This window comes from Hippoglossus hippoglossus, chromosome 22 (genome assembly GCF_009819705.1).
Source record: "Hippoglossus hippoglossus isolate fHipHip1 chromosome 22, fHipHip1.pri, whole genome shotgun sequence".
NCBI classification, from domain to species: domain Eukaryota; kingdom Metazoa; phylum Chordata; class Actinopteri; order Pleuronectiformes; family Pleuronectidae; genus Hippoglossus; species Hippoglossus hippoglossus.
Genome location: NC_047172.1, coordinates 19,438,037 through 19,582,215, shown reverse-complemented (window position 1 = coordinate 19,582,215; position 144,179 = coordinate 19,438,037). Strand labels below are relative to the sequence as shown.

At 40.2% G+C, this 144,179-nt stretch overlaps 5 protein-coding genes and 1 long non-coding RNA gene across 8 annotated transcripts; 4 read left to right on the top strand and 2 right to left on the bottom strand.

Annotated features, from left to right (window-relative positions):
• Nucleotides 1-47,798: 47,798 nt before the first annotated feature.
• Nucleotides 47,799-72,008, top strand: LOC117756631 (serine palmitoyltransferase 2-like). The gene is made up of 12 exons (XM_034577230.1): nucleotides 47,799-48,195; nucleotides 51,224-51,418; nucleotides 53,481-53,635; nucleotides 55,261-55,409; nucleotides 58,134-58,258; nucleotides 59,000-59,093; nucleotides 60,635-60,740; nucleotides 61,676-61,895; nucleotides 63,156-63,282; nucleotides 67,140-67,275; nucleotides 68,052-68,181; nucleotides 71,441-72,008. Exons 1-12 carry the CDS (start codon nucleotides 48,043-48,045, stop codon nucleotides 71,558-71,560), a joined length of 1,710 nt encoding a protein of 569 aa, XP_034433121.1. The 5' UTR covers nucleotides 47,799-48,042; the 3' UTR covers nucleotides 71,561-72,008.
• Nucleotides 53,222-75,164, bottom strand: LOC117756632. Its single transcript, XR_004612824.1, has 3 exons — nucleotides 74,569-75,164; nucleotides 54,656-54,660; nucleotides 53,222-53,234 (listed from the first exon to the last, which is right to left on the bottom strand). It is a non-coding gene; the product is annotated as an uncharacterized LOC117756632 (long non-coding RNA).
• A 4,292-nt stretch (nucleotides 75,165-79,456) lies between these two features.
• On the top strand, nucleotides 79,457-104,157 carry LOC117756627 (alcohol dehydrogenase 1-like). 2 transcript variants are annotated; one of them, XM_034577225.1, is made up of 10 exons: nucleotides 79,457-79,590; nucleotides 80,568-80,669; nucleotides 80,868-81,009; nucleotides 81,579-81,666; nucleotides 82,431-82,650; nucleotides 83,059-83,319; nucleotides 83,519-83,651; nucleotides 85,103-85,241; nucleotides 85,323-85,352; nucleotides 104,139-104,157. In XM_034577225.1, coding segments are annotated over exons 1-10 (1,134 nt in total). In that variant the 5' UTR covers nucleotides 79,457-79,572; the 3' UTR covers nucleotides 104,140-104,157. The 2 variants fall into 2 exon arrangements, with proteins under 2 accessions (XP_034433116.1, XP_034433115.1); XM_034577224.1 differs by lacking the exon at nucleotides 104,139-104,157 and having other exon boundaries at nucleotides 79,458-79,590; nucleotides 85,323-85,447.
• A 2,043-nt stretch (nucleotides 104,158-106,200) lies between these two features.
• On the top strand, nucleotides 106,201-116,686 carry LOC117756629 (alcohol dehydrogenase class-3 chain L). Its single transcript, XM_034577226.1, has 9 exons — nucleotides 106,201-106,390; nucleotides 106,966-107,067; nucleotides 108,180-108,321; nucleotides 108,570-108,657; nucleotides 108,768-108,987; nucleotides 111,668-111,928; nucleotides 112,866-113,001; nucleotides 114,416-114,554; nucleotides 116,542-116,686. The coding sequence occupies exons 1-9, from the start codon at nucleotides 106,373-106,375 to the stop codon at nucleotides 116,564-116,566; spliced, it is 1,131 nt and encodes a 376-aa protein (XP_034433117.1). The 5' UTR covers nucleotides 106,201-106,372; the 3' UTR covers nucleotides 116,567-116,686.
• A 2,034-nt stretch (nucleotides 116,687-118,720) lies between these two features.
• On the bottom strand, nucleotides 118,721-132,568 carry metap1 (methionyl aminopeptidase 1). The gene is made up of 12 exons (XM_034577223.1): nucleotides 132,348-132,568; nucleotides 130,820-130,871; nucleotides 129,847-129,956; nucleotides 129,314-129,374; nucleotides 124,142-124,233; nucleotides 123,970-124,053; nucleotides 122,993-123,131; nucleotides 121,756-121,887; nucleotides 121,117-121,260; nucleotides 120,956-121,021; nucleotides 119,771-120,491; nucleotides 118,721-119,714 (listed from the first exon to the last, which is right to left on the bottom strand). The coding sequence occupies exons 1-11, from the start codon at nucleotides 132,462-132,464 to the stop codon at nucleotides 120,325-120,327; spliced, it is 1,164 nt and encodes a 387-aa protein (XP_034433114.1). The 5' UTR covers nucleotides 132,465-132,568; the 3' UTR covers nucleotides 118,721-119,714; nucleotides 119,771-120,324.
• Nucleotides 132,485-143,591, top strand: eif4eb (eukaryotic translation initiation factor 4eb). 2 transcript variants are annotated; one of them, XM_034577229.1, is made up of 7 exons: nucleotides 132,485-132,623; nucleotides 133,631-133,734; nucleotides 136,471-136,566; nucleotides 136,730-136,793; nucleotides 139,205-139,318; nucleotides 141,557-141,696; nucleotides 141,788-143,591. In XM_034577229.1, exons 1-7 carry the CDS (start codon nucleotides 132,606-132,608, stop codon nucleotides 141,900-141,902), a joined length of 651 nt encoding a protein of 216 aa, XP_034433120.1. In that variant the 5' UTR covers nucleotides 132,485-132,605; the 3' UTR covers nucleotides 141,903-143,591. The 2 variants fall into 2 exon arrangements, with proteins under 2 accessions (XP_034433120.1, XP_034433118.1); XM_034577227.1 differs by lacking the exon at nucleotides 132,485-132,623 and adding an exon at nucleotides 133,312-133,359.
• Nucleotides 143,592-144,179: the final 588 nt, after the last annotated feature.

Sequence of the window (144,179 nt, the reverse complement as noted above, 5' to 3'; positions counted from 1 at the left end):
CAGGGTCAGTTTGCATATTTGGTGTCATACCATTCTGTGCAGTAACTTCAAATTAATGTTTATAGGTCAGTTTATATCTGCATTATTTTGTCAACATATTAGAATAACATTTCTCTGAGAAGTTGTCAGTTGTGTCAGTTAGTCACATACAGAACAATTAAGTGTTTAAAAATACACTATTGTTTCATGTTTTTATTAAATATGAAGAGGGAGCTTGATTTGTTTGTTATCTTTACAAAACATAATGAGTTGGCATAACTTTTATTGTTTGGAATTCTTTGTATGTAAAACTCAAAGTAAGAAGATTTTATTATTGTGAACATAATTAGTTGGCACAACTACATGAGATTTTGAGTTGGCCTCAAAACTCAAATTTGAATGCACCAAATTGCTTTTGTTTATACAATGCATGGGTGGGAACGTGGACAGTTTAATGCACTGTCCATTCAACTTTAGTTCTCTGCACTAACGTCTATCCACAGATTCTACATGGAGGTACTCAGAATCTGTAGGTGAGGGACAAGATTTGGGGGCCGGAAGCCTTCTGGTTTCCATTTCTAGTTTAACCAATTGCTTTTGAGCAGGCTTTGGTTGCCCGCAGGTAAACAGTCGAAACGCGTCGGCTATCGGCTTTAATCATCTATTGGCTTCCTCTTTGGAGAAGTTCACTTTCAAATGTAATTTTAGTTTGGCGATGTCTTAAATTAATATTTATATAATAAATTCAGTTTGACATTACAGTGAACTCATTGTCACCTCTCAAAGCCTGAACACACCTCTAGGGTACAATGCATATATTACAGAAGGCTCCTAAAATGAACTGAAATATTACACTGTCTATCTGCGTAATCTTCTAAAATGAAGTTCATTGGCTTTGTTTACCAGGAGTAAATGAAGGAAACCTAAGATCTAACCAACTATCTAAAGGGTTTTTGACTCACAAACTATCTTTCTGTTTGTGGAATCCATTCAATATTAATTCTTAAAATCAAAGCTATATTTAATATGTAACACTGTATCTGCGCAGATAGTTTTGTGTATGCAGTGGTTACCTATTGTAAGTGGTTCAAGTTATTACAACATGCTCAAAAACATCAATTCTACCTGTAATGTTCATTTTACATTGTTTCACATTGAAGAAAACAGTGTTGCGCGATTGTTGAATGCAATAGAAATCTCAGTTCCTTGGATAAATTCAGAAAAGCACTTTACGCCACTTTGTATTGATCTGATGTAACTGAGTCATCAATCGATTCTAAGGATCAGTGACAATATCCAGTCCAATTCTGCTGCAAATAAAATAGAAAGGTCTTTCAGAAACAGAAGACAGGAGACGTCTCATCACGACTGGCTTTGTAGCCACTTATTTCCACTTTAAATCTATTCTTATCATTTCTTTGTACAGAGACAGGATGAGTTAAAAGTGCTGTGTCATCATGTCGCCCATGATTTGTTGACTGAACTCACAAAACTCACCTGATGTTTGTCTCGACAGCTTTTTATAGACTGAATTCTGTTGTCTGTGATTTTGTCTGAGCTCTAGAACTGCTTACCCCCTTAACCCTCTCCATAAAACCTGCTGAGGATATTGCAGAAGGGAAGTTCACTTTGGGTGAATGTAAAAAGAAATAGGATGCACTTTTTGCGCATAATAATGAGGATTATCAAAATTCCAGTTTTGTTCCGGGAAGTCACAAGTGAATCCCTGCAGGATTTAGAAATCTCTTAAACTCTGTGGATTCATACTGACTTGGCTTTGAGGTTGTGAATCTTAAGCCTTAAAACTGGCATCACATTCTGGCAAAGAAGAAAGTGACTTACTCTGTAGAGGCTGCAGCAAGAGCTTACCTGAAACGTGTGTACGTGTGTGTGTGTGTGTGTGTGTGTGTGTTTGTACTTGTACCTTTTTGAGGACCAGCTTGAGTTCTATAACGGTTGGTCCTCAAATGGCAACAGTTCAAAGATTTAATAGCTCACCTCAACATTTATTACTGATATCCGCATTGTCAATTTGTCTGGTCAAAGCAATAATTCAATATATCTGTATTCATATTTTGATTAGGTAGAATAAAGTTGAAGATATCTGTAATTAGGTTTTATCTCAGAGGTTCAAACCACTTATGCCATTCATGTATATGGGGTTTCTCATTGATATCTACCATCATTTTGCGGATATCTGCAACTGGATTATCGACATCTTTAATTCAAGTTCAAGATATCTTTAATCCCCTCAATTTTACACTGTCCTTTTTAGATATCTTAAATTAGGTTTTAACTTTAACTGACAACTTGTAGACATCTTGTACAATTATAGATATAATTTATTTGTAGATATTTATCATCAATTTATTGATATCTTTAATTTAGATTTGCGATATCTTTAATTTAATTTTGCCCAATCAAAATATAATTACAGATATCTTGAAGTAGAGTTTTGATGAGGCAAAACGACATTGTAAATTTGAGTATGTCAGAAGCTATACTGCAAGGGGCAGGTGGGAGGGGCTTGCTTTTCAATTTATATTAAAACGCTGTAACTCAGTTTGGACTCACTGTTGTTTTGACTAGTCACATTGATATCACAGATATCTTCAATTGAAGTTCTTACTAGTCACAATACAATGAACATATCCCCACTCTTTTAGAGGATTAGGGCATTGCCTGGGACTCGTTGTGATGAAGTGCTATTCATCAGTCTGAAAGGAGCAGCTTATGACACATTTGAGTTTTGGTGAATCTGACTTGGAAAACTTGTACGAAAAAGACTCTCAGAGAAAAGTTTAAGAATTTTTGTACAATAAGAAAAGATGTTTTCACATGGATTGGTGTCATGGTGTTGCGAGAGCAAAATGTCACATTGATATTGGGCATTCATATGTTTATTAAGTTATATTAATCTTTTCCTGACAGACATACTGTATTTTACACGGCACAGAGACTGAATTGGTCTGAAGCAGGCAACAAACGATGGGCTTTGTTATTTGCTTTTTAGGTGAATTGACTGTATGTTGGTCAATTTATGAGCTTATGAGTTAAAACATAATTATATATACATATGTTAACAATTCATAATAATAAGTCCATGTCATGGGAAACTGGACTGTGTGTAGTCGTGAAACTTTCCATTTGAGTTTTAACTTTTTATTTTTGAATGTAAGAAAAACAGTTTTTGCACAAACACATTCTGCAGCTTCTCCACAACTTATATTGTTATAAAGAAATAAAACTCACATATACACCAGCACATTGTGACAAAGTCACCTTGACTGCTATGGCAGTAAAATGACTGATCTCTTATCTGTGTGGGAGAGCTGCTCTGATTAGCACCACTATGTGAATAGCAATGGAGTTTTGTTGTTCGTTTGGCAGTTCACAGAGTTTTGTATGATATTTGTCTCATACACTGTTCTCTCCATTATTTGCTCCTCTTCTTTTCTCGCCCACGTCTCTTGTCTCCATCCATTTGCAGTGTTTATCCTTCCCGCTGTCTCAACTTGTCCTCTGCTCCGTCACTGCTCTTCATCCCAAAGTACCAGCAGAGCAAACTGTCTTCATTTTCTGTTTATATAGTCAATCTTTCGGCCGCTGTTGGCTCACCTCATCACTCACTTTATATTTTGCTTTGCTGTCTTTCACCCTCCCTCTCTCCCTGGACATTTTAAGCTTTAATTTCCCTCTGGTCCTCCTTCCTCTATTACTTTTTATCCTATTTTCATCCTGTCTTCCTTCCTGTATCTCCTGTGCATTCAGGCACTTTGTTATTGGTCTCATTTTCATTCATTTATTTATCAACCCTTTTTTCCATCTTGGTTTTTTTCTCATACATAGAATCTATATTTCTATATTTTCTGATGTATTCTTTTCATTTAAAAATGATGAAAAAGAAGACAGTGTCTTGTGCAGAGCTTCCCCAAGGACGCATGCCCAACCTTCAAGTTCTGTTGTTTAGTATGAAAAGGTGTCAAAAATAAAACCCTGTCAAAACTTAGAGAGGTTTTCTTCCAACACTGACTCATAACACTCAGTGACTGACAGAACTCAACCAGCTTATATTCCATGTGTGTTCTTTTATTTAAAAGAAACGCAACGTGAGTCATCCTGTCCTTCTCATCTGAACAAAAACAAAACAATGTTGTTGGTCTTCCAGAGTAAACGTGCGAAATGTAGTGTTAATGAACTGCTAAAATAAATCCAATTCTTGAATTGAAAATATATATTACACGTTATCATTTAAGTATTTTGTCTTCTAACTCAGGCTGCAACTGAGCAAGATGGTAGCATTCTTATCCAGAATATTTGGGCTTGAATTCTGGGTAGTGGGAGAAGGTGGAGAGGCGTTGTCCATCTTTATACACAGTCTATGGTCAGGGGGTTTAGGTGCAAAATTATTACTGAGGCTGCTTCAGGATTGGGACAGACACACATTATAGGCCTGGTATCCTTGTACCGCACTGGAGTGTCCTGTTGGAGTGTCCTCCCTCCTCAGTCCCCTGCTGACCTGCGCTTACTTTCCACTTTACAATAAACACTAACACTTAGAATCAGAAGTTATTAGGACCTGAACAGGACTTGAAATTGGCTTTGTGTTTGTTTGATTTGTTCTAGAGTTTATGAGGCACGTGTTAAAACACATTGAAAAAAGTCTGCTTGCACAGTTCACCTGCCACACGATGAGACACTGTGGTTTAAGTGACCAGAACGATGGACATTCATGATCTGACACCATCGATAAATAACTCAAATGTGTTTATACATTTTTGTGTGATGAGCAGTGGTGCTTGACTGTGGGGAGTGGGGGTGGTGGGTTCGGAGGCTGGACTGGTACCGGCTGGGTGGGGCTGAGAGAAGAGTGCAGGAGTAGCTGACGTCATCCTACCTCCGAAGTTTGAAACAAGCCGTTTCAACTACATATTTCTTCGAATGGACTGAGTGAAAAAGTCCACGTTTGACTGTTTTCATACTTTGAGGGGACCTACTGACCCCTTCAAGTAATTACAGATAGTAAAAGCCCAGAAAATGTATTTAACACAATATGGCCCTTTTAAAAGAAGCTAAACATAAGACGACATGTCGCTTGTTTTTATTTGGAATGAATTTTGTTTTGCAACTTGGGAGCGGAAATCCACAACTCTACTCTCACATGAGCAAATTCTGGACTTTCAAAGTTGACTTGAGAGACATGTTAGCAGACAGAAAATAACAGGGTTGAGAAAAGTGGATCAAACTACCTAGAACCAAAACATCGCCTACGTTTACAAGGACAGCAATATTGTGATATTGACTTGATTAAGACTATAAATTCTAAATATGACACTTTCGTGTAAACATCATTTTCTGATGACCTTAACCTGAATACGATCAACTGCATTATAACATGGAGTATTTCTACCTTATGATGTAGACATGTATTCGTCTAAATCCCATTTTAAGGTCTTACACAGCATTTTTCAACATCGGGGTCATCATCAGACTTTGCTCTGTAAAATGTAAACAGGGATATGAATGGAATATTTGATTTAAGAAAGAAAGACAAAGAAAGAACTTGCTGCCTACTCATGCTCTCCTTCCGTTCCACCCCCTCCCTTCTACAAGAGTCTGTTTCCGGTGATTAATGAACTCTCCAGCTCAAGGATACATTTATGTAACACACACAGATTTATCTCAGGGCTTTATGCGGCACAGCTCTAACCCAAGCGGAGCACATTTCCTGTGTTCATTGTCTTGCTCATTATACAGTAAAGTTTTCCCCATCAGTCACTGCAAACTAGATATAATCCATAACATCAATCACTGCCTGCTGTATACAGTAGCGTTTCTTAATCACAGCCAGCTCCAAGTTTGTTAAGATAGGTCGTGTCTTTATTATGGTATCACACATATTCAGCACAACATCAATCATGGTGTTGTCTTCAATTTAAAGGATGATGACTCTTTATCATTAGTTTGAATTTATTAGATAAAACATCAATCATGACTTTGTGACTATACTTTGAGGTAATGTGTGGGTATAAGCAGAGGCGTTCCGAGGTGTTGATAAGGTCTGAGGCTGAGCCCAAACCATCTGGGGCTGTTTATTTATCGGATGAGACTTCAGTGCTCCTGTGTAACAAACAGTGCTCCTGTGTAACAAACTGGACTATTACTATATCCCTGATCACTATCTGTGTTACATTAGTCACCTTTTACTATTCATATTTGAGAAGAATGGAGGATTCAGAACACAAGTTAAAACAGAGAGCAGTCAAAGAACAGATCATAGATGAAGCTTATAATCTTTAAAACTATAAAGGTGTATATAGAATAGACAATCATTTTGGTGAGAAGTAAATTGTGATATGAGTCACTTTTCTTCAAAGTGCATACACAGTTTATGGTTCCACATCATCTATACCTCTATCTGCAGGTAAATCTACACAGCATCTGTGCATCGACTGCATTGTCAGACTGTTTTCGCAGACAGCCTGGATGATACAGTTCCCTTCCATCTGCCTTTTTCAAAGCAGGCAGTTCAACATTTTATGGTCAGAAGGACACCGAGGTTACTGAGAACATTAAGAATGCACCTGCAGCAGATATTACATCTCAGCAAACATTCATCAACAAACCAGTGGAGGTACGCAGACGTCCACACCGACTGCAGAGAAAGAGAAAAAACTGGAAAACTGCCCTTCCTCTAATATTCTGCTTACTTATTGACATAATACAATGAAAGTCTACTCTGAGATTTTGCTGTGACGATACAATACTCAGGTTGCCTCCTCGTTCTTCATGAATAAACACCAACAGTGCCTGGAGCTACTTCAGAATGATTCCTTGTCAGTGAGTCGATATACGGTCACTTTTTATTTTATTTGTGTGTTGGACGTTGTGTGCAGATCTTTTTAAAAACAGTCTATGGTTTAGAAGAGTGAAGTTAGAAAACTTTGTGTTTATCCTACTTGGTTTATCTGCAGTCAATATTTTTCATAGAATTTGTATTATTGAAAGAATTATTATATAATACATTTTTGTATGGTTTATATAAGTTTGAATAATTTACTTAACTATGGTTACTTTTTTTCTATATTCCATTTGGCAATTTCAGAGGACTATTAAGCAATGGACATAATCTTCAAACCCAAGTTTACAACTTTTCAAAATAAAAGCTCTGTAGTTAAGCTTGATATAAAGCAGTGCAGCAACAAAACAAGCATTGTGCTTTTATTTCCTAAAGATGAAGTGATTCAATGAATGTTGCTGCCACGAAAAAGAGATCAGCAACAGTGACTGCCATGAGTATTATCACAGAATTCTTAAAATGTGCTGAACACTCCAGACGAACACCACACTCACACCCACATAACGACTGCGGTCAAACCCTCAGCAGAGATATATCTGAATGGACCTTTGTCAGCTTCTCCACCATGGCTGGTTCACAGTCAATTGAATATCACAGTCAATAAATAGGGATTGAAATTATTATACGTAACATCTAAATTTTGTTTTTAAAGAAACTGTTCAAGAAACAGTGGCACTGGTGTGAAACTGAAGTCATGAATCACGCTGACCATGGCTCCTGTGTTTACTCTAGTTATCTTTAGGAATCAAAGTAAACTTTTGACAGTGATTTATAGTTTGGATACAAGCAACAGCTTTAATTATAACCATACGTTTTGAAGAAGATGGAGCTGTATCTCTTTTCTTTATGGAATCGTATTGAAATTAAATCAGGCATATCAACACAGGCAATATTCCACCACCCCAATCTGATATCCTGGACGGGAGGTGCGACCGCCATTCTGTTGACTTGCTCATCCTTGCAGATGAGGTCACTTTGAATTTCCATGCACTGTTCTCATGCACAAGCCATTATTCATGGCACCACTGGGTTGACTTAGCATGTCTTTTTATCTAACCTAGCAGTGTTGTAGGAGGCAGTGCAGCATCAGTAATCACACCAACCGACTTCACCATGCTGCACTTTGCACTGGCCTTGTCACAGAGAGCCAGAGCACAGATGATTTATCATCCACGTCTTGATACAGAAACAGCCACTTAATGTCCCGGGAGAGAAAACTCGTATGTCTTCATATAGACATGAACTGGCGCATCGCTCTGAGGCATCTACAGGACCCGGGGAAAGAGAGAGTGAATTTAAATGTCTGCCAGTTAACTGGGAACGTGGTCAGCCATTGGAGGGGGTCATTATAAGAGATAGGAGGAGCACTTTAAAAAAAAAAAAATTCATAAGACCAGGCTTCAGGATGCATGAACTACCAGCGTATAAAAGAAAACAGCATTTTCTGGCATTTGTAAGATTTCAGGAAAAGAAAAACCGAAGGTAACTTGTACTCCAGTGGGGGATGTTGCACTAACCACTTTGTTTATGTTGCCAGTGAAAAATGTAGAAAACTATCAAGCTCTGCTGACACAGAACTATCTGAGAAGTATAGTGATGAAGAACTTTGGATAATGATACATTTGTGAATAAAGTAAGAAAGTCTGTTTGCTGACTTTGTAAAAGTGCCTCTGCCTTATTATCTTAGTGTGACAGTTACGAGAGGAAAGTAAAGACACCATCAGTGAATGGGGGAAAAATGGAAAACATCAATTCCACTTTCCAGATATAATGAGTCTTTGTCGAATGGGGCCCAATCAGGAGTACATGTTACTTTTATTAAATGATTGTTGTGTTTTTAATGACAGCACTATTTGCAACTCAAAAAGTTAAAATACTTGTTAATATTTTGTACAGTCTTGTAAATTTACATCTTACCACTGAGGCAGTCATGCCAGAGAACACTAGAGCTCACATATAATTACTTTTAATGTTACAAAATATGGTACTGCAGAAGTATCCACAATGTGTCGTTCCCCACTGACAATACATTGTATTCCAAAACACTACAAGAATACTGCTTCATGTTAAATGGTGTCGAAGGCCAATACTGTGCAGTGAGCTATCAAATGATTGTGGAATGCACCTTTTGAGATACAAACTTACTATATCCGATGAAATTCCATTGAAATTCATTTGGAAATAACTGAAAGAATGGGGAAATGGCACAAACAGGTGCTAACACTCATATCTGCCCACACACACACACACACACACACACACACGTAGGATTATGCCAAATCGTCCGAATGGTTTTCCACAAAAAACTTTATTGATGGATGGACCCTGGGACAAGACAGAATTCATTCTCAACAATTTCCAAAAAGAAAAAAATCAGGCATATATAGGACACTGACTGTTTGGCCTTGGTGGAGGTATGTGCTCTGCTGAGTGCTATTCTTTCCATTAACTGTGCCTGCCTTCATTGTCTTGAGTTCATGTGTGATGTCCGACACTTTGAGGATTATCAAGCCCTTATTGGTCCCAGAAGAATCACATTTCCAGTGCAGATGGGATCTACAGTGTGTCCTATACTGGAAAAGGTTTTGTGGTCACATGTTTTCATTTTTTTCTCTTTTCTTCAACATATGAAGAAGCATGGAGCATCACAAGCAGTGTTTCCGAAGTCATGTGCTTATTTTCCTATTTATTCCGCTTCTCTGGGACACTGGGGATCCCACTTCATTTTCTGTCATGCTGATTTGCGAGGAAAATTAAGTGTGAAATGAACATTTGAGCAGAGAAGTAAGGCGTCTGTGATAAATCATCAACTTGCTGTGTCCTTGTGTCAATGTCACTCCATTACACCAGCGCGCACACATTTGTCATGCTGTCACAGAGCACGTGTGTTTATGATGTGTCCGACAGAGGAACGCTGAGACAAACATGTTGAACAACGTAATTATGGAAATGCCGCATACAATACATGACATGCAATTATAAAGGTGTGCGTCTGTGCATGCGTATGTTTGCAAATGAGAATATGTTACAAGCTCACTGGGGGGAAGGAGTGAAACACGTGAAGCTGTTGTGCTGCATTAAACTTTTAAAAGAAGATGAAAAGGAAACGAGGAAAAACATTTGATACATGGGGAGAGACAGGACGACGGCTGCTGTTATTATTTATATTATATGAATATACTATTTATGTGGAGGCCAATTGTCCATAATGAAACCTGTGTCTCTCTTCCTCTCGCTCTCTGACACAGAGACAATCAGCAAGGCTATGATTAAAATCATGTGGTTGTAGCAGGGAGAGGGCAATTATAAGGAGGATGTAACAAGAGGAACACGCGTGAGAACAGCAACATGCAGGCTCATTAATACAACTGTTTGTAAATCACTCTATACTCTCAATAAGAAAATGAAATAAGACAGGTTGATGAAAAAGACAAGTATTGTAATGAGAAATTGTATTTTTGTGGGAGAAGAAAGTGTCTGGGTGTGTTTCTCGCAAACTGGACAATGAACTCTGAATAACTTTCCGTCTGCAAAGTTTTCAGACGGACTGTGTCTGAACTCATGGTAACATCTCTGAGGAACAGTGGTGCTATATTCGCACAAAAATAATATTAATAGTATGTATTTTTGTTTCAGGAATTCATCCAACCATCTTATCGCTCCTTGTCTGTCACCATCAACATTTTCTCTGACGAGGACGTGGCGATAGATCGTGTCTGACGCTGAACTGCCATCACTTCCTGAACTGCTGGTGAACAGCACAGAAAAACAGAACGTTATGAAACATCTGCTGACATTTTTATTTGGGTAGTTCACTTTATGTTTGAATTTCCTCAGAGGCATTTTGTCATGTTTTTTAATGAGTTCAGTTAATCAGGAGGTCAGGTAGGGAAGGTGATATCTTTTACCTGGAACACTGCCCTACTCTGCCTCTGAGTGGCTGACTCTGATCCTTTTATCCTAACTAACCAATCAGAGGCAGAGTAAGTCGGGTGATGCTTTCCCAGGACATGAATGAATGATGTGCACAGCATGCAGAACATGCAGTGGGTATACGCTATGCTGATTGAAAAATAAGTGGGTATACTGTCGAATACCCAGCACTGCATTACTGATGTCAGGTATGAATGTGGGTCTATGGGCTTTACCAAGGCACAACAGAGCTTAATAAATAATACTGTCAACATGTTAACATACTCAGACTGACAATCCAAGCATCGTGCTGTTTGCTGTAATTATGTTGATGTTAACATTGTATATTAGCCTGTTAGCATGCCAACATTAGCAAATTGGCAAAAAACACAAAGGATTGCTGAGACTGATGGAATTCCTATTGGTGTTGCAGGTATTTGGTAGACACAAAAGTATTGTATGTACACGGGAATCAATCTAATAGTTGTTTAGATATTTCAGTCTTGAGCAACGTGGTCAAATGACCGAGTGACAAACAGACCAGTGTTGCCTTGAGTAAAAATTCATACCAGTACATTAAGGTTTTTCTCACATTAAGTTAGTTATTGATTAACCCACTGAGAGAGAAAATTTTACTAATCTATTGATGATCAATTTATTGTAAATCAGGTTATAGAGGTTTATATAAAATGTTGCAATGCAATGACTCCAAACCAAATGTCTTGTCCGGCTTTTTTGATAAAAACATTAGCTGCTTTCAGCACTAAATTGCAGAGAATGTCAGATAATTATCCACGGTTCAATGCATGTCTGAAAGCAGCTCATGTATGTGAGAACTCGAATGAGTGAAAGGCTCTAGACATTGTCCAGAGTTTTTCCTGCCAGCCCCCTGGTAAAAACTCTGGAAAATAATGTCTGAATGAGGCGATGTGAAAAAAAAGCAGGATATCCTCTGGAGGATTCACTGTGAGCGAGTGTGTTGATTGAAACAAAAGAAAAAGAATACAAATAGGGTGATAAAGCGGTGCAATACACGAAGAAGACACCACCGAAGATGTCAAGACAGCTTTTGGTGATAAGGACTGACGCCAGTGTCAATGTGCTGCCTGCTACACCCCCCCTCTCCCAGAGATTCCTGTTCAGGTGTGAACGTGTGCGTCTTAGCGGAGAATCTCCTGCTGACTTGTTCATGTGTGAAAGCCAAACTCTGAAGCAGGTCAGGACCCAGTTGCACAAACATTCTCTGGAGTTCATGTTTGAAAACAGCTTGAAAGATAAATTGTAGCTTTTAACACTGACATTTCAATGTTCTCATAACTTTTCAGTCAAGAAGGCAAGAAGTTGCAACAACATCAAGAAGGCAAATGACAAACCCAGTAGGACTTACAGCATCTCCCTCATCTCAGTCGTGTCACACCACGTCCCTCCCTCGCTCTGCAGATTCTCCGTCTCTCACTCTCTTTCAACATCTTGTTAATTTCAGCAACATGAAAGATTCTCTGCAGAACAAAGTCACTCTTTTGTTTCCTGACATCAAACAGTAGAAATTTCCTTTTAAGCCATGTGAAGACCGACTTTTAAAAGCGGGAGAAAGGTGGGCTGAGCTGCAGAACAGAGGGGAGAGTTGACACAGGGAATAGATCAGAAACCTTACTCCCTCTCCTCTCCACCCCTTTACTCTTCATTTTCACTTGCCCACATCATAAGGAGCAGTGTAATGTCAACTTTAAATTAACACCGGTAAGTAAGGAAGAGATGGGAAGGGAGACGGAGCGGAAGATAAACAGTTAGGAGCTATTTATCTCTATTCATTATGTTGCAATCATGACCAGCTAGCTATTTAGTCATTGAGTTTTCTGTGTCAAACCTTTTGACTATGCGATGTTCTTAAGGAAAAATACCTTCTTTTCCCAAGTGTTTGCTGTAGTGTTCTCTCATCTGGCAATTTACTCAGCATCTGTGGAGCTGTTATGGTGTCTGTACACCTTAATACTGAGTAGTATAGTTTGATAAAGACCCAAAGACCATTGTACGGGTGAGGTGTTGCTTCCTGCTTTGGCATTTGTCAAAGTCGTGCGGCAACTCCCCCAGCGCCCTTAGATCATCTGCAAGATCGTCAGCTGGACTCTTCTCTTAATGGATTGTTTTAGTGCCTGTTCCACTGCATCTACCAGCAGTATGGGGGGTTAGGGGTTAGGGTTTTTTTCTCACATTGACAACCAAGCAAGACCAGAACCAGTCATCGGGACACCGGGACAATCCTACCAAATCAGTGGCTTGGTAAACCGTTAACAAAAAATCCATAAACTTTTTACTCTCATTAGTTTGTAGAACTCTTTAGTTGTACGTAGTGAACGTTCTGCGACAGTCCTGCAGTTCTCAGCTGATAGAAACAGCTCGGCACAGTCGTCTCTGTGTGTGATCCAGGGAGCTCATGACAGTGTGGCTGAACTACAAGGGCTGACATCAGACCTCCAAAAGTCACACTCTGCATTCACTTAGTTTGTCAGAGAACTGGCTCAAGTCAGTTTGTGTGTGTGTGTGTGTGTGTGTGTGTGTGAGAGAGAGAGAGAGAGAGATTAATTGCGTGTGGACTGTGAATAGAGCCAATTAAAAAGTCAGCTACCTTGTTTAACAGCATCTACAGCATTCCTATTTTGATCCTGTTAATAATTGATCATTAATCATGGGGCTTTCATTAGCAAGCCATAGAGGGAGAGAAACACTGTGCATGTGTGTGTGTACGTGTGTGTGTCAGTAGCAAGGTTGAACCTACTCTCTTTATCCCTAAGAGCACATATGACACACAAGGCTGACTTCACCTAGCTAACTTGGCTCTTATTAGCGTTCATCCATACTGTTGTTTCTCTCTGTGTTTGCTGACAAATCTGGTGTTAACAGTGTACTGGAGGTTTTACAGCTCATTAAAATATAGTGAGGGCCTGGCTGTCTCTGCAGGGCTGTCTGCTGGGACTCTGGTTTTCAGTTTGTGTCTGTATAATGAAGAGCAAAGATCTGAAAGGGAAAACTTGCCAGAAATTCATTTGGAAGCCAATTTTTTTCATAAAAAGTAGCTCATCAGAGCCCAAGTTAAACTAATATACAACTTTGCTACACTGATAGGACCATCTCGATAAACTGCCATTCTTTGCTTGGACCAGATTTAATAATAAAATAAATAATGGAAATTTAATGACATGTTTGCTTGGTCATGAGTCAAACTACTTCACAGTCCAATGCGCTTTGACTTCAGTGGGCGCTCACTGTCAGCTTGACCTACTGCATGCCGTCTTGACCTATCAGAAAAGTAAGCCAGTAATGTGGCATTGTTTCGGCAAAAAAAAAAAAATGGGGGGACGCTGGCAAGCTAAGCCGCCCTCCGCGGACAATCATGCCACAAAAAGCATCTGAGAAATGGTGTGTGGGAATGTTTTGGATTCTACACTGTAGACAGCAAAGTAAGGAACAATGGTTAAGGCTGTTTGTCATCTTTGTACCATGCAACTGCCGAACTCTTCAACAACGACAAATCGACAGCGCAGGAGGCTACACAGAAAAGTGGAGTGTTAAACCTGGACACAATGCATGGGGATGGGGATTCAAACTTGCGAGTCATCCGTTAAAACTAGATTTTTGGATAAAGTCACAGCCCTAGTGGCTACATTACACTTTTCCGTTGGAATATGGACTCTGATTGAAATTAAAATATTAACTCTAGTGCTGATTTGGTCTCACACCATTTTAGGGATGCAGGTAACTGTTGTCATTTAATCTGCTGTTTGTTTTCTTTGTTAATCTGTTCTGAAACATAGCAATTTGCTTGTGGTGATCAATAAAGTTTTTTTTTTTCTGAATCTGATAATCCCCAGGATACAAGATTAAACCAATTTCACTGCTCATTCCTATTCACTCTTCCAACCTGTTTAGCAATTACTGTTAATAAGTCAGTCCAATTAACAATGTTCTCTGTGGTGCCAACAGAGTGGTTGGCTTTCAAATTCACAGCACGCATCGATTACATACACACACACACACACACACACACACACACACACACACACACACACAAACTAAACGTTGCACATCAAATGTTCTTTTCTTCAACACATGTAGTGCGTTTGACAGTGGGAGTAAATCCTTTTGTATTATTTAAGAGTTGGCCGTTTCGGTTGCACCCACACATGCAGATGCACCATCTTGTCCTCATAGTTAAAATGCATGACAGAAAGATCCCAGTGAATAACTGTGTGTCACCAGCTTGCTGCCACTTGCATCAGTGTGGACGAGCATCCAGCGCTTTGATGTTTGAGACACTGTGGATGTAGAACGCCTCATACTGACAAACAACCTTCTCATTCAGTCTTTTAAGCTATTTCAGTGCAATGGTGGAATCCCATAATAAGAATGATAACTACTATAGAAACAGTTCATTATATAATGGAAATACATCAAATGGCTTTTGCAGAAAAATGTTGATCATAAATGTCATCAAACATGGAAAGAGACTTCATGGAAAACTCAACATCACTCAAATCTTATTGAACAAATCTTAAGAAACATGGGAGCATCTGAAGAGGTTTCAACTACCTTTCTATGCGTCTGTGGGCATATATTTTAGAGACCCACAGGGAATATGTCCACGTCAATATTCAAAACACATGCATTTCCCTCCCACTGCACAAATGAAATAATGAGAAGACTATTATTTTGAAAAATATCCACAACTTACTTACAGATGTAACAATTGGTCTAAATGTGGCAGGAGTTTCTTCAGCACTGGATCTCCTTACTCCTACAATTTGAATATGAATTATCAGTCCATTAAAGCTTGTTAGCTAGTAGATATATCAGCAGAAAAGCTCTTAAATAACCAATTTTTTCAACTTTGAAAGCAGTGATATCAATCAGTCTGACCACGAGCAGTCGTGAAACAATAGTCACAATTGAATTTTCTTTCCTTCACAAATAAGTTATTGTTCTTATTCCAAACCCATTAAAAGACCATACACTTGTTGACAACCTGAGGCTATAGGCTAGGATGGTGGGATTTCTACTGGTGCTGCCGATGGCCAGTCTGACTATGAAAATCTTTGCTAGTGAGAGGAAGAGAGAGGGAAAAACAGCTGCACACAGCACAACAGTGAAGCAAAGGTGCAAAAGATAAAAATCTATATCGACACCACGCAGCATATTTTCTCTACTTGCTATAGCTCCCCTTATATGTTTGATTTTTGTTCCATCTTACTCAGACTCATATCCTGGTTTTAAATACTATGGTTGACTTGCCTTGCTGTTTGTAAATCTATTGTTCAGTAAAGCATGAAAAATAACATGAATAATAATTCCTTCCTTCAGGATACAACAGGAGACAGGAAGATTGCACGGGAAGCAATTAACAGAAATCTCTCTCTCATAACTGTCGAGTTCACTTAATAATGTGCGTGAGACAGACTGTGTACTAACGTTGACATGTTTATTTGGATCCTCACTTCCTTCTCTGACCCCGCACCCCACATTCACTGCCTCATCCTATTGGTCCACATCCTACCAACATAGGAGCTTCCTATTGGCTAAACCTACATGTCAATCAACTGTTGTGAGTAACATTGAACAATACCACAATAACCTCGGCCAAGGAGTTTATGTTTTCACCCCAGTCCATTTGTTTGTTAGCAGGATTACCTGAAAACAACTGAAACGATTTCCTTTTGTGATGGGGTGGGGCAAAACCCAAGGAACAATCCGATAACTTTTGGTATGGATCTGGATCAGGGGGTAGATCCAGGATTTTTTTCTTTAACATTGTGAGATAGGACGTTTTTTAACATTCTCTGTAACAGCCCCTGGCTGGCAAAGCAAGACGCAGAGTTCCAAACTGATGCTTCATGGCTCTTTATTCACACATTTCACCATGGCACCGTAAAACTAGGAAGATAACACAAGTACAAGATAATCATTTAATAAAAGACAAATACAACTATTAAAATATCTAAACATCGGTTAAACAAAGAAAATACCACGTGAGAGAAATTTGACGGGTTAATATGAAGTAACGCTGAAGCGCATTCAAATGAACCCCACTCACCCGCTGTGTGCCGTCAACGTAAATAAAGATCGGCTAACGGTGTGACTAAGCGACTCCCATTCCGCGCTACCTGTAGCAAAGGGAATTAAAACTGCTTCGTACCTCATTCCGCTCGCCGAGGGGTGTTAAAACGAGGATTAATGCTGTCCCGCTGTTACCATCATCAAGACGCCGATGCACAGCAGGTGTTTTATCAGGCTCAGACCGGAAGTCTCTAATTATCCAGGAGCGAGGGATTTTGTGTGTTATAATATCGGTCCGCTCCGTGAAAGCTACAGGCATTTACGCGAGGTGAGTCGCTACATTAACAGGACAACAAATTACTAATTTAAATAACAAGATACATACTTGAACATAAATAACTAAATAAACCCAACACAAATAGTAAATCAAACAATCTGCGTAACCTACCAGGTTAGCAGTCAGTTACATTCTCATTGATCTTTCAGAGAATAATTCATGGATCTTGTAAAAAATCTGGTCTGTTTAGGGGACGGATATTAATGTGTGCTCAAGTTGTTGCAGATCCAAATAAAAGTCTGGATCTAGTGAATTTGAATGTGGTTTCATAAAGACTCGGTGGGCCTCGGTGGAGGTGTATACTTTACTGAGTCTTGTTTGACTTGTGCAAATGTCACATAAAACTATAAAATGAATGATGAGATTTCGCTACAGTGTGGATTTAATGCAGGAATTACGGAGAAGTAAAAGTCCATATAATATGCCTCATTTGTCCCATGACTGTTTTATGAAAATATAAATTTATAACAATACTATACTTGTACATTCATTCATTGATGTATATGCTCAGTGCTGTTTGAAATATCTCTCATTTACCAAAAATGTGTGTCCTACAAGGGAGGTTTCATTGGTTTAAGATGGTTCTACTCGTTTTTTTTTCCCAATTGGAAAGCACAATTTAAATAAAATGCATTATTATTATCATCATAATGAACCAAAAAACATTGCTGCACTTCTTATAAGGAAGAGAATAAAGAATAATCACAATAAACAACCCTCACCGAGGGATTTTTGGGGTATTTGTCTTTACTCTTCACCAGTCGATGATTTAAAACATTTGCTTGCATCAACAAACTGATGATAAAGAACTTTGTTAAAAGGTAAATAAAATGTCTGTTATAATACTCAGAAATGCTTTTTCCACATCAATGATTTCACTTGTACAAAGTGGTGATTATGTCACATCGGGACAATAATGATTTCTGTGGTGCAAAACAGTTTCTTCAGGCCAAGGTGACCAGAGTGGAAAATAGAGAATGAAAATGTTTGACCATGACCGGGAGCAAAAGATTTAACAAGCAAAAAGTACAAGCAGTTCCCATCCCGTTCCTTTCATTGTGAACCTGCAGGCTACACGGTGAAGATCTGAGAATCCTCTGAGACAGGGAGGCTCAGAAATGACACCTGCACAAGACTTCTCTCTTTCTCTCTGCTTTATTGAGCTGTGGATTGTCCGGGTCAGACATGTTCACAACAGGAGGAAAATGTCTGGAATATTAAGGTGAGGGGTGGCACCTGAGTAGAGCATTCAGGAGGCAAGCAGTGGGATTTCAATTCCACTGTGGAAATCACATATTTTGTTTAAAACTCATTGACATTTCAGTGTCAGAAAATGTTTGGTATTTGTGAGCATGTACACTTTTAGTATGAATCCTACATACTGTTTTATAAATGAGACCCAAGGTATGTTGTTGCTCCAAGTTGACACCTTCATCTCTAGCGTGTTCTACATGTATTTCATTCACACATCGACTTTCCTGTGGTGAATTTTCCCGCCGTATTCTCACATGGGCGCACTTGGACATTTTCTGAACATTGTACCAGGGGACAGGCAAGAAAAGTTGTAGAAAATAGCCAGATCCAGTGACTTCGACAATTGCGTTCTCACGTACCGCAGTTCCGGAAATGTCAGGGTAGATATTTGGCCGTCTGTCACCTCTTCTCTCTCCAGCTCAGTAATGTCATAATATTCTTGTGTATCTGCAAATCTGCCAATTTTGGTTAAACAAAACTCCCAAGGATTTAACCTCTCAGCTTCCACTCAATTGGATTTTCATTCTCTTTTTACATTTCCTTTCATTAGAGCATATTCAGGGAACATCTGAGCGCTGTGTGCTCATGATGTTCCTGGGAGCAGAGGACACGGCGGCTCAATGCAGAGGCTAATATGAGTTTAAGATTGATATTCGGTGAATTCAATTTGAAGTGTTGCATTTTTAAGTAAAACTAAATCTCATAATGCAGCTGGTCTATTAATCACAGGTAATTTCAGGTAACCTGAATCAATTTTGCTCTCATTTTGTTCTCACTTGGTTCGATCCCAGAACACAAAATACAAAGCTTTGGACTGGCTTCACAGGCTTTCAGCACTAAACACAACCTGACATCCAGGATTATATATTGATCCTCAGAACCTGGTGAGAATTGTTTATTTCACCACACAGTGAATGGGCTTCCAAGGCTCTGGCCTGACGTTACACTGTCTTCTGTTCAACACCGGACATTTATGATAATCTATGGCTGGAAAATCCAATTCATATTTTGCTAAAATATTGGATTTTAATATTTTTCACCAACCAAGCCCTGTGATGCCTAAAGAAGAGGAAACAGCTGGAATTACATGATAGGTACTCACTGGGTTTCTCTCCCTCTCTCACCTACACACACACACACAGTCACACAGGTGCACATTAATGGACAGTTGAGATTTGTTGGAGAGGAATGAGGGCGGCTAGATTGGATTTCCAGGAGAATCTCATTTCAGTCAACTCTAATCTGAGAGGGAGTGTGTGCGAGTGAGAGAGAGAGAGAGACAGAAGGACACAGTGAGAGAGGGAAGAAAGTATGTCCTGTCTATAATCGAGGTTACCGCAGTGATGTGTGGAGGTGTGTGATGGGAAACGGGGTCCAGAGGATGAAACTTTCCACTTTAAAGAACTTTAATTCTGCCACTTGACCGTGTGTGTGTGTGTGTGTGTGTGTGTGTGTGTGTGTGTGTGTGTGTGTGTGTGTGTGTGTGTGAGAGACAAGTCATTTGGTCTTGTGAGAACAGCGTTGAGACTTGGTATAATCCCCTGTCACACACATTGTGCCTGGAGAAAAACGACAAACAGTTCCAAGATCCAGATGAACTGTAGTCAGGATCAATATACAAACTAAAGGTCCTTTGTTTGCATCACTGTTTGCTTTTTCACCAAATCTGAAGAACCAGAATGATGGTCCAAATCAAGCAGAGGAAGGATTGAAAGGTCAGTGCTTGTTCAAAATTCAGGTCAATTTATCAGACAACAAACACAAACCCATTTGTTATATTCTTTATTATTTTGCCTGCTTTTTACACAATTATGTCGAGAGATTCATTTAAAAAAGGAAATCGTGCTTGTTTGTCCATGCAGAACAACATCAGAACACAGAGCAGAGAAATATGCAAAACTAAAAGAGATGCAAATGCTACTTTTATTGCCAAAGGTGGGCCTTGATTTCAGCTGATTGGAGAAGTAAAGGAAGAATAGCTTAGAGGTCAAGAGGGAGAAGGAGAACTTCATCTCTCTCATCTGTGGAGCTGTTGGATGAAAAGCGAATTTAAAAGAGTTCAGGCGAGGGAAGAGACAGAGAGAGAGCAGCGAGAGTGGTTGAGTGATAGAATGCTATAAAAGTCCCATTAAGCTCTCAGCCTTGATTGCTCTACAATTAAATGTCCATTTTCCTTGCCTACATGGACAAGATTCAGTTCAGCAGCTGGTTTACTTTGTGTGTGTGTGTGTGTGTGTGTGTGTGTGTGTGTGTGTGTGTAAAAGCCAGACATCCACTGTTGAGTCTGAGTGGTATTGCTCGACACACACTTACACATCAGGGTGCCGGGTTCCAGTGGCCTGCCCAATTGATTTCAGGTCAAAATCATTTAATTAAATAAAGTCTCAAACAGTTCCAGAGTTCATATCCGAGACACTGCAATCATCGCGTTTCCCCAGGAAGCCGACATGGCCGCGAGCTGTTAGACAATCTTTCTGTGTCACAGGACGGAAAACAAACGACACGTAAAGCTTTCATTTAGCATTTCATCAACCAGAAGCACTGTCCTGGATTCTAAATGGAAGATATCAAGAGGAGGCTGTTTATATAACCGTCCAATCCCTAGTACCAGTGTTTTCACACCTGAAAAATACTCAGCTATAGACGGTGACAGAGAGAGAGAGAGAGAGAGAGAGAGAGAGAGAGAGAGAGAGAGAGAGAGAGATCTTTCCTTCTGTGGTTCTGAATCTATTCCCGAGATTCCCAAAATCAATTATTGCACTCGGTTCATAATGTTATATTGATGATGTATGTGGCAAGAAAATTAACGAAATTTGTTTTATTTCCACAAAAAACAAGTGTGACACTGGCAGACTACCATGGCAACCCTCCTGAACAACTAAAATAGATATTACACACTTAGATGTGTTTTTTGAGCTGTAAACTAAATTACATGACTGTTTTTTGATAAACTATGTAAATGCTGGTTTTAATATCACACTTATTGCATTTTTTGGTTGAACATGGCTCATAACCTCACTCAGTGTTTCTAACCATGTTAGAGCTTTCAGGACAATACTCAGGAGAGTTAACTCTTTGGGTTGTCTCTACGTCGTGACAGATATATATATATATATTTGAAAAGGTTAACACCCTCTAATCAAAGGTGGGCAGGAACTCACCACCAGCGACCGTGTAAGTAGGAATCTAGGAAGTCGCTTTTCGTTTTCAAATCTACATTGACACACACTCCTCAGCCACAGTTGCTTCAGCCCAAGTTGTCCCAGCACCAGTGACCTGTGCCGTCGGCTCAAACAGCTCGGGACGACCTTGGTCTTGGCCAGCTCAGACTGACTCGCAATTAGTCGAGCGCATGTATCGACGGGACCTCGATTCCCCGGCTCCATCCCACAATCACTATTGCATAGACTCTGGCTTCAAACGCGAAAGCTGGGAGTGATCGTATCCTGCATATTCTGGCTGCATTTTGGGATGTTGGGAGGAAGTGGAGATGCATTATCCATCGTTATATACAGTCTATGCAGTAGGAATATTGTGGGAATCTCCAGCTCTCCGTCTCTGAGTCAGCGTGAAACTCACCAGGGAGCAGGGGAGAAACACCTGCAGCAGCAATGACAAAAAAAGAATAATTTAGGTGCGTTGTGTTGGGACCCACTCAGGTGAAGAATGTCTCTCCTCCAATAGGACACTTGTATCCCACGGCTTATCACCAGCAGAGTGACTCTGTGACTCAGACTTCATCTTGTCTGACAGCTAACGTTCCCCCTCTCTAATAATCAGGAGCACGCCACGAGTGCCAGAACAGAGCCGAGGATTTCAGCTACAAATGTTTGCATGGCTGCAGGCGTGTTAAATTAGCTCGTTGGCAAAAGCGTGTAAATGACTTGAGCTTGTAATGAAGTTGTTTTTGTGCCAAAAGATGAATGTTTTTGGTCGGTAGCTGTGTAATGAGCAGGATGATGTACAGGCTGCTGTTCAGGGCCGTGAGGTTCACATTGCATCAATTGATTCACCCAGTTAGGATTAATTTTGTGATAATGACCGCCTTGCTCGCTGCACAGTAAATTAGTCTTTTTTCCACTGAATTTTTACTTTGTGTTGGTATAATAATAATTTTCCTTACACAACCTTGATGTGCACATTTATTGTGTTTTTATACCGGCTCATGTTTTACTTAAATCCACATCTACATCCAATCTGCTCTACACTGATTTATATTACATAGATTTTCTTTGTTGTAGTGTTTTTTGTTATACTGTTGTAATAACTCAGTGACCCCACAGGGAACATTAAAATTGCATTTGTTTCTTTGTTATTTCTTAGGCCATCTGTTCACGTAGTTATACAGCAGCAGTTGTAAACCCAAACACTCGAGGAGCTGTTAATGCTGTTTGTGGTTGCTCTGTCGCCGTCATTACTTTTTCATTAGTTGTTTCCGGAGCCAAATAATGATTACTGAGACAACAAATTTGGTGTTTATTCACTAGCATATGCAGCAATGGTTTCAACAGCAGCCTCCCTTTACTCTTTGCTCTTCATGGCACAAGTTGAACATGTTGGAAACTTTTCTGTAAGATTTTGCTCGATGTTGACATGATTACATCTCACAATTTCCTGCAGATTGGTCAGCTGTACATTCATGCTGCCAATTACTTATTCTACAACATCATAAAGGTTACTACTGGATTCACATCTGGTGACTGGAGAGAACACTGAACTCACCATCTTGTTCATAAAACCAGTGTGGAACTTTTACTTTGTATCAGTGCATGGGTGTCAGAGAAAATGAAGTTCAGCTTTTTTTAAAGTACAATTCTGGAACATACTTCTCTTGAAATTGAACATACAAACATAAATTAAAAAAAAAAAAAATCCCTTTTTCAAACTAAAGGCATTTACGCAAACTTCATTTTGTAATAGAATAATTAAATAAATAAAAGCATAATCATAAGACTTAAGAGGTCTAAGTATTTGTGCGCCTCCAATTGCATAGAAAAACTATGATGAGAGATCCCTACTGTTCTGATGAGAGCACTTAACATAATGACTAATATATCACAGATTTGGTAAACTGTGGCAATAAATAGATGAACATCAGCAACAATACTCGATCTATCCAATAGATGGAGGGTTAAGAAAACATCCCGTACACCATCACACCCCCAGCAGCAGTCTGGACTACTGACACAAGGCAGGTTGGGCTACTTTTTCAGTCAACTGTTGTGAGCAGCAGTGACATAATCTCTGCTGTTGTAGACCATCCACCTCAAGGTTTACCGTTCAACATGTTGTTTTAACCCAGTTAACAGAGATTACAGCGTGGTTATCTGAGTTACTGTAGCTCGCTACTTCAGCTATTACCAATCTGACCCCTCCTCCTCGGCCAATTATCTGCCCAAAAAATCCAGAAATTGAGGGGTTTAAAAATTAATCTTAATGCTACCGATTTGAGTCGGTGCCTCCACGATTTCGATTCGACATCAGCTCCGACAGAAACCTGCAATAGCGAGAGAGAGGAAGGGAGCAAGAGAACGAGCTGACCGGGAAGCGTCACCAACCGAATGTCACGTAATTGTAAAGCTGCGACTAAAAACAACAGTACTGCAAAATGTATACACCTTCTTAGCCATGACTTCTTGCTCTTTTTTTTTTTGCTGTAAAACAGAATGCACGATGTCGGTCCTCCTCCATGTTTGTTTTCCCTCCTGAAGTCTTGTTTAATCACGTGAGTTTCCACACTCCAGTACAGAAGGAGACGGTAATGCACCCAGAAGTCATTTGCCAAACGCAATAGAAGACGGAAGAAGATCTTCTATTAGATTTCATTTTAAGTCTCTGGAATCACTACTTTGTTTCCCGATTCATTTCCTACAAACGGCAAGTGTGTGGTCTGATGTTCTTGCCAAATCGTCCAGTGTGTGCGTTCTGAAGATTATAAGATTTAAAATCGGTTTTCAAGAGCTGAAAATTCTAGTGTGCAGCAGCCATTTTGGCTTCATTGTGAGTCGTGTGTGAAAATCCCAGGAGATTGACAGTTTCAGAAACACTCAAACCAGCCCGGATCTGTATGATTTTGTGCTCTGCTGCACATTATTAATTTGATAATGCATGAATAAGCAGATATGCAGGTGTTCCTAATCAAGTGCAAAACAAAATTATTATTTTCTAGAAAGATAAATTAGAAAAATTCCATAAAGGAGCAGTGAACTGTCTTTATTCCCAGAAAACTGCAGCTGCTCTTCATGCAGTCTGAAGTAGTGGCTCCTGTTCACTTAAAAACTTTGTGAACAGGGTTGGTGAATGTGAGCTTTCTTTTTCCTGCTCACGTAATGACAGCAGACAGCAGCACTAATGGGACAGTTACTGCAGTTACATTATAGCAAACTCTCTAAGAGCTTCTTAAATGTTGGGGAGAGCCAGTTGAACTTCAATAATGCTCCCTCGATCACTGTGTGTGTGTGTGTGTGTGTGTGTGTCTCACATTGAAACCGTCTCAGTGTGTTAATTTCCTGAATAACTCAGACACTCTGTATTGACACTGACTGCTTCTGTTACGACACATTTCCTACCAAACGATGCGTTTAATTTGTCCCAGGCATTAAAAGTTTATTCAGAAAGTAAGAAAACATGAACATCTTTGAGTATTTCTTACCTCGTATTCTCTTTTAGCGGCGTAAGCAGTGTGGCTACAGGGATGGCAGTATTGGTCTAGCGTTGCGAATAGAGACAAAAGGTTGTGAAAATTAGGGCTGCCACAGTTAGCAGTTTTACCCGCGTTAGGAACGTACTGATTACACAACTTGACCACCGGCCACAATGCCACATTAAACTTATTTGATAAATGTTTGTGTATCAGAGGGAGCGCCCAGGTCATTAGTTATCAATGCATGCGAAAAATGAAAGTGTCTGCTCCACACAGTAGAGTTGAGCGCCACTCGGGCCGCAAACTTCTGTCCGACCTGACCGAGAAGTGACTGAGCCCAGGCCAACCTGTTTTGACACGGGTAACGCCGTGCTTGCCCTCTGTGTAGTTTTTACTGAGATACTTTATGTCATAAATAAAGCGGAAATTTTAGGGTTCATCAACTCACCAATGGTCAGTGTTCGAGAGAGAGAGAGAGATTATTATCATATCATGATTATTGTCACCAAAGTTATCAGGGTTATCAGTAATACTTAGCCATGATCTATCCTGAATTCTGAGTCTTGAAATAAACACATTGTTGTGAAAATAATCACTTAACTAGTTTGCTCCACCTTTTTCCAAGACTTTAGAAATGAAGGAGAAGTTTGATATGGGCTCATAGTTGGCAAAAACATTTGAGTCATGAATAGGTCTTTTGAGCAGAAGTTTAATTACTGCAACCGTAAAACCCTGCGGTATACCTCGCCTATTAATAAAGGATGAATATGAATCAGGTGCTGTTTGGTTTGAAGGTTTCTGTTCTGAACAATTTATCTTTGTCCTTCGTAGAAAATATCCGTGTTCTGTGTCTCTCCACCATGTTTTTACTACACATTACAAATTCACATTGCTTGCTGTGCCTGTGTATTGGCAGACTTGCTAACTTTGGTTGATGCCACCAAGGTTAACAACTGCAGTTTTAATGGTAATTAAAAAGTGAAAGACAGTTCAGTCAGGGATTTTACCCTGTTTACCCTGATACCAGTTATCGTTTCATCTCTATTTACAATTGTCTCACAGATTTAGTGCTTGACAGTGGAAACATTTCTCTCCCTTTTGTGACCATTAGATGGGTTTAGTGCAAAATGTTTTTAGGGGTATGTGAATAAAATTAAATATATTTGTACAGCGCCAAATCATAATATACATTATCTGAAGGCCCTTTACATAGTAAGGTTGAGACCTTAAAGCAAGTATTAGTCTACAAAGTTCAGCCTCTACTTTTTTTCCCATCACAATGGTTAATAGGACAACAATTGCATTGACATGGTCACTCTACTGAACCTATATTGTCACATCACCCCCTCATCATCAGACACCAAAGTGTGATCACTCAATGAGCTGGTGAAATAGCTAAATTTTGCTAGCAACTTACACAAGGTATTAAGCTTATGTCATTATTTTACAATACAAGTCCAAAATACCACAAAAACTGAAGTTTCAACTGAAACAGTCAACGCTGAGGCGGAAATGGAGGAGAATGAGATGGAAAGGAAGAGACTAATGTTCACTGAAGACCCCAGCAGTGATACCAGTTCATCCTCAACCACTACTAGAAAATAAGTTGTCTAGTAGTGTGGCAGAGAACTATCGCATGGCTCATTTTTGAAGACAACGAAATGTACTGCAGGTACTGCAAAGGGCAAAAGCAAGCAAGGAAGTCGACCTTTGTATCAGTCAACCCTGACCTTAAACAAGAACACGGTAAATCATGGAGGCATGCACAGCACAGATACTTCGCAGGAGAAAACAAAGGCCAGGGAACCTTCCAGGTGGCTGTGAGGAGGCAGTTGCTGCTCTTCTAAGAAGAGAAGACACAAGAGTAGAAAATTGCAGACGCAAAGGAGGAAGGCCTTTCAGTAAAGCAGCACTTTATCTGGTCTCTTTGATCATTAGTTACACTGATGTCTCAAACGCAGAATGTTGTGGCCTTTTAAGAACAGAATGTCAGTAAAACTTCTGATCCTGGAACATTCACATCCCTTGGTTAGAAGGTTGCTTCCCTTTTCAGCATAACAACTTGCAATTTAGAGAACTCATGTGTCAAGGCCGGCATGGTGATACAGTGGTTACCACTATCGCCCCCCCGTTTGAATCCCAGTTCCCGGTTACATAATGGATGGATGTAGTGTAATTTCCTTATTGATAATTATAGATTTGATGTTTTCTTTCATGCCACCAAAGCTGCATCTGTTGCAGTTTACGCTGAAGATGATGGAAGGTGGATGAGAAAATGTGTGTCTTTCAGCGCCTCTGTCAACATGAGCACCCATGGGAGTGTGACTGCCCAACAGCAGAGTGAGTCAGGGAGCCATGTAATTCCAATCCACTGTACGCCACACAAGTTTGTAATCGAAATGTAAGGCATCACAGTGTGTGTGTGTGTGTGTGTGTGTGTGTGTTCATATAATTTTTGTTTGTGAAAAAAAAAACACATCATTTGATCCATTGTCTTTGTGCCCCTATCGGCTCTTCTGTTCTTTTCTATTTTTTAACTTCGAAGCAGAAGAAGTTTGTTTGAAATCCTGAAGTAACCATTCAACTTTGCAGACAGTCATGGTCCCCAGAGGATGACTCCTCTTCTTTTTGCTGATTTACAGCAAGTGAGAGAAACATAAACAGCTGTTTAATTCTGTCATGTGTTTCTGTGTAATACTTGACGTTCATAATAGCAGTTAAGGTGAAATCCCACTACTATGATCATCCTGTTCTTCAAATGCTCATCTGTTAAAACTAGTGGAAATCTCAGTGAAGAAAAACTTTTCCTGCCTTGGAGTTTCCTGTAACAATGTATCTATGGTCACATTAAAGGAGAACACTGTTATGATCACAGTAATCATATGTTGTTGTTATATGATTTGAATCTCCTCTTTCCCCTCACATCTCTACCTCATCCTCTCTCTATCGTTCAGTCTAAAGGAGACTGTGCAGTGCATCAAATATTCATAGCATACACACATCGCACAATCACCAACACACTGGGAAACACACACATATATACACACAGGAGTTTGCATGCAGGCTTTAACAAAAGAACTGCAAACACTCACCCTCAGATTCACTTGCGCACACACACGCGCATGTGTGCAGACACAACACATCTCTTTCACTAACAGCCATTAAAGTTTAAACTACAGGATGTCAAGTGGATTCATTTTATTGAGCTGTTTGTAGCACCTGTATTTTTACACCCCTTAAATATTTATGTTCATACTCCCGGATACAACCAACATCATCATAAGCCCACTGTAAGGTTTGGGTAGTCATCAGGAGTGTTAAATTGGTTAATATTCATTAAACAGGGGAAAAAGGGGTAATATGGCCCTTTATCATGGTGAATACTCTGAGGCACAGAGCTGTACCAACTGTCTGCAGTCTGCTTTGAATCTGTCTGCTGTACACACAGTTAACCTTTGCTAAGGGAACCTACAGCAGACAGGGATAGGCCAGTATATTCATTGGTCCCTGCTGTCGTAGAACCGTCCACTTCAAAGTTCAACACGTTGTTTTTCTGCTCACCACAGTATGAAGGATGGTTATCTGAGTAACTAGAGCTCATTACATCGGCTGCAACCAGTCTGACCATTTTTCTCTCATTAACAGGGTCTTTCCTTCCACAGAACTGCCACACGATTGGTTGATTGGATAATGGCACGGATAAGCAGGTGACCAACTGTTCCTGATTAAATATGCATGTGGGTGTTTCACATTGTTTTTTGAAAGACATTAAAATGGCAGGCAGTAAATATAGTGGGCTGGGTAGCAGTAATTCTGCAAAAGGTTCATTATTGCAGGCAATCTACACAGCTGGAACAAGTCAGAAAGCTAAGTGACACCATGTGTTTACTGCTATGTTTCTTTTGTGGAGCTTTTCAATCAATATAGAAAAACACAAAAGCCTTAGATTTTGTTTACACATTTCACAACCAGCCAAAATGTGGCCATGTTACAGAGTAGTTTTCTTTTATACCAGTACTAAATCAATACCTTTTTTTTATTGCTAGGGCAAATCAGAAGTTGAAATTTAACAAATTATATATAATGTTTTGAATCAGTTTCAGTCACGGTACAAATGCATGTCAGGGCTCCAGAGTGAGACTAAAAATGTTGCTTGGTCTCACAGGTGCGCCAAACATTTATCTGATGTGTCTCTGAAATTGATTGAGTCGTGTCGCCCCCTCATCTCATCTCCTCTGTGGAATTTACACTCACACACACAGGCCCCGGCCTGGCCCCGCCCCCACTCACTCACACACTGATACACATGAAGATGATGGAGAAGAGGAGGTGAACGAGGCGATGTACAGTGGAAACAAAAACTGTGAATACACGCTGAAAAAAGCTTAGCGCTGCTGTTTCCGGATCAGAGCAGAAGCAGCGGTTGGTTTGTAACGTGTTCACTGACCTGTGTTCACTTTACACTTTAACTACAAACACCAACACTAATCCCACGCCATTACAACCTAAACTGTAGGTGTATCACCAAAAGGTGCAGTGAAAAATGTTGGGTACCTAAATTATGTGCTGGTGCAACAAAATGAATAATTAGGCGCGCCAGTGCAAGCAATGTAAAAAGTTAGTCTGGAGCCCTGCATGTGTTTGTGCACATGATCAGGATGATACCACCTTCACCACTGTTTGAGATGCTATTCTTCAAAAAGTTTAACCACTAAGATTTTGGCACACATCTGGACATGCTGAAGAGTTCCCTTCCGTTTCTTGCACTGCTGTTTGTTGCTGTTGTTGACCTCCGTACGGCCTCCCATTGGAGGGAGGTTAGCACATGGTTTTCTTCTCCAGGCAATTAAGAGTATCACTTAAAAAGAGGCAGGTTTCAGAGAGACTGATTTAATTTTGAAGAAAATAAAAGCTGAGAATGCAGGATCAAAGTGGTGGAGGGTGTCTCTTTGAAAAGGAATGAAAGAAAGTGGGACAGAGGGAGGGCAATGCAGAGGAGGAGGGATGAGGCAAGGAAAGCACAAAAGGAAATGAGGTGGACAGAGAGGGAGATTGTAACAATGGATTCAGTCCAGCTTTAGCTATGATATTAAGTTAAAGAGTTGTCTCATGACACACAAAAACATTTCATCTATACATCAAAAAAAAAAAAACACATGCAGCCATATCCACTGTTTTTGGAAGGCAAAACTTTTACAGCCAGGCTTCAGGGAGTTGATCCAATTCAGCCACAGGAGTACTAATTAGGTCAGTGCTGGTGTTGGCCGATAAGGCCTGGCAAACTGTCAATGATCCATTTCATTCCAGAGGCGTTGGAGCTCTGTGCAGGCCGCTCAAGTTACTTCATAAAAAACTCAAAGCATTTCTCATAATAGCTTTGTTTTGTGCACGGATGCTTTGTCATGTTGAAACAGATAAGAAACTGCTGGTACACAGAAGAGCAGTATAGTCTAATAAACCACTATGTAGCAATAAGATTTCCTTTCAGCTGAAGTAGACAGAGACACAAACTACACAGACGTATGAGTGGAGGGCTGTCTTCATAGGCCGTATTGTGTAGGATGAAATAAATGAGACATGAGCAGCAGCTTCTTGTCTAATGATGTGTTTTGTCAATATATAAAACTGTCCACTGCATTAAATGCAGATTAGCGTCGTAGGTGCAGTGAACTGAGGGAACTCAAATTAATCATGCAGGGGATTTCTCAGCAAATTTCCAGATTTCAGACATTTTTTCGTACTGCATGGTATGAGAGTATATGGCATGACACACGGCATCCACCACCTTCAAAGCCTGTTAGAAGGGTAAATCTTATTATGTATGTTTGAACTCTGTGATGTTGTAAAGATGTTCACATCAGGCCTGTACTAAAAAGCCAGTTCAACACGCCAGGATATCTTTTTCATTAACTGGATTCACTAAGCTTAACAACCACAATCATGCTGAAATAGCATGTCTGCTGTGTGTCTGCTACCGTGTTATCTCAATTAAATGCAGTCAACTAAATGTCAGGACTCTACGGTATGAAGCTGTGCATCTTCTGGTCCTGCTTTAACAATGAAAACCTTGTTAAAATGAATAAATGGATTCAGTCAACAGAAAGACTAAAGTGCTTTTACTCTGAAAAAGGTACAGTTACAGACAAGTTAAACATAATCCAGGCTTAAATGACAGATGCAGGATAAACAGCTGTGTATGACCATGTATGGTAAGTGGGACAATTTTCAGCTCCAAGTGTACATGTGTCAAACAGACTTGGGAGCAAAAATTGTATCAGGTTAACGTGTACAAGGCTTCAATGTTCGTATCGGTCTCTGTTGCAGGATGAGGTCTCTGTACAACATCACAAAGACATGTCTTTGACGTTGCTGCAGCCAACAGGATAAAAAAGGAATGAAGACAGGAGGGAGCCTCTTACACAAGAGAGCACTGCTGCACCTGCTGGCCCTCTCCAATGATGAGGGTGGTTCATATAAAGAAATAGTCATAAAGTCAAAAGGGGGTTGCTGGTGTCTGAAAACTCTTGCCATCCTAAGAGACCTCTCACAATCCACACATCGAGCTCCACAGGACCCTCTACGAATAGTGTTTCTATTTTCCAAGAGATTGGTCAGTAGGTAGTGCTTTTCTTTGTGTTGATCCTTTATCTAAAAAAGAACCTGCTCCGTATATTGTAGTGAAGTTACCTGGATGTAGGCATTCATAGGCACCTGAGCAAAGGAGCAAGTGGAGGAGGTGCATCCTGATTATTTAGTTAGGGGGAACAAAGATTTGAATTTGGTTACATTTGAGCAGCCTATCAATGCTCCTTTTACAATCTTCAGAAACTGACAAAAGAGAGTCCCCTCATGAAAACACATTTATATTCACTAGATTCTTACTTTTATTTTGATCTTGATTCATAAACATCAGTCCCCTAAACATGCCTGATTTTTTTCATCAAGATCCATGAGTTATTCCCTGAGAAATCAATGAAAAATGACCAATCTCACACTGTTAAAGAAAGTGATATCAAATCTGGGATCCACCCCCTGAGGCCCTTCCTCGGGTCATGCCGAGACATTTCCACATAAGTGTACTTTCACATAGAGAAAAACAAATAACTGATGAAGTCACTGTGCAAGGGACAGCGCATGGCCAGACATACAGAGCAGCCCAGCCCAACAGCAGCAGCCAGAGAACGGTCTGAGTGTTTCAGACCGTTCTCTTGACTTACTCTGGTTATGGGCATGCTCTGTTTCTGTCACTGTGGAACTTGCCAATGATTTACAGGAGGAGAAAGAAGCCGTTTCACCACGTTACCAGGTGTTAATGGTTATTAAACAGGCTCAGTCATTGGCTGAGAATCTCTGGCTGCCACCAAATTATTCCAATCGGTGTAAAGTGGATTCAGTAACTCGGACAGCTCCTCCGGTGCTGCAGAGGCTGAGGCTGCTGCAACATCAACTCTTCACAGGTTTTAAGTCACCATAGTCGACTATAAATAAATATCTATTATGCTGAACAAAATACTGGAAGAAGCACTTGCATCTTATTTAGGTAAAAGTAGTATCCTTAATACCAGTGTAGATATTCACTTGTACTTAAAGTCACAAAAATTATACTGAATGGCCCTTTTAAGAATGATAAATATTACACAAGATCATAATTTGATTCTGCACATGTTTTTTGATGTTGTTACCTAAATTACATAACTGTTGATGATGAAATACATTAAAGGGATAGTTCACCCAATAATAAAATTCACTCATCTACTCACCACTGTGCCGATGGAGGGGGGGTGAAGTCTTTGAGTCCAAATAACACTTTTGGAGTTTTAGGGGTAAACAGCGTTGCAGCCAAATCCAATACAATTGAAGTAAATGGCGACCATTTCTTCAAACGTAAAAAAAACCCAACAGAAAATGCCTCCATACCGCTCCTTTGATGTCAAATAAACAAATATCTAATCCTCCTCGTAGTTACTGCTGATCTCACTGATCTCATCTCGCGAGAACTTGTGAGTATCGCGAGACTAGATCAAAGGACGTCGCCATAGCTGCAGTAATATATATTAAAAAGTTAACAAAGCATATGTTTGTATATATACACATATATACACGTACCTTACTGTTTATCAGCTGGCTTGAATGATACAGTTGCCGTGATGAAGTAGAGAAGGTAGACCGGGTTTCATGTTCCCTTCCCTCTTCTCCCCCCCATTACTGTCACTGCCGCTTTCTCCCCCTGCATCACATTTCTTGTCCCTCGCTTAGCAGAGTGAAGAACGACAACTCCTCTACCTTGACATTCCCTCAGGGGCTCTGTGGGAAAACTAAGAAGTGATGTCGGTCTGATGCCAAAAGAGTGTGAGAAGTTTCCTCTCCAAACACAAATCAGTTATTACTAAATCCCAGTGTGGGCATGATATAAAATTCACGTCTTCTCAGAGTGTGCTGCTTAAAATGTAATCATTTCCTCTTCTGTTAATGTAGCTTGAGTTTGAAAAGTTTAAAAGCACTGGTTTCTAATCGATTTGACCTGGAAATGGCTATATAGTATAAAAAGGGAACGTAGAACATTTCAAGATTATCTTAATTATCTACACCAAGTAACGTAATCATTTAACCTGTGGCAGTTTGTGGGTTTATTCGTCAGCAGGATTAAATGTTAGATCAAACTATTTTCCTCATCTTTTTATCTTTAACATTGTGAGACATTTTCATCCTTTCCTCAAAAATGTATGCCTGAATCTTCAAGTAAAGAATCTGATGTATTTATCGTTGAGTCTGTACAATTTGTTGCAGAATTTTTCTATTCTAAGAGCTTGAATACGAACGTAGAATAGTTTGACCTTGGCGGTGGTATATGTTCTCTGCTAAGTGCCATTCTAGTTCCCTTGTGACATTATCAAGTTTCCTGACCTTCCCTGTCTTGGACACAATTTCCATATTATTCCACAATGTCAATGTCATGGTGCCCTGGTATTAATACTTAAAAGGTGCTATAATATAAAGAGGCTACCAGGGGATGTGCTTGTATTTGGCTCATGTGCTATCCTGTGGGGCCTTTGGTGGCCCTGGGGACCTCAGCACAGTGCTGTTTACGGTCCCTCACAGCTGAATAAAACTAGTGTACCCTGAACCATATCTTGACATGGTCATAAAAAGGCTGGCCTTGGACATGCCCGATTATATTTAGTTTAAGAGCCACACTGGTCATCTCAGCAAACAGGAGCTGCCTTTGAGACTTGCCCGACTGTAATTAGTGACCATAACAATAATCGCTGCAGGGGCCATACACAGGCTGTCCTACAACATGCCTGAATAAAGCGGATTTAATATCCAAAAGGGTCATTCTGAGGGGGCAGTGGTTTATACCATCCAGGGACAAGCCTGCATATACTTAGAGTAATACCCACAGGCAGGGTCATTCTGGGGGTCTTACTGTACAAAGGCTGACCTGAGCTGCCTATGAATCTACTAGGTTATATTGAATGTAACATCCCTGATATAGTGTAGAAAAGAGCAAACGAGAAGGATTGGCAGAGTAAAAAAGTCCTTATACTTTCTATACATCACTGCTTTTCTCTAAAACAGCTAAAGTTGCTATAGATACAGGGGTCCGTGCATTAATTTCAGTAAAGTTCTGACTATTAAAACTGATTAAAGTTACCACTGCAATCTATCATTGAAAGGGGGGTGGGGGATTCCGAGCCTGGCATTATCAGCGAGTTGAGGGGATCCGGAGGAAAAGGCAGGGAAGGAGAGAAGTAGAAGAAAAGGGAGAAAGAGGAGGACTGAATTGGAGAGAAAACTTGAATCAGAAATAATGAGACAGCTCTTTGTTTATTTGCTAAAGGGAGATCATTTTTTCTAGAATCATTTGAGTTTGTATATTCGTGCACATGTTTGACAATTTATTCGGAGAACCTTTTTTTGTATAAATAACAAATTCCTTTATGTGTTTTAAAAAATAATCTAATAATCTTGGATTTGTGAGCTGCTTCGATTATATTTACATGTTGTTGTATAGATGTGGCCCTTTTGTGTCCTTGAATTGAATTGAGTCACTAAATATAGGATGTTCACCTGCACACACAAATTCTCTATCTGCACACGCGGCCCACTCTCTCACAGGGAATGGGAGTTGGCTGAGAGGGGATGGCAGAATTGGAAGGTTATTAAGGGGGATGGTTTATGATCATTTTGGTTTAAAGGGGATGGCTCATTTAGAGAGCAAAGTATGACAAATAGCGTCTCCACCTCCTGACAGATTATCTAACAGTGAAATTTCGTCATTTTAATCTGATTACTCTCTGCACACGACACACTAACACTTTAAAACAAAGCTTCAGACTCAACTGTGGAATTGTCCTGTTTCTTTTGTTCCTCTCCTGTCCACTGGTGGCCTCCACTGAGTTTCCCCTCTAACCTGAACACTTTGTCTATTCCAGATGTTTCCCATGAGCAACAGTGGAGTCACGCTGAATCAGAATGTATTGATTACTGACAAAAGGACCAGGATTTATGTTATCATAGAATGTGTGAATGTTCCTCTTAACGATGGTGGAAATCCATGCAGTTGTTTCGGTGTAAGGTGTCGGTGTTGTACATCCTGGCTCAGTGTCAAACTGTAATTACTACATGTTAATCACATGTGTTTTTTATCTGCCATGACACGTCTAAAAATCTGCTGTGATAAAGGCCTACAGCCCATTTTAATCCCTACAGTCGCTTTAGGGATAAAGACAGGAAGCATCCACATGTGATTTAAAGACTAGTATTTCTTTTGGATTTCAAATTCAATCTGATGTATGTAGAAGCTTCTCCATCAATGACAGACCAACATGTTTTTATCAACCACATAATCTATAAAAACTTTTGGTTTGTGATTCCTTTCTTTTAACAATCCTAGGTTATTTAATAATTTTCCAAATGGAAAAAAGGGTTATTTATCATTATAATGTAACCATGATAATGTAGCCTCATTATTTTAACTGTGCTTTCCAGGGCCCTGGTTGTTATGTTGGAGGAGCATAATGATGGTCCAAAATCAGCTGCTGGATTATATCTTCATATTTTGTTCAATATTGGGCCGATTTTAAAACCTGTCCCATTTTATTTGTTTCCAAAGCCTCATAGCTGAATCTGTGACTTATTAGTTATACTGGACTGCCATCTTGTGGCAGCATAAGATAATCCCCTCAAAAAATACTGTCAAACACAGTGGTCCAGATGTGCATATTACAACACTGAATTAAGCAGAGTTTAGCTTATTGATTTTCTGAGTGTCGTTTCATCTCTGTCAGACTTTTTCTTTTGTATAAATACACCACTCCATTAATGTTAGACACTGTCTTTTCTCATAACTGTTGTAAATATTATTTTGTTGATGTGCTCTGCAACAGAAGTGCAGTGAGATCTGCTGCACTTCTGTCCATCTGGGGAGAGGGATCCCTCACTTGTGACTCTCCCTGAGGTTTCTGCATTTTTACAGCGTTAAAAATAATTTGGGGAAGTTTTTCCTCACCGTAGTTGAGGTTTAAGGACAGAGGATGTTGCACCTTCGGTACAGATTGTTAAGCTTTGTTAATATGGGCTGTACAGATCAAATATGATTTGATTTGATGATTTGAAAAACAAATCTGATTCAAAGTCCTTTGAGCTGAAAACTCCTTTGAACATTTGATTTACACTTGATTAATATCTAATCAAGATAACACTGTTTTTTTTTTCATGTCATCTTTCATGATATTTCATATTTTTAAAGTCATCTTTAAAGTCACAGAAAATTGTCTAAAACGGGCAATGAATAATAATAGCAGAAGAAGTACCTTCCTTCCTTCCTTCCTTCCTTCCTTCCTTCCTTCCTTCCAAGTCAATATTGATTTAATCCTGATTCAGCTTCTGGGCCAAAACACCATCTTACTCTGGAGCCCAGACTTAAACTGGGTGGTACGTACATGCCTGAGGTGATACAGGAGTGTCTGCATGTGTGCTGTCACTTAACTGCATCTAGTTTTGATTTTCTTTATCTACATCTCTTTTCCTGTTGACTCTCCTCTTCAGATTTCAACAATTCATTTATTCTAATTCATCGGTTATCACATCCTCTCTTATCTATTCTCTCTTGTGTTGTCAGGTAACAAAACGCTCCCGAAGCAAAGAACTCACACCTCTGCCTCAGAGACGGGAAAAGAAAGACGGCAAGGGGCAGTGGAGAAGAGAGGAAGAGGGTTTGAAGGACGGGGCAGAGATAGAGAGAGGCACATGGGAGGAGAGTAAGGAGGGAGACAGAACCAGCAGACAGTCGGAGAGAAGATTCATCCCCCTGAGAACTAATTATAACATTACCTCAGAGCTCAGTTCAAGGCCACTTTACAAAAACACTAATGTTGTTTCTTGTTCTCTTACATTTTCTCTGCAACTGCTGATAAAACACACAGCATCCATCTCATACGGCCATCTAGTGTGGAGCATGGATTTCGGGGGCTGATAGAGGTGACGAGGTGAGGAAGAGGTGAGATCCATCCATGATTTATAGCATCCAGCTAAAAGATAAAACGGCAAACCGCTCCTTTACTGCACAGCAGAGAGGGGGATAAATACTGAACCTTTTGTTTGAGAAAAGGATGGAAACATTGCAGGGTGGAGTGGCCTGACTTAATCCAGTGGTTGAGCAAAATCTAAATTACAAACCATGAGTCCCACTCCAGCAGCTTATTGCAGCCACTCAAACTTTTTTGTTTCTCAAATGTATTTATTCAAAGGTTTTGTCATGAAAAAATTCCCCTCTTGGCCTAAAAATGGCTTAAATGTAACTCATTTGTAAATGTATTTGTTAGGTTTTGTTTTTGAACTGGACCTGGAAGCAGACACAGAGAGGCATTAGTTAGTGAGTGAACAAAGAGTCTCTTTAATGAAGCGCTGAGGCAGACAGGTAATAGGTTGGTGGCTGGCTGAGACTGAGCAGGTGATCCTGTGAGCTGGAGATAACGCAGGCAGGTTGGCTCTGGGCAATACTGAGGCACAAGAGTGTGTACCACTGAGGTGGTGGAATAATCTGGCAATGAGTGGAGAGAAGACTGTCCGTGACTGGTTTCGGCAGGAAGACATGAAACGTGTGATGGATCTTCATTGAAGAGGGTAGTTTTAATATGACGACAGAGGGGTTAATGATTTTGGTGATTTCAAAAGGACCTACATACCAGGGAGACAGTTTTCTGGAATCAACCTGGAGAGGTAGATCACGGGAGGACAGCCACACCTTCTGACCGAGTTGATAGGCAGGAGCGGGGGTTCGGTGACGGTCAGCGAAGCGTTGGTTCCAGGCAGAGGAGCGGAGCAGGGCGGACGGAGCATCTCTCCAGACCTGTCGGCACCTGCGCAGGTTAGCCTGTAAAGAGGGCACCGCCACTTCCTCTGCCTGGGCTGGGAACAAGGGAGGTTGGAAACCCAGAGAAGCCAGGAATGGGGACATACCTGTGGCCGAACTGGTGAGGGAATTGTGTGCATATTCGACACAGGGCAGCTGAGTGCTCCAGGAGACAGGGTGGCGAGCGCAGACACAATGAAGCGTTGGGCCTCCTGTTCCACCTTCCATGTGGTGGCTGCAACCAAACAGGAGGGAGGATGGTCTCTGGCTCAGTGTTTAAACTTTCAGGAGCTGTTAGGCGGGAGAAAGCGTGAGGCTTGGTGTTGCGGGTTCTGGGACGATAGGTGATTGTGAAGTTAAAATGGCCCAGAAACAGGGCCCAGCGGGCCTTGCGAGAGTTCAGCCGTTTAGCAGAGGGAAGGTAGGAGAGGTTCTTGTGGTCGGTCCTTTCGATGAATGGCTGCTCGGCTCCATCCAGCCAATGTCGCCACTCCTCCAGAGCCAACACCACCGCCAGGAGTTCCCGGTTTCCTACATCATAGTTTCTCTCTGCAGGGGAGAAATGACGGGAGAAAAGGGCACAGGGGTGTAGTTTGTGGTCCTTGGGAGAGTGCTGGGAAAGGACTGCCCCTACCCCAGTATCAGAGGCATCCACCTCCACCACAAACTGCAGCTTGGTGTCAGGGTGCATCAACACAGGTACACAGGTTGTTTTAGAGTGTGGAAAGCTGTTTCTACCTCTGATGTCCAGGCGAAAGGGACAGCAGGAGAGGTGAGTTTGGTGAGAGGGGACGCCACCCGTCTGTAGTTCCTGATGAAAAGCTGTAGCTGCTTGCGGGTGGTGGTTGTGGGCCAGTCTGCCACAGCTTTGACCTTGGCTGGGTCTGTCTTCACCTGCTCCTGCTCTATAATGAAGCCCAAGAAACTCACAGAAGTTACGTGAAACTCACATCTTTCCGCCTATACATAGAGTTTTTTCTCCCAGAGGTACTGGAGGACTAACCGTACATGCTGAACGTGCTCATCTAGGTAGATGAAGAGGAAACAGTTCAGCATGTCGCGTAGGACGTCATTGACAAGGGCCTGGAATAAAGGGGGGCGTTAGTAAGTCTGAAGGGCATGACTTGATATTCGAAGTGACCCAGGGGGGTGTTGAAGGCGGTTTTCCACTGGTCCCCTTTACCCCTCCGAAAGAGGTGGTAGGTGTTCCTAAGGTCCAATTTGAAGAAAACAGTAGCTTGGTTAAGAGGCTCGAAGGCAGGGTCGATTAGAGGGAGAGGGCAGGGCCATCGGGAGCACCAGGACATTTCCCGGTGGCCTGACGCTCGGTCTGGCCTGCCGACTTGCTCCGCGCAACTGCCGAGCAAGGCGCGCTGCTCAGCAGATATTGAGCGGACCACAGCGTGGTGTGATGAACGCTGAACTCAGGCCCAATCACAGTGTTCAGAGCACAGCGGTGCCACATGAACCTCCACCGCACCACATAGTGGAAAGTGTTAGCAGAGATAGACTGCGCCCGTAGTTATTTGTGCACACCCAGGGCTAGACCAGGAAAAACAATGCAGGAGGAATAAACTTGACGTCAGTCTTGCTAGTGACTGGAAGGCTTTATTGAGCACTTTCCAAACACACAGATCACGTGCCATTAACAGCGTCTCTTATTGGCTGTCATCAGTCATCACACATCACCTGCTTGCACTGAGAATTAGCAACACAAAGTAAAGTATTTACATTTGAGAGCATATTTTACATACATAAGTCAACAGGAAGCCCAGAGTGCCCGTGCACTGAACCCAACGGAGATCTCAGTGCAGAGAGAGAGAGGATGAGAAAAAGAAAAACCTTGGTTGCAGAAGCAGCAAAATACAGTAGAATTACGGACATGTTCGCCAGTAAGGGAGCAGCAGGCCAGATAAAAACACAATAAAACAGACACACACGACATACTCAGTATGGCTAGCTAGCTATCATTAAATAAGTTGCACTTTGTGGAAGCTAATGGGGATCCAAAAATGATTTTAAAAATAACATTTGTAGTTTAAAAAAACGTATATATTAATTATGACAATAATACAACAATAATAACAATAAATAACCTTGTCATCAGTTAGTTTTCATATTTATTTTAACTGTTTGCTGATGATAAATGTCAAAATCACGACATTAGGCAACTATCTGTTTTGTAAACCTTGAAGATTTCACAGCATCTTTTGTGTAACAATGTAAATTTTAAGTTGTTCGCTTGTTTACAAATGATACAAAGATTTGTTGGAAGCATTTAGAAACAAATGGATAAGTGGAGCTACAATCACTACGATGGAATGACCAGAGGTAATAGAATCAAACTGCTCATCTTTGAGTGGACTTCAATCTGATGAACATCTGGAAACAGCTGCAGGTGTCAGGAGAGAAATCCGTGGCAGTGGTTTCAGGAAAATCTGTGCGTCCAGGATTTCAGATCACTTCATGATCTGCACCATCTTTTAACAGGTGAAATCAGAAATCAGCCAGAAAAACAGTTTCTGCCCCTCCTCTTCCTCCTCTCTCGGTGAGCACTGCTCCTCCGAGGCACCTGACCCATGAGCCTGTGGAGCACAAAGACAATGTCTTGTGTGTTTTCCAATTGTTAGACTTTAATGTTCTTGATGCATAGTGATATTTTTCTAAATAAATGTTTCATTTTAAGGAAGTCACACAACACTATTTTGATTTCTCATTACCACTGTGTGAATAAACTTTATAATGAAGAAAAACCTAATTCAAGCAACAAAATAAAAGACTGTCATTGAGAAACGACCTGTTTCCACAGACTAATTTCACTTCACAATGACGGTTCACCACCTCAGATTCTCACCCAGAAAATATCAGGACAATCTGAATTTTTAAAGTAAAAGCGCTTGGAAATATCATATTTTCACTGTTTTGGTTGTAGCAACAGAAATGGAGATTCTTATGGCACTTGGCAAAGATGAAATCACTGAAAAGATGGCAGAGGGAAGTGATATAACCCAAATAGGGTTAGCTGACAAAATTAGAGGTCTGGTACTTTGCTTGAAGTGTGGACTGTAAACGAGTCGAATTCCCGGCCTGAATTATTGACCCAGTCAGCCCCTGGGAGAGGGTATTTATTTTTTACTGCGATGTCATTTACTCCTCTAAAATCAACGCATGGACGAAGTGTTTTGTTCTTCTTGGCCACAAAGAAATAGCCTGTGCCTAGAGGTGAGGAGGAAGGGCGTATGAAACCTGCTGCCAGCGAGTCGTTAATATAATTCTCCATGGACTGTCTCTCAGGACGGGAGACGTTGCACAGGTGACTGGATGGGTAGGGGGCGCCAGGGAGCAGGTCAATGTCAATGTCAATTTTATTTATATAGCACATTTAAAACAACTTCGTTGACAAATTGCTTCACGAGTATAAGGTACAACAATAAACTAGACATCAGAGTAAAACTAGTAAAATAACTCCTCGACTCGAGGAGTAGGCCAAGAAGAACATATGTGTTTTTAGGAATGATTTGAAGTGTGCTACAGAGGGGGCAAATCTAATGTGGAGTCAATGGCGCAATCATAAAAAAATTACTAACTGGACCTTTCCTGCGCCCAGTAGCAGGAAAGGTCCCGCCATTGTCAAGTGTCTAATAGCACTAGGATGCAAAATCTACCCACAAAAATCTTGCACTGGGGAAATGTGTTTTTAATCATGCGAAAATTCTTCCTCAAATTGTGTAAAGCAGACTTGTACTCGTAAAAGTGGGCATATTTTAGAACCATGTCTTGTTTTGATCAGCTCTCCTTTGCCTTGTTAAAGTTTCTACAATATGCTGTTAATACAAACCCGCCACTTCCTTTAGCTGTTTCAAATTAAAATCAAAATACAGAAACAATCCTTTTTAAGACACAGGGCTCTTATTTTGGAACATGAGACAGGAAAAACTTGTGTTAAACTCACTGACTAAAGATTTGCATTATAGCACTTGAAATGTTGCTGCTGCCATCTTGTGGAGCTTTTATGTTACTCGAAATTACAGACTGCGACACCATGTGAGACTCACATACATGACGTGTCCTGTGGTTGCTGCAGACAACTCAAAGTTTACGATGACGATCTGCTGTCCCCTTTTCAGACTCTCCTAAATCAGGAACCAAGGAATGCTGTTAAAACGTTCAAACTTCACAATTCAGGACGACATAGTAAGTGAAAAACATGTGAAAAGAATGGGAACTGACATGTTTAGCATGTTAAGAGACAAGTGACTGACTTTGCTATACACGGTCTTTAAGTTTAATCCATTCTGATTCCACGTTATATTAAGGCTTTGTCCACACTAATGCAGACATTTTGCAAAACAAACCTTTTCCTCTGAGTTTGGGCCTCTCTTCCACAAACAGTTTTTTTAAGTCACCTAAACACACATTTTTCATAAAGTGTGAGTGTTTGGGAAACAATGGCATCACAGCTTATTTCCTGCATGCATACATGTTGCTTTTTGTATATGAGCACTTTGGGCCATATGCCAGAGAGGTATTGGATAAAGTGACAAAATAGATATGAAATAATTATTAGCAAAGATGTATGTTGTATGATGTATGAGCTACTATTCTTTTGGTTTTGAAGTTACTACTGCTAAAGGAGAATAAGCTCACTGAGCATGCTCAAAATGTCTTCTCTGGTATTGGACTGATTGCTAATGTAGACTTTATCAGCACCTACTGGCCAGGCATGCTAGAGCTCCAGAGAGAAGCATGAGAGAGGGGGTGTAGAAAGAACACAAAGATGAGCTTGTGGTTCTTAAAACCCAAAATATCCTCTTATGGACATGAAAGATTCCAATAAAACATGGAAAAGTGTAAAAGATGGGACCTGCCAGTTCAGTCTGGATCTCTCTCTCCTTCACACACACACACACACACACACACACACACACACGCACAATTCATTTACATTTGCGACTGCTTTTTGTGACATTTGGAGAATTTGCACTTGCTTTAGCGACTGCTATAACTGAGGACCATGTGAGAGTATGTCATAGAAATAAGTGAGAATAAGTGATGGCACGTTGAACTCCTACAGCCGACTGAGAAGTCAAGATATGGATTTGAACAAATGATGTGAACATTTTTTTAAAGATAAAGAATTTAGGATGTGGTCCTCTCTGTGTTTGGGTGAACATGTGGGCTCAGCAGCTTCTCGTGCTCCACTCACCTGTTGCTAAATCCACAAACAGACCCTCTGGCCTCTCGTTGGCCTCGACAGCTGTTTCCTAATGTCCCAAATTATGTTCTCGACCCGAGTTTAATATGCCTGCAACTGCTCCTCATCCGACAGCGAGACGGGCGCTGAGTGAAATTACCTGGAAGTGGCAGCCATGGTAAAAACTGGTCCAATACTAAGGAAAGCCACTTGAACGCTTCCTTTCTTATCACCTTTAGCAAATATTACATTATACTACCTTTAACAAAAGGCAATGGGATAATGCCAGCTGTGACTGAGGAGGTAGAGAGGGGCATCCACTAACCAGAAGGGGGTGGTTTGTTCCCCAGCACCTACAGACTGAATTCCAAAGTGTCCTTGGGAAAGATACTGAACCCCGCTAACGGCTGTGCTGACAATGTATGGATGGTGGGTGACAGGAAAATGTCAACAACTTCCAGGTTCTTGTAATAGACAGCAGATGAGGTCACTTTTTATATAATTGATTAACTTTTTTTTTAAATGTCATCACACAAATTCTGGTTATGAATCAGCACAGAGCTTTGTGTTTACACTTACATTCCATTTTTTCTTGTAACGTCAACGACAAGAATGGTTGCTCCTTCCATGCTTGTTAGTTTATTGTAACGTTGCCATTTGGTTTTGTTTACCCGCACCACAACGCTATGAACTTTGGGTAACTCCCTTTGGCAAAGTCTGCAGAAAGTCTGACTTATGGAAAGTGTGCATAAAGGGCTCAGGAACTCTGCACGAGAGCCCTGAGGCACTACACAGTTTCACAGTGGGACGGGCCCGAGCATTCACTGACTTGCTGGGAGTCTGCCTCGAAGTCCTTGAGGGTGGACTGGGTCTACGTAAAAAGTCATATTCAAAACAAACAAAGAAAATCCCACAGGCTCATCTACACATCTTACAGAGACAGCAAGTGACTCAGCTATTGATTATTGCAAACCTTGTTGCAAATCCACAAGAAGCCAAAGCCCTCCTGCTCACAAAGAAAAAGGTTCTCACATCTGGGCCCAGTGGTCCAAAGGGTGATAACTTTGGAGAGTACAGGCGAGTAATGCAGTAAATCAGCACTAACAACATTTTGATTTAAAAGTGTATTTTAGGGATTTCAGCTTTACTAATAATCATCACCATCATGACATGGTTGTTCAAATCCAATGGCAAGAGGCTGTCGACACAACAGTAAAACAAATGAAACAACTTGTTTCCTTGATGGAGCTGAACTGCTCCATGTGATTCTATTCATCTCTGGCCTCTTACTTGTTCCAACAACACTAGAACATTACAGCTAAGTGTTGTTTCATTTAATTGACGGTGCTCACTGTCTTGTCTCTGGTTCACTAACCAGACCAGTTTAAACAGACATAGGGAATGACTGCATTTAACTCCTGTGTGACATCTGCATATCATAATGCATATTTTCCCTATTTAGAGAACATAAGTGACTGTCCCAGATTAGCCAGAGCATGCTGCCCCACATTATCAATAATGTTTGATAAAGTGGGACAGCTAAAAAATGTTTTGAAAAAAAACCCTAAAACAATTAGGAACATATGTAATTTCTCTCAAGGAAGAAAAAGTGCAGGGGCTCAAGCCCCATTTGATGTCTATGTGTGCACGTGCCAGATGCAGCACACAGGTCTAAAGTGAATGTATGTCAAATCAGTATGGAGAGCACTGACCAATGTCATATAGACTTACTGTTGTAGTCAGATTTTGAATTGAAAACCTTATTTTGTTAATTACAGCACAATTATAATAACACTAACAGTCTATAATACTTTTTAAAACACTTTCTAAATAAAAAGGGAGTTCATATTTGTCCGACTGATTTTATAAACTGATATTAACTGATGAAAAAGCAGTAAATGTGCAGTAATATAGGAAATTGTGGATGTGATACATTGAAATGCATCGAGATGCATTGTTGTGCATTCGAATTGTTGACTGTTGAATCCTTATTGAATCTTGAGGCTAGTGAATATGCACTAGAGAGCACACAGTCATCACAGTCATGTCAGACAGGAAGCACCTCCCACCTCACAGCTCCTGGCTCAGTTGTGGTGGTTTCTCTTCTCTTGTGTGGAGCTAAGTGGTGATGAACAAACGACTAAGCTACCAGTGCCTCCAGTTTACAGCTAATTAGTCTAAAGACAAAAACAAACATGGTTAACGTGTGTCTTGCCAGCAAACAGACAGAGGGTACAACAAACACCATCTAAATGTGTATTTGTGGAAGTTTTCTTTCTATTAGAGTGAAAGAAGACGACATTGAAGCAAAAAAGACCCAAACCTCAAAATTGACCAGTACATGAAAAAGCCATGTTTTGCCTGTCCTGCCTTAAACTACATAATTATGATTGTAGGCTATTCATTCTCCTACTGTTGAGTATTTAACAATTGGGTGAGGTTATTCAAATACATTTTGTTAAGCTAGTCAGAGATGTGATACTATATTTAACTTTTGGTTTTAAAACATTTTTTTTATATAAATAATTATGAGAAGTGCCCTTTTTTCTCACTTGAGCCCCTGACCCCCAAAATGTCTGTGCAAGTCCCTGTACCTGATGTCCCATTGAGATATAGAGAATATAAAGCTTGCAGTGTGGTTCTGACAGTGGTAATGACACACCACGTGCTTCCTCTCCACGTGTCAGGAAACACTCTGACCGCTGCTTCCTCCTCCAGCTTTCAATGTACAGAACTGCTGTTTCATGTTTCATGAGAGATGGGCCGAGCCCTATTGGGACTGGAATGAAGCTTTCCTGGTTCAACTCTGTGGGAACATGTAGTTCAATTATTCAACAGTGAACAGCTTGTGTTTGATGAGACAAACCTTCAGAATCTGTTCATGATCCTAGACATTTCAGTTGTCATGTTATCTCATGTTCTGGTTTGTTTTCAGGCCCTACCATGATTTCCACGAGCCCTGTTGAAGGAAGGAAGTCGGACAGGGAGGATGGTGATGATGTTTTCTCACCATTTACAGCTGTGGAGGGACGTCATGACTGTGAATGTTCATTTATTTAAGAGTGACCTGTGGGAAAGGAAAAAAAAAATGTACTCTTGAAGGACAGTTTGGAGATCGTCAATTCTGGCTCTTAGATTTCCTTATCTAAAATGAATTTACCTTCTACACCACATTCACGTCCGGCTCGTAAATTTCACGTTTCTACATTTCTTACAGCTTTGCACTGTTAAGCCAATAAAGCTGATTATTGATATAGCATACAATATGGGGAACTATATACATCCTCAGGTATAAGGAGAGCAGCCTCGACTTTCTCCAATCTGTATTTTGAAGTGTCCTTGTGAGAGATACTGACTTGTAATATTCAGCCAATAGTTATACATGACATGGGTGAGTGATAAATCATTCTAGTAGTTTCACTGGTCCCCTCACGGCTGCCCTTTATCGTGTGTTCTGGAGGTGAAAGGTCTGCAGGTCAGTTCAGTTAATGACAACAGCAATACAACCTCAGACGTTATCCCTCTCTACATGTGTTGGTACCACTGCACCGTAAAGCCACTAGAGGGAGCAGCCAAACTGGATCTTCAACAAGAAATGACGAGTTCTGCTGTTACTGCAATGTTATCACAAGAACCGGTTTTTTTTATTCTAATTATTATACAGATGGATGAAGGTTGACTTAAGACTCAATACCACAGTGAAGTGTATTTGCTGTATTATGTGTCTTGTACAGCAGAGCAAAGAGTCGAGTCCAGAGAGAAACTTTCACCACGTGATTCTGAGACTGAGTCCTTACTTACACTCCACACTAATGAGGATGATCTGGTTTGACTCATCAGCACCACCTCCGTGCTTACACAAAACTCAATAATAATTCACTTGTATGTATACAACACAGTGACACACATCTTTCCATAGCAAGTCATATCAACTCTTTAAAAAAGAATGAATTAAATAAAAGCGAACGCAATATGCTCCAAAATGGCACGCCCAAGAATTTGATCAAGAACGTACAACAATAAAAACAGCTCATGTCTTTAGATGTGTTCTGTTTTTCAGAGCGAATGTTTTAACGTTTGAATGTAAACATTGTGAAATCTAAATAAAGTTCGTGTACATTGAGCCGCAGCCCTCTGTCTCATGCGAAGGGTGTGGCCCCGCCCACTCACACAGCCTACGGTGTGATTTGTGGGCGTTGACTTCCGGTGTTCGATGTCTATATTATCAGATTTCAAAGTGCGTGGGTGAGCGTGTGCGTGTGCGAGTTGCGTGTGTGTGTGTGAGAGAGTGTGTGTGTGTGAGTGAGTTGCGTGTGTGAGTGAGTGACGGTGCCTGAGAGTTTGTTGCGCGCCTGGAATCGTCCGCAGCTCGGGCGCTGTCACCGCTTCGCACCGCGGCCACTGCTCCGTGTTCGCTTCATGCAAGTTCCCGTCGCGGCTCCACACCCGTCCGCCAGCGATGACTGAGAGCCCCGCCGCCAAGCCGGCCGCCGGGGAAGGGTGTCAGCGGGCGAAGAACGGACTGAAGCCGGAGAGGAACGGCTTTGTGAGGAGCCTCCGCCGCTGCCACGAGCGCCAGCAGAAGCGCCACTGCCACCCCGAGGAGGAGGAGGTGAGGCCCGGGATGGGACGGGGAGGACAGGCTGCTGGAGCCGGGGAAGCATCCACGGTGCGAAACCCGCTGCCGCCGCTGGCTGACATCTTGTTGTGATCGTAACAACTCAGGCGTTAACCGGATGTAACACGATCAACGATTTAATGCTCTGATAATGCAGATGACATCCGTTAGTTTGTTATCGAGACACGACACCAAACTCCTTTTAAAAACACGTTGGATTTAAGAGTTCCCGCTCACTGCTGGTTTCTATTCTCCCCCACAGCATGACTCAAAGTGTCTCTATGAATCATGTGGAGACGCTCTTCAGTTCGGCGTAGTTGTTGTTTTCAGAGCATTATTGCAATGCAACAAAATCTCAACTTTATGAATGGGTTTATACTGCGCTGCACCGCCAGCCCAGTTGTTTCACAAGAGGAAGGTCGATGTGACAACTGGGAAAGTTGACATTTCACAATATGAGAAACCTGTTTAGTCAATAATACTTTGCTTGGCAGGACTCAGTGGCGGTCACAGAGGGGCTGATTATATGTCCAACATCCATTCACTATTCCTGATTATCTAAGCTGCACATTCTAGTTATGCCTTGTTTACTTTTAGCTCTATAGTTTTGAGTGAGGCCACACGTCCTTTAAATATTAGATTTGATATTTTGAAAACTGTTCCTTGTTGGAGCCCATTGTGTACTTCAAGGAAATTAAGACTCCTGACAAATTCTCCTGTTTATTATTAGTGTCGCTGGTAGAGCCTTGTTCAGTCAACACAATTCTCAGCCCGCTTTGCCAGTCGCCTTTGCAAGTCGCAGACCAAAGCCCCTGATCGGTGTTCGATTGGCTGTCGCCCATTGCTGTATTTTTCTTGGCACAGGAAGCAAATGTTTAATCTGCCTGCTCGCTTGCAAATATTGAAAGTTAACAAGGGGCGAAGGTTTACTACTGACACATCTTTGTACATTTGACCAGTTTTTTAACTACTGACAGGACAACAGGGGCACCTCTGGGGCCAATCAGCTGTCATCTGGGTGCCTCACCCCTGGGTTAACTCCTAACTATTTCAGAACATAATCAGTGTCTAATGATGCACATACCCCGAGGCTCAGTAATAAAACTTGCTTGGCTGTCTTTTGTTTGTTTCTTGAAGTGGTTAACTGCCTTAACATCTGAAGGCTGAAGCTGTGATGAGTTAGTGATTATGGCGACACTGAGCTGGTGCTCATGTTCAGTCAAAGGCACCTCTACTGAGACCGCAAGCAGCAGTTTCCAAAGACTCTAATGAAATTTCCACCCTCGGGTGCACCCCCTGTCCTAATTAACATGTCCCTTCTGAATACATGAGTAGATCCTGTCGCACACATGGGTGTCACACTCTTAGACATGTTGTGGTACAGTATATTGAGTCTGGTAAGCAAAATGAAAAGCAAAGCAAAGTTGAGTGAAGGTTGAACAGTAGAATTTCACATTTTCGAAACTTCTTTGAGTCAGTTTTCTTCTCCATTACAAAGGCAAAAACATTTTCAGTGGCCATCAGTCAGAGAGTGATAATGATAATTCAGTGGGGGAACTATCAGCAGAAGTGAGATAATTATAGTCATCTCCAGTTTGAGATTCCCAAGTAAAATAAAGGGAGAGACTGGGAGTGGACAGGTTTTGTCATCACCTGTGTCTGGCGCTGTACTGGGTTGGCACAGGCTCAGAAAGTGAGCGCCTGGTGACTGAACCTCAGCTGATCATAGTTCATGCAGATGTCAGCGCAACTGCTCTCTAAGGTATTTGAGAGAGAGGCATGACCGGTCACATGTAGCGCCTAATGGCCATGAGCACAGAGGGGAGCATGATGGGAAGGCAAGTTGCACTATCTGTGTGAGTCGCAGGTTTCTGTCCGTCCACTTGTCAAAATGGAGAAAACAGACATGTAAAGCTGATTTTTTTTTTTTCTGTGTAAAAGTTAGATGCATGTAAAGTGTATTATTGCATTATAGATCACTGAGTGCACAGATTTCCACCAATGCAGCCAGCTCCCCCTTATTATGCAGTCAGACCTCAGTGCTTTCTTCCCTCGATAGCTGAAGAACTCAATGCTGTGCCCTTATCTTCATCCCACTTACAATTTGGCTGCACATGCTATAAGTCACCTCTGAGTGAATTACACAAACCTCAGGCAACTACAACAACAGACAAAGTGTTTTCCTTTTCTTTTTTTAACAAAAGATGAGTGAGTCACAGGAGATCAGAGTGCACATTTATATAGCATATAGCATGTAAAGCATTAGTGGGGAGAATGTGTTTTTGCCAGTGTGCATTAGGTAACTGTGTGTAATTTGCCTGCTGTATAATTTGTTGAAAAACTGTTCTGTATTTTGCTCCTTCTTGATAACACCTTGTAATATATTTATATTAATTAAATAATAATCGGAGATTTCAAGAATAAGGTTATTTATTATGAGAGATAAGTAATTGAATAATAGTGGAGAGCGTATACTTCCGCCAAGGCAAATGCCCTCTCTCACCATGTTATAGTAAGTGAAATAAAAACCCTGGCTATGCTCCAGAATTTAATGGATCCTTCGTTGGGTCATGCCTCAGCCCTTAACAAATTTTCATGTAAATCAGCTGGGTAGTGTTTGTGTAATCCTGCCAACTAACAAAGAAACAAACACAACCTCCTTGGTGGAGGAAATAAAGTTGAAATTGAATTTGAAAAAAGTCACAATATTTTGAGAAAAAGGAAATAACCAGCAAGGAGACCCTGTTATGAATTGCATACAATTTTATTTTAAGAATATTATGACTATTTTCAAAAATGATACTATAGAGCAACCTGCAAAAAAGACTAAAATGTCATTTCTCTGAAAGACTATGATAAAGCTATTTCAAATAAAGAGTAATCCAAACTTAGATTAACCGAATATAAACATCCAAAGCAATTAGTTCAATAATCCTCTCGTCTTCATCACCATTGTTCAACATTCGTAGTGTTTTTCTTTTCTTTTGTTTCAGTAGGTTTGACTGTTTTCCATGTTGTTTAGGTCCGCACATCCTCCCATGATGGCAGCCTGTACAATCAGCCCTTTATTGAGACGTTTGAGGAGACGCCCATGCTGGTGGCGGTGTTCACCTACATGGGCTACGGCATCCTGACCATCTTCGGTTACCTCCGCGACTTCCTCCGTCACTGGAAGATCGAGAGGTGCAACGTCGCCAGCGAGAGGGAGGAGCAAAAGGTGAGAGAAGCCCCAGAAGCAATGTGTTCAGTTACAGGAAGACAAATCAGGCAAGTGTGGAAAAGCTTTTACTGATGTAAGCAGCTTTGCACTTATCAATCATCACACATGTAATTACCCTGGGAGTGTTGTTTTTTTCCACACGCAGAAAATGGCTCTTGGAAACTGTTTTCTTTTTATAATGGTTGAAGTTGAGCAGATTTCAAAAAGCAGACACGTGACATGTTGCAGGAGGCAAACTGTGCGTTTAAGTATGACTAGAAAGTCATTGTTTTGGTTGCGAAGTGACGACGCTGTGAGCAAAGTTGCAGAAAAAAGGAGGCAAGGTGCATTTCAGGCTGTTGAATGACCTAATTTGTTAGATGGAGGTTTGTTACATGTTGCCTGGTTCATAGCAGACATGTGAAAAGTCCTAAGTGGTTTGACTGACCCTGGTGGTATGTGCATCTTTACACACTGTGATTATATTCTGAAATTGTTAGGAGTTATACCAGGGGTGAGGCAAGGGGGGTACTGGCCCCAGAAGTGCCGTGGTCCTGTCATTAGTCAGTAGTTTTAAAAAAAAAGCAGTCACTCAGGGCCTGGTCACACAAACAATTAAACCTGATCCATTTGTAATTTTTATTAACCTGACTTAACCAAGATGATATCCCACACCACAAAGCTTCCAAACATTAGAAGCTTATTCGTGAGTCCTCGTCAAACTGACCAATAATAAACTTTCACTTTTTATTGTCTGTGTGCTGGACAGAGTGAAGTTAGAAAACTTTGTGTTCATCCTACCTGGTTTGTCTGCAATGAGGATTTTAAAGTCAACTTTGAATGATTCACTTAGCGTGTTGGCTATTTCAGCAATCAACGCACTCTTCAGACACAAGTTCACAACTTTTCAAAATACAAGCTTTGCAATTCAGCTCAATATAAAGTTTGACAGCAACAAAACAACTGCTGTGCTTTTACTTTGAAGACAAATTGCTTCAAAGTGAAATTGATTCTATGAATGTTGCCATGATGGAGATCAACACCCGTGATATCCATAAATGTCTGTGTAAGTTATGGTATAATAACAAATCTAATCAAATCATCAAAATAATCTGTTGGACAGATCTTTTTTTATTTATCTGCGGATGTAGAGGAAGACATGTTTACTGACTGCTACAGAGCGCTGGTTGCTTGTTAATTCGATTTTTATTAATATTAAAGTATCAAGTGTCCAAATGGCACCAAAGTTGACACTGCACATCCCTGGGCAATTAACATTACATATGCCAAGGGTGAAGTCGATTAGATTAACTGTTTGAACAGTTTGTGTCTGTATGTATGTGTTCCACATACATACAGCCATTTGTGGAATTAGTTGGTAGATCGATTAGCCCAGGTTCCTCGGATGTCAAACATTTTGAATGAAGTTTACCAAAGAAGTGAACATTAAATCTCATCAGCTGTGATAATATCCCAAACAGGAAATATGGTGAGAAAAGTCTGGACAGTTCAGAAAGATCTGTGAGCCTCACATGCAAACTCAGTGAGGTTGATAATAATATTTGAAATATTCTCTCTGAGGTGCTTTTCTTCACAATCATGTGCAGTGTTTTGAAAGTTTAAGATAGCATTTGTGTCAACACACCTCCAATGGTGGAGTTATCAGCTCATTTGGAATGTGTCCCCCACTGCTGAGATTGTTTTTCCTGAGTTACGTAATGTTTGATAGAGAAGCCCATTGTTTTAAGTGTTTGGTTATGTTGAGGAAAGGAAGCTCGTGGAATAGACGCAGGGAAGTCATTAAATCACCCCGAGGTTATCCCACAGATGTTCCCTCCAAGAAGCGAGGAAAACGCCTCTCCAAGTCATGTGTTTAAATGTTAAAGATTATATTTCCAGAGATTAAATTCCTTCCAGCTAAGCTTTCCAAAAGTATGAGAGGCATGTAGTTTTGAAGGAACTTCTAGTTTTTGTACTCCATAAAGAAAAAGGGACACTTTTAGAAATTCCTAAATTCCTGCTCGGGTCACGAGCCTCTAGACTCCCACTGACTCTGTTCTCTTTACTCGCCCATGTCCAGGACTTCGTGCCCCTCTACCAGGATTTTGAGAACTTCTACACCAGGAACCTCTACATGCGGATCAGAGACAACTGTAACAGGCCCATATGCAGTGCCCCTGGGGCCAAAATGGACCTGATGGAAAGAACGTCCAGAGACTACAACTGGACGTTTGAGTGAGAAAGCCTTTTACCTTTTATTCATGACTGTACCATACGTTACTTTACAAACTGAAACTGACATGTTTCATTTTACATTATTTTGTTTTGCATTGTTTTCACATCAGAAAACAATTGTTTAAAGTTCAGCACAGTTTTCCAGAACCAGTAAATATTTTGATGTGAGAGTATGGAACTTGGAATTATTTTGTCTATCAGCTCATCGAGAAAGCAATAATTGTTCCAGCATTAGTAGACATAATCGATTAATCTGTGTCCCTATTTGATAACCCAAGTCATTAACAAACGAGAAAGCAGTGCAACTGATGCTTATCACATCTTCACATCTCTTATTTTGTTAAACCATTTTTCATAGATATAAATATACAAGGTTATAAAACCTCAAAAGCAGCAGGTCTTCACATTGAAACCTTTGGACTGTTTGCTTCATAAATGAGTTTCAGAACATATTAAACATCTGTAAACCCCACACACACTCTTATCCACACCTTACCTGCTATGTGAGGGAGAAAGACGAGATCAGGTAAATCTGTAGGATTCAAATTTATATGACACAGAATCTGAATTCAGACATGGCTATCTACTCCCCTTGGACACACTCGTAACAAAACAAACATCGTATTGTATGTTTAACATATAGCTTTATTGCAGGTCTATTACACTGATAAAAATAACTTTATTCATAGAGCACTTTTCAACATAAAAGTACAAATTCTGCACAACAAGAAAACAAATGGTTTACAAACAGAAGGAGGTCCATAAATAATGATGGTAATAATCAAGATAAAAAAACATTAATAGCCTGGCTATATATTCAGGAATATACATTTCGAAAAAGGGTCTTTTGAGTAGGATTGTATTGAATCGTATAGAGCAGGTTTTTGTCTTTACCTTGTCCACCTTTGCATGTAGTGATTGATACTTTGTTACTTTCACTCGACATTCACAAACACAGAATCCATTGATTTCATGTTATTCTCATGCAACAAGCTGCATCACACGTTAGTTGAATCCAACCAGATCTACTATGAGCCAGGTATATTCTCAAATATCTCAACAATACCCACAGTGCAAATTAGATGAGATCACAGTTGTATGTATTTGAAATGCATATCCACGTCTCTTCTTTGCTACATGGCTGGACTGAAATGAGCTGAATCTACTTCTCTCACACATGACCGCCTGCAATGGTCAACATATCAGATAGAGTTCCACTTGCATCATTTCCTTCTGCTTTGGCTCAATTTCATATGTAATTCACTATACTGATGCAATATGTAACTTGTGACAGTGAGAACCTTCTGTTTTGTCATCATGACTCCTCACTGGTTTGAGGAGCAGCCGGGGTGGAAGGTGTGGTCAGACCTCACACACTATGACAAGAAAGGAGGAAAAGCAAAAATTTGAGATCATGCGGTTCCTGTCAGAGAAAGAGGGGACAGCTGCATCCCACATTATGTCAGATCCTCTACGAGAACTGAAAGATTGGAAAAACAAAGAGCACTTTGATGCAGTCCAGCTTTTCAATCCATTTCAATAATTTCTTTGGTACCAGCACTCTGCTTGAAAAAACATGGGCTTCCTCTCATTGATTGATTCCTCTGTGTGATTCTCTCTCCCAGGTACACAGGTCGGTCATTCCCGGATGTGATTAACTTGGGCTCATATAATTACCTGGGCTTTGCTGAGAACACAGGTCCGTGTGTTGACTCTGCGGCAGAAGTCACCATGAAGTACGGCGTCGGAGTTGCAAGCACCAGGCAGGAGATTGGTACAAACACACACCAAAACACACCCACTATTCCTGCTGCCACTGAAGGATTAGTATATTGACATCTGTTCAATATCGTAGCTTGATTTCTGCTGCACAACAAACTTTTTTTCTGACAAAGCCTTTGGAGGCTTGTAAGAATCTATAAATTATGTGAGTACAGTCAGTGTTACTTATCAGAATCAATTGTTTCTATAACCTTACTAGGATTAAAACTAAGGGCTGTCACACAATCCCAAAAATGTACATAACCAGAATGCCACTCTGTAGAACGCATACCTCCGCAAAGGCCCAACAGTCCACTTTAAATCAAATCATGCCGCACCAAAGTTAACACACACTTGGATATCAGTTTCTTAAATGTGCCTAATTTTTTAAATCAAGATCCATTCGTTATTGTCTGTGAAAATGGTGTCAATGTCAAAGAAAGGGGAAATACATTTCTGGATCTGCACCAAAATGTTGTGTTTTGTCCTGACCCATACCCTCTACCAAGTTTCATGGAAATCCGTTCAGTTATTTGTGTGTAATCTTGCTTACAACAACTTTTCAAAATAAAATATGCTAACAATATGCCTTTACTTTGTCGCCAAACAGGAAGTGATTCTATAAAAGATGACGGGGATTAGCACTAGCGACATGTGTAAATGTCTATGTCAGTTCGATATGTTGAAATAAAACAACAACAACAAGATACTCAAAATTATATTGGGGGGCCAGATATCTTTGCCAGTGGGCCGCCAGTTACCATCCATCTTACCCAGAGGCATCCTGATCAGCTGTAAATAAATTGCATTAACTTGTTTTCTGAAAATCAGCTGTTTGAATCACCAACCAATTGTTTCAGCACAGTTTCTAAAAAACGCTTTTGCAATTTCAAATTGCGCATCTTTCCCTTCTTTTCTGCAATCTACCAGTCTCCCTCTTCACTGTCTCCTGCATGTGCACAATACAAACAAAATGGAGGCCCACTCATAAGAAATGTTGCTCCACAGCTTCTCTGGCAAAAACTCAAGAGTATTGTTAACCCTAAACATTCATTTACATTTTGCAAAGGTCAGATGATCAGTTGTCCTCTATGGGCTCTGATTAAATATTTTTCAAAATGTGATTATCTTAAATAAAGAATCCCATGTAATGGATTTGACTAAAACGACCAGAGACTAACCAGAGTATGTAGCTTTAAGAACTTGTAAATAAGGACTGAGGTCTCTACAGTGGTTTGTATTTACTTAAAAATGTATCTGAGGAAGAGCAGGTCAGATAAGCTCCGGATGAGCTTCGAGGAAGTGAAGTCCGCCATCTGGTTTGCAGATATTTACTGTGTATTTAAGTGTATATAACCAGTGATGCTTCTCTGTTTACCCAGAGAGGAAGCCTGTCCACATTTTGATAGTCCGTGTGTGCGTGTGCGTGTGTGTGTGTGCTCCATAAGAGCTGTCAGCTGGAAATATCAGAAGTTGACTGTACAGGAAATGACATATAGCATAACACTGAGAGACAGATTGAGTTTATGATACATGAAAGATTGCAGCTGTCTGGCATTATGTAGCTGTAATTTACTTTGTGAGTACTTTGTTCAGTTTTCTGTTTTTTTAATTTCCTAAATTTAATTTCTGAAGCCACTGGTCTTCAGAGGTTCTTATTAGCAGTGGAAGAGGAAGTATTCAAACATTGTTTCTTGAGTAAATGCACAATGAATAGACAAAACTGTACTATGATAAAAGTACCACTTAACTTCGTGAGTCAAAGTATTAAAAGTACTGTGTATGTGTCTATTCCATCATCATGACTGTGGTGAACCAATTTCAGATGTTTATCAGTGATGCTGCGGCAGGAGGCGGGGTCTAATGTTATCTGCCAACTCTAATTGGATCATAACCTTAACCCAATTCCCCTCTCGTTATTGATTACTTTAAAGAATATATTCAACTAGAACGGCACTCAGTAGAGTCCGTATGTCAGCTAAGGCCAAACATTGCCGCCATGAAAGGGTGGCTGTGGCTGAGGGGGTAGAGCACTTGTGACCTTCAGGCATTTCGATCCCAGTCTTCCCCATCTGCATGCCAAAGTGTCCTTGGGCAAGATACTTAACCCCCAATTGCCCCTCATAGAAGAAAAAGTGCCAACCATAGATGCACTGTATTAAAGGTTCAGTGTGTAGAATTTAGTGACATCTAGTGGTGAAGTTGCATGTTGCAGCTGAATACCCCTCACCTCACCCTCCCCTTTCAAACATGAGAGAGAACCTGTGTCAGCCTTCAGTTGTCATACAAACTCAAAAGGTGTTTAGTTGGCCCAGTTTAGACTACTGTAAAAAAAACAACCGTAGAGATGTAAATATAAAGTATTTAAAAAAGAGCCCATTCTAGGGTAAAGAAAACAATTTGGATGAAACACACTAGTGAAAACATCACTAGGATTATTTTATATTCAATTTCTGCCAATAGACTCTTCCACCCCCCCCCCCCCCCCCAACTTAATTACTAAGACAGAAGAAAACAACCTCCTTGGTTGAGGTAACAATGTGAACATGTAACACAACACACATGTAACATACATGTTGTGGTGTAAAAGTAACAAGTACCTGAAAAATATATCTACTGAAATAAAGTACAGATACATGAAAAATATACTTAAGTACAGTAATGAAGAAACTGTACTCTGTTCCACCCTGCTTATTGGTTTGTGCTCTTGGTGACCTCCCATGTGTCTGTATCTCAGGCAACCTGGACTGTCACGAGGAGATGGAGAAGTTGATGGCGGAGTTCCTTGGGGTGGAGTCAGCTATGGTGTTTGGGATGGGGTTCGCGACCAACTCCATGAACATACCAGCGCTGGTTGGCAAGGTAAGACCGCAGGTGGTTCCTTGGCAGAGCTCTGATTTATTCTTGCAGCGCACATTTCTTATTTCCACTCCTCGGCTTCCTTTTTATTTCCCAACCAGATGTCCTGTATGTTGTTGCAGCACCTTCTCTCTGTCTCTCTGTCTGTCCTCTCCCTCACTATCACACCTTTCTTTAAATTTTGTGAGTTTAAGTTTGAAATATGTTTACAACCCAGCACTCTGGTTTGTACAATGTTAAATACAATCTGTAAAAACATTCCATAACAGGTCACCAGCAGCACTGAATCCACAGAGACACAAGACCACTGTCCGGCGTCATATCAAGAAGAAACTCTGTGTTTGCAGTCGTGATTAGCTCGACTGTGTATCTGGTCTGAGCGCTTTGTTATTTCTCACCTTGTCCGTTTTGTCACATTGCTGCTGATGTTGTTCGGCAGGTAGATACTTTCAACACATAGTTGGTGTTGTTTGGTACAGCACTACTACTTCTGCTACTTTCTACTGAGAGTGTCAGACTGCTGCTTTGAAAATATGCAAATCTACTGGTGAAAATATCACATAGTCGCTCAGCGGCTCACCGTAAATATCAAACCAAGCAGTCAATAAAATGATTTGTACCAAACAGATTTTTAAGTAGGTCAACATGTGTAAACACTATGTGCTTATATAAACGAATATAAATATATATATATATATATATAAATAAATTTATGTGATTTGATTTTGGTGTGGTGTCCTGCAGGGCTGTCTGATCCTGAGTGATGAACTGAACCATGCGTCACTGGTCCTGGGAGCCAGACTCTCTGGGTCCACCATCAGAGTCTTCAAACACAACAGTGAGTCTGTGCTTACAAACAGGTCCGACCCTGTATGACTATAAATTACATTTATAGCTCCATTTATTTTCTCTGTCCAGCTGCAGACTTGTGTCTATTTCAGTTCCTCAGCTCGAGTGCTTTGATTTTATCTTCCCCAACTGCATCTTTCGCTCATTACTTTTATTGTCCCAGTTCATCGATACACCTCGACTAATGGTGTTTTTATTTTACGTAGCTGTATGTCACTGTTCTCATCACATTCATTTATACAGAGTAAATTAAGTCACATTATAATGTCACTGTCACTGCTGAGAAGCTAGCTCTGAATTCTATGGTTCTCAGATCATTATTTCACAAGTTTGAAAAAGTGGACTAAGCTACATTGAGTTTCATTTTAGAGGTCAGCCAAAATGTTTATTACTTAGTACTGTACTTTAGTACTTTATATTAAGCATTAGGTCTCTATTTCTTGAAGATGTTTTTACATGACAATGTGTGACATGCATAAATGATGATAAATTAGTGAATAGCGTCTTCATTTTCAAGAACCTGGTATTTTTACATGCTGGCTCATAGTCAAACTGTCAGGCTTTACTGAAAAACCTGTACTTTTCCAAATATAACTCATGTTGTCAGTCATGTTGGCACTCAGTACAACATGTCCCCTTTCTGTATAGTATCACAAACTTTGATGGCCACACAAAAACATTATCTGTAAATGCACATAAGATGCAGAAAAATAGTTAGATAGCTGGAAAAGGTGCATAGTTAAAATAATTGGACTGTTTATCCCATAGACTGTATATAAAGATGATAAGGAGTCTGCACAGAAGTGTTTTGGGCACGGAGCTGTGGTATCGAGTTGCTGCCAAAACACGCGCAAGTCAGTCTCAGCTGTCAATCCTAACATTTCATTCTATCACTTCGCTTGCCCTTGGACATCCATCAGTGTGATAAGAACTATGCAAGATAACAGAATCCATCTTTGAGAATTATTGAATGTGTACTTTTACTTTTTAATTTGGTCCAAGTCCCATCAATTAACATGGAGGAGGTTTCAAGATACTTGGCTTCACATTTGGGGAGCAGTCATATCGTCCATCTTCATATACAGTCTGTGGTTTATCCTTACACTTGCTCATAAGGTTAGCTCTGGTTCCTATGGCATGTGAGACTTAGATTATGAGTATATATTTTAGTTTGTATTATTAGTTTTTTTAACAGATAACATGATTGGTGTCATATTTAGTGAAAAATCCAGCTGGATTAGCATCTATGATACAAGAATAATCTTGTATTTATCTTTAATGTTTAGATTGAATTACTTATATTTGTGTTATTAGCAGTTGATGGTTAGCAACTTTTTCAGATCTAATGTTAGCCAGTATCTTCCAGCTAATAAATCACACCCCTCCATTTGGCACTCGGCACCAATTTTGTGTCAATTTCTGCTCCTTAGTCAGTTTGGTAACTTGTAAAATGTAGCTTGTCCTGTCAGTTACCTCCTGCTGATGCCACAACTTTCATTTTGAATGTATCTGTCTCTTGACTCCTGTTAGATATGCAGAAGCTTGAGAAACTGCTGAGAGAAGCCATAGTTCACGGGCAGCCCAGGACTCACAGACCATGGAAGAAGATCCTCATAGTGGTGGAGGGCATTTTCAGGTAATCCATCCATTCTCCTTAAAAGCTAGATGCTTTAATGCTCTCTTTTTTTTTTTAAGTTGTCAAGCACCAACATGTGCCCAGCCTGCATGGGCTTACAAAACATAACAAACAGGTGCAGTAGCAAATTAGTTACAAAAGAACAGATACACCTTCATATCTGCCAACTTTCAAAACCACCATGTCAGAGCACCTTCTTCTAGGACATTACACATGTGAAACAGAACTCTGGCATTGACTTTGCCTTAACAAATGAAAAATAAAGAGCTTTCAGTTCACAACTTTTTAAAGATATATGCTCTGTAATTCAGCTTAATATAAAGCATTCTAGCAATATAACGAATGCTGTGCTTTTACTTTTTAGACAAATTGCTAAACAGGAAATGATTCTATGAATGTTGTTGCCATGACGGAGATCAGCACCCGTGATACCTGTGATTGTCTGTCAGTCAAATATATGAAATATAAATACTACATTATCAAAATGACCTGACAGCGATTTTGAGCCAGTTGCCGACCACTGCTGTAGTTTATCTGAGGAAGTAGAAGAGGACCTGTTCCACTCGTCTACAGACTGAAGACACACTGTCCCTCCCCCACTGACTGCTACAGAGCACTGATAGCCTGTTTATTCACATTTTACTAAGATTGAACTTATGACATGTTCACGTTTCACCAACTGTGACACTGCAAATGTGACCTCATGCAATTTCACAACAGTACATGAGATATGCATTCCACAGACAGACAGGCCTTTGTGTAATTAGTAGGTAGATGGTACTGGAGTTATGTGTTGCTCATACCGATCAAGTTTATTCAGCAGCTGGGGAACACATAGTTAGTCCTTGAGCTCACATTTCAGGAAAACAATGAACATGAACACATCAGGACATTTGTGTGACACTGACTAAGACTTTGCCTTTTCCTCCCTGCAGCATGGAAGGCAGTATAGTCCGCCTGCCAGAGGTGATCGCCCTCAAGAAGCGCTACAATGCTTACCTTTACGTCGACGAAGCCCACAGCATCGGGGCCCTGGGGCTGAGAGGGAGAGGTGTGGTCGACTACTTTGGCCTAGATCCCTGTGACGTGGATGTCATGATGGGCACATTTACCAAGAGCTTTGGTGCTGCAGGGGGATACATTGCAGGGAAACGGGTGAGGATGAAGGATCGTGGGCTATTATTTTTGGGGCATGTGTTTTCAAAGATAAGAAAGGCAGTATTCAGTAGCATCAGCTAAATTCAGGTCAGCAAGTCACAATATTTACTGTAAATAGTCTAATGACCCAGTGTAAATCGAATAGTACGTTTACAGTACTGCTTTTTATCAAAAGTGCTTTAGGTGCAAAAGTTGAACACTGAATTAGCCTTCTTCCATGTCACGTCGCTGTATGACAGCAGCTATTCAAGACAAGGTTCATCCTGACAACTTTTTGTCCCAGTGAAATGCTGAACAGATTGAGACATCTCAGATCTCAAACGTTCCTCAACAAGATGTGAGCAGGTGCAGATGTGTAGCTGACTCTAAAACAAAATGAAAATGTGAAATGGCGTCTTGTCAGCTCCTCTTACCACCTTCACTGCAGTCTCTCAGTTTTTATTTTTCATTTTTAAGAAAGCTGACATAATGAATGAATGTTTAGTGTAGGAAGGTGTCATCAAGCTGCAGGATGTAGCTGACAAAAAGGTGCAAATAACCTGGATTTGGAAACATCTGAGGAATAATTTTTTGGTATATTTTTTTCAGATCTACATTTCCTCAACTTTACTGCATAAAAGTTTGCATTGAATGTCTGAGCCTTTTATATTGTTACAATCTGTTTCACACCATGTAGTTTCCTAGGTAAATTCAAGGGGAATTTTTCAAAAAATGAAGGTGTGTAAATGAATTGTACTTAGAAAACCTTTGAATCCGTTCAGTTGTTGTAGCTTCTGTAAGTACCATTCATTTACACACTCGCATTAAAAAAGAAAATTGAATATGGAAATATATCAGAATCCCCCTTAAATGCACATCCAGGTAGATCCAGATAGATAAAATCATTCAGTTTGGGTAAATCAGAAGGCTTTATTTCAAACTAACTCATTCTGTCTGTGCTGTATGCACTGCAGTAACTGAGTGGAAACTAGAGTCTCTGAGCAGCTGTTTAGGGAACATCTGTAAATTATAGCATATACAAATAACACAATCTGCATGTGAGGTGTCAAGGGGACATCTTAAAAAATGTTGGTTCAGCAAATGAGCTCGGTCACCCAGCATGCCACCCACCACCACAAGCATATTTCAACCAGTAGGAAACACCGATAAAGAAGTACATGTAAAGTACCCTGTGCTCAGGGTACAGAGTATAGAGTAATACAATCAATGTTGTTCATGGATATTTACTCAAACCTCCTGTGTATCTGCTGGCTTTAGGATCTTATTGAGTACCTGCGCTCCCATTCCCACAGTGCAGTCTACGCCGCCTCCATGTCTCCCCCTGTGGCGGAGCAAATCATCACTTCTATGAAGTGCATTATGGGAGAGGATGGCACAACAGTCGGTAAGTCCAATAAAAAAAATGTTCACATAATGTGGAAAAACATTTAATCTCTGAAGCATCATTAACTGGATGTAATGTCTCTTATCTCTTATTACACCAGTCTTAATTTTTCACTGACTCTTTAAAAATTATTTCTAAAGACTCTGAATTACAGCAGGATTCTGTGGTTAAGAGCAGCTCTATTTGAGTTTGTAAGAAAACCACGGAGATGTTTGTGACATAAAGTATTGAACCAATTCTGACAGATACTAAAAGACAAAGTCAAGACAGTCAAATTTTGTGAAGCGGAAACAAGCTTTTGGTGTTTTCCTGCCACAACAGGAGATGAGCCCTTTGATGTGTTCACAATAGAAAGCTGTCATGCCTAATAAAGTTATTGACATCAGTTCTTTCAAATGCTGAACTCAAAAAGCTAATTTAACCATTCAATTTTTAAAGATACATTTATGACACATTTAAAGATTTATGGGAGCATAACAAGGTCAGATGCTCTACTCTGGGAATGGATGATGGAAATCTGATTGAGAGTTTTGACATGAAAATAGATCAAGAGTGACTCTATTGATGGAATCTGCAGAAAGCCCATCATCTCACTAGAAAACAGTAATGGTCAAAGAAAGGTAATTAATTAAATATGATGGTTATTAAAATTAACACTAAATCGTCCTTTTCTCAATAAACTTATATATTCTCAGCACATCAGGCTGCTTATTATGCCTGTCTTACATTAATTAAATCCTAGTTTCTGCAATGCTCATCATATGCCACCAGGTGTCAGTAAAATTCAACATGGACCTTGATTACCTCATCTTATCATCTCAGCTATTCAGCAAACGGGAGTAGAAGTAAAGTTCATATTATCCAACTCCCACCTGCAGGAAAATTTTAAGTTAATTGAGGATTTATTTTAATTATATTCCTGTAACCTCAGATTTTCTTACTAACAGTTTTAGGGATTTGACCTAAAATAAATATCCGGGTATTTTTTCACTTTTTGGAAGGTGATGGTATTATATCAACGTATTATTTAAACCTGGCCTGTCTCGTGATATCTTCTCATCGCCATCGTCCACATGCTGGTTGTGGCGACGGTGCAGGGTGGCCTCCAAGCAATAACTGGGCTTGTGAGGGACAGTGTAAGACAAAATCATTGCAGCTTATGTTAACTGCATCAGGATCGACTCCGGTTCGGGGGAAAAAAACTGAAAAGCCTTTTTTCTCTCTGACTTGGACAGAAAAATGTGAACCTGGCTGCTGTCTATTGAATAATACTGTAGTTTGCTCCATCTGGAAAAATTAAAAACCCCTCCACTCATCTCTTTGAGCTTAGATGCCACTTTTGACATAAGTAGCCTCTTTATTTTGAATGGTGATGAAGGTATTGTAGAATCCATGTCATGGTTTACTGTGACACCAGTGTACTGGCCACCCCGAAACACTCAATGACCAGAGGGTCCTACATTCTATTTTGTATATATTTGCGGGTGTCTAAGGAGGTAGAGGGGGTGGTCCACTTAGCAGATGGTTAGTTCGATCCCCAGCTCCTCCAGTCTGCATTTCAAAGTGGCCTTGGACAACATAATGAACTCGTAATTGCTCCTGATGGCTGTGTCCACAGTGTATGAAGGATGTGGTAGAAAAAGCGCTGTATACAGAAATGCTGTTTGAGTGTGTGTGTGTGTGTGTGTAAATGGGTGAATGCCCTTGTACTGAAAAGCGTTTTTCAGTGGATATTAATGGAAAAGTAATACAGACCATTTTTTATCAATTACTATTTGACCGTCTTATTCTTTCGAGCTGATCCTCCCCGGCTGTGCACAAGTCCATCTCCTTCACTGGCTGAACCGAAAGTCGGCCATGGCAATATGTGGTTATAAGGACAGTCCTGATAACGTCTCAACATCTATAATTTAAACCTAAAGGTAACACACTGATTTGAGTCCATCTCAGGCAATGAGGTCAGTTCAAGAAGGTAATTGCAGATAACTGCATTGAACTGATGTCCCAGGTGTCAGTCTGTACGAACAGGGCTGGTAATTTAGATAAAGAATTAAAGTTACATCACACACACACACACACACACACACACACACACACACACACACACACCTCCAGCTAATACTGTCCCTAACAAAAATGTCACAGTTGGTAGTTAGGTAGTTTATATTTATTGTGAGTGGGTGAAAAGTTATAACCTGGACTTGTTTGAGTTTTTCCACTCAGCTGCACTGTGGCAAAGCTCATCCAGATAAATGTTAGTTAGGTAAGAATCTGCCTTCGTGCTACTTTTTTATTCCCAAAATGGTTTTCATTTTTTAAGCTGATTTTTCTGTCAGCACTTTGTCATCTGTTCTCACCTGGTTGCAACAGTCAGCATGTAATAGTTCTCTGTGTGTAGTCAGGGGCCTAATGTGTGTGCACACTAAACAAGAGATTGGTGCCTTGTGTTTGATGCAACCGTCGCTTTGCAAAGAACGCACTGAAGATATCTGCTGTGGGAGAAGAAAAACATTACAGCGAAGCTCAGAACTGTATCCCCCCCCCATGGTGCCTGGCTGCTGGTGGATCATGTTTTCTCATACTCCTCTCATGAATGTGTTTTCCGCTGCTTGTCAATTTTCTTCTTTTCAAAGCATCAGCATCAGCCGAGCTCTGAACAATTTCCTTTCTTTTTATAACCAGAAATATTAAATCTGATAAAGAAAACATGTTTGTAAGGGACCTTTTTAACTCTTACACATTTTTTTAAGTTTTCAGTTAAACTGAAACATCTGACTGAAACCTTTATGGCTGTGTGCATTACATGCTCACATTTCAAGGACTTAATGAGTTAATAGGGATGCATAATATGGATTTATTTTTTATTTTTAAATACAGATGACTAATAATCTCACATTTTTGTATTTATTTATATTATATATTTCTGGGCGCATCTGAGTTAGATATGAAAGTCCATGAGCGTAGACACAACAATGTACTGTTGGTTGGCCCTTTATCTATAACCTGACCTTGGGTACTGCTAAGAGAGAGAAGGGAGTATCTGTGGAATTAGACAGGCACTGTTCTCCTGTACAGATATAATATGATATACATTATATAGAGGCATATACAGTAATGTGTGAGGATGGTCAAAAATTCCTCAACAGAAATGACCTCATGTCTGTATCCAGCCACTGAGATGCATTTAACTGAGGATACTGACTAATGGCAGAGGTCCATGTGTCAGTGGTAAAACAATACTCGTTGGTATCGATCAGACTTTGAACGTGTGTGGCGACCATGTCATATTGAAGCTTAGAGTTCTTCACAGGTCCAAGAACTCGTACACGAACCCAAAAAGGCCAGCAAATGTTCTACCCAAACCCAACACGGACCGTCCCTCATCTGAAAGCTGGGACCCAGACCTGTGCCTAACTTACCCGACCCGAGTAAAGGATTGGCACCTGGCCCGGATCAAATTGTCTGTATAAAACGTGAATCTGAACCCGTACGTCTCCCGGCCTGGGTTTTGGCTCCGACTGTTCAGTTGGACCTGTAAAGAAAACTAAAGGGTCAAACACACACAAATGTATCAATTGTGAGTCTTCAGGAGGCGAAGACAACTTTTCCGATGACTTATAAGATTTGTTTTGTTAAAAACGTCATTGCAATTGTCGACTTTATTTATCGACTTAAATTTCATTATCAAAATAATAAAAAATGCCATTTTTCCCTTTTACCTGCCGATAATTAATACTCTGATAATTATCGTGCATTCCTGCTATTTAAAATATTGGTCAGCACACTTTAATAATCTCGATAATTAGACACAGTATATCCTATAATTGCAGTATGTGTGTTCTTCTTATCATCTGTAGGCTGTGAACGTGTTCGGCAGCTGGCAGAAAACACGGTCTATTTCCGCGAGAGGCTTCAAAAAATGGGCTTCATCATCTACGGCAACGTCGACTCTCCCGTCATACCCATGATGCTCTACATGCCTGCCAAGATAGGGTGAGCCTGGAGCTTTAACTGGCTGCTGCTTGGAGAGGGGGGGGGGGTCTCCCCACTCCCTCTGGACAGTTTAAATCAATACGCAGTGATAAATAAAATAACTGGATATCACACATTTATTTTTAATGTCTCTGATAACATCATAATCAGAGTGATGAAATAAGTATCACCATCAGTTAATTCATTTCTCTGAAATAGTAGCAATATGACAAGTAGGAAGCTGTGCCTTTGAAAAATCATGTCGACTCTAAAAGATAATTAGTTTGAGTGAAATGTCAGTAGTGATGCTTTCCAATTAATTTAATTTCTTCAGATGCCACTTTGATTTAATTTGATTGCTGCTCATAGCTGTTACTTTCATTCGTGAAATCCATGGGTTTTTGTTATTTAGAGAAATCATCATTTCCAGCAGATTAAACACAGATTACATTATGTACAGATTCAATTCTATCACATTACATAGATTCAAATAAAAGACCATCTCATGAAATCTAGAAAACAGATATTCATTAGAAATGTCTACATTAAGTTTATGTATTTTTATTTATATATTTGTGTATTTTTTATCTTTAAGGGTGAAAGTTGAGTTTGACTTTGTAACAGTATTTTTGAAAAAACACAATCTTGAGTATAAAACCTTTCCCTGCTTGAAAAAATAAAAAATACAAATAACATGAGTTCCCGTCCTTTGCTATTAGTGCTGTTAAAGTCCTCCACTCTGTACAACCCACTGTAACTCACTTATTTTTTCATCTCCACCACGTTTGTTCCACCAGAGCGTTTGGGAGGGAGATGCTGAAGAGGAACATCGGGGTGGTGGTCGTGGGCTTCCCAGCCACGCCCATCATTGAGTCCCGGGCACGCTTCTGCATCTCAGCCGCCCACACAAGAGAGATACTGGACAGGGTAAATATTACTTCTCACTGTTGAGAGACACAGTAATATGTACTACGTTGGGCTGAGTCTTGTTGAAAGATTAAAAAATCTGTAGAATTCTTCGCGTAGCTCCAGACGCACTGATTCGCTCCCACCTCTCTGGCTCTGACATCATTATAAGGGACGCCCTGTCAAAATATGAGACCTGAGATTTAGGAGAAGATGAGTTGAAATGAATAAATTCATTGTGTTGCTCGACAAAAGTACAGAGCTTTGATTGGCTAGGCATCACATCAAATAGCTGCCCACTCTTCTCAACAAGGGCCGCTCTACTTTACTGATACGAGCTCACCGCAGAGCTGACCGCTCTTCCTTTCCTAGTTTCTAGTTTATTATGTTTTAATATCAAGATATTGACTCGTTCCCACGAGGTAAATATCCTGTTTGCACAAGATAACCTTGTGGTAAAAGTTAGTATTTGTATAGTCCAGTCTGCATGTATTGAAAACCACAGGGAAGTTGCTTCATAGCTTTTTACAGCTGCAGTAGTTTCATTGTATGACGTATGTGAAAATAGAACTTGATGAGCTGAGTTCTCTCCATCACGGTGGCCGTGTGTGTCTGAAACCAGGAAAGACACATTTGAAAGCAATGTATTGTGTGCAGACAAGTTATTTATCTTGTGTGCACAAGATAAAAGAATATCACCATTTGGGACTGAAGGGCCTCCGTACTAGGTGCTTATTAGTACTGACCTTGCTGCTTTGTGATATTGTTAAAATGCCTTGCAAAACAAAGTGTTATCTTTCTACTGTGACTCAAACGTCATGGATAACTTTAAATTGTGTGTGTGTGTCTCTTGCTTTTCTTGTACACACCCCTCAGTCTTTTGAACTCTCGGGTTGTCTTTACAATGTGCTATGGAGATTTTAAACTCCTTAATGAAGGCAGCTGTAAAAAAAAATAATATATACACATAAAAAAAAAAAAGGTCCCACATACATACAATTACTCTTGCACGTGTGCAACCTTGCAAATATCATTTGAGCACTCGTTCCATCTATCGATGCATGTACAGCTGCTCTACACCACAGCCAGATCCTGTGATATACACACTTCTGCTATGATATGACTTGTTTTGAATGTTGTGATAAAAATCTGCTTAGTTTCAGAGAAAGTTTGAGTTAACGTGTCTGTCTGGGTCCAGGAAGGTTGATTTTTTTTTTTTTGGGGGGGTTTTTATTTTCAAATTGATTTCGATCTGTCACTGTCACTGTGGTGCTTGTGTCAGAAATGTATTAGTTTGTTATTCTGCTCGAAGCAAATAGTGACAGCCGGCATTCACAACATATTTGTATATCAAAATGTAATTTACATTATTTGTTAGGTCCCCAAACCTCAAGGCCTCATGCCTGATTAATGAAGCAGCTTTAAATATAATTCAGAGAATCCTTCAGAATTGTTAGTTCTTGTACAAACAATAAGAAGATGTTCTGACACTTCTCAACAAGGGCCGCTCTACTTTGTTGATATGAGCTGACCGCTCTTACTTTTCCCCTCACCATCTCAAACTAAGATTCTCCTCAGTTCTTTTCTTACTCAAACATAAATATAGATCATCTCACGCAGCGGCTGGACTTTTCCTACATTTCATATCTAATTGGGGTGTCCTTGAGGCTCAGCTGCCTCTGATGCTGACTCCAGGAGGTGCTGTCTATTCAGGGCTGTTATCAGCTCCTGTTCCTCTTCTTGAACGGAAAAATTAAATGAAATAAGCTGCAGACAAAAGTACATTTACTTTGTTACTGTACTTAAGTATATTTTCACGTATCTACCCATTCATTTAGATCTGTGTTTGGGGAATTCATCTCCAGGTGAAAAAGCTGCTAAACTTGAGATAGCATTGTGAATTTTCTCAGTTCTGAACAAATTTTTCTTATTCTACCACATGAACGCACCATTAGATCAAAGACATGAGGACTTAATTGAGATCACTCTGTGGCCTCTGTGCTGCTGCCATCCAGGTGCATTAATGCACACAAAGCTAATGGAGAGACGAGGATGGAGATGAATAGACACATTTGCTGCAAACTCATTTACAGATGCTTTTACTTCCAGTTGCACTAATCGGTTGTGGCAATGGAATTAATGGCTCTAATGTGTGAGGAGAAAGGAGAAGGAGAATGATCACCCGACTCTGCGATCAGTTTATTCTCTGCGTTTTACAATAAACCAAGTGAATGCTCAAGAGGAAAATGGTCACCCATTTACCTGATTTAGTCACACATTCTCTTGCACATTCTGGCTACCTTGCATCCCCTTCATTCCCTAGGAATGTTGGTTGTGCACGTAAATGAACAGGAATTCTCCATGAGGTTACAAATCAGTACATGACCAGTGGTGGAAGTCTCACAAAGTCAGCCCAGCTGCAGTTAGGGATCTTTGTAGCAAGAAGTGTTTACCTGTCAGACCGTCCGTGTCACCGTCACTGCCATTTTCTCTCCCAACACCAACTGTATTGGTTTCAAATGGTGTCGTGGTTCTTGTTTTCAGATTTTCTGTGTTTGTCCACGGATGATTTGTACGTAGTAGTCGATGCAGACTCTAGATTACAGAGTTCCTAAGCGAGTATGTGAACTATGGTGCTAGTATTGCAGTCAATGCTAATGTCTGTGCACACATGTTGGTTTAAAAATCAAGTAGCTCACAGTATTGATCTGACACATTCACCATATCAGCTTTAAAATATTATTATACATGCCTGTTGTGTTGCACTGCCCCAAGTGGCCAAAACACTATTAATGCAGCTTTAAGTTAAAACAAGTGCTGTTTGCTTGGTCTGTGGTGATGCTGGCAGCAGTTTTCTGTCTGAAACTGTGAAAGTGACCTGCAGTAACTGAGCTGTAGTAAATGTGCACCACCCCTGACAAATAATTTTTAATAATCCCTCCAGAGAACTGTGTGTGTGAGCTTAAGACAGATGTAACGTCACACTTGTCATCCCTGTGTCATTTTATTATTACCAGCTTGAAATGTAGAGAAGTTTTAATTTAACTCTGAATAAACTAAAACTCAGAGTTTCAGCCAGAACAAACACTGCTTCACCTTCACAATAGGACCAAAACATTCAGTCCATTTGCAGCATTAGAGTTAGAAGTCCTTTCTGTTTGTGCTTTAATCTTAGGAGACAGTTCTGTTAAAATCCTGCTTGGTGCATCTTTAAATTTGCTCAGGCCACATATCGCCCTTCACGTTGTCAGCTTTTCTTCTTGTACGAATGTCTCCACAGGCTCTGGGTGTCATCAACGAGGTAGGAGACCTGCTCCAGCTCAAGTACTCCCGGCACAAAATACAGCCTTCGTTGGAGCGGCCTTTTGACGACAACATGTACCAGGACATTGATGACTGACTCCCCTCCTGAAATGGCCTGGGCCTCTGCAGCCCCAGAAAATACAGAACGGGTCGAGACAGATCGCAAGTCTTCCACAAGGAGCGAGATGTGCACAGGTGCCCCTTGTCACTAGCTTGCCATAACGTACCCCTCCCCACCCCAACAAGAGGGAAAACATTTAGAACTAATTCTACTTTGCCTTACCTAAACATGCAAACCCTGTGGAAAACTCACTGAAAAACTGCACCTCTGCTTTTGTTTGTGAACTTTTTATTTCTCTTTTATAAGTGTGCATCTAAGAATTTTTTTCAGGGGGGTGGTATATATGTGTGTGTGTGTGTTTGCAGTGCCTGTATCATTCGTCACGTTAAACCTTAAGGCCATGTATGTGAAGTGGACAGATGTGAGCTTTCCAGATGTGGATATTGTTCCTATTGTTCCTAAATCAAAATTGCATACAAGTCCCTGCTCCTTCAGCGCCACTGACAAAGTTAGTCTGTTTGTTGGAACATAAAATGACACATCACTTTCCATCCATGTCTGGAATTCCTGACAATTTATGTTGTATACAAAAACAATTGCCAAATATTAGGTGCTGAACAGAAGATGACTTCAAATTAATAGTTTTTGGAATACAAACCTTTCAGGAAAAAGACATATCTACTTTCTTCCCAAAAGTTCAAAAATCAATACTCTCAAGCTTTTACAGTTGAAATGAAGCTTGAGCCTTTCAATTGTAATTTTTACCTTTTTTGTTTTTCTAACAAACACACAAAACTTCTAACATGTCAAAATGTGCAGTAGATTGAACCAAAATCAGCTGCACATGGTGTCATCCATTACAAACCCTCGTCAAATAGGTCTGATTCCATTCTAAATGGAAAAAGCTAAACACTGACAAATCCACAGTCACTGTTCCAAACATTAAGTGTCTTTTGTCACCTTCAAGTTAGAAATATTGATCATTGTGTTGTATCGTCACTGACAGTTTAACTAAGAATAATAATAATAATCACATTTTGTGGGTTCATTAAACAGAATTACAATTTATATTTATCCAAATTTATATCATTTAGTTACAGTAAAGTTTTTATTTTGCTCTCAGTGGTTACACTTTAAAAATTCGTTTTTTTTATTGACCAAGAAAAATACCAGTTTTCATAAAGGATCAACTAACAGAGTAAAACTGTTGTTCAGACCCGTAGTCAACTGCTGCCCTTGAAAAATGGTAAGAAATGAAATTTGATCCCAGATGCTCATGAATGTTGTCAGCCTCTTTTCACCACTACTGTTACATGTCGTCATCACTGGCATCGTGTGTATCCAGTGTATTTGTTTTTGTTTGTTTGTTTAGTTTTACATTTCACATAATTCAAGGGCAGAATTGTTACTATAACAATAGCCTTTTCCTTTTCTTTTTTTTGATTGAAAGGCTCATGCAAGTGTAAGCTGTTGTTCTCCACTTAAGTGTAGAGGGTCAGTTAAGTCATTTTGAGGAATGGAGAGAAAAAAATAAATTATATTTATATACTCATATCTCCAGGCCTGACAGGAGAATAATAAGAGGACTAAAGTAGACTGGGTGGAACTCGGCATTGATAGAAATGTCCTGTATTTCCACTTCATTTCTTTGGTACGGAGCCGCTAAAGTCCTGACAGGTGATTTATATATATTTTTGTGTGATTTTTGTGCCCACAAGATAACTTGTATAGATAAATATCTTGGTGCCGAGGTGAGTCAGTGATCTCTCACTAGGTGTCGTGAAGCCTTCCCTGATTTTATTTGGGTTTTAATTTTCCCATTTCAGCTTTGACGTTCCATATTGGTTTTTACACATCAAACTTTTTATATCTTCCGTTTTAAAAACAGATTTTATGACTAGTCTGAGTTTTTAAAACACTTTGTGGATTTTGTAACGTGATCTAGTTTATTATGTTTTAATATCAAGATATTGACTCGTTCCCACGAGGTAAATATCCTGTTTGCACAAGATAACCTTGTGGTAAAAGTTAGTATTTGTATAGTCCAGTCTGCATGTATTGAAAACCACAGGGAAGTTGCTTCATAGCTTTTTACAGCTGCAGTAGTTTCATTGTATGACGTATGTGAAAATAGAACTTGATGAGCTGAGTTCTCTCCATCACGGTGGCCGTGTGTGTCTGAAACCAGGAAAGACACATTTGAAAGCAATGTATTGTGTGCAGACAAGTTATTTATCTTGTGTGCTCAAGATAAAAGAATATCACCATTTGGGACTGAAGGGCCTCCGTACTAGGTGCTTATTAGTACTGACCTTGCTGCTTTGTGATATTGTTAAAATGCCTTGCAAAACAAAGTGTTATCTTTCTACTGTGACTCAAACGTCATGGATAACTTTAAATTGTGTGTGTGTGTCTCTTGCTTTTCTTGTACACACCCCTCAGTCTTTTGAACTCTCGGGGTTATCTTTACAATGTGCTATGGAGATTTTAAACTCCTTAATGAAGGCAGCTGTAAAAAAATAGATAAATACACATAAAAAAAAAAGGTCCCACATACATACAATTACTCTTGCACGTGTGCAACCTTGCAAATATCATTTGAGCACTCGTTCCATCTATCGATGCATGTACAGCTGCTCTACACCACAGCCAGATCCTGTGATATACACACTTCTGCTATGATATGACTTGTTTTGAATGTTGTGATAAAAATCTGCTTAGTTTCAGAGAAAGTTTGAGTTAACGTGTCTGTCTGGGTCCAGGAAGGTTTTTATTTCAAATTAATGTCGATCTGTCACTGTAACTGTGGTGCTTGTGTCAGAAATGTATTAATTTGTTATTCTGCTCGAAGCAAAGAGGGACGATGTTATACTGAGGATAGCCGGCATTCATACATTTTAATATCAAAATGTCATTTACATTATTTGTTAGGTCCCCAAACTTCAAGGCCTCATGCCTGATTAATGAAGCAGCTTTAAATATAATTCAGAGAATCCTTCAGAATTGGTAGTTCTTGTACAAACAAAAAGAAGATGTTGTGACACTATTTTAACAATTAAACCACATTGGTCTGAAGTAAACGGAGTAGATTAACCTTCCTGCCTTTTTTTCAGGTCTGTGAGCTTTGTTGTTGAAAGAGAACAGTGGAAGAGGGCCCCACTATTTTGTACCAAGTTTATTGGGTTTCCACGGGTTAGGGTTAATGACAATATTTTGTTTACTATTAAGTCACCAGAGAAAAATGGTCGCCACTATTACAGGCAGCATTTTTCGAAAGTACCGGAGCCGTGCCAGTAATGGAGGCAATTATTCCATCGGCATATTATCACACGTCAGAGATGATTATTTCTGATACAGTGCCTTTTGATGCCAATGATTTTCTAAGAATTCAGACGAGAGTAAGTGTCATTTACTTGGATTGTTCATCTTTTAGTCTTATTGGTTTCTTTTAATACAACTGTCTTTGTTATTAGCGCTGGGTGTGTTCTGTGTTGACTAATGGCCATGCATTTGATCATAGAAAACGCACTATTTGCAACATATCAGCAAATAATAATTGTGAAAAAATAATAATAAATACTGTTTGTAAAGTGTCACCCATGTTAATGATGGTAAATCATTAAAAGAATAAAAACAAAACTGTTTTTTATTATCTTCAAATTTGTTGGCATCCATCTCAACACAAGAAAATAAGATGATCAACTTTTTAACACTGTCAATGTTGTCTGTGATGGACAGATTCTCATATAAGAAATATAAAAAAAACAGTTTTATTTGCGTTTGGATTTTCAGCGGATTTTATTCTAAAACATGCGCTGACATGCATATAACGTTGAAAAATGTTAAATGTAAATTGGTAAATATGTATTAAAAAAACTTAATGATGATTTATATGATCAGTTCAATTACAACAAACTGACATTCTTTTATCTTTTGAATTGCCATCACATCCTCCGCCATGCCCAAAACCCTATATAATTCAGCAATTACTATTTACATTGACAACTTTCTAAATCAATCAGACTTGATTCGTATCGAACTTTTCATAAAGATAATTAAACAAAGAGTTGAAGTTGAACAGAGCAAAAGAAACTGAGGGAACGCTGTTGTTAATTAAATTTGACGCCAAATGCCGGTCAGCAAAAAAAAGATTTAAAAAAAATGCTAAAGTAGATGGGAGAAGAATAAAGATGAAATACAGAAACAATTAAAGTAAAACCAGTTAAAACGCAGTTGGGTTTATCAGAAATAAAAACCAGGTCTTTAGTCTAAAAACTGTTCATTCGTGACCTGTGTGATGGCTGCACCAGTAGCCACACACTGCACCTCGGCAACATGGTGGCAACCTTTCTTTCATCTGTTTAATTTTTCTTTTTGCTCACAGACACGCAACAGATAAGTAACTGGACACATAGATTTTGGTTTCATACAACATACTTCAAGTTATTTATTTCGTGAGAATGACTGAAGTTCTCTGAGTTCTCAGTTCCTGGGGGTTGCTGCTGCTGGGGTCGTCTGGTTTGGTCCAGGGAGGTCCAGCCGCAGGAGACAGACTTACATGGTCTTGATTAGTCGTTGGACTGCACCATGTTCCTCGTAATCATGGGGAGGGACATTGTTTCATTATTTCGATTTTAAGTTGTTTAATTTCTGACTACTGTTTTGACATTGTTTGATATAAAAAAAATGTCCTGAGTTAATATTAGATTGAATAATACTGGCATGTTTTATGGTTGCTGTAATTTGTTTAAATGTTAGTATGTCTATCCCCCTTTGTGTTTGAGTGGCCTGAACAGTCACTATGTTTCTCCAGTGTGTCAGTTTGTGTTGTTGACTTGTCTTCAGTTGGTGCCTGAGTTTAGTTTTGCCTTTTTGTTTGTAAAAACAAAAACATTTTTCAAAAAAACTACCTGTGTCTCTCTGGTCTACCTGCTCGGTCCCTGACAGCCTTCTGCTCAATGAACGAGGGAGTAACTGATTTCCATCGTCTCACAGTAATGAATGACCAGTATGTACGACTTGAGCGTGGGTGTGACGTCTGCACTGTGATAATCTTTAACACTTAATTGTCTCTCGATTAGACTTTTAGACCCAGAAAACGACGGGTGCAATAGGTCACAGAACACCTGGGCTGTGGCTCAACACTTTCATACTCTGACAATTTATTTTACACAGTTCAAAATTGACCATCAGCGCGACATCATGTCATCGTATGTTCTAATCCACTTCTGGTCAGTTGCAGTCTCCACCAGAAAACGAAGAGGGTCTGGTAATGTGGGAAGCTCAGATTATTTTCTAAGATCATGACAGAATATCTAAAAAACCTCCAGGATTCTGTTTTCGACTGTTGTTCAATTTTAACAACTTTCTAAGCCAACCGATCACAACCGGAGCACGTTCATCCCCACACACCACATCCCATGAAACAAATAACAAGCAGTACACATCATTAAACAGCACATTAACAAAGAGAAGCGCTACTTTGGCTGCAGGTTACAGCAGCAACTTATCAACCAGTTCCTGTGTCTTGATGGCATTGTGGAAAAGTGACAAGTCTAGTGGGTGAGTGATGTTGTCTGCTTCCAAGGTCGCGATGCAAGCGATGGCCTCACCATTGAGCTCGGACAGGTTGGGTGTGGGAAAGCCTGTTCTATTGGGAGTGGTTTGGGGTTACATGTGTTAGTGTTGTCGGACTAACAAAGCAAGTTGAAGAAAGAAGTGGAACAGTGAGGCGGAATGTGCTGGATGATACTTTTGTACAACAGTAGAAGATGATGTGTGAGCCTTTTACGTTTGTGGATGACAGATCGTCTTTGGTGGCTCCTTTTTTGTATTTCCTTTGTGTACCGTTCAAAGCTGTTTCCTGTCTCGTCTGAGTCCAAGGCAGTTGAAGCTATCAAATGTTTAAACAGTTCCCTTGTTGATGCGGATAGGGTTCTGACTGGCTCCCTATAGCCATTATGTGGAGGTGATTATTGTCTCTCCACTTGGTGAGGCGGGTGACAGTCCTGTGATAGTCCAATATGGAGTTGTTGTGCGTGATGAGAGCCAGAATTTCAGTATTTCAGCTTGGAAAGAAATGGACCACAACCCGGCAGTGCTCAAGAAGGTATGTTGCCTCCGCGAACTGCTTTTTGTCTGTTAATAAGGAAGTTGGGCAGGATATGAATCAGCTGGGTGGAGCTTCCTGATCAGCATGTTGCTTTGTATAGTGTTAAAAGCAGAGGATCCTGGCTGAAGTAGGAGGAGGAGAGGTGCAGCAGGGAGGCCACAGCATCCTCTGTGCTTCTTTTGGACTTGTAGACAACTTGGAGGGGGTCTAGGAGGTTTGAGATATGGCAGGATGGTTTGTTGCAGCAGTTTCTCCAGGAACTTCATTATTGTGGATGTGAGGGGGATGGAGCGGTAATAATGAAGTTCAGTTGGTCTGAATGTTTTGGGCACTGGGATTATTGTTGCAGTTTTCCAGAGGGTGGGTATTGTGGCAGCTCTTTGGAGTTGCAGTGAAGTCCCGAGTTGGAAACAGGTGTTCAGCTTGGTGGAGATGGGGAGTTCTGTGTCCGGTGATGTTGATTCTGAGTCTTGGTCCACGTCCATTCTGGGTTTTCACCATCTCAGAGGCTGGTTTGATGTCGATATTGCTAAATTCATGCTCCAGTCTGTCTTGGAATTTTTGTTTTGCTTAAGGACCTCATTTTTGATATGGCTGGTGGCCGTCCTGAGACCAGCCCAGTCCCTGAGGGTGGAGATATTGTGCTTCTCTCTCAGGTTCAGATTACCATTGGAAACGGTCAGAAAACCCCTGATTCCAACCTTTTGAGAGCCAGGAAACCATCAGAAAATGCAACTTTCTTTAACCCCAGAACTTTTTACTCCAAACAAACCATCGCCCTGCTGTCTTGACCTGATCCCTTCTCTACTCTTTCTCCCCAAACTTCTGTCCAGAAAATATTTTTTTCCCTGAGGCCTTCAACTCTGCTCTTGTGAAACCTATATTGAAGAAGTTCAATCCAATTTTAGTCTGTTTGATCCTCAGCAACAATAGGCCTATATTAAATCTTCCATTTTACACCCTGTATACCATATCAAGCAGAGAGGCTGCTCTCTCAAAGATGATTAGTGGTCTGAGACACCTAGGACCCATTGAGATCTGGGTTGGCCTCTCTGAATAGTTTGAAACTGGTTCTGCACAAACATTACTGCAATATGTTTTTGTTTTCATCTTGGGGCCTGAGTGTCAGAGAAACATGACATAACGTCTGGAGCTGCCTTGTCCCTCTGCATGGTTCATCTAGGGCAGTGGTCGCCAACCCGTCGATCGCGATCTACCGGTCAATCTCCCAGTCTTCACGGTCGATCCCCCAACTCTCTGGACTCACTGGCTGTCGTCGCGCCGCAGATCAGCTGTTTGTCGGTTGTCTGTTTTTCACACGCGCTGTGTGTCCGCTAAGTCTCAGTCTGCAGCCTGATTGGCTACCTCAGCCCTTCATGTGTGCAGGGGGTGGGGCCTTAGGACTCCCAGCATTTCCTTCAAGAACAAGTTGGTTCATGTACTACTGCCACCCCCAGCACTGCTCTTCACTGCTTAAGCATTACTCAGCATGGCAAACTTTGAATTTTCCACTTGTTGAAGTGGTGGCATTGGGTTGTAGCACCCACACAAAAATAGAATATAAAGAATCTTGATAATATGTGACAAGGTGTAATAAGTTTAAAAAGTGTGTTTATCTCCTCTAATGTAAATTAAAAGTCACTAGCCTGGCCCGAACCATACGAGCATATGAGGGAATCTACCGTACAGCTGAAATCTGACCTAGATTTATTTTTATAATCATCATAAACCTTTTTGAAACATTATGTCCTTAATTTCAGAAAAACATAGAACCAATAGAATCAACTACATTCTAAGTCCCAGCCCATCTGAATGATTACGTAACTGCTTCTCATTGAAGCCTTATATAGCTTAAGTCCAGTGCAGTGTGTCTCTCTTGCTGGGCTGCAGTTGTCTTAACTGTCCATCAACTTCTCTCTCACTCTTTGCTGCAGAAATGGCCACAGCTGGCAAGGTAGGTGCATTATTCTATATGGAACTATCATGTACAAGTTTGTTGTTTGAATGAATTCTTCACAGTGTGGTAAAGTCAGATAGGTAAGATCACAAACATTTGAAAATAATGCAACAGAACTCACATAAATATATTTTACTTTAATATAATGTGATTCTTCGGGGATCATTAAGATAATGTGCTGTCGTGTCGATGGGTGTAAACAGTTGCAGTGCTTTCATGTGCAGAGTTTTAATGTGATTCTCTTTGAAGATATGTGAATTATCAGCTTAGAATGTTTATTTTTATTCATTTATAATAGTCTTAGTAAAAATTTAAATTAAATCAGAATTAGTTATTTCTGTGCCCTCTGCGTCAGTGAAATATCTCGTTCATATTTGACTTGGCACACAGTCTGAAACTTTCCAGACAGTTTTACACAACTGTGGATATTGGCACATCTGAGCGGGGGTGTAAGAGTTCAAGGACTCATTGCTACCACTTTGAACCAAAAAAATTAATAATTTACTCTGCAATACTAAATGTACCCAGCCTACATTTATTTGATTATAACATTATGAAACATTGTCTATAATACATTATTATTATCAATGATACTAATAAATGTAGTATTCAAATAAAATCTATGTAACTATAACTCTGCAACAGCTGCTGTGTCAGAGGCATTGACACCACTCCACTCTACTGTGATAACCTAATCCAAAAAGTGCATAGTGATATAAAACAGTGACACCTTCAGGTGTTTGACTGGAAATCACACAGAATAAGATTGTATCCACTGTTCAACTATACATTGACAGAATAAAATGAAAAGAGACTTGAAATTGATCAAATGCTGGGTTCGAAGCTTGAGGGGTTTTAGGAAATTGCCCTTTGGCACTTTTCCAGGAACCCATCCAAGTGAAGTTTACCTGGGACAGCATGCAGGAGTGTGACATTTCATGCCAGGTATTTCATGCGGGGTCACTGTCCTCTAGGTCATCAGGTGCAAGGCAGCAGTGGCCTGGGAGCCCAACAAGCCTATGGTGATTGAGGAGATAGAGGTAGCCCCGCCCCAGGCAGACGAGGTCCGCATCAAGGTGAGAAACGTTCTTTTTTCAAATAATGTTCAGATATATGCTCCTTGACCCTGGAGGCAATGCAGATAAACACACAGTTTAATCCATTCCTTTGTATTTGTGTCCTTTAAGAGACACCACCTTCAAAATTCCTTAGTGTTCAGAATAACTGTTTCATTATATTTCAATTGCCTTTTGTGAATATTTTCTTTTGTGCAGATTTTGGCAACCGGGGTTTGCCACACGGACCTTTACCACTTGTTTGAGGGCATGAATAAAGATGGCTTCCCAATCGTCCTTGGACATGAGGGAGCGGGTACTGTTGAGAGCGTAGGGCCTGGAGTGACTGAATTCCAGCCAGGTGAGTTGAAGCATGCGTAATCGAGTTTCTTTCCCCGACTTATTGGTAGCAATAATTAGATCAAAGCATATAGAGTGCTAGAGCAATGAGTTATAAACCCCAGAAATAAGTTGCATTTAAAGCCGTTTTCAAACATGAACTCCAGCCAGACCAGATTTTCTGGACATTTTGCCTTTCACATATGAAGAACGCAGCAGGAGATTGTCCGCAGCGTTCAGGGGAGGGGTGGCAGCTGGGAAGAGCATGCAGGAGGCAAAAGATGTCGTATAAATACCATCGTGGTAATTACATGTTTTTGCATCGACACAGGCACCCAATCCCATATTGGACTGTTAGTGGTGATGCTGAAGTTATGTGACAGTGGTGTATTTAGTTTATAGCATCACATTAGCTTTTTACCACTGGCGGTTATATATATATATAAGATTAAATTGTTGATCAAAACTTGTGAGTTAATTAAGTGTGAGTTGTGTTTGTTACAGATGTCTGCTTTAATCCAAAAGTCAACAATAAACTCCAAAAAGCCATTTGGAACCAATTCACAAATTCATTTGTTTTGTGAATTTCAGGAGACAAGGTGATTCCTCTATTCATATCCCAGTGTAGGGAATGTCGCTTTTGTAAGAGTCCCAAGACCAACCAGTGTGAAAAGGGATGGTGAGCTTATCCTTTTCTCCTCATGTTTTACTCATCCGGTTTATATCAAGGTACAGACCCGTGTCATACTCTTCAATATTATAAGTGTTATTGGTGAGAGAGAACAAAAAGGTTCAGTGTGTAGAATTTAGTGACATCTAGTGGTGAAGTTGCATTTTGCAACTGAATACCTCTCACCTCACCCTCCCCTTCCAAACATGAAATAACCTGTGGTAGCCTTCAGTTGTCATAAAAACTCTAAAAATAAATAAATAAAAATTTGTCCAGTCTGGGCTACTGTAAAAAAAATGGCTTCCTCCGTAGAGAGGAACCGCTCCCAATGTAAATATAATGTATTTAAATATAAAGGGCCCATTCTTGGGTAAAGAAAACAACAATTTGTACAATTTAGATGAAACACAGTAGTGAAAACATCACTATGATTATTTTATGTTCAATTTATGCCAACAGATTCCTTTCACCTAAATCGTACACACTGAACCTTTAAATAAACACAGATCAAGTCATTACACTTTCATTTATTCCCCACAAACTCCCTGCTCCGCCTGCTCACTCCCCTTTTTAACTGCCATGAGCTGCCTGAGCAATGCCCCCTTGCTCAGCTGATACAAAAATATAAGTTACAGGTTATTGTTAAATGACAGAAATGAAATATACATTAATGATACAGAACATTTCATTTGTTTGCATTTAGCTTGTTTTACAGATATTTGTGCAAATTTGGTCTGTGATTGTATTTACATCTTCACAATTTCTCTGTTCAGGGCTAATGGTCGTCATGCCGTGATGGCAGGTCAAGACTCCAGGTTTACCTGTAAGGGGAAGAAGATTCTGCAGTTCATGGGAACCAGCACCTTCTCAGAGTACACTGTGGTGAACCAGGTGGCTGTGGCTAAGATCGACCCTGCTGCCCCTCTGGACAAAGTCTGTCTCCTTGGATGTGGAGTCTGCACAGGATTTGGAGCAGCAGTTAATACTGCTAAGGTGTGTCTATAGCTGCTTTCAGACATGCACTGAACTCCGCAGATCCTGCATGTGTGAATGTGAATGTCTGATTCAGAGGCTATACGTCACTTCCGGCCTCTGCTGCACCTGGCTGTTCCCTCTCTCGCCTAACTAATGTGGAGAATTTGAAGCTGTTGTGAACGCGTCTGTCCAGAAAACCTCCTGCTGCATTGTGCATGTAGCCAATCCTGCGTACTTTACCCACAGGTCATGTCTGAAAACAGCTTGTTTTTAGTCCACAATGGACATTAAATCCTTAGTAGCTCAAGACATACAAAATGAAATGTGGCTCCACTGTATTCAGCGCTAACGGGTGTTAATTATTATATGGAATATCAAGAAGTGCTGTTTAAAGTACCATGTTTACCAGAGTTTTTGCCATATTAGGTGGAACCAGGCTCCACGTGTGCTGTGTTTGGCCTAGGAGCTGTGGGGTTGGCTGCAGTCATGGGCTGCAAAGCTGCTGGAGCCAAGAGGATTTTTGCTGTTGACATCAATCCAGAGAAGTTCGAGAAGGCCAAAGTGTTTGGAGCGACTGACTGCGTGAACCCCGACGATCAAGATAAACCTATCAGCCAAGTTCTTGCTGAGATGACTGATGGAGGAGTGGACTTCTCTCTGGAATGTGTTGGGAATGTGGCAGTCATGGTGAGGCAGAGAGATACAGATTTGATGTTTACTGGATCAGGAAGGATCATTATATTCAAGAGTATTTCTTTAGAACTTTAACTCAAGCATTGCAAAGTTGAAGTTTTATGAAAGCCCATATTTTGTCAGCATCTCTACTCGGGGGATTTCAACCCCCATGGATACTTGCCCTCTGACTTTGTTCTATTATTCCATCTAGCGAAGTGCTTTGGAGTCTTGTGTGAAAGGCTGGGGTGTCAGTGTGCTGGTTGGCTGGACAGACATGTATGACGTTGCTGTCCGACCCATTCAGCTTATCGCTGGACGCACTTGGAAGGGTTCTCTGTTTGGAGGTGAGACACATCTCAGTCAGACATGACCATCCACACTAATTAAAACACTACCTTAACTGTCATTTTGGACAAGTAGTCAGTCTCAAGAAGGTGGTCCTTACCTAACATGAGGAGCGAGTACATGAAAGGAGATAGATTCATAAGAGTCATCAATGCAAAGAGAAAATATTAGTTAAGATCATAGGAAAATACATTTTGAGTCTTATCCCATAAGTGTTTTACAAGTTTCCATCTGTTGTTAACGCTGAAGGGAACAAATGGAGCAACAATGGAAAGTAAGGGAGTTCATTCAGGTTTCAGGTAAGGCCAGCAGTCTTTTGTTTCCAACTGGCAACCAAAGGCAGTTCTTGTATTTATTGATGACAGCTCTCGTAGCTGCTAATGCCTTTTAAAGAAGTAAGTTACTGCTTGGAGGATGGCCTTCTAATAAAACTTGTGAATCTATGCAGTAGAAAAATAGGTGCAAGATGGCTGGTGAAAGGTGAGCCGGGGTCTATCAGTGTTGCCAGATGTACGATAAGTTTGCCCTCTGTACAATGTATGATCAACAACGATAATTCGGTGACACTTCGTATCATCAATTGCAATCTGGATAGTAAAATATGGATTACATCTGTATTTACGTGATGTCTTTTCAGCCAATCATGCTTGGCAGCAGTTTCTAGTACAGTACCTGGATACGCAGCTGATAGCTAGCTAATAACCCCACATATATTTCTACATGTCATTTGGCAGACGCTTTTATCCAAAGCGACTTACAATTAGTGCATTCAACATCTATGAGGGGCCATTTAGGGGTTCAGTATCTTGCCCAAGGAGACTTCAGATGGGGAAGACTGAGGATTGAACCGCCACCCTTCTGGGTGGAGGACGGCCACTCTACCATTCAGCCACAGCCACCTATATATAGATATATAGACAATACTAGTTTGTTGTCTCCATTTTAAACCAGAGTACAGCATGGATTAAAAACCACTGGTCTGCTCTGAAGACAAACACACTTGAGCTATTTAAAAGCTATTTATTAGAAGCAAACAGTTGTTTCGTAATGTGGTTGTTGTTGCTAGCAGCCAGTTGTGAGAAATTGCAGATTGCAAAACAAACCTCATCTCGCTACCCACTCCCCTTTCAAGTGTGTAGGTCGGTGAGACTTTGGTCGCCCTCAGTAACGTAAAAACCCAAAAGGCCCTCCCTAGAGCCTTTGGCTAGCGTGAGCTACTGTGCAGCACAGCGGAAATAGGACCCACTTCTAATATAGGTATAAGAATGTCATCCTAAAGTGACAAAAACAGTAAGATTCTTAGTTCCAGGTGATTATACACTTATGGAAACATTTATTTACATTATTTTCAGTTCTTGCCGATAGATTCTCCTACATCCTCCACACTGGACTTTTCAGACATGACTCTATTGGTTCTTAATGTATTAAGTGTGTGTTCTCTGTGGCTCAGGATTTAAGAGTAAGGATGGTGTGCCTGAGATGGTTAAAGCCTACATGGACAAGAAGGTGAAGCTGGATGAGTTTATCACTCACAAGATGACCTTGGACCAGATCAATGACGCCATTGAACTGATGAAGCATGGCAAATGGTATGTTTATACTTTCCTCTATATTCTCCTGGTCACAGAAATGAAAATTTAACAAGTGTCTGTTTTGATTTTGCTCCACAGCATCCGGACAGTTGTGAGTTTTTCTCCTTAATGAGACCACCCTGGGGCACCAAAATAATTTAACCCTGATCAAAAGTGAACCAAATGAGTTTTCTTTTCTTTTTCTTTGCAATTAATCAATTTCACGTTCCGGTATTCCATGGATTTCTATATAACTTGTTTCTCATCATCACAACTTCTTATTTTCCATTTTTCTTTGATTATATTTTGAATAAAAATAATTTGTGTATCAAAAATGACCCATGTGTATGGCTTTTTTATGGTTATGTAAATGTTTGCCGTGAGGAACAGACAACTATTCACCAGCCACACATTTCAAAACTCAACACATTTGCATTTACACATCTGATGCATGTAAGGATCATTACCTACAAGAAAAGTAATAACCGTACATATTTGAACATTGGTTCAGGTTACCTTGGTGAGAAAGAGCATTATGTCTGAACTTCATTTTAGATTTCCACCTCTCCACAAAAGTTCATGTAAGTTTGAGTTCATTTGAATAGTTTCTGTGTAATCCTGTGTAAAACAGACAAATACATAACCTCCTTGGTGTTGGAAAAAACAGACATAATATATGATATATTAATATGCATTTTTGAAAATGATTTATGTGCCTTCTGATTTCTTTATGTGGAGTGTTAGCCTGGCAAAAGCACCTGTGATTGTGTTTTACACAATACACATGTTACCAATCAATCAAAATGTGTATGTAAAACCCATATTTGTCAGGAAGTGGTGAGCAGGTGGACCCAAATGCAGGAGCGAGGCAGATCCAATCCGACAGAAACAGAATTTATTGAAAATAAAATAAACAAGGGGCAGGCACAGAAGGCAATAAAGCAGAATCAGGGAAAAAAGTAGGCAGTGACACAGACAACGCAGACGACTCAACAAAAACTGAACTGACCAGTTGACTTAAATACAAACTGAACTAATGACAAAGTAGCAGCAGGTGGCACAGGACCAGCAGGTGAACAAGGCTGGGCAAACAATCAACACTGGAGGGAAACACACTTCAGGAAGTAAAGTTAACTGAGAAACACTGGCTGCTTTCGGAAAGTCCATATAATCTCCTTTCCTAACCCCTATTACTTGACCCTAATGGAATACGTCATGAGGTCAAGGAAAGATGTGAAGGAGAAGACGTAAGGACTTAGGAAAGGAGAACCACTGTGCAGAGAAAATCCGACTCCACCTACACTCAGCGTTTAAAAACAAAAACTTCATTTCAGTCAGACAACTCACGTTCAAACGTATATTGCAGCAGTAGAACAGGTTTAGTGTTTGACGCCTAGGCTCCAACTTAATCACTCCCCCATATGATTACACAGGAATGATGGGAGTGATTTGCAAATACTTGTAACCCCCCGTTGGAGCCTACAGGTGGATGTTGGGGTGGTGGAGGGGCTGAAGCAACTGGTAGCAATACTGCAGCAGCAGTGTGAGCAAAGGGGATGATGGGAAATTTCTCTCTGCTTAAATAAACCACCTGATAAGGTGGGTGTGAATTATAGATGGTTGTGGAGAGTATGTCACATGATGTATGTCACATGATTGGAGCAGCGCAGCTCGAGTTGGCTGCCTGAACTAGCTCGCAGGCGTCGCTCCATTCATACCAGATTTGCACAAAATGTACAGTGCTGTGCGTGCGCTGACAGTTATGATAAAGTTTCCTTTATGTTTTAATTTTATAAAGACACAACATTTAACCATCAGTTACTCACAGAAATAAACAACAACATAGATTTAAATGTTAAAAAAATTAAACAAACAGTATTTTAATATTGAAATAATATTAGAATGTGAGGAATATACGAGGAGAAAACCTGATGTAAGTGGAGATAAAAGAATTATGTCCATTCTACAATCAGTATTTAGTTCTGACGATGATATTGTGAACTATAAGTTCAATCAGCTTGTTGCTGACTGGACAGATGTGACAGAAAAGTAATCAGGAGCTCAGATGATCATTTGATGATTCACATCACTTCTGGATGGTGTCAGGAGAATAAAACAGCTGTTCTGTTTTTTATATTTAAGTTGGTGTGTCCAGGTGGAAATATGAGGTTGCACCGCTTTAAATGCTGCTGCCGCAAAGGATTGTGGGGCAGAATTTTCTCCTTTCCTTCCTTAAAGGACGGTCTGGTGTCTCCTATGCTGGAGATAAGTTAGGAAGCATAGAAGCTCCTTTCCTTACCCTTTACAGAATTCAGCAGCTCTTATTATGGCGGCCTGTGAGGAAGCTGCACTCACTCCCTCACCAGTCAGGTCAGCTCTTTGTTTACTAAAACAATTATTTGTGTTTCAGCTAAATTAGGACCCACTTTAGTTGATAAATGCATTTGTTTAAATTAAGATATTAAATATATGTTTCATTGTTGTTGTTTCCCTTGATTTCTAATCCTTGTTTTCTTTGAGGTTCACTTCCTGGTTGAGGCTGGTTCTCATGAACGCACTCACCTGAATGCCACATCTTCACCAGGTAGTGCCAATCTGGACTAAACCATGTAGGAAGGAGGAATGGGGGAAGGGAGCAATTGGTTTTGTTTTGTATTTTCTTTTTCTCCTATGCCTTAGGAATATTAACTCTAGCCTTAATCCTTTGTTGTAGAGTTATTGTACTCTTTAATGTGTTAATATGAAGACACTTTATTAATATTCTTGTTTGCTTTAGTTGTTTTCATGTTACCTTTTCTATGTAAGGGATGGTTTCACCCAAACATATTTAAAGCTCTTGTTTGAAGCATCGGCCATTTTGTCTGTGAGCTGGGGACCCTTCCATCTGTGAGTTTGGTGTATCGATGCCATGTATCTTTGTCATTTGAGAAAGTAAAATCAGAGCTCTTGGACTTCAAGAAAGGTGGTGATACAGGTAGAGAAAACAAAGGAAGAGATACAGACGACTGATCCGGAGAAAGTTGAGAAACAGAGGAGTTAGACGAAGAAAGGGAGAGAAACAGAGGAGTGAGACGGAGAAAGTTGAGAAACAGAGGAGTGAGACGGAGAAAGGGAGAGAAACAGACGAAAAAAATGGGGGAGTGGGATATAAGAGGGGAAGAAAGTGATTCTAAAACTGTTCAATTGTTAAGATGTGTTGATTTATTATCTGTAAAATTGCTTGAGACTTTTGAGTCAAGACGTGAAACAGAAAAAGAGAAACAGAAATTCAAGCTTTTGCTCCCTTTATTTTATTTTTCTCAAGTTAAGCCCTTTATTTGAACATGCACAATTTTCACATTTTATTTATTTTCTCTTATTTTGAAATGCAGCCCCACTTTTATTTAGTTCATGAGAGAACATTATACATATCTGCAATCATACATATATGTTAAGTTCTATGTTACGTGACAATAAATATTGCCAAAAAGATTTTGAATCGTACTGAATTCATTTGATTTGACAGTCAGGTATTGAGTACATGCAGATGTTGATACAACTACTAGGCTACATAAATATATATCACACTAAATAGTTAGACATTATGATCTTCTGGACTTTTGCTTCAAGACATTTTCTCTAACTGGACCTCTTTAAATTTTTGTTGAATACCCCTGCCCTAGTTGGTCGATAGAATAATAAGCTCCTGACAGTTTCAATGGAGGCAAGGGTCAGATAAAAACATATGCTCCCTTCAATCTATACTATAATCCCCTACACACTGTTTTAATGTATTTTTGCATGATCTATATCAAAGGGAAATGTTTTGGTTTGCAGTATTCTTATAAAACATTTTAGTAAAAATTCTCATTCATCAGCCTATTTCATTTTATTTACAACTAAGAGTTAAACTCTCTCCATAATGAGTGTTTCATATTTAGCTAAGCTGATTATTATATATTATATATATGTTTTTTTTATCTAATGAATTAGAAACCCATCTTTTTTTGTCCTCACCTCTTCACATGTGGTGTCCAGATTTTGGTGTAAGGAACTGTTATTATGCTGGATCTTATTTGTCTTGATAGTTATTGACAACGAATGATGTAGAATCAGCAACATTCAAAGTCCAAGCTAACAAGTAAAAGCTAAAGTTCCAGTACAGTGTGTCTCTCTTGCTGGGCTGCAGTTGTCTTTACTCTTCACCAACTTCTCTCTCACTCTTTGCTGCAGAAATGGACACAGCTGGCAAGGTAGGTGCATTATTCTATATGGGACTTTGATGTTCAACTGTGATGTTTTCATGAATTTTTCACAGTATTGTCAAGTCAGGCAAGAAAACAAACATAAGAAAACAATGCAACAAACCTTACATTCATACATCTTTATGGAATATTGTGTTTTCAAATTTTAGTGCATTTTATCTCTGTGTATGTGATAATTCAGAAGCTGTTTAATTGGATGGGTGTAAACTGTAGTGCTCTCATGTGCAGTGTTTTAATGTCGTTCTCTTTGCTGATGCATGAATTATTTAATTGAAATCATCTTAGAACTAGGGCTACGTTGTAGCACTAACGGGCCCGAGCACATGCATTTTGAAGCCTGTTGCGGTTAGTGGAGAGAGCGATCAATGACCAAGCGCACGTCTCTGCGTTGCATGCGTTTTGCGCACTGCGGCAAGGATAAATGCTTCACTTCCTGCGTCCGTCACGCGATGCCGATCCTTGCCTGCTAATTGCTCATTACGGTCCACGCGATCAATTGCAGATCACATGGTGGAAATTGTATGTAAATTTAATGATAGTTGTAAAACAAAGCTTAGTTCCTGTTGCCAGTAGGTGGCGCCATCAATATTATTACATACAGACTAATAGATCTGTTCAAGTAGGGGCTCTGATGTAGTATTAGCAATTTTGTTTCAATTGGACAATGTTACAACAATTTAATTTTCACACTGATTAGTAGGTGGCGCTATGACCCTGAATTAATATTAATATATGGAGCTGTTTAGGTCAGGATTGTGAGGATAGGTCTGAATTTGGGAGGCGGTTGGATAATGCAGAGTGGATTTACAAAGTACTTACTGTTTCATGGCGAATCAGTAGGTGGCGCTATGATGTTGAGGAAATATTGACACATGGAGCTGTTCAGGCTTGGACTCTGATCAGGAGACAGAAGTTTGGTGGTGATAGGACTATGCACAGTGGAGTTATGACAACATCGTGTCCTTTGGCGAAGGATGATCCTTCGCCGCACCTCAATGTTTACACGGTTTGAGGAAATGTCACAATTCTGACCATGGTCCAATGACTTGACTGAGCTCTTTTGAGCTGTTTATTGTAAAGCAGCCAGGAGCAGTTCATCAAAGTATAAAACATGTCACTTCCTGTAGCCAGCAGGTGGCGCTGTAATGATGAGTCAATATTGACACATGGATCTGATCAGGGCGGGACTGAATGTGTGAATGAGGTTTGAGGCTGAAAGAACAATGCACAGAGGAGTTATAATAAATCCCTCTTTTTTGGCGAATCATCAAAATTCTACGCCACGGTCACACTGTGTGATGAAATTGTGCATACCGAGGTAGTTTATATCTCCATCTTGTTGCAGATGACACTCACCTCAATATGAAGTTGATCTAATGAAAGCCATACGACAAGTACATCAAAGTAAAATTGTAGAAAAAGGCCACCAAAGCCAAAATGGCGGTCTTCCTGTTTGGTCTAGCATATCTATCCAAGAGACTTTTTGTTTGCCATGAAAAGACACATTTTTGTAGATGTCGGCCAATCGTAGTGCCGGGGCTGCCCTTTAGGGGGCGCTAGTCAGTTATTTTGCCACGCCCATTCCTTAAAACCATATGAATGTCTGCGGGGGGGCTGTTGCTACACAAATGTAGTTTGAGGGAGGTTGAACCTCAAACACCGAAGTTATAGCAATTTCGTGTGTCACAGCGAGTTGATGAACTTTGACGCCACGCCACTATTATGGAGTTTGACGAAAAGTCACAGTAATCTTATGCCTTCATTATCAATGTCTTGAGACCCATTTGACACAGTTTGACATGGCTTTGGGCAGTGGATGAGGAGGAATACCTCCAAGTGTAAGACGTTCCAAAAACAAGACATTTCCTCTTGCCACCAGGGGGCGCTGTGATTTTAATTAATAATTTCTGTGTAGATGTCATCAGGCCGGGAATCTTGTCTTACATGTCTAGTTTGGACTCGATTGGACCATGTATGTCTGAGATACACAACCTCGTGTTTTGATGGCGTGTAATCAAACTTTGACGCCACGCCACGGTCACACCGTGTGAGGAAAAATTTAAATTCGAGGTAGTTTATATCTCCATCTTGTTGAGATGACACTCATCTCAATATGAAGATGATCTGATGAAAGCCCTACGACAAGTTGGTCAAAGTAAAAATGTGGAATATGGCCAAAATGGCGGGCTTCCTGTTGCGTTCTTCCAATTGCACCTCTAGACTTTTTTGTTTGTCTGGTCATGATACACCTGGGCTACGATTTTTGTGAAGATCGGTGAAAGCTAACTGAGGGGCTTTTCCTTAGATGGCGCTGTTGAGCCATTTTGTCACGCCCATTTCAAATTACTCTAGAATACAATTACTTTTTGGGGTTTTGAATTTCCTGTAAACTTTGGTATGAATTTGAGCATGTCTAGGCCCTGAAAAAGCCCCAAATCGGAAATACAAATCCTTCAAAATACAATAGGGCCTCCCACCGTAGGTGCTCGGGCCCTAATTACTACTTTCACTGGTATAGAAAGGTAAAATATACTGGTGATGTGTATATATAATATTATACTAAATAATATTCTCATGATATATATATATTTATATATAGACAGGCTAAGACAGGCTGTGCGTATTTGCTGGGTAGTTTATGCGGGGTCACTGTCCTCTAGGTCATCAAATGCAAGGCAGCAGTGGCCTGAAAGCCTTTGGTGATTGAGGAGATAGAGGTAGCCCCACCCCAGGCCGACGAGGTCCGCATCAAGGTGAGAAACATCCAGTATTAAGACACGTGTACAGATAAATACTCATTGGACATTCCTTACACTTGAGTACTCATGTATGTGCTTTTGGAAAGACTGACACCATACTGTATTCAGACCTAGTGTCCGATTACAAGTGTACAGCTCTAAGCTTGTCTGCTAACACTACTTTGTATATCCTGAACGTGTCTGAACCTGTCAGCACAAACATCTGTATGAATGTGGAATACATTCCTTTCCAACTATTCATCTCTAAGGGGTTAACAGTTACTGTGTGGACTGACTTGAACATGTCTTATTCTACGTCCTCTGATAACCTACAGCAGTGAGTGAGTCTGAAGTGCCCCATCAGGAATAACATCATTCAAATATAATCATTCAAACATATACATGTATATGTATAAACCACACACGTAAACAGTAATAAAGACAATTTAGGTACATTTTATGAAAAACATCATTGCAGATGAACACGGTAGAATGGACACAAAGTTTTCTAACTTCATTCTGCACCAGACACTGATAAAATGCTCTGCAGACAATGTCCAGGACCCAAACAATAAAAAAGTTACAGTACATGTAGGTCTATTAGGAGGACTCACAAATAACGGATTAATTCGGAACTTGCTGCGGAGCACTAACACAGACCAAGAGAACTATCCATTCCAAACAGTAATGTTTAGAAGATGAACTAGTGCAAATAAACACGTACGTCATTTCTGCTCAAGAAGATCAAATAGTTTTTTAGCCAATCACACTAAACAGATTTGTCCATTGTTTGCGTGTGTGTGTAAAAACTGTCTGAGGATGGCAACTGAGCAGGTGGTTCTGCATTGTGACCGGGACACATTTGTTTTCACACGGCTAAAAGTGTATCCCAGGTCTGAACCTTGTATATTGTGTCTTTTGGATATTTTTATAGTTTCAGGAGTCATAGTGATCCGAACGGCTGATCTGGATCCACCACAGATTTACACGTGCATTAAGTGTAATGTTGCTTCACTGTTATATGTGTATGAATGGAAGCTCTGTTCATCTGTTGTCACATCAATCAACACAGATCTAGTGGATAAGGCACATTCAGTCACACTAAGAACAGACACCACGTGTATGCATCCAGAAGATTTACACTGCACTGCACTCAAACATGAAGGGAGAGATGCATGTTTTTAAAAAAAAAAAAAAAAAGATGGTTTAGAGAAAGTTGTGAAGAAAGTTGTGTGAAAGAGAATTTAACGCTAAGTTGCATGTTCTGGAATGAACATAGATGTGCTGTTTCTGTAATTTTACTCAAACCAGAAAATAAGTCACCCTCTCAGTCCCTTCGCAGATATTCAGAGGATGCTTTCCTTTTTTGACGTTCCTGATTCACACTCACATGTCTTGCTGTCAAAACACAAAAATGATGAATGGCAAGACTTGGGGCCGTGGATAAAAAAAAAAAAAAAAATGTGTCAATGCTGACGTTTGGGAAAAGACATCAGATCCTATGGTATAATTCATTTTTGAAAATGTTTAGAAAATGATTTACATCTGTTGTTCACAGATTCAGGACTGTTTAACTGGTACCAGACACACATATAGATGCCCAATATGCATATGTATATTTACATTATGCAAACAACATTTCAAGGGCTCAAGGTAATCATGAAGTGGGTTTAATTTAAAACATGGAACCTGTGGTTATCACACCATGATCTGACAAATATCCACTGAAACAGAAAGCCATCGATGGTATTACACCAGTTTTCAACTCTCTATTGAGGGCAGGTGTAATTGTTCCTTGCAAGGATTCACTATTGCACACTTCGATTTTTCCGGTCAAGCATATTTTTGATGAATCACAACCTGATGATTTGCGATTCATCCGAGATTTGTAAGTTGTCAACGCCGCAGTACAACAATGCGCTCCGTCTGTTCCAAATTCTTAGACAATCCTTTAGCAAGTTCTGCGGGATAGTAAATGGTTCTCTGTTGTTGATCTGGCAAATGCATTTTTCAGCGTTCGAATTAATAAAGACAGCCAATACTGGTTTGCGTCTAACAGAGAAAGTTATTCATTCACATGCCTTCGTCAAGGCTATTGTGAATCACTGACCATTTACAACCAGGCACTAAAGGAAAGTTTAAGATCATTAGAGATAACACCAGGAAGTGCACTTTTACAATATGTTGATGATTTAATGATTTGTGCTCTAACTAAAGAACAATGTGAAAATGATACTGTGGCTCTCTTAAGTTTAATTTTTAGGGCATGTGATCACAGCAGAGGGCAAATCCCTCTCCCCTGAGAGAGTATTAGTAATTTAAAATATTCCTAAACTTGTTACAAAGAAACAAGTGATGTCATTCCTGGGAATGTGTTCTTATTTGCAGATAATTTATTCCTAACTATGCTGTCCTCGAGGAGCCCCTCAGCGCAATCGCACACGGGCAAGGCCTACAAGCATATAGTGAGTTGACATGGACTGATGACGCAGAGAAAGCTTTCACTGACTTGAAACTGACCTTACAAACGACCCCGACTTTAGGACTACCCAACCCTGACCGACCTTTCACACAGGCAGTTGACGAGAAAGGGGGCTACATGACATCAGTGCTACTCCCAGACCATGGGGGCAAACAGAGACCTGTGGCATTTTTCTCAACGAAACTTGATCCTGTTGATACAGGCCTCCTTACTTGTCTTAGAGCTGTAGCAGCTTCAGATAAGACTGTCATGGCATCCAAGGATTTAGTAGGATACTCCCCACTCACCCTGCTGATCCCAAATGCTGTGTCTAGGATGCTATCTATAACATGCTGTTCTGTTGGAAATGCTTAACATCACTGTGAAAAGCTGTAATGTTCTAAACCCAGCTACTCTTCTTCCAACAGAAGGAGATGGTGAACAACAACTGTGTAGTAACAATAACTGAAGTTTGTTTCCCCAGACCAGATTTACAGGAAACACCTTTGAAGAATCCAGACTTTGAACTGTTTGTGGATCAGCATCTCGCAGTTCAGACACAGGAGCAAATCAAGTTGGTTTCTCTGTGGTAACAGCACATGATACATTGATTGCACGACCACTCCCTGCTTCTCTGTCTGCACAAGCAGCAGAGCTCACTGATCTGGCTGGCTAAGGGGAAAGGGGTGAATATCTACATAGACAGTAGATATGCATGTGGTGTAGTACATGATTTTTCACGATTTGGAAACAGAGACAAACCAATTGTATATCATGCTCTAGTGTATCAGATGCTTGATGCTATCCTCCTCCCCAAACAGGTTGCAGTATGTAAATGTGATGCTCACACTTCTAATAATGACCCAGTATCACAAGGAAATGCCAGGGCGGATGCAGCAGCGAAAGCAGCTGCTCGCCAGCCACTATCTGCTTCACACATTCTCTTTCAGGTCGACCCAACCACCCCCACGGCTGACCTGCAGGAACTCCAACTTAGAGCAACAGCGGATGAGCGTGCACATTGGAGGAAAAACAGCTGCACATACACAGATGGGGTTAAAGACGCACTCCCTACCCCGGCGACTGGACCACTTCATAACCTGAAGCCCGGCGACTGGGTGGTAGTGAAAGACCTAAGGCGGAAAAGTTGGCGACACAGACGCTGGACAGGACCGTTCCAGATCCTGTTAACAACCCACACAGCAGTGAAGGTCGCTGAAAGGACAACGTGGATTCATGCCAGTCACTGCAAGAGAGTCCCAGAACCAGACCATCCACCTGCTGCACCCACACTGAATGTTTAAAACATAGGATCAGTGAAGAGGGGCAGCGTTGACCAGCACAGCTGTTGGTAAGAGTTGCTTCGGGGAATCACATGATACACATACCGCCGAGAAGACGACGATGAACGCCGACCTTCATGGCATCCCTTCAGTCAGTTGGGCCTGAGTGGCAGTAGAGGAACTGTTCTTTTATTGATGACTGTAATATTTGTTTTTCCTATTATTTGGCTCATGTTCTGTAATCTTGATAATGACAAGCTCACCACTAATGTTAAGAAAAGAGAATTGTTTGTAAGAACCCCCTGGGAACCTTGGAGCTGGACTGATGACAGTGATATCCCACTGACTGATAACTCTTGGTACGGATTTCTTCTTTGGACCGTTCAAGCCAATCTCCCAGGCCAGTCTGTTTTGTTGGGTTTCAGGCATCCTGTGCGATATGATGATTTGTTTTCCTTAGAAGCTACAGAGAGTATTTGCTCGTATGAACATGCCACACTTCTATTCGCACGTATGGCTTCCCGACACTGCACCTTTACACTCACACTTTGGTTGACTACTGTAGCCTCCATGGGCTTTATGGGGAATGCCAGCTGCGTCTCTTTAGTTTGTTCCGCGAGATCCACCTTTTTTAATGATAAGCCAGTAAATGTATCCGCATACCCTATGACACTCCAATTAGATCTACGGTCACGACATTACAAGATGTGTTATTGCCAAGTTTCTACAGGCCAATCCCTAGGAAATGCTTCTTGTGACATTTATTTGTATGATAAAGGTATCTCCTCAAATGGAAGGGTAATCAATTACAACGGTAGCTCCGTGCTCACAAATTTTGCATGGCAATGTGGGAAAGGCTCACTATATCCTTATTTGCCTAAATATTGGTCAGGTTGATGTGCCCTAGTGAATATCTCAATCTCCAATATTATTGTTATGGCCACAAAATCCTCCAATTCTAGATTTAAACGTGACATGGCACAATTTACCACGATAGAGTCATATCATTGGCGAATTTCCCTTGGCGAGAAGTGGGGAATCAGCCTTTTACCATGGTATGGTGTCACATTTTTAGCTGACCACATAGACAACATGACTTATTCTTTATCCATGTTCGCAAACGAAACAATTAGGGGTTTCAAGTATCTTTCTTCAAATGACAAATCACATCGTCTAACACTCTTGAAGCATGAAATGGCACTTGATTATATTCTGGCCAAAACAGGTGGCCTTTGTGCCACTCTAAATTTTACTAAAGATACTTGTGTAACGTTGATCCCTGATAACTCTGACAACCTCACCTCTGTAATCGATTCACTAGAGAAGATTATGAGATGCTTTTAACCCCTCTGACTCTGCAGGATTTTCATTCAACAGATGGCTGGTTGACAAACTTGGCCCCTGGGGTGCGATGCTAGTTCAACTGTTAATTCCTGTACTACTTACTTTTGGCATTATATTGTGCTTTTGTTCATGCACCCTTACATGCATGAAGGCCCTTATGTATAGGTGGGTTGGTGATACGGTGACCGGCCACGTTGGTGCATATATGCAACTGTCCCATGATGACCTTGCTAATGAGCCCAGAGATGTGTTTCCCCTCCTTGACTGGTTCCCTCCCCAGAACCCTTTTGATAGTGATGAAGAATGTGATGTTGTATTGGCTGTTTAGTCTGCTCTTATCAGTCCTTACTCTTTTTTTTTTTTTTTTAAGACCATACCTGTGTCCACAACAATGGCAGTTTGCTTTGCACTACAGTGCTGATGATGATGCATTTTGAATCCTTGTGAATTGATGTATTTGATTTTTTACAGTAGTTCTCTTATGTTGTCATAAATGACAAAAAGGAGGGAAATGTACTGGAAAAATTAACTAAGTGTGGTTGAAACCTATTTTATAGTTGAAGAGTAACTTTTGCAGCCCTGTCTAAATGCTTTATGACCTGAGCTGTTTTATGGTCTGAAATGTTGATGACCTGAAAACTGCCAGACCCTTTTGCCACTTATTTACCCTCCAAAGAACGGAATGTATGTCTGCTTATCTCCTTAGGAAACAAATGTAAATCAGTTGTTTGTGTTTAGATTCTTCTCTCTCCTGCGCCTACAGAACCAGTCTTAACTGGTTCTGAGAGACAGCCTTAGTCCTCCTATATAAGATGCTTGCATTTGAGTGTCCTGCATCTTCACTCTGAGATCCTTGTGACTCTCTGTGTTGATCCTTTCTGCAGAAAGCCCCTATTAAAATACACGTGGATAACTTTGGTGTTTCCAGCCTCTTGTATTTCCAGATTTCCATCACAATATGATCCCACCCTCTCTGTATTCAGGGTAGTGGTTATGTTAATTACATTTCATTTAGCTGACGCTTTTATCCAAAGAGACTTACAATAAGTGCATTCAACCATGAGGGCACAAACCCAGAACAACAAGAATCAAGAAAGTACAATTTTCTTCAAGAAAGCCAAACTACAAAGTGCGTTAAGTATGGGCCGTATAAGTGCTACTAAAGTATAAGTGCTACTAAAGTGCTTATGTATATGTGTATATGTATACGCCATATATGTTCATTTTTCCTTTGTCATTAAAAAAAATAACGAAAAAAAACGAATTCAGATGCCTGAGGAGGCTTGGAACAATTGGACTGGTTCTTACAGTTCTGTAGCAGCAACAAGGCTCCTTCACAAATTCTCCCTCTGAGGTTTCACCACCTGTTTTGGGCGGTAATGACTCTTGGCTTAGTGCTCGCACATCCTAGGCACACTTTGTATTTAGGAATTGTTGGACCTTCTGTCTCATTGGACATGTGCAGCCTGGAGGGTGGGTTGTGAACATTTTCTATAGTTAACTACTTAGCAACAGTATTTAAAATGTGTGCTTTAATACTGTCGGACTGAAGACGTACAGAACAAGCATTGCATAAATCTGCTCATCAACTTAGAGTATGTTGCTGATGATTTGAACATTTATGGTGGCTAGGTTGCTGCTCGTTTATTTCAGTCTCCACATCTACATCTGGGTAACTGGGATCTCATAGCATAGCTGCAGTCCCTGCCAATTTCAATGTTTGCCAAACTGTTTTATACTGCAGCAATAAACCTCGGGTCAAAAGGGTACCATACAGTCGAGGAGCTGCTGTGGTTTCCTCCCCATACCTGCCCTGTGGCTTCAGTCCTCTCTGGTTTGTTTTCTCTTTGCAGCAAAAACTGGCCTCAGCTGGTTGAGGAAAGTATAATCTGCTTGAGTGTTTGCAATATATCTGCATATTTCAAACACTCAAGCATGTGAATTACATACACACTCAAAATACGAAAGAATCCAGCAAAACATCAAAAAGCAATGTAACTATAGGTGTATGGCTGCCTTCATGTATAGCATTTTAATAGGTCAATATCAATTTACAGATATGTAGGTACATTTTTTTCTAACCTTTAGTGCAATAACATATGTTACTGTTATGTAATAACTCAGCTTGAGGAAAGCTTACTCTCTCTCTTTTCCCAGCTGCCTCAGAGAAATATCTCTGTTCTGTTGTACATTTTTACACAGTTGACAGTTGACTAATTTATAAATGTCTGTATGTGAAACGTCTATCTTGTAAACCAGTGGTCGCCAACCCGTCGATCGCGATCTACCGGTCGATCTCCCAGTCTTCACTGTCGATCCCCCAACTCTCTGGACTCACTGGCTGTCGTCGCGCCGCAGATCAGCTGTGTGTCGGTTGTCTGTTTTTCACACGCGCTGTGTGTCCGCTACTGGCGGCGGAGCTGCAGGTTTATCTTCTGCATTTCCTTCAAGAACAAGTTGGTTCATGTATTAGAGTAAATGTCAGGACTCTACGGTATGAAGATGCGCATCTTTCGGTCTGTCGGTAACAATCAAAGCCCCGTTGGAACAAATGAGTGGATTCAGAAGCTGAAACGCTGGAGTGCTTTTACTTTGAAACGGGTTCGGGAAGTGATGTAAATACATTTGTGTCATAGAGAGATTAACATTGTGGTTCACAGCAGAATAAACAGAGAAGATGATCTTTCAACTGATTTTTAAACTGATTTTTAATGTTTATCTGATGAATTTATGTCACAAACAAATGGTTGCAACACTTTCTGTATGCCTTTTCAAAATAAAAGCACTCGAGCGTTTCTGTTGATGGAATCCATTCCCTTGTTTAAAAAGTTTTTTTTATTGTGAAATATTTGCTGGAGCGGAAGATGCACGGCTTCATACTGTGTAGTACTGGTATTTATTTGATCAAAAGGGACTTCTTTCATACAGGGCAATAATCATATTTGTGGCCATATTCAAATCAAAGCCTATATTTAAAAATATTGTGCTGCAGTGCAGAACATGTTGTGGAACTGAGAAGCTACATATTTTGCATTGTAAATATGAATTGATATTAATTTGAATATTGTGCATTGAATAGAAAAATTTCCACAACTGCCTTTCTTTGTGTATATTTATTTCTTGTACATTCAGCCTTGAACAGAAATTGCAAAAAATAATAAGTATGACCCTCCTAAGTGGGTTTTTAGGAAGATATCAACAAAATCACGACTGTTTGCTGTCCTGGCTCCTAAATGGTGGAATGAGCTCCACAATGACATCAGGACAGAAAGTCTACACATCTTCCGCCGCAAACTAAAAACACACCTCTTCCGACTATACCTTGAATAAAAGTTTAAACTAACAATTTAGTAGCACTTAAATGGCACTTACTTATAGCACTTTGTAGTTTTGCTTTTTTGAAGAAATTGTACTTTCTTGATTCTTGTTGTTCTGGGTTTGTACCCTCATGGTTGATGCACTTATTGTAAGTCGCTTTGGATAAAAGTGTCACCTAAATGAAATGTAATGTAATGGTAGATCTCGGCTTAAGTTTGGAATTAAAAAGTGATCTTGGGCTCGAAAAGGCTGGTGACCACTGTTGTAAACCATTTATCTAATCAACTCCACACTTGACATGTCTATGGTTTGTGTCCGAGGAAGAGCAGTGCCGAGTTTGGTGTGAATTGGACATGAAATACCTTGAATATTAACAGTTTTATTAAGTAATTAGTTTAAATTGAACAAACAGGTGACTGGTGCTCTGCATCAGTCAGAGGTGGCGGGGCAGTCTGCCTGCCCTCAGTCTCCGGACCAAGTTGTCTTCTTCTACGTCCTTGGATGAACTACAGCAGTGGTTGGCCTGCGGTCGTTAATATCAATCCCACCAGATCATTTAGATTATTTGATTATTTTGATTTCACGGGCTGACACAGACATTCGTGGGTGTCACTGGTGCTGATCTCCGTTATGGCAACAACATTCACAGAATCACCAAGTTGTCTTAAAAGTAACAGCCCAACTTTCCCTTCGTTGCTGGAATGCTTTACACTGAGCTGAATTAAAAAAGCTTTTATCTTAAAAAGTTGTAAACTACGGTCTGAATCATGTGTCAGCTGCTTAACAAACCTCTGAAATAGCTGAAATACAACCTATGAATAAAGAAAAGCAGTTAAGTAAATCCTTCAGTGACAAAGCAAATTCTGTTTCATTTTATGAAAAACACTGACCATAAAATATTTGCAGATAGGATGAACACATAGTTTTCTAACTTCACTCTGCTCCATAGACTTTTATTTAGAGTTTATAAAAAGCTCAGCACACAAACAATAAAAAGTAACAGCATATTGTAGAACTGTTTGAGGGGGACTCACTAATGACAATAATTCTGAAGTCACTTGGAGCACTAACACAGGTCAAGCAAACAGCCCATTCCAAACAGGAAGGTTTAGAATATCTGCAATATAGGCAAAATATGCAATATAAATCAATTTGTTTCCTTCATAAGATAATTCTATTTGACACAGAGGTTGTGATGAACGTTGCACAAAGGATGTAACATTATATCCTGGTTCTTGCTAATGTAGCTTGTTGCCTTTTACGGTGAATGTGAAAAGATGTCTATGTTTTAGGAAGGAGTTTGGTAGCCCCTCTCCAGTAGTGGTTTCCGTAGCTGTAATATTTCTCATACCTCATGCTTGGTACCTTCATGCTAGTGTCACTGCCTTCTATCGATCCTCGAGTGTAAGGCAACAGTGGACTGGGAGCCCAACTGGCCTTTAATGACTGATGAGAGAGGTACCCCAACCCCAGTGAGGTCTGCTTCAAGGTGAGACATGTCCCAGATCAATATCAGTAGCAGTAGAAGTTGTAGCTGACAAAAGACATACACAACTTTGTTTCATCACCTATAAACAGGGTTTATGGGATGAACTGTCCACAGTAATGTTTCTTTAACCGTTCTCTGCAGCAGCCTCTGGGTAAATCTTGAAAACAGCTATCCTGGTAATTCAAGAACAACAGGCTGATTTATAATACGTTCTATAGAACCATCAGGAAACAAGGGGGCTGATTTTGCCAAGGCTATTGCTCTATCTCGCCATCTATCCACAACTGCTCCAAAATGTAAGGGGTCTTTCTCCATCCTTCCACAATATTTCATTTAAAAAAATCTGTTCAGTAGGTTTTCAGTAATCCTGCAGACAGACAATCAACATAACCTCCTTGGTGGGGATGACACGATGGCAGCAGCCACTAATGAGCAAATCTTTACAAATTGGATTGAAGCATCCGTTGAAGTGCTTTGGGTTTTACACTGTGGATGACTAAGAAGCCTACAAGGTAATGACATTACACTATTGGTGTTCTGTTTCTCATTAATCCAAACAAGGTATCCATCAGCCCTAAAGCTCACTATTGATATGTTGTATGTTATTAACTGTGATGAAATGTCAATGTGAAAATGACACTTTGAAGCCTGCCTTAGCCTTTATTTACACCATTCTAAAGGTTTGAGTAGAATTTATTTGAAAATCATTGTCTGTACGTCATGCACGGACCCTGGGCACACGCTGTCTCCTCAGCTGTGGGATTTGCACTATATATGTAGAGAGTTAATACTGCTCTGCTGTGCATGTTTCACTTCTGATACATGTATTAGATTGAAACAACAGAAAAGAAAACAAAAGAAAGATGTTTTCTGTGATGATTTCCTGCTCTGAAAGGGAATTCTCACTCTTTACGGGACACAAAACCCTCAAACATTAAGAGACACACTGACTAAACACAACAGATTTACGTGGAATCAGGCTCCATGTGTGTTGTGTTTGGCCTGGGAGCTGTGAGTTTAGCTGAAGCCATCGGCTGCAAGGCTGCCAACAGAATTTTAACAACTGACATTGATTCAGTGAAGTTTGAGGAGGCCTGAAGGTGTTCGGCACGACTCTGTGAACAACAGGGTTCATGATAACACTATCAGTCAAGTTGTGGCTGAGATAATGGAGGAGTGGCCTACTCTCTGGAAAGAACTTGTGGTATTTGATTTCATCTGGTCAACACATTCATGTAACTATTACATAATAACCTGTGTTCTAAGCCAGGGATTCTTAATATGGTAAAAATATTAGGGAGGATGCAAAGAAAAGGGACGTGATTGGTCTGCATCATTCTCTGCAGTATATTACTTATATAACTGTGACCCCCACGGGACCTGCAGGTGAAGAACCGTGGCTCAGATCACTTGCTCTCTTCCAGCAGTTAGTGAAGGAGAGGTGAGTGTCGTTTATTTAGTTACATAACCCACATTTCCTCAGGTCGTGCCAAGACACTGCACTGATTCTCCTCAGCTTGCACAGTGTCTTAGACTCCTGCGTCCCATGTGAATGGTGTCAGCGTGAACGTATCCTGGACAGACGTGTGAATTTGCAGTCAGACTCAGCTGATTTCTCGACACATGAAAGGACTCTCTGATAAGAGGTGAAACTCATATGAATCCTACCACGGACACATGAATCTCTGGAAACTAAATTACATTCTACAATTCTTTATCTAGTTGGGAAGGTGGATGTACCTGAGCCCACCTGGACAAGAAGCTGTAGCTGGATGAGTTTATCACTCACAAAATAACTGTGACCAAGGTCAATGACGCCACTGAACCGATGAAGCACTGCCAGCAGAAGATTTATAGGTGCAGTGTAGAGTATTTCTCCACATTAAGAGCCCTGTCACACATATGTGAATTTCTCTTTGTCTCCCAAATAAAACCTTAGATTCCTGTGGCGAGGCAAATCCAAGCGTGGCTTTACGTGGAGTTCAACTTTGATGAACTCTGACCTGCAATATTCGTTTCCATCACATGTGACCGCACCATAAGACCACTGTGTTGCTTTCAGGTAATTCAGTAATTTACCATATTATGTAGAATTTCCACATATTATTCATACAAATAATAAACACAATAAAATGATCTTTTAACAGTATTGAAGTATCGGATTCCACACAGATTGACACTGTAAAAACCATCTGCAAAGATGAACAGACAGGCTTTGTTGTCTTCTGCTTTGTTTGTGCTGTGTGTCAGAGTAACAATGTCTCTGAATGCTGTGTTACATTTAAAATGTCAGTTAAAAAGTGTTAGCTCTGATTCAGACAGACAAAATGAAATAAGCCTCCTTGGCCCGAGGTAATAATGTGCAGCATCTGTCTAACGATTCAGAAGTCTGTCCGTTTGTTGAACTCCTATCTCAAGAACCGTTCATCTTCTCGGCTGTACACTGGAATTTGTATTGTTAGGGCCCGAAGAAAGTATGCTGTGGAATTTGGGGTAATTTGAACGCATAGTGAACAGCTCTTTGTGCAGCAGTGCTGGTGCAGTTTCTGGGTTCTGTGGACCGAGTCCTGCAGCTGGTCTTTACTTTCCGCTGCTCAATTACTGCAGGTCACTATTACAGTTTCGGAACAGCCTTACCACAAGCCAAGCAAAAAGCCCTTTCCAAAGCAAACAGGTTTAGAATGGACATTACATCAATCCTGTTCGAGCCTTGTTCTCATTTGCATGAGATTTGGGTCCATATCTTAAAGCCACATGTAATCTGCACCTTTCCTTCAATTTGTGCCATATCTTTACCAAGGAGGTTATGTTTTCATCCATGTTTGTTTGTACGATAGCTAGCAGGATTATGTAAAAACCCGTGGGTGGATTACCACGAAACTTGATGGGAGGATGCAGTATGAAGGAGGAAGGAGCCCATTAAATTTTGGTTCAACTCCATAAAATTTTCATCACTTTCTGCAATATCAAGACATTTTTCAACATTTTCGTTGATTTCTCAAAGAACACGTCATGGATCTTGATGGAAAAAATCATGCGCATTCAGAACTTTAACTTTCCTTGACATAGGACCTCACACATAAATATATATAGATAGATATAGATATAGATATATAGTAAAATCAGTAAAGGCAGATGTTTACCCAAGAAGAGATCCCTGCAACAAATGAAACATGTCATAGCCATTAATGGAACCCATCTCAATTAGCAGAATCCATGTATAAGTTCATCCAGTTCCATCTTTGTATAAAAGACTTGTTTTAGCCTCTGCACTCACTGGTTTATAGTTGGTGGTTTTACATCCTTCCAGCTCACAGTTATCATTTTCTTGGCAGTCAGCAAAGGAATCCATAATAAGTATTTCTGGTTCATGTTATACTGGTCTTTAGGTATAGCTCCCAACAAAAACAACAATGGATCTAAAGGATTATACTTTTTCAAAATGCATTTTCCTCTTTAACAGCTCTCCAAAATTCTTGCATTTCTGGGCAGTGTCAGAATAATTGTGTGTGGTCTCCTACCTTTCCACAATTTCTCCAGCATACCAATGGTTGTTGTACATATGAGGAGAAGATAAGAGGTGTGTTCAAATATCAGATTTTTCTGATATTAACCCTAACCCAAATTCTTTCCATAATTGGCTGTTAATTCCTTTATGTGAGTTTGCACATAAGTCCTCCCATATGTGAAGTCAGGTATATTTACAGAACTGATATCTACAAGTGTGTGAAATTTTACAGGGTTTGATTGAAATTAAAAAATGTTGGGTCTTGGTGGAGGTAAGTGCTCAACTTGCATTCTACTTCTCAATGAGAGGGATTTGAAGACTGAATTTGACACAACTGCCTTGCTGTTGTTTATAGTATTTATCCAAATATAATGAACAAAACTTAGGATACTTAAGTTGTGATCTGCATTCTAAAAAAATGTAAGAACTATTAAAACACTCTGAAATCACAAGCTAAAGGTAAACTGTACTTAAAAGAAATTATTTAATGAAACTGTATTTCCAGATCCTAAACCCTAAATCCTCAACCTGTCAAACCAAGTGATACACTCTTGTATTTGAATTTGCAACAACAGAGAAAGAAATGTTGATATTTCCTTCCTCATATCTTAGATGAGGAAGGAAACAGGCATTGTGGGAAGGACTGCAGCGAGTGCTCTAACACGACACTCAGCCCATGAGGCAGGGCCTTGCTTTGTGATTGGTCCACACTCTGATAAGTTCCACACCTGTCCCTGTTGGCGAGGCTCAGCTTATGAAACAGCATGGCAACTGCAGGGAAGGTAAGCATGCTGACTTCTCCTCACATATATTCGCTCAGTGAACTTCACTGAGGGTTTGAATGGATTCAAGTGAGTCTACACACAGAACCTTCTGGGATTTCCATGGCTCAGTGTCATGTTTATGGAGCAGAGGGATTGTTTACAGTGGACGGACATGAGGGGCGGCTCTGAATCTGAACAGACTCTCTGCTGCACTCTTTCACAATCTGTAAAGAAAGACGATGAGTCATTGAAGAGGTCTGTGTGTCTCTGGTTCAGACTTGGTGCTGAGATATCTTGTTCAAACTCATGTTTTTGCAACACTTCCACACAACAGGTCAAAGTTTCTCTGAAAGACAAGTTTTGTAAGGTTCAGTTACAGTCAGAATGTGGCAAAGAACAGAGTAGAAGAACTGTCAGCCAGTCCAACATCCTGTTTGTCTGTCGGCCAAAAGAAGCCAGCTGTAATATTCCCCCTTATTCCATTTAATTGGACTATTTCCTGTGTTGCACTGACTGGGTGACGTGTCCAGCGACTTGATGCAATGACAGATTCCAGACCAGCTGAAGCTCTTGGATGTTGTTTTGTGTTGTAGATGATCCGGTGCAGAGCTGCAGTAGCATGGGAGGCTGGGAAACCTCTCGTGATGGAGGAGGTGGAGGTGGCGCCTCCTAAAGCAGGGGAGGTTCGGCTCAAGGTAAAGACTCTGGGTTTGACAATTTACACTCATCTTTATTAATAAGGTCTGCAGTGGTGGGGGTGGGGTGCAAGATAAAAGAGTTGGGGGCAAACCCTTCACAACAAACTCCGCTGATAACAGCTATATACACACTGTTTATAACCGACTCCATATGATTAACAGCCTCTTTTCAATCATTATCTACAGTTCTTGTCAGTTCTCGTCATTTAGTGTATTGATTCTCTAACACTGCAGTGTACTTTGCACCCTCCCTCCTATATGTTGTAAGAGTCTATATATACGGTATATATGTTGTAGGAATCTCCTTTGCTGATATTTTAGCTTGACTAAGAAAGCACAGCTCTTTATTTTAATACAAACTTCCCACCAGTAAATACTGATGTGTGAATATCTGTTTAACTGTAAAGAGATGCTCTTTAAAGTATAAGTAAGATTTGATTGATTGATTTCCTCTGATTTCAGCACATATTAAATTCAATACAAACTCATGATCATGATATTACAATGATATGGAGTTAAATTACAGAGACAGAAAAACAGCAAAAACAACAACATAGGGCTTGAGCAATAAACATTTTCACATTCTACCCAAATAAAAGCCATTTAAAAACAATTGGATTAAGGCAAATAGAGGAAGAAGATTATCAAAGTGTTAAGAAAAAAATTATAAAACACAGTTATGTGTGGAATTACAGTTATAATAACTAGTTCCAAAAATAATTATATATATATATACATATAAAATAAAAATATTCATTACATAAAACAATTGCAACTTGAAGTTGGAAGGTTTAAGATCAACTTTCTAAAATGTCCAGAGGGTAGAAGTGTACTTAATTCAAAGATATGCTGTATTGTGTTTCACGAGCCAGGTGCACTTCAAGAAAAGGCAGATTCTCTAAGTTCAGGGCAAACTCCTGGGTCCTAAAGTAAAAGCCATTCGGTTGAATGGGTGTGATTAAGTCCATCTGGTTGTCGGAGTAATGTTTATAGAATGTCAGAGTGATGAACAAATTTAAAGTTTTAATGTGTAGACAATGTGCGCCTATAAATCACGTCTGTAGATTTAAATGATCCTGCATTGATCCGATGCTGTTCCGTCATTTCAGGTTGTGGCCACAGGGATCTGCCACACTGACTCCTACACCCTGAGTGGCTCGGACCCTGAGGGAGTTTTCCCCGTGGTGCTGGGCCACGAGGGAGCTGGTATCGTGGAGAGTGTCGGAGATGGAGTCGTCAAGTTTCAACCAGGTTCTCTTCTTATATTGTACGGTCTTGACATTACAATGCAAAGTGCCTGGTATGTTGTAAATTGGAGCTATACAAACAAAATATTTTTTTTAAATTAATTACTGGCTCAAATATAGCCCAGGTTGCCACGGATCCAAAAGGTTGTTAATTTGAGAAAAAAAAAATTGTAAAAAAAAAAGTAATAAATCCTTGAATTTGATGATTAAGAAGGTACGTGACCCCTGTAAAACAATGTGCTTGTATTTTAGGGGACACAGTCATACCGTTATACGTCCCACAATGTGGAGAGTGCAAGTTCTGCAAAAGTCCCAAAACCAACTTGTGCCAAAAGATCAGGTAAGCGTTGAATCTCCTCTGTGCCGCTCCACAGATTAGCTGCTACATTAAAAATCTGTCTTTCCTTGTGCAGTACCTCTGAACGGTTTGATCCGTGTCTTGTCCTCTAGGCTCACTCAGGGCAAAGGCTTGATGCCAGATGGGACGACTCGTTTCTCCTGCAAAGGCAAGAGCCTCTTCCACTTCATGGGCTGCAGCACGTTCTCTGAGTACACTGTGGTGGCCGAGATCTCTCTGGCCAAAGTGGACCGCAGGGCCCCGCTGGACAAGGTTTGTCTGCTGGGCTGTGGCATCACCACCGGATATGGAGCTGCTTTAAACACGGCCAAGGTTAGTCAGCTTTCCTCCCCTAACACCACTTTGCTTCGATCGCTCATCACAACCAGGCACTAATAGTCACTGTGGGAAGTGTACGGAAACGTGTCACTACCCAAGAAACCAAATCAAAAGAGGACTAGAACTGCGCTCAGTAGATCGAATATCTCTACCAAGGCCCAAATCCCTTTAAATTCAGTCAAGCAACACCAAATTGCACACACTCAGAGACATCAGTCCCATAAATATGATTTCAAGATCTCAAAGATCCACAAAATTTTCTCTGGGAAATCAGTGAAAAAGTTAAAAAAAAGATCTCGCAGTGTTAAAGAAGGTGACATTTTTTTTTAATGGATTCTTTTTTGGTTCATTCCCCACCCTTCCACCAAGTTTCAAGAAAATCGGTTCTGTAGTTTTTGCATTACCCAGCTGAAAAACGGACAGAGAAGCAGCAATTGAAACATAGCCTTCTTGGCAGAGCTAATGAATAATGAACAATAATTGGCACGTCAGAAAGCACATTTTCATTTTATCATTGTTTATTGAGTATTTCAGTTGTCATTTTTATTCAGACTGTTTTCTTCCCCACTCTCACGCTCAAACATGAAATCCCTGATCATCCATTTTTTATACTCCATGCATGTGAAAAGAATGAATATGAGACTACAGTAAATACTAGTATGACTTGCTGCTACTGGAATGTCGATACATCATTTATCACCTTGTGAAACTAGGTGCATACATAATTAAATAGAGTTTGCAGAAGTTTATTTTTGTATTTATGTGATTGTCTTCTCAGTACCTCGCAAAGCCTGTCAGGCAGAAGAGCTTCGTTGATTCTGGTGGGAGCTCAGGTTCCTTCAATTCTGTAAAGCTTTTTAGTGTTGGTGTATATTATTTAAGCCACTCTGGTAATTATGACAGTGTCAGTCAGTAAGTCACCACTTTGGTCCTGAAGGAAAATATCTCCCAGATGATCCTACTGGTTTTTAATGATCCTTTTATTGGTGCAACTTAGCAAAAAATTCCGACAACATTTGGGATAAAAGCATCAAATTTGGTGACAGGCAAGTTTGGATATTGAGCCATCGTGAATTTTGAATACAGAAGCTATGGCAGCCATTTTCCAAATGGCCGTCAGAGACAACTGTTTTCAGATCAATTATTTTTATCAGTAAATTATAATGACAATAATATGATATTAAGGACATACTTAGTTGAATATGTATAAAATTCATTAGTACCATACATAGTTCGTGGGAACTGCCATTTGGATAATGGAAGTCATTTCAAATTCAAGATGGCTGCCTTTTTTTCAAGATGGTTAGATGGGTAGATTTGAGCTGTGTCCGAAATCAACCACTCATTCATTAACCCCGACTTTACTGTGTAGTGACTTCTATGTAGAGGACTATACAGTGAGAAGAAGAAAAACCCTTTCACACTACTTGGCACATTTTCTCTGTGCCAGTAATTACGTAATTGTCCCAGGATTCTGATGTACAACAACAACAAAGCCAGCTGGTGGAAAATCGGACAGTAAATTTTAAATATTTATTTTACAGTCAGTATTAATACGTTTAGGTGAAAAACCCAGTGAATAATAATCATCTTTAAATACAGATTTAAACGTGTTTGTCTCAGTTTGTGCTGTCATGCTCTGCTCTGCTCGTATTTACATTTATACGACAGGTCGAGCTGCTGCTGCTGCCTTCTCTCCATCGTCCCTCCTCCGCAGGCACAATGCATGATGGTATTACTCAGGCAGTGACCATCTGTTGTACACTACTTTTAACGCTGCATTGTGGGAAATAATGAGTGCACTATACAGGGTATAAAAGATTTCACTAAACATTTGGACAGCATTACAAAATGGCAAACTCACTACATTGCTGGCTCTATAGTGATTAGTGAGTGATTTTGGACACAGCCTTAGTCTGATACGGATTAGACGGCTATTCTGAAAAAGGCAGCCATCTTGAATATTAATATATTATCCAAATGGCCGTTCTCAAGATTTATGTATGGTCAATCAATTCAACTAATTATATGCCCAGTATCACATTATATGTGATATTGATGAGAAAATGTATCAGAAAACAGTGGTCCCCGGAAGACATTTTCAATGGCCACCATATTGAAAAGTCTTAATGGGTCAATATCCAGATTTCTTTGCAATGCCTTTGGCTATAATTATTTATTAAAAAAAAATTATCAATTTCCTTTAGTGTCACGTCTTTCTGACATTTGTGCTTTTCAGTGAAGTTGCTCAGCAACTGTTGGCTGCCATGAAGTTTGGGACAAACACACTTCGAGGTGACTCACTTGCTAACACACTACATGAACATGGAAAACTTTATTCCTGTTCAACATCACCATGTTAGGGTTGCCATTGGGAATGGTTAGCCTCTTGACATTAGCATTTACGATAGGTCAAAGCACAGCAGAGCCTCACAGAGCCTGTGTGATGATTTTTAATGATGACTTACTGTTTCCGTTTATTGATTATTAGCATTATAGCAGTATTTACATGATATCAGAGGGAAAACACAGCACAGTCAAAATGTGTTGGTTAGTAAAGTTGTTTTATATTCTCTTCAGCATCATTATTTCTTCCCCCTGCTGTGCACTGTATCATTCATAGCCACAGAGATGTGCTGACCTGCATTTGCCTCTGGTGTTTCTCACCCCGCAGGTGGAGGCTGGGTCGACCTGTGCAGTGTTTGGACTGGGGGCACTGGGCCTCGCAGCCATAATGGGCTGTAAAGCAGCCGGGGCCGCTCGGATTATTGGCGTCGATCTAAACCCTGACAAGTTCCCCACTGCTCAAGAGTTTGGGGCCACGGACGTGGTGAGCCCGAAGGAGCACAGCAAGCCAATCCAAGAGGTGCTGGTGGAGATGACGGACGGAGGTGTGGACTACTCCTTCGAATGTGTGGGCAATGTGGCAATCATGGTGAGGGAGGGAAATAATAATATGTATATTTTATATTTATTACCATATTACTGAACCGTAATAACTAATCTGTGGATGCTGAATAACCATGAGTCATTATGTGGCTTAATGCACGGTTTTATAAAGAAACCAATATTTTTTAGAATGAAAACGGCCTCTTGTTGTACAGCAGGTATTCATTTTATTCCATAACATTAGTAGTATTTTTACTTTTATAAATGTATTACTATTTCAGTCTCATTTACTTGCATGACTACAATTTTAAGAATGAAGTTGTAATATTACAAGAAAAAATGTGTGTAATTTTTTAACCCATCAGGAAATCTGTCGATCTTGATAAGTTATACTTTAGTATATGTTAAAAAACGTTATACTTAATATTGTGGCACATCAGCATCACATTATCATGAGGTTCAGGGAAAAAAATGTCTGGAAGAAACTGTCTATTCCAAAGAAAGAACCACTCAGACTTGGAGGAAGTTTTTGTTAGTGGTCGACTGAATTTTATCAATTTATTCTGGTAATATTATTACCTTTTTATTGCAATATTACAACTTTATCATTATAATATTGTTTAGATTAGATTAGATTCAACTTTATTGTCATTGCACAGAGTACAAGTACTGAGACAACGAAATGCAGTTTGTGACTTTATTCTTGTAACATAACAACTATATTCTCATAATATTACAACTTTATTCAAATAATATTATGCCTTTATTCTCATAACAATAAGACTTTATTCTTGTAATATAAAAACTTGATCCAACATGGCCCTAATACTCAGTCATACATGACAAACCTCCTCCCCCTGTCAGGCCTTCAAAGAAGAACACATAAAGAGAAGAACACAACTGAACAATGGTTGAGTTTGTGTTCAGGTGCTGTCTGGATCCGACAGAGGTTTTATTGTCCTGACTTTGTTTCCTGGTGGCAGAGAGCAGCTCTGGAGGCCTGCCATAAAGGATGGGGCACAAGCATAATCATCGGAGTGGCAGCTGCCGGCCAGGAGATCTCCACCCGACCCTTTCAGCTGGTGACTGGACGCACCTGGAAAGGCACTGCCTTCGGAGGTAGCTACATTGTTGTTGAGGCCTCAATTCAGGACGTTTCTCAGGGAACAGAATCTGACTGCTCGTCCAAGATCAATACAGTGGCAGATCTAGGATTTTTCTAAAGCAGGGGCCACAATTTATACAGAGGGACCAATTATATGTGCAACATACATTCCTTGTTTACTGTTTGCTCTTTTAGCTTTGATTCAAAGCCACATCATTTAATTTATTTTGGGGAAAAACCCTTGTCTGTGTACACTGTGTATGCTTAGAAAATAAATATTCTTAAGTTGTTATATTTGTTGTAAGTAGCGTTAGTAACTTCTTTCCCTGAAGGAACAGGGGCACTTCAGCGGCCAATCAGATTTCAGCTGCAGCCAGTTCCTCCCTTGGCCCTGCCCCTGGATCCGCCCCCAGATTAATATATTCAAAATCATAACAATCAATATTTGTGACTGTGTGCAGAATCACTTTCTATTCCACTCATTCACTGTACTCGAGAAACTACTAAGAAACACTCGATAGTTCATAATGAGCAGCAAGTTAAGATTTCTGACCCATTAGTCACGTGCATTTCCATGTTTTCCAACTTTAATCCTCACAACCTTTTTGTGTCATTGTGTGAATATTTGAGGGTATGCGTTTCACACAGTTTGGATATTTACATTTAACAGGGCAGGGTAAAGATATAATGTGCTAAAGTGAATAGAGAGTGACACAGTGCTCCTCCTCATACTCCTGATGGTGTCTGAGCACCATCACTTTGAGAATAGAATAGAACCATCTCTGTAAAATGCATTACAATGAAATTTTGCACCGATATTCTTGGTCCCCAGAGGACGAATCACAAAGACGTTGATGATCCCATGACTTTCAATCTAGCGCCACCAGCAGGTTGAACGTTTTGATGTCGCTACAATTATTAGATGGTTTGTCATGAAATCTGGTTCATGTTATAAAGTTTCATGGTTCATGAGGTTTAATGAACTTAATCAACATTAACAATAATGGGGAAGCAACAAACAACAAAGGAGGCAATTTCTTGTTTGTTTGTGTTCCTGTTCCCTGCATGAATGGTCTCCATTCCACTCACCCACTCCATATCTTTACTCCCAGCTCTCATTCCAAGCAAACAATGAGCACATACTGCACAAAACAAGCTCATCATTCATTCTCTACAATAAAACTTTGTGGGTCTGGCTCAGAGCCAAGCTGTTACACAGACGTTTACACTGACTAATGTACACACTCACAAAGGTGTGTAGGTGGAGGTTCAGAGCAAATATCCCCCAGGTTGTAACTTTGTGGAAACAGTTGTGTAACGTCTATTAACAGGATAACTTATTTGCTTTTCATATAGATAAATATTGTATGCTCTGTTTGTGTATGAGTCCTGTTTTGTTCACTTGAGGCCCTTTTACTCTTTTCCTAGGATACAAGAGTGTGGACAGTGTTCCCAAACTGGTGGACGAGTACATGAACAAGAAGCTGAAAGTGGATGAATTTGTTACTCACACTTTGCCCTTTGAGAAGATCGCTGATGGTTTCGATCTCATGCATGCTGGGAAATGGTGAGCCTCGATTTGACATACATACCGAAGGTTTTTTAATTATGTTAATGTGTACCACGCTCTGGTGTCCCTCTGGGTTTAAACTGACTTGCATGAAAAGAACCATCTCGCCACCTGGTGGCTGGTTGCAGTATAGGCCATAAATTCCACCTCTTCCTTGTTAACAGATGGGACATGGACCAAATTAAGAAAGCAAAGCAAAAGTACATGTGTTTGACGTTTATGGTAGCTTTAGTTGTAGTTAGTTATTCAATGCTATAAAAACGTGGTGAAACGTCATGTTTGACAGCTGAGACTGAATTGTGATTGGTCTAGCGCTTATATCAGCAGAATGTTGCTCCTCTGGCTACATCCCCCTATCACTACCGCACAGACTTTAGCTCCAAATGTGCAGCGTCCGTATGCAGGATATTTGAACTTTATTTTTGGATAGTGGGAGGAAGTGGAGACGTGTCGTCCATCTTTAAATACAGTCTATAGTTAGGAACTTATGCATCACTCCTGCACTATGTTGAGGACATACTGAGACCCTGAGAGGCTTTTATTCAAATACAAGCAGCGTGTATCAGTAATGTATTTTAAAGGTCATATATGTATATGAGATTGTCAACATTAAAAAAGTAGCCAGTAAGTGTTTTCAATGTAAAAATCGAGTGGTGTAATGGCATCCTGAGCAGAAAATGCAGTCACACTCCCTGTGTGTGTGTATGTGAGTGTGTGAACCGAGCTTCTTTCTTCCTTGTTTTCTTGCCAGCGTGGGCACACATTCATGTCACTGCATGTGTTTCCTTCCTTTGAAATTGTTCCCATGTCTATAAGGTCTAATCTATGTGTTGATGGAAACATGACACTTATGTGAACTTAGTTTTTTCACTGCTGTTTCACGCTGCCGTTAAACCAGAATTTCCACAGCTGCACAGCTTACTATCCTCTTATACCTACTAATTCCACAAATGTCTGTTTGTGGAACGCATATCTCTCGAACTCTTCATCTTATTGGTTTCACAAGTGGCATGTGTATTCTTAAACACCCAAGAGGGTGCAGAGTAAATTTTAATAAACAGGCACACAGTGTCTTGCAGTCAGTCGGGGCGGGGCAGCTTTAACATTCATCAAACCGAGTTGAACATTTCTTCTTCTACGTCTTCTATGTCAGTGTTTGGCAACTGGCAGCCCATGGGCCAAAACCAGCAGTAATATCTGTCCCATCAAGTCATTTTGATCATTTTTATTTCACCACATCAGGCTGACTGGTGCGGATCTCTGTCATGGCAACAACATTCGTAGAACCACTTCCTCTGTAGCAATTTGTCTACAAAGTAATACACAAAGTTTGTCTTTAGCTGCAATGCTTCATATCGAGAAGAATCACAGAACTTTTATTTCGAAAAATGTTGAACTTAGATCTGAAGATTGTATCGATTTTTTAAATCAAAGTTAGTAATGCTAGCTGGCTACCACCCCCGTGCAGACCTGCAGTAACCGTACTAAGCCTGTAATAAGTTCAAGCACATATTTATGGCTCGACATGTCTCACTCCATTCTGCCAACGAAACCCATTTCACCAGTCGGCACGGCAGCTAGCAGGGTGGTTTTGGTGACTTTCATGTATACACCATAGAATGTATATAAAGATGGATGAAGTGTCTTCACTACCTAAAACTGTCCAGAAGTGAAACCAAAATATTTTGAATTTGAACGCTGCGCAGTCTGTGCTGTAGAATGTGGGGGATGTAGTCGTGGTAGCAGGGTCCCGCCCAACCAATCACGAGTCAGTCTTACCTGTAAATCCTGACCTAAACCAAACTTTCCAGAAAAAGGCTTGAACATACATCAGTGGGAGAAGAACCTAAAATCACTTAAATTTAACTAAAATCTATTTACCGTTCTTTGATTTTATTAGTTTAGATTCATATTGTAAATATAATCTTTAAAACTAAAAAAACTAACCCAATATTCACTATTTAATCCCATTTTTCTCTTTCAGCATCCGTGTGGTCCTCCAGTTCTAGATGCAGAGGAGCACTGAAAACATAATGGAGGTCCATGTTGTGCTGAGTCAAATAAATAATCTCTAAGTTCCCTGTCTGAGTCTGTATTATTTGAACAATTCACAGTCAGTCACCTCTTTGATCAACCCCCCCGAAGGAGCACATGTGAGAAGATTGTGAGAGAAACAGGAACCAAAACAAGATTATTCATAAATATTCAGAAACATCCTTTGATCGAGACTGAATAAATAACAAATACAACCACAAACAGTCGAACAGACATCAATGTTGGCAGGTTGTTAATCGATAAGGATTGCTGAGTCCGAGCGGAGGCCTGATGACGAAGGATGTTGGAAACACTGCAGATGAAATCCAGCCTTTTTAAATACTCGCAAAAACATCCTTTGATTATTGTCCCTGTAGGATTGGAGCACACAGACATGTAACGGGTACACAAACTTCTCCCTGTAAACCTAAGTGTCTCCAGTCTCGGGGAAAGCACTTCCACTTCAAAAACGTTGACTCAAAGTGGAACCGACTTGATAGGATACTACAATGCCTTGTATGCCGCTATGCCAATCCTAATTAGGTAAAAAATGTTTCCCCAGCAGCTCAGTTCCTGCTCTACAGCCGAAACGCAAAACTGAACTTTTCCCTCCTCTATTTTTTGTGCCTGATGAGAACACAATACAGCTCAAAGGATTTTGGGCCTTTTTTTCACCACAAACATGGCAGGAAACTTTCAGTAATGTGCTGAAGATTAATTTAATCAGATTTTATTGTTTGAAAATAATATGATACAACTGTAATCACAACAAGGCTATTCTTCTCTAATGATTACACAAACAATAATATGGGAATGTATTGACTACTGTGACGCTGTTCTCTCTTACGACTCCATACCTCTGCAGTTAGGATCATCCCCCCCCACTCCTCATCCAGCTTCACTGGCTTCCAGTCCAACAAATAGTACACTACAGAATTCCCCACCATATCTGTTGGACTTTCCCGTGCCCTGTTCTATTCCTCAGCTTCTCTTCTCTCCGTCTCACATTTAAACTCACCTGCTCGCCTCCACGACACTGGAACTCTCTGCCACCTCGCGTCCACCAGCTGGAATGTATTGGACAGTTAAAATCTCCAATCAAAACACATCTGTTTGGATTTAACCTTTGGTCTCAGACTTGTCACATGTGTACTGTTCTGTGTCTTGTCCTCTTAACCTGACTTTTATCTTGGTTTTACTTTTTAATTATTCCTGTTCATACCTTGATAGATAGGTTGCAATGGTTAATGTGTTATGACATTATTATCTGACCCCACAGTGTCATCATGATGACATCATTCCTACCATATCAAATTAATTGTTTTTCGATCGATATAAGCTTCAGGTCATGTCTGTAGTCATGTCTGCAGAGCGACCTGGAATATTTTTTAACAATGCATGTCGTCACTTTTCAAATGACATCATATGATGGGGATTGACTATTTCTGATCCATTTAGTCTTTATATTGTCGCTCTATTATTAGTAGATATAACGAACATTTAGAATCTGACTATGAGGTAATCTACAGTAAATCCAGTAGTCATACGAGGCAAAACGATTGTTGTGGCAGCAGATCACTGTATTAGTTCAAATATTCTGGTGTGTAATTAGCAGCACACAACATTTGATAAAAAGCAACGGTCCGATTTAAAAAGTGAGATGTAACATGTTGATAAGCGAGCTGCAGAGGAGCTGAAATGACAACCATGAAACAGACTTAGTCAAGTTTGTACCAGCGTTCATTAATGTGCTTGTTCTGAATTCAGTGTTTCATTGTGCACTGAAACTGGGCAATCGCTTTGTTTCGAGACAACTTGTTTCTACTGCACGAAATTATCTTTTTTTGTCACTGCAAACTAAATTCATAGTTGGCCAAGTTTTCAATGAAGTCTGGTTTGTGGAGCTATATAGTTACGATGCATAGAAAACATCCAGTGTAACTCCAGGGACTGAAATGTTTACCTGTAGTCATGCTAATAGTGTTCCATAGGAGTTAAAGTCCAACATTGTCCTCCACAGAGGTCAAACCGCATTAAGGCTGACAGGCATCCAGAGGGTTATTTCAAGTCAAATAAACCACTTTGGGGATTTTAGATCACTAATCTAATCAAGGACAAACTCGCCCATACAGAGCTACAGAAGAGTCATTTATTACTCCTTTAGAAGAAATACAAAGATAACAGAGACTGTGATCACATTAGTCCTCTGAAAATGTAGAAATAATGAATTCTGCTCACACCAGGAAAAAAATCCCCACATCAAGGTAAATGGTGACTTTCGAGATATAAGGGGAAACATCAGTAAATGTGCCGAGACACATCTGACAACTTTTAATTCCTAGATTTACACATTAAGGCTCGATTTGCTACACCAGGGCTGTTCAGAAACAACAGACAACAAAGCAGAGAAACAAGTTCAACACTTGAAAGTCTGAGCTCAACTGTGTTTTATTCCTATTCTGTAAAATCGGCATCAGTTTGATAGCACTCACATCAGTTCCTTAAATATGGACCCGAGACGGCTAACTTAGCTTAGCCTAGCTTACAATAAGGCAGGAAGTGGAGAAAACTGCTAGCATCCCCCAGACCAAAGTTCATAATTACATCAATTTATTGTAATACAACCACAAATTGTCATTTCTGCATGTGACACAAAAACACAGATACAGAATTAAATTTTATATTAGTAGAGGTGCTTTTTAAAAAGACACATTGTTTGTACGAGAGGTTACGTCCACATAAGCACCAGTAAGACCACAGATTGCAGTTTTTTTTTCCACTTTACAAAGATCTAGCCTGGTTTTTTAAGTTTTGGACAGAGCAGCTAGCAGCTCCCCTATTTCCTGTCTTTATGCTAGGCTAGGCTAACCATCTCCTGGCTCGTTTCATATTTAACAAACAGATAAAGAGTATCAATCTTCAGCATGAAGGCAAATGAGTCTATTCCCTAAAATGTCAAACTTTTCCAGCATGTGTCTGTTAAGATGGCCTATTTGAAAACTTGTAAGCTTTTCTTTAAATATTCAAACTTGTTGCAAGTTGTTGACTTAAATCTTAATGTGGAAACACTTGACCTAATTAAATGACAGTTTATTAATGTACAGTATTTGTCAACAATTACGACTTTCCCCCCCCCATTCATTATGTTTAAATACAAGCATCTTGTTGTGGATGCCCACAGGAGGAGTTGTAGTTGTTGATGAACACATTAATAAATACTTACATCTGCTTACAACTCCACCACAGTGTGTTATAAATTATGTATGCTGTGCTGCTTATAAATGCTAAGTAGGGTTTTGTTCCAACTCTAAAGTAAGTTTTGACTTGTTGAGCTTGTGTGACTGGCTGACCCTGTTTCCTGGGACTCTACTGTGTCTCTACTGCTGCTGTTTCTTCTCAATCTCTCTGGTAAATTCAGAGGAAGTCTGATCAAGTTTGCAGAGGATGACAGAAAAGAAGCAAAGCATAATCTCATAAATACTCTCATATTTCCTTCTAAAGAGACAGTTTCCACTAATAAGCAATCCACATTTGATATAAGACACATTCAAGTACTTCCATTTAGTTTGAGGAACCCATATTTAATGCACAGAACAATGAGAGCCACAGTTACACTGAGCTCCAGGAGTGGTGCCTCTTGTTTGAGATGTGTGAGTGTCTGTGTGTGAGACCCAGATGTGCTGGGTGTGTCTGTGTCCACAAAGTCCAGTCCCTAGGTGTGTTCTGGTTCGGCCTACACTTGGCTCAGGAAATGAGCGCGACCATTCTCCTCCATGCGGCGGGTGAGGATCTCGCAGCCGGTCTCCGTCACCAGCAGGGTGTGTTCGAACTGAGCAGAGCGCTTGCCGTCTCTGGTCACCGCTGTCCAGCCGTCTGGCCACGTCTCATCTTGCCAGCCACCTGAAATATCACACACACACACCATCAATTAAAGAGAGCTGTGGAAACAAACACTCAAAGTCTGGCATCGCCTCATTGGACACCCACGAGGTATACTGTGTTTAATGACCAGCTGCAAGACACATGGTTTAATCCTGAGATACAGTCAACAGCCAAAGTCTTCATTCTTGCAGCTTGAATTGAAAAATGATCAATTATTAAAACTAAATATTTTTTTCACTTTCCTGTGAAAACCACATATCTACTTATTAAGTTATATATTTTTTAGAGGTACAAAGAAAGAATTAAGTGATCCTCTCCGACCTGAGAAACCTCTGTTTTATGGCTGCTAGGACTGGATATCAAGTAAATACATCTATCATATTCATCATCATCATATTATTCACATTGGTTAAATATATGATTTGAAATAATATTAGCCTTATTATTGTTCACATTATTCAAACAAAGGCAGTTCCACTCACCTTCACATATCATGGGCTCAATGGTAAACACATGGCCCGGCTTCATAACTCCAACTGCTTTGTTTTCTGGGAAACAAGTAAATACGGAGATCATGCTGTGCTGTGATGGAACATTCAGAAATTTAATAGCAACTTTCAGAGTTAAGGACAAGACTACCCACTGGCATAGTGTGGCACGTTGGGAGCAGTGTGGAACAGTCTGTGGATGCCGTGGCCGCAGTAGCTCCGCACCACAGAGAAGCTGCTGGCCTGAGCGTGCTTCTGGATGATGTTACCCAACTCTCTGTAACGAATACCAGGCTTCACTGTGGAAAAGGAGGCAAAGACGAACAGCATCAGGGTGACAGAGCTTTGAAAATTTAACTGTGGTTAATGACCAAAACAATGCTGGAATCTAAAAAAAGGCAATAACCAGTATTTTTGAGTTTAATAAATACATTTTATACTCTCAATTGTTAGTTCTCTCTGGTGTACAAACTATGTAATGGCAACACTAAATTACTTAAAAAGTTATGTTTGACATTTGTGATCTGCTTTTTTTGGTAAAATTTTGGCCCACAGAGCACATACTGACAAAGATATAACTTTAAGCAAATATTTACACCTATACTTCACTTATTTATTCCAAACAGTCTGTGTACAAAAACTTTTTATTGCTAAAGCCTTAATGCAACATTTCTATAGTCAAATACAATGAAATTTTAGATGGTTTAAATGTGCCTTTGCAGTGAAAAGTAAAGGTGAGCTTACTACAATCTGCACAGTTTGTGAGTGAATGAAAATAACAGTGAGGTTCCTACCAGAGTCGATGGCTTGCATAAGGCATTCATATGTGGTCTGAACCAGCGTCTTTGCTCCTTCATCCACCTCTCCGACATAGAAGGTTTCATTGAGGTCACCATGGAAACCGTTGTGGTAGACGGTGATGTCCACTGTGTCAGAGTGAAACAATGAAAATGTCAAAGCCACTGTGTCGCATGACAGACTAGATTCTATTATGTTCAACACAAAGAAAGGGCTGTTATGAGTAATCTGTCTGAAACAGTTAATAATGGAAGGGAGCTGGTAAACATGGACGTTTATAAAATATCAACCCATTTGCAAGGCCAAACAAAATGTCCCAGCTTTTAAAACTTCTGATGACCTTAGAACTCTCAGATCGGTCAACCCGTCTCGTTTAAGATGAAATAAAGAGATTGGACGATCTTAAGAGAAAAGCTGGAAAAGGTTAATGGAACTATTTGTCTTGTCGGTCCATGCAGTGAGAGACGAGTTGCTCCATCAGTTGCACTGAGGGGAGTGGCGGACTGAAGACATCTCCTTAGCAGAAAAATTCATAAAGAGGCTAAAAATTGTCAAACTCCTGCTGACACCATTTCAGCATGCTGCTAAAACCATTTGTCATCTTCCAGAAACCCCCCACTCCCCTCCACCCCTCAATTCTCTTCAATTAAACATTTGCCCACATCCAAACTTAGCTTAACTATTCATTGGACTTGGTTGAATGCGAAGATGACAACAGTGAGACTATTTGGGTGGTTGACAATCCTAAGCCGTTTTCAGACATGAACTCCAGAGAATGTCCTCACAATGGGGTTAAGACTTTGTCCAGACTTTGTCCAGACTTTGCCTTTCACATATGAAGAACGCAGCGGGAAATTCTCTGGTCAGACACGTTCACAACAATAACAAAATCTGCAAAGCGTTCAGTTTAGGGGTGGCACAGCCTGCAGGAGGCATTACATAACTTACAGGAGGCATTACATGACTTTCAAACACTAGCCTTTTCCACCAAAAGCTCTAGAATATCTCTTACCCCCTTTCAACCAAAGGGATGGTTCAGAACTGATTCAACCTGCAAAGCTTTTAAGAACTAGTTTTCTTTACGATGAGCCACATCATTACATCACCACATACATCAACGTCTCGATGCCTCAACTGTATAAATGAACCCACGAACTTGCACTTATTAGGTTAATTATATATATATATATCATTCATTGAATGCTCGCTAACATAATGTCTCAATGATCATACCGTTGAGTATATCTCCGTCTTGTAGCTGTCTTCTGTCTGGGATGCCGTGACAGATGACTTCATTGACAGACGTGCAACAGGATTTGGGAAAGTTATAGTAGTTGAGAGGGGATGGGTAGCACTTCCTCGCTGTACAGGCCTGAACAGATAAGTCATGTTGGTTACAGAAAGAAGAAAAGCATCATGTTAGAAAACCAAGAATGGACCACACATAATATAGATCAGTGGCAGTGTGGGCTCTGTATCTGCACATAGTAATTTAACAGGAGTGTACTGTGTGTTTTATATATGACGTGACAGTGTGTCAGTATTCGTTTAAATTGCTGTTCCACAGCAGGGGGTTTGTTTACATACAGTCTTGCATTATTCATCAGCAGAGTCAGTTCTAAAATTACAATTATTAACTATTCAAACAAGAGTGTACACAGTCATGCTAACAGATCTGTGGGGCTGCAGTGGTTTGAGCTAAATACATCAGACAATGATCACAAAGACAATGCTAACACGCTAATGTACAGCAGATTATGTTTACATGACTGTAATCCTACTTTAGTATGTTAGCACGATAGTACTTGCTTCATAGCATGACACACAAAGTACAGTTGAGGCTGACGGGCATGCTATTAGTTTTGAAGAACAATGCATTTGTTTATTACCCTAACCAGCTAGCCTTGGCTTGCAATACCACTTTGTACCTCATGAGGCGACAGTGAGTCAATGTAGTCTCATCCCTCAACGATATAAACCTGCCGTACAAATGTAGCATCTCCTACTTACTGTGACGAGGAGTGTTTTATTTCATCTAATTTTCTAGAGTAATATTTTGGCAGTAGGATTGGGCAGGGAGACGTGTCGCGGTTCCGTCTTCGTGTCTCGCGAATGTTACAGCCCTACATTGTACACAACCTTAATAATTCATAATATTTTTTGAGAGTTAGGTTTGATAAGTAAGTCTTGAACTGTGTGTGCATGCGTACCAGATGCACAGCATGGTCGATTTCTTCTGTTGTGACACCTGGTTTCACCATCACGGCTGCAATGTCCAGGACTTCTCTTGCCAGCTGCAAACGTGTAAAAAAACCAATGCATGATAAATGGAAAACTATGAACATGAACTATGGCATCAGTGACGACATGCCAATTAGTTACCTTGCACACAACTCTCATGCCTTCAATGTCCTCAGGAGAAAGGATCTTGATCTGTGACGTCCCCTTAAGGAACTGCTCAGACTCAGACATACCTGTGGGATGGCAACAAGGAGAAACAACAGGCATGGTCAGCCTACTCAGATAGGACCTGGCAAAGCAGCAGTCATCGGCCTATCAGATTGAGCAGCTGAATTTGTCTTCTGGTTGGAAGAAGGCACAAGGTCTCATTATCATCATTCGTACTTTAATTGTTTTTGTTGCGAAATAACTAGTGTTTCGGCTGTGTAATTGCAGCACGGTTCATGCAAACCTACGCACAACTATGTGCGTACCTACAGCGTAGCTTCGACGCAGAAGCGTGTATCTGCCTTTACTGTCAGTGCTGGTTGTGCAGTTTTGTTGATTTTTCTCAGGCATAACATTTACACCAAGAGTGGGAGGATGAATAGTTATGAATTTGTACATCCATCTTAAATCAGGACTTAAAACATATCACACCAGGAATGGATGGTGCTGACAATTTATCAAAATACCTCACCATATTTCAATTTACAGGTCAACTGGTTACATTGAGTCTTCTGAGCAGCGCTTATGGTCAGACTGGAATATTGGAATGCAACGACATGGGCCATCTTAGTGAGGGCTAACTGGTTAGCATGCTATCTTCAGTAGAAGCAAATCAAAAACATTGGTGTTACTTTCCACCTCTGGAGACAGCTCTTGGGGAGAAGTAGTAAGTGAGGTAAATAAACAGCTGTAAATGCTAATGCTGGCTATGTAGCAATAGCAAAAAATTGCAAATAATTACACTGCATTAATTTCATGTTTCTTTGCTAGCATGTGTGCTAGCATAGCTTTGCACACTGGCATTGTTCTCGCCCATGTCTGTGTCTGTGCGCATAAATGTGTAGAAAAAACCTCAACAATTTTCACCAAACCTGGTGGGAATATTACTTTAGAGTATCTCTCCATATAAACAATATTAAGTTTATATATACACACACACACACACACACACACACACATTTAATAGTACATTTAAAATGGACTATTCTAACTCTTTTTCTCCAGTTTCTTATGTCAGTTTTTACAATTTTATCTATTACAATAATTTCTATAAATTATGAATACACACTGCATTGTCTTTATACTATATACTTAAATTCCCAAATCCCCCAAAACATAAAATGGTCATGCAGAGCTGCGGTGCTATGGATAACTAGCTGCTCCTACAGAGAACACACTACAGTATCAGTACCTGAACAGAGGCAGACTCTAATGACACTCACACTGTGGACTCAGAGGAGCAGAGCAGGTCCTTTTCTGTTGTACAGAAAACAGAAGCACAGCTGCCAGTGCTTTCAGCCCCACAATAAATTAGACTACCAGCAATTCAGCTGCAGAATAAACGCCATCACAACATTTTCTATTCTTTCTTTTCTAGACTGTAAACATTTTAATGGAGTATTTAAATGTGTGTTGGTGAAAGCACTGGAGTCATCAACAATTCACCGATCTATAATTAATTAACTCAACAAGATGACTGCTGGATGAACGTGAACAGTTGCCTAGCAACACGCACTTTAGACAGGTTTGTGTACAATTCAAATACAGCCCTCCTGTTGACCCCAAGAGCCTATAGTGTGAGTGCAACAATCATTTAGAATTACTTACGCTCTGATACAGCTGCTCAAAGAAGGCACAGGATATGAGAAAAACCAGTGTGCACATTACTATGTCTTCTGGTTTGATGCTTATAGGTTCAATAGTGGAAACAATGTCAATATGCATATTAAAATTGTAAGAATATAAAATTAAACCGAGCTGACAGATCTGTGTGAAACATAAGCCTGTAACGACTGTGCCTCAGTCCCTGAATAGGCATCACAAGAGAATGAAAGGAGATGGTAGCCATGACTACCTGAGTATGGATCTATGCAGTCAGATGACAAGGATGGGGAGGTTGCCATGGTTGCACAATGAATGACTTTCCCAGAGAAATAGACGTAAATAAGGAAGGTTACAATTATGACTGTCTGATAACACAAAAGAAGCAAACTGGTGAAAAAGTGTGACAGCAGACCTGTCAGCAGCATCACTTTCCCTGCAACAAATATATTGCACTTTAGGGCCAATGGTGGAAAGAGATCATCATTCATTTGGGACTGTATAAGAGAGGGAATTCCAGTTATTGCTTTGAAACAAACGTCATCAGGCGGAAGATGCCTTTGAGTCAAAATATCACAAGAACAGAATAATTGCATCAATTTATAATGTACTTATGTACAAAAAAATATGTTTTTCATTGTGTAATACTAAGTCAAATGAATGCAGGTGAAATGACATTAGTTTTACTGTTCCTGCTGAGAGTAGATATATAGCACTCTGCAGCTGTTAACAGATTTCAGCCACTAAAATCACAATGATTCAAATACTAATCTGCATATTTTAGAAGAAAACTATTTAAAAAAGTATCACTATGGCATTAATAGAGAGAACAAATACTACTGACAGGAGTGTCATTTGAGAACGTAGTAATTAGTAAGTAAGCTCACTTTTAATTGCACCAAACCTATAAAGGTTTTGTTCTTTATTCACTTCTCTGTCTTGAGCACGACACACACCTGTGCGTTCAGGCAAAAAATATGTACAATGCATGCATGGACGAGCACATTGTGCAGATTATTGTAGCACACCACGACAGGACCTCAGCAGGTTGGAGCTCTGAATGTGCACTTGTGTGTCATCACATTTGTCTGATGTATGATGTAGTGATCCAATACTTAAGAGATCTCAGAGGATTAATTATGACCTTTTGGTAATGGTAATAGCTATTAGGGTTGGGTATCGTTTGGGTTTATCTGGAACCGGAGCTTATTCATCACTGCTAAAATCGGTACCGGGCCTAATCTGTGTCAGAGGCAATACTTAAAAAAAGAAAAAACGGTCGAGGATAACAACAGCTTGTTTATTGCGAAGGTAAACTGGAAGTTCAAATTCAACCTATCAACTGTTGTCCGTTTAAAGTATATTAAGTATAAACAGGTGCAAAACTCTTGGATTTACATAATAAAATCTACAATAATTATCACTACAACGGTTTCATTGCTTAATTCAGCAAAATACGTCAACTCCAAACCTGTCAATTGTCTCCACACCGTTGGGCCAGGGACTGCAGACTAATGTGCTTGATATGGGGTCACGCAAGCAATCAAACACGCAGCATCGCTCTGCTTTCAAATGTATCCTTTGCTTCATTAGGTTTGTTATGTTCCTCCCTTCACACGCGATTGTTATTTAAACATTTGCTACATGTTCCGGTGTTGTTAGGGATCTTGTTGTCGTGTTGACTTGAATTTGGAGTAGCTACGAGCTAACTGTAGGCTAAGGTTACATGCTGTCCGACCCATGTAGAGTGTGTTACCACCTGAGTTGAATGTAATATTAACTAGGCACGTGCAGTTATTTTAAGTTATACCTGTAAGGGTTAGGGTTAGGGGGTAACCCTAAGGACAACTATCTCAGTATGTAGCTCAGGGATTGAAATCTGAATTGTGATTTGGTCAGAAGCTCAGCCTGCTTGAGTTTGATAACACTTTAAATGTGGGGCCAATGTGCTGGTACTGAATTTTAAGCTTATCCATTGTTACCACCGAGCACAATTCATATTTAACTCACAGCTTAAATGTCAAAGCTCCAGTCCATTACACGCCACTATATGATTATACGACGAAGCAGTTAACTTTGGCAGACGCACTGCAAAGAAACTTCCAACCGACAGCGTGAAAGCGCCAAAAATAACAGAGAAGGTTCTGGAATTCATTGTTTTGGATGCGCAGCCCCTGTCGGTTGTTGAAAATGAAGGCTTCCGTCGCTTTCTTGAACACCTGGAACCAAGGTACAGTTTACCGTCACGAAAATATTTTTCTGAGACCACTCTGCCCGAGCTGTCCAAGAAAGCATGCAAACACATATCAGAAGAGTTATAAGATGTAAAAGCAATGAGCTTCACCACACATATCTGGAGCTCTGACATGTGCCACATTTAAGTTAGCCGCTTTTAAGTTTGACTGTTAACTGTTTGATTACTGTATATTTTGAATGATTGACCATGTTAGTTAAGCTCCTTGCTTATTCTCAGTTTCAGCTGCTATATTCTTTATAGGATTTTGAATTCCTGTTTGCACTAAATGTTTACAAAGAAGTTAGATTACTGTTTATTGTTAATGCTGTTCCAAGTTGCTGCTGGTGCACAATTATTTATTAATATTTTCATAATAAATAACACTTCAGTACATTTATACCTATGCGTTAATTTGTTAAATTTTGTTATACAAAGTTAGGAAGGTAATGATTAAGCCTGATGCTTTCAGTCTCTTCCACACGGCAAGGTATACAGTTATTAATTCAATAATGGTATCGGATCGGGACTGAAAAAGTTGGATCGGTGCATCCCTAGTAATCGTTTCATCCCTAAAATAGACGGATCCTGTCTGAACCTTTCACACCCTCACACTTGTGTCAGCAGTCAGAAAGGTTTGCACTTGTTTCCTAATGGGGTGAATTCAGGGTCACTGTGTCTTCACAGACAAAGATACAGACAGAATCTGTCATGTGGAAAATTATTTCAACAGTGCATAATTTAGTCAGTGTTTAAATGATCACACATTCATAGGGATTAAACTTATTTATGGGATTCATTACACTACAAGGAACACAACAAGGAAGAATGGTGTTCTGGAAGATGGCAGATCATGTTTGAAGTGTTCCCTTCTTCATCAGACTACAAATCCATTGATTCATACATTTCATTTTTGGGATATCAAAAGTGATCCCACTGCTGATTTAAGTTTGTTTTTTGACAAATGGAGGTTATCACTCTCCCTTCTCTTTTTCTGTGTGTGCATGTGTGTTGATATGGTGCCAGTTGCAGAGTCTGACAGGCAGTCGAGGAAAGAGGACATACATACATACAAACATGTGCATGCATAACACAGGTGACCTTCTCCATTTAGTTGCAGCCCCCCCCTAACCATTTGGTTAAGCAAATGATAACCATACATTTTCACTCCATTTTCAAACCATCGCTGCAACCCCATACCAAGCTACCAAGGTGGACAATGAGCCAATACGGTCAACACACGACATACTGGGAGAAAGAAGCATAGTTACCTCTGGGATGGTCAGCATAGTCAGGTCTTTGGATGTCACCAGGTACAAGCCTCATGGGAGTCTACACCAGGGGCCAAGACGATAGAAATGTCACATCATGGAATTCACAAACACCAGTACTTTTATACAAAACATTTGATAGTACGTGCACGGATGTATATAAGAAACATTTCATATTGCTCTGTTTTTCTCCAGTAGTCCTCCATCGTTTTTAGGAGACACTTCTTTGACACATTAAAAAACATATTTGCACCAGCAGTTATCTATACAAGACACTGCTATTAAATGGTGTGGTGTGTAGAAGTTACTGTGCCAAAGCATGAGACCATTGAGTAAACCGACATTCTTTCACCTAACACAGTGCAGAAATGTGTCTCAAAGGAACATTTTTTAAATATTTTTTTCAAAACTTTGTCCTTAGTTGCTCCCATTGTTACAGTGGTTAGTGGTAAATATTAATAAAATATGACAAGAATGTTAAAATGTATTTATCACCACTGAAAAGAAAAAACTGCAGACAAAAAATAACCAACCAGTGGGTAGTGAGGGTGTAGTTGTCCTGTGTAGCGGTAGCCCGGCCATGGGTCTGTGTTGATGTCCTTCTCCACACAATTATTGGGTTCATTCTGGTTCTTGTCCTCCTCTGAAAAAATGTAACACAAGGCCTCTAAAGCATGTGGCACCACAATGTCAGTTCTGCCAAGAAACATCATCTACTCAGGACTTTTGTTACAGGTTCTAAATAAAACACCATGTATGAGTACAGCTGTTTCTAAATTCTTAACTTGGTCATTGACATAAATAACATGCAAAGTATGTATGTAATGTGAAGTGTGAGCTTGATGTCAACAAAGTATAAAAGTTAAATGTGAGCTAGTATCCCTTTATAAAGGCCCATTCTGGTTTTCATCATATTCGGGATATGGTGTTTACATTAGACAATGAAAAATCTGGTTCATTTGCCCTTATACATGATAAATACCAGTATCCTGCTTACTTATAACTGTGTGCTGTTTGTGCAGGTGCCTTAGATGTTTAACATTACCATAGTAACAACAGTACTGGCTATCAGCAGTTTGACTCAAGTACGGTGGCTAAGGCCTCCACTTTGACTTATCCCTTTGCCGGCTTTGTGTCAAAGTTAAACCCTTCATGAGACCAGAGGAAACAACAGTTCAAGCACCAGTTCCGATACTGATGAGTGGCTATTGTGTTGTACAAACTGACAGTTGTAGAACTTGGCTGAAGCAACGCCTGCGCAGGCTGTTGGCAGTGGTCAGAAACCAGAATAAGACGTTTACATGCACCAGTATCCCAGTTACTTATGGAGCACCCCAGCTAGTAAAATCGTATTTCGCAAGACCAGGACAAAGGCTTTTCCAGGATACTGAAATTGGAATATGAGGTTTACATGCTTTAACCCAAAAACTGGGTTACTTCAAAACCCTGATCATAACCGGGGTATAAGTGAACATGTAAACGCAGTCAGTGACCTGTGATACCTACTTGCTTTCTTGTGCAGTAACTTGTGAGACACCCAGCTCCCTTTGAAACATTCCTGGAAAAGAAAACACAAACAAAAACATGTAAATGAGGAAGTACAGAGATGGACAGACAAACTATTATCGATACAGAGCAAACTGTACTTAATGGTGCACTAATAAAACTAGTAACTAATATGTAATAATCCCAAGCATGGTCACTGAACTTGTGCTGGTGTTTAAACTATTTAAGAAAAAAAATAACGGTTTGACTTGGATGGACACACAGTCACTCTGCCATGCTCTATTTCAATGGTGTGTGTGTGTGTGTGCGCGATAAGTGAACAATTGACTGCAGAGAGAGCGAGAGGGGTGGGGGGCGGTATAGAGAGCAGGGTCAGGTTGCACAGCCAAAACTGCATTGACAGCAAGACCTCCCTGGTCAAATACCATGACACCACAGGAGCCTGTACGCTGTCCCCCAGCCTCACTATTTATAAAACTTTGAACTCAAGGAACACTACATTAGGTCTATTCAAAATGGAGACAAATACATGTAGTGGGTGAAAGTGCGCTCGCTGTAGCTGCCCCAAAGTTTCGTAACAATCGTCTTATTTCAATGAAGTGATCTCCTTCCTTCAATATATTTAAGACTAACTGAAGACCTTAAGTCCTTAAGTTGTTTTTAAATCACATCATAGCAGTTCAATGTTATTATATTGTATGTTATTTCACCCTATCTTTACATTGTGTATACTTTCATTGTACAGTTGTAAACCAAATGCCACAAGGCAGAATCTACAAACTTCATCAATGTAAAACCAACTCTCTGTGGTCCCACTTGACGTGTTTCAAGTCCCTTCAATATTTTAGTCAGAGACCAGTGCTGAGATGTGCCAACACTAAAAGTTTTCATACAGTTCAATCAACCTCTGCTCAGCAGATAATCTGTATGCGAATTGGAGAACATCTTCCATTCCCAGTCATTACTGAGGCCAGTTTTAGGTCTGGTCCATAATCAGTTCACATCTACACTGTCTGATTTGTGAGTGGAGTGTTGCCCCCCTGAGGAGAACCAGGATGAGGATCAAACATCGTGGCACCAAGTCATCTGTCACGCCACATTACCTCTGCAACACTTTACACTCGAGTATCACGATTTTTGTTGTGTTACATTACGCTGGTACCCGGTTCGTACACGGCATTCATTATTTCACACTCCACTCTGCACAGTTTAGATTTTACCTGGAGTCACTTTCTGCTAACCTGCGAACCGTTAGCTAGCTAAACGTTTCCCCTCGGCCTGCTGTTGCAGGGATAGCATCGGCTACCGGCTGCACTATTGCATCCTCAGCGATCGGTGTGGCGTTAACTCAGCCAGGAGGCATTCGTTCAAGTTCCGCTAATGCGTTATGAGCGCTTTACCGGGCACGTACAGCACACATGTCTACCTAGCATGACACTTAGCGTTAGCAGCCTCGTGATGAGAGAGGGGGGCCTGAGCGCAGCCACAAGCGGCATTAAAGCGGGGCGAGCCGGGGAGGCAGCAGTACCTGTGAACAGAAATAGGAGCCTTGAATAGCGAGCTTGATACATGTGGGACACTGGAGCTTGGCGTCCTGGCTGCAGCCCTCGGTCTCACACTCCCTCCTGGTCTCGGTGCTCGCCATGCCTTCGTCTGCGGGAGAGGGTGGAGCCGGCGGCGAGCAGCGCAGCCAGCGGCGTCGCGCTGCGCATGTCCGAGGCGGCGGCGTCACGTGGCGCGGCTCCCGTCCAATCAGCGGAGACTTTCCCACTCAGAGATTTATAAGATGGCGACCGCCGAACCGGTGAGCACTTTCTCCACACAACTAAACACTCTTTTCGGGGGGGCTTCTTGCTTTAATTACGGGCCGAGAACATTTCAAAAGTTGAGGAACAGCTGTAAGCATCTGCCCTCACGCGGAAAGTGGCTGTTGCTGTTAGCACTCTCGTTGTTTTCGCCCGGTTTTAAAGTTTGTGTTCTGTGCCACGACCCAGGAGCAGCGCTCGTGTGTCTCCCAACTTTAAGGCTGACGTTACCAACGTGCCGTTAACTTTGGCCACACAGACCTCCATTACAGAACAACTCACTTCAGTACTCGATTGAGTAATCTGGTCAAATACGTGACGAAAATGTGTTGATTCCAAAACATTCATAACTGTTATAGATTTCCGGTGAATTCGGCATGTTGAATATCATAAAATGCTAAATAGTTGTGTTTTTGAAGTTACATTTTCGACCTTCAAAATTAGTTGACGCTGCTCTCTGCTGACTTCATTGACTATTTTAGTGTCTAAACGTACATAATGGAGAAGCGTGGGGTGAATGTCCACACGATTTTCCACCTCATTGATCAGGATTGCTGTTAAACATTTATACCGAATGTTGATTTTAGCTGAAATGTTTTAATGTGTTATAGTGGGTGTGTAACCCTGTATAATGAATAGAAATGTCGTGGTGTTCACGAGTTAATAGTCGCTCGCCAAACACCAGGTTCACATCACAGTGACATGTGTGCCAGATGTTCACATCAGGGTTCAGAAGTGAACACTCACAGATTATTATGTTTCTTGTTACATATGTGAAGTTTCTTCAGCAGATTACTGATCTCATCTGAGATCACAAACAGCACTGTTGGTTAATCAGCTGGACACTGGGTAAATGTATTTAGTCATGGTACCACCATCTAGTTGCTGCGGCAGAAGGGTCCACTTATGCAATGGGCAGTTATTGGTGGAGCTGGTACAGGGTCCTTTCTCCTGTAAGTTCACCACCAGACATTTTGTACCTCACTTCTGCCTCACTGCTTTGTAGGAAACCAACGCAAGTCCGACGCTGGCTGATGAAGATGGAGCTGAGGAGTTGGGACAGGAGATTGTGAGCCCAGAGGCCTACATCAAACACCCCCTCCAGAACAGGTTAGATTGATTTGAAACAGCCACTAACATCCATACTACTACCTTTACGTTTAAAACAGCATTTTCTAACTAAAACAAAAGCATCTCATTCTAATTTTTTTCTTTGCTTATTGTTAATTGACATTTGTTTTGTCACCTTATCCAAGACCTTTGTGGCACACAGTGCGTATATATAGCAACAGGGAGCATGCCTGAAGTAAGCTGTGACATCATCGTTTCCCAAACACTGTTTCACATTTACACACAGATACATAGAAACTGTAGTCTTTGAAAATCTGCACTTTGGAAGGCATTTGTAAAAATACCAGTTATATTGACTGTGGACAAGAGGCCCCAACACAGGAAAAAGCTGGTTTTGCTAAATATCTGCATCAGTGTGAACGGGGCATTATTCACTACATGGCATTTAAGATTTTCATTAATACAGACATATACTTTTGTTTAAATGGTTAATTAATTATTTAGTCGACTTACTAAATGACAGTTATCCATTTTTTATATGACAGAAGACCAATTACTTGAATGGTATCAAAATAGTAAATTGTCTGTCAATCAGCTGATTGATTAACTAACTAGTGTTTGCAGCTTTAAAATCAAGCTTAAATCTTGTTTTTTGTCTGCTTGAAACGTTGGTTTGGTTTGCTTGTGGAATTTACTGGGTTTAAATTTAAAAAAGTGGTTGATAGCATAAATATTGTGAATATTACGTTATTTGGTTAAAGTTTGCGTTTGAATGTGAAACAGAGAATTACATACATGGCCTGTGTTACCACGTGGTATTCAGATGCAGTCTGGTGCATCACCAGCTTCATAGACAACAGTTAGTGACTTCTGCGTCCCCCAATTGTTTGATCTCTAGTTGTGGTTCAGAAACTGAATGACCCCTCCTCCTCTCAACTGAATGGGGCCTCTTATACGGAATTGAAAGTAAGACATAAACTGACCATTTACTGAAAACAGTGAATTCTTTGTTCATTGAGAGGAAACCTCACAATTCACAAAATTGTTTGTGCACAGCTCATATTAAAGAATAAGTCAAAACACCAAATAGAAGCACGCAAACCTCTTTCCTCAAAATAAACATGTTTGCTTTGCACATGGATGAGTAATTACTGAGCTGTTTCTCGATTCATGTATATATGTATATGCCATGCGGGTGGTTATGTGGTTCATGTGCTAAAGTAGATCTCCTGTCACATTCCAAACAAATACAGTCTGCTTTGTTGGGGTCTTTTATTTCCCCACAGTGAGACTGTGATTGACTGTTATGCTCTCGTGACCCGTTAAAAGACTTTCAGTGTTTTCCTCTGAATCCATACTCAGCTCCCCTTGGTGCTAAATACAAATACGCAATGTATTAATGTTTTATAAATGTTTGAAATCCATAAAGTTAATTATGCCCAAAAGGTACAAATAAAAAAACTGATTGAACAGAGAGTCTGCTGAAAGAAATAAAGTTGGACCCTACACCAACACTTTATCGGTGACTCACAGCTCAAACTGTGAGGTTTTAAATATACTAACACTTAAACCCTCCGACTGTTGTTTCAAGTTTAATGGCTAAATAAGTATTGATTATTAAATTGATGAAAAATGACATTATAATTTGAATGACTATTATTTTTCTGTACTGGCTTAAAAACACCAGTGCCCAAAGCACATAGACTGTACAAAAGATGGATATCATGACAGCTCCCCAAAATTGAGGCCAAAATGTCGCAATTGCTCCCCTTGTGGCTGGTGGCAGTGTAGGTGATAAATCCTGCCTCCTCCATGTCAGTTCATGAGACATGGACAAAACTAAAAAGTCAAAGTACGTTGAATTCATTTTTCTCAAAGATAGTTTTCTGTTATTTTAGGTTGCTCTTATCACTCTGAATGATCGAGTTAAAATGTTCCGGTGAGCTTGTTTTTATTAGTTATTAGACGTTATTAAGACAGGGTGAAACGTCGTGATTGACATGTTTGTATCGGTGAGACCTTGATAAGCAGCTGCATCCCCTGATCACTACCATACAGACTGTGGCTTCAAACGCGCTAAATGGCAAATAGTGTGAGGAAGTGGAGACGCGTTGTCCATCTTTATTTACAGTCATGACAGAGCACAACAGAGACAAGCCTTCTGTCTAGCTTTCATACATTTTATCAATCCCTGTGTTTTGATACAGGGTCATAGGGTGCTAGAGCTTATCCCATCATGCATTTTAAACCTGTCGTGGCCAGTCAAAAAGACTGAGGAATATATAAACTGCCTCCTATTATGACCTATAGTCAAACAATGAAATATTGTACTGGACAATTTAATGAGGAATACACAGATGTGACATATAACGAAGCCTCCACTGATATGTATGTATGTATGTATGTATGTATGCAAATACAGTTGTACCTGTAGCCCCCGACAGACTAGTGGCATTAATGGTTTTATTGTAGTGTCAACAGCCACACAATTCTTTATTCTTCTTGAACCTGGAGAGCTTAAGGCAGTTGCTGAGCTGTGAGAGGATTTAGCGTTGAACAAATATGACACTGTGTCACAATTAATTTGACCACGAGAGTGACAGTGTGATATACTGAACAGTTGGGCGGTGTTGTCAGCAGCATCCAGGTGCATCCACACGTTGCCCACTTGCTCCACAGCTCAATGGCTTTTGGGTAGTTCTGTTTACCTCATGTTTAATTAGGGGCTTGTGACATATATTCAAATTTCCACCTTTTCTGTTTTTCACCCAACAGCTGGTCTCTGTGGTTCTTCAAGAATGACAAGAGCAAGACGTGGCAGGCCAACCTGCGGCTCATCTCCAAATTTGACACGGTTGAAGATTTCTGGGCGTAAGGAGCTATACATTTCCCTGAGTCTTCTTTTAGTTTTTCTGCACCACTATGGAGGGAGCAATAAAATGTCCTGAACAGATACTGCGTTTTTGAATAACCATTACATGCATTAGCGATGGATTAGCTTGTTTCGTTAATGCTGTGCTCTCGTCACTTCTAGTCTCTACAATCACATCCAGGTGTCAAGCAACCTCATGTCAGGCTGTGATTACTCTCTTTTTAAGGTAAGTTTGTGTCCATTTATTTAAATTTGGTATTTGTGTAAATGTGCAGAGAAAGTCTTAAAATCATTCTTCCTCAGTATAAAGCGTAACAGTGACCAGCCCTGTTTAGAACAGCTCTGGTTTCTGAAGTAAATTTCCATTTTGTTTTCTCCATTGAAGTTTCAGAAAATCCTTATTTAAAGAGTTCTAAGCCGACCAGCTGAATTGTGACCATCAAATATTTGATTCGATGCAGACAATTTATTTTGCGAAAATGAATTAGGTAAAAGGTACAAGATTTTGTACATTATTATTGTATTTAGTGCCCTGAGATAATGTATGTTATGATTTGGCGTTATACAAATAAAATTGAATTGAATTATTTTAAGAGTAAGGAACGATGCATCCCATTGTGGATAGTGTAGTATTCTCCTTGACATTGCAAATAAGACGAGTTTTTCTTCCAATGTAGGTGATATACAGTCTTGTGGCTTCCACAGGAGCATAAAACATTGTTTCACAGCCTCATTGGGTGTGCGGAGTCTGCCTTGTATGGTTAAATATTATTTCTAATAATCAAAATCTTTATTTAGAAAATGAATGGGAATTTTACCTCTGGAACCAGGCTGTTGAGCTCTATTCTCCCTGGTGCTGAGAAAAGTGCTTCATGTATTATACACCAGTGGCTGCACTTGCTGTATTGTGTGTTCATCTAAATTAACTACAGTGTTTTCTGTCTGTGACACAATGTTAATAACTATAAAACATATTTCTTCTAAAGTGGTGGTGGGTCACATTTACATCGACATGAGCTATGGCAACAAATATCGAGCTTTTACATTATTCATTTATTTTTTGAGACATTAGATAGGCAGCTATAAACTGTCATGCTACAGTTGGGTTTCTGAACTGAAACATATTAAAATCATTTTTATTGCCAGCATACCAATAATCCCTAATTGCAAGATTTCTTAATGACAGCAGGATCAAATTATGATTGTTGACACAAAGAATTCCAGTCAAATGGCAGCATCATTACAGGAGGGTAGGCACACAAAGACTGGGCAGGTTTAGTTTAGTTTTTTTGGTCTGACTAAATCTGTCTCAGAACTCATCCGATTAAAAGAGCTCATTTAGCCACAGCGCTGATAGAAAATGAGAAGCATGGGTGGAAGTTTCTGGTAAGTTGAAAAGCAGGAGCAGCCACTAATTATACTGCATTTGAGGTAGGTGATAATAATAAATGGAAAAGGCAGTCATCAAATATGACTGCGCTCTTTGATCAGCCATCTTTTTATGTAAATCCCTGGCAGTATCACCTGTGGCAAAGATTAATGAGTGAACTGGTTTTCATAGCGGGGGAGATAGTTTATCAGCACCTGTAAAATTAAAGTTGAACAAATTTCACATATCAATCCTGCTCTCAAACCGAAAGACCACGCTCTTGAATTAAGATAGGGATATGATTTCATATCATGTTCAGATTTTGTAATACTTTCACTCAAAACCCTGTGCCCCTGTTGTGGCAGTGTCTATTGCCTATCTGGTTACTTCTGCTGTTGGTACTATTCCCGTAGAATACAAAGAGGAAAAAGAAACAAGGCGGTGTCTATTTTGTTTTTATCATTGACAGTGTAGTATAAAATAGAAACACTTACTTAAGATCCTTCAATTTGCCCCTAAATGTTGACCAGGGATCTGGTGGACTCCTGCTGCATGAAGATGATCTTTTTACTTCGAGCACACAGACGAGAAGCTGGTGATGCATGAACTTTATAGTTATAGTAACCGCCCATATGGGACTTTCAAAGAAGTAAAGCTAACACACCCACAACAAGGGCGGTACAATTTCATTCGTCATCTCTACAACTGCAGAAGAAAAATTCAAGAGCAAAGGAAAAATCAGTTTCACGCGCATACAGAAGCAGCAAGAGCGTGAGGAGAAGAAATCTTTCCAAGCAACAAAATATCTGAGTACAAGCGCACAGTTTGAGCACAAGCAGGGCAAATCAAAGCACACTCAGAGTCTGAGTGCGAGCCTAGTGTTTTGAGTGAAAGCAGTAAAAAAATCTGAAACTTTAAGATCACGCACTTGAACAAAGACAAGAAAAAAACACAAGAACGGTGATGTGATGAGGATGTTAAGGCCAAGCTTGTATAGTAGGTTAGAAATAAAACTTGTTGAGAAAATGTGAAACAAATTGAACCATCACTGGACAAGTGCTGATTTCTTGCTATCCTTTAAGTATTCCAACTGCAGACATCTATAATTGGATTTCAAGATTTTCCACTGTGATAGTTTGAAGGTTGCAAAAGATATTTTTCTTGCAGCCAATGTGGAAATCCTGTCCATACCTCACTTGGTAAGGCTGTGTTGAAGTTGTGGTGCAGTGGTTTGGGATGTGCATTGACCGTTTGAACCATCGCTGCAGGATGGCATTGAACCCATGTGGGAAGACGAGAGGAACAAGCGCGGCGGCCGCTGGCTGATGACACTCAACAAGCAGATGAGGAGATCAGACCTGGACCGCTTCTGGCTGGAAACAGTAGGTTTGGGCGTCTCTGTCCTGCTTTGTTAAGTCTTCAGTGCTGTTACTCAAACAAGTGATCAAATAAATCATTTCTTGTGGCTCCTCTGAGCCTTTTTTTACCTGCGGTCAGCTGTAATTAGTCGACCACTCTATCATTACATCCGACTCAATGTTTATACAGGTTATTACCTCCTTTTATAACTTTCCAAACTGATCTGAGCCACAGATGAGATTGGATTAGTCCTCTCGTCTTTTTGCACACAATCTTCAACTAATGTCTAAGAAAATATGCTATTCCTTGACGATGATCTGAGCTGATGATGAGGTCACAGCGCAGTCAGATGAGAGCAATTGAAATTGGACTTGCTCGCTGCTACATCTCCAGTCCACACAGTGTAGTGAGCCCTCCTGCTGCTCTAAAGGTCACTGACGGTGATACAGACATCTATCAAGCTGTGACTTGCCAGCACGTACTGTACTGTCAATACTGAGACTCTTGAGGGCTGAAAGGGTTTACTTTGATTTTCTAATGACATTCACACTCAATGTTTTACTATATGTTGAGCTTGAAGCAAGACCTATTTTAATGATTGCAGACAGTTTTAAATAAGCTCTTATTAAGCTCTCATATTGAGTCGTGGAGGGATGCTTAGTCCTGATCCCGGAGCTGCCACAACTTGGACATTTCCCTCACAGATCGGATCATAAAAGGTGTTGTGGGAAAGATTGTTGAAAATACTTTGCAGATGATACGAAGACTTCGCAGCCAGGCTTGGTTAAAAACAACGCAGGTGGTCGGATTGATGCTAAGCCGTGTGCTGCCACAAGTGGCCGGAAGCTATGTTGCAGAAAATATCCCAGACATGGGTGCTGCCATCTTGCACTTTAGACATCATTTGAAGCCTGAGACATTAGTGATCGTGGAGTGGAGCAGTTGCATCAAGGTTCTGCTGATTCACATGCTCTACCAATCACAATTCTGTCTTAAATCATGCCGTCTCAGCCTGTTTTCATTGCATCAAATAAATAAAAACCACACTTTCCGGAAAAATGGATATAAAGCAGTAGGATAATAATCTAAAATGAGAGAAACCATCTTTGAGAAAAATTCACATGTACTTTGGAGGTTTGATCCATGTCTCATTTGCTGACATTTTGGAGCTGCCCGGTCCATCTTCCTGTGGAGACAGTGGTTCACATCATATTGTCTAAACCACAATCACAAAGAGCCTGATTATATAAAAAAAAAAAAAAAAGGAGATATTTGGAATCTTTGACAATGATGTTAACAGACTGTAGGCAGAAGGGCTGCGAATGCACCACCACACAAAAGCAAACCATTCATCTCATTATATATTAATGTATATGGTTTTACAAACTGCTACAAATATATACAAAAATAACAGCTAATTGAAGGTATTTATTTGTTGTGACTATAATTTTAGGTGACCACTCGTTCCTGAATCAGAATAAAGGGCTGGTTTTCCCTTTCTTTCCATTTAACTTTCCCTATGCACGAATGCAACACAAGTATTCCAGCAGCTGAACAATAAATACAAAATAATATTATAAATAATATTATAATAAATACAATTTGACTGATGGACAACACTTGTTTTCTATCAGAATAATTAGGTTGTTCCTCCTGATGCTCCCCCCAGTTTATAGTTTGCTCAGGATTCCTACCATTCAGTGAGCTTGTGTTTGCAGCATGTTAACAAATTATAAGAGCAGATCTGTTAATGAAAAAAGTCACATAAACAAAGTGGATTTCTGTTTGTTAAAATTATATTTCGTCATCAAGATTATGAAAAGTTTTGTTCTCAATTTTGGATTATTAATTCATTCAGCATGTATTTGGATGGATCCAGGTCCCCCCCATGACCCTTGAAGGATAAGGTGTTTCGAGTATAGTATTTAAATGTTATAGCTGAAACTGAGATATTTTTCATTATTGAAAAAGTTATTTCATTGTGAAATAAGGTTTCTCCCTCACTGCTCTTAGAAAAGGTCAAACATGAATTGTAAAAAATCACATCTCACCCTGAAAATGTTTTTGCGTAGACCTGAATGAAAGAGCGCAGGAATCCCACAGTTCACACTGATTCAGTGATCAAGGTGACAAAGCCAACAATGTCTGTGGCCTTCCTCTTTTGTGAGAATGTGGTGGATTTGCAGTTATATTTAAAGTTAAGATATGACTCATCAGGTTATTTCAATAGCCCTTTTCTTCCCTCTTTATCCCTTCCTCAGCTGCTGTGTTTAGTCGGAGAGGCCTTTGACGAGTACAGCGATCATGTCTGCGGAGCCGTGGTCAACATCCGCACAAAAGGAGACAAAATAGCCGTGTGGACCGCAGACTACGACAACCGGGAAGCTGTAACACACATAGGGTGAGACAGATCTTTGGTGTCAGTTGGAAGTATTTCAACCACAGGTGGTGATGATCTCTACATTCTCATATGCTGCCATTTTCCATAACAGGAGAGTGTACAAGGAGCGCCTGGGGCTTCCCACGAAGATGACCATTGGCTACCAGTCCCACGCAGACACAGCCACCAAGAGCGGCTCAACCACCAAGAACAAATTTGTTGTTTGAGAAATGCCCTGTGTGCCTCTCTCATTTTCTTGTCTTATTTGTTGTTGGTGCATATGTTTACTTTGCTGCAAAGACTGTGCGGAATGCAATCATGAGGAAAGGAAACTCAAACCATGACTACAAGCCAAATGTTTCCATAAACTGCCCAGGACGTGAATCACAGGAAAAACACCCACGGAAAAAAAACATGACAAACATGAATCTTCCAAAACACTAACAATGAGAGGTATTAATAGTGGATGGTAACTAGAGTACTGCTAACTCTACTAAAGAAATCAGTTTTTTTTTTCCAATGGCAGGGAACCCTGAAATGCAAAAAAAATAATTCTACAGCATTTTTTTGTGCTAAATGACATTAAACCCTTTTAATTTATTCTATTAATTTGCCTGCATATTATTAGATTGTTAGACCGTTGTTTTCTGCTTTTTTGCCTTGAACTGTTGAACATAATCAACCTTTTAAAGTATTTCATTACTCATTGGAGTGTTAATATAATTAAAACATTGGTTTTTGCAGTTATTAACTTTTAAATTGTGGAATGCTTTTTTGCAACCTGTCATCGGTACATTTCCTGTTATAAATGAAATGCTTTTACACTTGCAGTGGTGCTGTATTGTAGGATATAGACTTTTGGTGGTTGGATTGAAAACCAACTGAATATTCCGACTGTATAATCCAATAACACTGAAAGAGAAAACAGAGGAACATCCTTCCCACAGCTTCCCAGCAGCTTAGCATTCACTGTTAGCCCGAGCTGGTGTGAAACTACAAAGTCAACCCCCCACTCCACCCTCTACCTCATCCCAAGATCCTTTAAAATGTCAGTATGAAAAGAACTTGGAAAGAAAAGGTTACTTTGGGCAACATGGCTTCCCATCTCACTTCATGCCACCAGCGCGGCTTTAAAAATGTCACCTCAACATGACAAATGTCATCACATTCTCAAGGTTTGGCATTCTTTAAGCCAGCAGGCGAAGCGTCCACAACCGGAGCCTCCTTGAGCTGATGAAGCGTTAAGTGAGTGGAGAAGCTTCATTAGGTCCTTGTTGAAGTGTCCGACGTGGTTGTGGTAGAAACCTTTAAAGGGCAGCTGATTTATCTTGTGAGACCATTTGCAAGCCAAATGTAAGTAAAAATATGTCTTTGTTGTCCCGTTCCACTGAAGACATAACAAAGTGCCTCACAATGACACTTAACAGACAAGAAAGCTGCACAAAAACCACACGATGGCAGCTCCACTGACCAAAAGTCTAATCAGATTCACTTCTTAATCAGGCGAATCCCACCAGTGTAACTGAGTAATGATGTGAACGTGCCACATCCACAGCACTGTGAAAAACCCAAACAACCGCTCTGTAAATTCCTTGAACCTAAAGGGGGGGGCCATACCTCTGCCAAGGCTAACGCCCGAAAGAAGGTGAACTAAGAATCCAAATCTGCTCCTAAATATAATGAGTTCTTCATTGGGTCAGGCCCCACCCCTCCACACAATATGTGAAACAAGTCAGTGTTTCTTGAGTAATGCTGCTGAAAAGCAGACAGACAGCAATCAAAAACTAAACCTCTTTGGTAGAGGTAATATCATGTAATATTAATACGGTGGTCAAAACATCTGAAACACCTCAGTATGGCGTGTAATTAAATCTGTTCTGCTACTGCCATCAAAATTCAATCCTGTTTTTTTCTCCATCTTGCGTCTATTGAAATCTGTCCACAGTTGAAAATGATTTTTTAATCTGTCAGTCGTGCATCGCAATAAAACCAAATGTCCCAGTCTGTGCAGACAGGTAAACACAAGGCCACTGACACGGTCACTTTATTAAATGGGGTTACGGACTAACCTTGGCAGCAATGAACGCAATCAATGTGGCAAATTGAATTGAGAACAGTTTCTCAGTCTCCAGTTGGCTCCCTGTAGCTGCAGGGCCTCCTTGTTTTCCAATCAGAGGCAGTTCTCAAAACCCCAAAAGCCTCCAGCGCGAGACAATGGGTCAAATCAATGGGATGGAAGGATATAATACAGCAGGGGAATACACGAAATAAAGGCCAAAATCAGAATAGCCTTCCAACAGGAAAAAAAAATATTGCTGAGGCAATTTGTTTTAGAGCTTATTGAATTGAGGGAAAAAGCGCAAAGAGCAAAAACATAAAATGTTATTACTGTGGAATATTTACTCAGCAACTCTTGGTATTTCTGTTGATGCTGTGGCTTCAGACAGGTTTTAATAGGTGATAATTTCATTGCTGCCCGTCCGTTTACACTGGAGAAAACTGCA

Excerpts from the sequence above, each read along its gene's own strand:
- LOC117756631 (XM_034577230.1), top strand. The coding sequence starts at position 48,043 with ATGACTGAGAGCCCCGCCGCCAAGCCGGCCGCCGGGGAAGGGTGTCAG. Across the intron at positions 51,419-53,480 it reads GCGAGAGGGAGGAGCAAAAG|GACTTCGTGCCCCTCTACCA; the intron begins GTGAGAGAAGCC and ends GCCCATGTCCAG. Across the intron at positions 58,259-58,999 it reads TACCAGCGCTGGTTGGCAAG|GGCTGTCTGATCCTGAGTGA; the intron begins GTAAGACCGCAG and ends GGTGTCCTGCAG.
- LOC117756627 (XM_034577225.1), top strand. Across the intron at positions 80,670-80,867 it reads CAGACGAGGTCCGCATCAAG|ATTTTGGCAACCGGGGTTTG; the intron begins GTGAGAAACGTT and ends TCTTTTGTGCAG. Across the intron at positions 85,242-85,322 it reads CTGATGAAGCATGGCAAATG|CATCCGGACAGTTGTGAGTT; the intron begins GTATGTTTATAC and ends TTTGCTCCACAG.
- LOC117756629 (XM_034577226.1), top strand. Across the intron at positions 108,988-111,667 it reads CTGCTTTAAACACGGCCAAG|GTGGAGGCTGGGTCGACCTG; the intron begins GTTAGTCAGCTT and ends CTCACCCCGCAG. Across the intron at positions 114,555-116,541 it reads CTCATGCATGCTGGGAAATG|CATCCGTGTGGTCCTCCAGT; the intron begins GTGAGCCTCGAT and ends TTTCTCTTTCAG.
- metap1 (XM_034577223.1), bottom strand. The coding sequence starts at position 132,464 with ATGGCGAGCACCGAGACCAGGAGGGAGTGTGAGACCGAGGGCTGCAGC. Across the intron at positions 124,054-124,141 it reads GCATGAGAGTTGTGTGCAAG|CTGGCAAGAGAAGTCCTGGA; the intron begins GTAACTAATTGG and ends ACACGTTTGCAG. Across the intron at positions 121,022-121,116 it reads CAACGTGCCACACTATGCCA|AAAACAAAGCAGTTGGAGTT; the intron begins GTGGGTAGTCTT and ends CTTGTTTCCCAG.
- eif4eb (XM_034577227.1), top strand. The coding sequence starts at position 133,327 with ATGTGTGCCAGATGTTCACATCAGGGTTCAGAA. Across the intron at positions 139,319-141,556 it reads ACCGCTTCTGGCTGGAAACA|CTGCTGTGTTTAGTCGGAGA; the intron begins GTAGGTTTGGGC and ends TCCCTTCCTCAG. Across the intron at positions 141,697-141,787 it reads GAAGCTGTAACACACATAGG|GAGAGTGTACAAGGAGCGCC; the intron begins GTGAGACAGATC and ends TTTCCATAACAG.